At 40.7% G+C, this 144,179-nt stretch overlaps 5 protein-coding genes across 11 annotated transcripts; 1 reads left to right on the forward strand and 4 right to left on the reverse strand.

Annotated features, from left to right (window-relative positions):
* Positions 1–1,172: 1,172 nt before the first annotated feature.
* On the reverse strand, positions 1,173–44,104 carry kcnip3b (Kv channel interacting protein 3b, calsenilin). 4 transcript variants are annotated; one of them, XM_069178049.1, is made up of 8 exons: positions 43,964–44,104; positions 29,385–29,559; positions 5,796–5,920; positions 5,601–5,670; positions 4,537–4,715; positions 3,910–4,014; positions 3,736–3,798; positions 1,173–2,267 (listed from the first exon to the last, which is right to left on the reverse strand). In XM_069178049.1, the coding sequence occupies exons 1-8, from the start codon at positions 43,967–43,969 to the stop codon at positions 2,220–2,222; spliced, it is 771 nt and encodes a 256-aa protein (XP_069034150.1). In that variant the 5' UTR covers positions 43,970–44,104; the 3' UTR covers positions 1,173–2,219. The 4 variants fall into 4 exon arrangements, with proteins under 4 accessions (XP_069034150.1, XP_069034151.1, XP_069034154.1 ...); XM_069178050.1 differs by lacking the exons at positions 29,385–29,559; positions 43,964–44,104 and adding an exon at positions 18,055–18,175; XM_069178053.1 differs by lacking the exons at positions 29,385–29,559; positions 43,964–44,104 and adding an exon at positions 13,301–13,628.
* A 13,830-nt stretch (positions 44,105–57,934) lies between these two features.
* pcna (proliferating cell nuclear antigen) lies at positions 57,935–61,002 on the reverse strand. The gene is made up of 6 exons (XM_069178048.1): positions 60,561–61,002; positions 59,591–59,688; positions 59,411–59,478; positions 59,129–59,323; positions 58,569–58,692; positions 57,935–58,486 (listed from the first exon to the last, which is right to left on the reverse strand). The coding sequence occupies exons 1-6, from the start codon at positions 60,779–60,781 to the stop codon at positions 58,410–58,412; spliced, it is 783 nt and encodes a 260-aa protein (XP_069034149.1). The 5' UTR covers positions 60,782–61,002; the 3' UTR covers positions 57,935–58,409.
* Positions 61,003–61,876: 874 nt separating this feature from the next.
* Positions 61,877–69,488, reverse strand: LOC138215939 (putative aminopeptidase W07G4.4). The gene is made up of 16 exons (XM_069178460.1): positions 69,391–69,488; positions 68,632–68,673; positions 68,434–68,524; positions 67,490–67,638; positions 67,291–67,399; positions 66,478–66,605; positions 66,285–66,384; positions 66,077–66,152; positions 65,868–65,953; positions 65,042–65,146; positions 64,670–64,745; positions 64,018–64,136; positions 63,844–63,927; positions 63,661–63,718; positions 62,500–62,681; positions 61,877–62,387 (listed from the first exon to the last, which is right to left on the reverse strand). The coding sequence occupies exons 1-16, from the start codon at positions 69,399–69,401 to the stop codon at positions 62,250–62,252; spliced, it is 1,554 nt and encodes a 517-aa protein (XP_069034561.1). The 5' UTR covers positions 69,402–69,488; the 3' UTR covers positions 61,877–62,249.
* Positions 69,489–69,502: 14 nt separating this feature from the next.
* Positions 69,503–77,366, forward strand: fahd2a (fumarylacetoacetate hydrolase domain containing 2A). Of its 4 annotated transcripts, XM_069178463.1 has the most exons (9): positions 69,928–70,051; positions 70,671–70,930; positions 71,387–71,603; positions 73,021–73,080; positions 73,164–73,326; positions 74,155–74,263; positions 74,919–75,006; positions 76,824–76,912; positions 77,298–77,366. In XM_069178463.1, exons 2-8 carry the CDS (start codon positions 70,671–70,673, stop codon positions 76,884–76,886), a joined length of 960 nt encoding a protein of 319 aa, XP_069034564.1. In that variant the 5' UTR covers positions 69,928–70,051; the 3' UTR covers positions 76,887–76,912; positions 77,298–77,366. The 4 variants fall into 4 exon arrangements, with proteins under 4 accessions (XP_069034563.1, XP_069034564.1, XP_069034562.1 ...); XM_069178462.1 differs by lacking the exon at positions 69,928–70,051 and adding an exon at positions 69,503–69,921 and having other exon boundaries at positions 76,824–77,366; XM_069178461.1 differs by having other exon boundaries at positions 76,824–77,366.
* Positions 77,367–78,026: 660 nt separating this feature from the next.
* gpat2 (glycerol-3-phosphate acyltransferase 2, mitochondrial) lies at positions 78,027–112,810 on the reverse strand. Its single transcript, XM_069178459.1, has 22 exons — positions 112,739–112,810; positions 109,180–109,290; positions 108,823–108,893; positions 108,631–108,741; positions 108,077–108,199; positions 106,680–106,779; positions 104,941–105,074; positions 104,567–104,663; positions 102,398–102,577; positions 99,469–99,567; positions 98,531–98,613; positions 96,594–96,724; positions 96,403–96,473; positions 95,996–96,156; positions 95,768–95,871; positions 93,401–93,585; positions 92,745–92,822; positions 91,592–91,714; positions 81,898–82,018; positions 81,476–81,544; positions 81,049–81,104; positions 78,027–79,027 (listed from the first exon to the last, which is right to left on the reverse strand). The coding sequence occupies exons 1-22, from the start codon at positions 112,808–112,810 to the stop codon at positions 78,911–78,913; spliced, it is 2,397 nt and encodes a 798-aa protein (XP_069034560.1). The 3' UTR covers positions 78,027–78,910.
* Positions 112,811–144,179: the final 31,369 nt, after the last annotated feature.

Consider the following 144,179-nt stretch of genomic DNA (forward strand, 5'->3'; position numbering starts at 1 on the left):
GTTTTTTTGAGATATGTCATCCAATAAACATAAGTCAAAGTCAGAGTTCCAGAATGAACTAATTGTTTTGGAGTCTGAAGCGGAGCATGATAATATAAACAGTATATTGAGGTTGTAGTGCTTTGATGAAATGCAAATTTGAAATAAGCACGATGGTAACTGGACATATGAGTTATGCTATATTATTAAAGCTATATGAATTTTTAAAAAAAGTTGACACCTATAAATTCTTGTTAATATGCCCCTCTTCAAAACCACAGAGAGGCGATGAAACCTGATTCCAAGTGTCACCTCAAGACCTTTGATATTTCAGTTTTTATTGTGCAAATTTGAAATTATTCAAATTAACTGCCACAGTTACCCTAAAGCTTCTGGACTTTTGACCGTTTTTGGGGTAGATCCTGGAGCAGTTGCCTGTTTGTCCTAGTTGGTAACCCACCCTGACTCCTGATGAATATAGTGAATTTTTGCTCTCCTTATATCTCCATTTCGGCTTGCACAACCCGCTGAAAATAATATTGGGTTCTTTGCTTTGCCTGTTCCTCAGCAACCATGTCACTCACTACAATCATGAATTAAATAACTTGTACCTACATAACATTATTAAGTAATTCATATTATTGCATCTTTGAATTAGGATCATACACGTGACCAATCAAAGCTTAAACTTTATATACAGTTTGGTAGTTTAGTTCAGAGATTCCCAAACTGGGGGTCGAGTCACTCCAAAGGGTCACAAAATAAACCTGGGAGTTTATCTGTACACATCTTTTTTTAAGGGCTTACTCCCTTTCTTGAATATTGTGGATGTAAAAAGTACAGTATTAACTTCTCAAAAGCACTAACAAAGTATAAAATCCCCCAAATAAATGACAGTAGTAGCTAATTAAAGTAAATGAACTGTGCTACGTTCCACAACCTGTTTCCAGTCTTACAAAGTGAAGCCAGTGCAGGACAAATGAGACAGTAACAACTGAAGCGATGTGCCGCATACTCTCAATATGTCCAGGTCCCATTTGCTGACAAGAGGTTCTTACTTTAGTTTTTTGTGTCGCTGTTTTCCGTCTGATGAATGTCACGTCATATTTGCTCACTCACAATTGTTGCTGCTTCATCATCTGTATGCAGTGGAGAAATACGGTGAGGGGACGCATTAAAAAAGGACAAGTCGCAGCTGTTGACAGGGTCTTTAATTAACCGACATCACAAAGGTCCCACTGTTCTGTACATGATACTGTGGCACTTAGAGTCAGCATGCTTGCAGATACTGAAGAAACAAGATGAAGCCTTAATTCAGCATAAGGACACGCATAATGACAGTCATTTAGTTTCTTCACAGTACTGTACAGACTCACTTCTCCAATCCGAACAGCTAAACATAATCTTCCAAAATACAAAACAAGAGAAATATTTGAAATAATCCATTTAAATTCAACGAAGAACGATTACTAAACATGATGTTTAACTGATTAACACAGATATTTCTTGAACAAATATTCAAATCTGGTCCTATTCCATCACTCAGTGCAGCACAGATGAGATCAACACAATGCAGGTTAAATAACTATTAACTATACATATATACATACACACTGGTCTCCAGTGGTGTATCAGGTACAGGTATCTACAGTGGCCTTATTTCAGGCGTATATTATACATAGTCATAAAATTGTAGTGCAAGCTAATTCCACATCACATATTTGATGACAAACATGCTTTAAATTCATTTCTCATTTTTGTGTGTCACTGTGGTTTTGTTGTACTTCATCCAGTGCTCTAAAACGTCTTGAGGAAACAGCAGGTCTGTGTATATGAGTGTGTATATGTTGCTGTTAAAGCTAGTAGCCATGTGGGCTCAGGGGAGTGTAAGCTTCTTCATCCCTTGTTGGTTGCTGATCCTTTTTGTCTGATGTTAAAAGCACAAGAAGCTCTTCTGTTGCATCATTTGAGGGCACAAAAAAATTTACTCAGGAAGCTCTTCTTCTATATGTAGCAGTCCTTTTAATCCAGGAGCATTTGCAAGATAAAAACTAAAGGAGTGCAGCAAGAAATATAAAAAAAAAAACCATCTAGTTCATGTTTCTGTACAGTACATACATTATGCAGCAGCATGCCCTACGTTAATGTGGAGTTGGAGGTGTGGGTGAGGTGCATTACTGTGCTGTGTGTGTCTGTGACTTGAGCTACTGAAGGAAAACAACTCAGATCATCCTGATTCCTTATATTACATTTTCAAAAAGCTGCATGGAGTTCATAATGTTCTCGTCCTGGAAAAGACAAAGAAAAACATCTGTCACTGGACGTCTGACAAACAACAGTTCAGGTTGATCCGTTTAACATTTTAGACATACCACTTGTGTTTTTCTCAAGTGGCCACAGTGACAGTGAAGTTTCCAGCCACATTCATACAAAAGTGATTGATTCAACATCTGTAATAATGAAAAAAGATCTTCTAACACGTCCAGCTATTTGTTTACTGGTGCAAAGTTGTCCCAAGAAAACTGCATTTTAAAATCTTCTTTAATGGCAGAATAGTGACAATACTATCATGATACAGGACAAAGATAGGAGTTACCTTTAGACATTATACATTTACATTTGAAGATATTACCAACAGTGACACTGTAACTTCACTGAGCTGTAACTTCTTTTGCGTTGCAATTTTGGAGTCTGCACATGAGGTGGTATGGCACGCTACAGGGGAAATCACAAAGCTTTTTCTTCTTGTTCTAAAAAAAATTATCGGCTTGAATATTAAAGCTTTCTTGTTGAAGAGGAACTAAATTATTTTCTCATTCTTTTGCTTCTTTTTCAATACCGCATGTTTGAACAGCTGCAAAGTTGCAGCAGATTTATTGCCCAATGTTTAAGTTTGTGGTTAATTAAACACATGGATAGGTCGTCTCAAAATTAATAATTGACTCTTCATCGACTGACGTCATCAGAACTCCACTGACATGATTCAGCCTATTTTTTCCTTTTCTATTTTGTGGGCTTGAGCTCAAAGCATTAGTTTGTGATGACCGATCCTGAGTCGGGACACAGCTTGTTATAAAGTCTAACCACTAAAATGACCAACAACTAAATTCTTTTATGATTTTCCTAATTTTCTCATGCTTTTTCCTTCTGCGTGTGTTGGTTTCTGTGACATAATTGTGTTGCGTTTTGGTTCAAATGACAGATTAATAAAACAAAATAAATCTGAAGTGGAAGTATCAGAGCCTTATTACTCTGACAATAACATGAGCCTCTATGAGTCTCCAGAATGGTTGGTCAGGTGTTTAGAGGTGAAAGATGTTTTATTTTGTCTCCTTGTCCTGATAATATTTGTGTCACCACACAGGGATCGTGTGAAAGACAGAAGGTAGCAAATAGAGAAGAAGATAACAGCAATAAAGATGAAGTTAATTTAGAATGAAACATGTTACAAATAGTAAGAGGGAGGGTCTGGATATGATTCAAGAAAGAAATGGGAAAGTGTGTTGTCTCATTAAAACAGTGATGGTTTGTGTGAAGGTCGATGATCTCAGTCAGAGTCTGATTAACCGCTGACGTTATGTTGTCCCTGACACTGAACCAGGGAGCCTGACCTGCTGTTTACTGTTTGCTAATAACTGGGATTTTATTTGAGATAGTGTAACACAGTATCTGTGTGTGTGTGTGTGTGTGTGTGTGTGTGTGTGTGTGTGTGTGTGTGTGTGTGTGTGTGTGTGTGTGTGTGTAAGTGTGAGTCACCTTCTGACAGGTTTCAATGAACTCCTCGATAGTCACAACACCGTCTCGGTTTTTGTCCATTTTCTTTAGGAAAAGAAAAGAGGAGACAAAACAGATGTTAGTAAGAGGTTTTTTTTATGGTACTCGGCTGGAAAGTGGCCTTGTAGCAGTCTGTGTGCTTTTATTTGTGTGAACCTGGAAGAACTTGTCGACGTGTTCTGATGGGGCTTCATCCCGCACACAGGGGTAGGTGTACCTCCCCATCATGTCATAGATCGACTTCATAATCGCCAGCATTTCCTGAGGAGCAGAGGACAGAAGGAAAGTGAAACTACTATTTATTGTTTCTCACCCACTGTGCCCACATTTTCAATTTAAAAAGCTTTATGCCATTTAACATTTGACTAAAACATACTTTACAACTGTAGGTGGACTTAAACATGGGCTCTCCCACCAATGATGCTGAGCTCATTAGCACAATCAATAAGATATTAAAGTACTTTGGTTTGACTCGGAGTTGCAGTGCTGACAGACCTGTTATTATGAATATAAACCAGAATTGAATGTTAATATGCATAATTGCACAGGTTTAGGTAAAATATAATGATGTGCAGCTACAGTTTGTAGTTGCTGCTATAGTAGTCACTGTGAGCTGTTCTCAAAACTACACGACAATGACACAAACCAGCCAAAAATACTGCCAAACAGGCGATTTTAAATGGGCACTTCAGAATAAAAACAAGAAAGAAGTATCATCTGACAAAATATACGTTCATTTAACTTTTCACTATTGAAAAGTTTAATATCCTGTTGCACTCGTACCTCTTTGGTGATGTAGCCATCCTTATTGATGTCGTAGAGGTTAAATGCCCAGTTCAGCTTCTCTGTAACCGAACCTCTGAGCAACACTGAGAGGCCGATGACAAAGTCCTCAAAGCGGATTGAACCGTTTCTGTCAATGTCAAATGCATTGAATAGGAAGTGAGCGTAGGTGGTTGCATCTGTGATTGAAAGGAGTCAGGTTTAGTGCACTATTTTTTACCAAAGTACACAAACACCAAAAGAAAAACCCCTTCTGGGCTGGGGAGGAGGGCTGGACTTTATGTTCGACTTCAGGGTTATAACTGTTTACTTTGGATCCGCCCGTGGTCGTAGACAAAACTTTAACTGTATGGAAATACTGTATTTTTTACTCCACTTTGATCATATACCAACTCTAGCCATTGGTTACTTTACAAACTAAGATTTTTCATACAAAACATACAATCAACTTTTAAGGTTTCTTCCCTCCAAAACCTTTGTCTTATGCTTGGCTACAGTTGAGTCCCAAGTCCTCAACACATTGTGTGAAATATGAATAAATATTTTTCAGCTGGGCTCGATTGTTTTCAGGTCATCAATTTTATTTTTTTCCTAACTAGTGCAGTGACATGTCTCATACTTCTTGTGTCAAGATAAAGTTGAGACAGGTAGAGTTAAATTAAAAACAGGTTGAAATGTTATAAGATTTGTTAAAATATGGTTGTAAAGATCCATTTCTAGCAAGAATTGTATTCATAACACTGCATCTATTGCACCAGTGAAGACCGATCCGCTAAACAGAACATAAGTTTAGTTAAAATGATCTGCACATCGACCACCTATGACAGGACAACACCACTTACACATAAATACAACAGACACAACAATCCATTTGGCATCGACACTATACGACACTATAAATCTTTTTTTTAAATGAAATATAAGTCTGGGTGTGAAAAAAAAAATCTTGCTCTCCCAAATATTTCACACCACCTTCTCTTCAGCCAGAAGATGAAATGCCATACATTTTTGATCAATCCGTAACAAGAAAGTACAAGAGAGGAGAGATTATTTTAATGTCTAACCTCCTTGGGGAAAGAACTGAGAATAGATGGTCTTGAACGTCTCTTCATCTACCAGTCCACTGGGACACTCCTGCTCAAGAGAGAAAGAAAAATAGAAATACATATCAGAATAATTCACATCTATATAAAGCATAGTAATGGTGGCAAAGCAATTAACAGCGTCTCAGCAGCAGCATCAGCAGCAGCTGGACGTACGTTCTTGAATCCCCGATACAGAGACTGAAGCTCCTTCCTGGTAAACTTGGTCTGAGTCTGCAGCTGGTCCAGCCCCTCCGGCTGGTGACGAACCGTCGACAGCTCCAAATCACTGTCGCTGCTGTCTGTGGGAGAAAGAGACAGAGAGAAAGGAATGGATAGACAGACAGGAAGGACGAAAAAGAAAGAAAGGAGACAGAGAAGCGATGTAGAGAGAGAGAGCGATGGGGAGAAAAAGAGGGAGGATGGGGCAGACATTGAGTGAGTGGATGCAGGTCAACATTCGGGGAGAGAGGGTGGGTTCACACATTTAACAGGGGAGGCATTTGTTTTAGAGCAGGTGGGGGAAACGTGCGAGTTTAACTGAGAGAATTAGCCGAAAAACTGTATAGGAGTAAAAGGCAGGCAAGTGAGGGTGTATAAAAAGGGAGAGGAGGTACTTTCTTTATGGTGGAAATGTCACCAAACTATATTATGTGTTTAAAAAAAAAACTGCAGAAAATTTGAGAAATTGAATCTGAGACATTTTTTTTTTACTCAAATCACAAAGCACAGATTAGGTGTTGCCCCGTTATTGGTTATCAGCTCACACACACTAAGAGAAAGCACTGCACAATTGGGACAAAAGAAATCATCTGAAAAAAGGAGGGAAGTTTTCTCTAGGAAAGTCGGGTTTCTGCTGTTTCATACTCACCATCTTTAGACAGAGAGAACAGAGGAGGAGGGTGACACCAAGATGGAGTGAAAGAGAGTAAAAGGAGAACAGTGGGAGATTGACAGTAAGAAGAAGAAAAAGAAACAAAAAGAAAACAAGTCAGATTGGACGCTGAGAGGTTATTACAACGGAGCCTGAGGAGTCCAGGAGAGAAGTTATATTCTGATCAAACATCCAGCAGAGCAGTGACATATAATATACTGAGAAAAATAAAGCAAAACCACCAAGACAGGAACTGAAGGTGGGAAGAGATCCTCTCTTCTTCAGGGTTCATTTAGTCCTGCAGAAAATGAGACGGAGACGACCTCTGACCTTCACCACAAAAAAAAGTAGGTCTTCTATATTAAGAAACGTAGCTTTGCACATTTCAAGGTGCAGTATTTATTCTTTTTCAGACCTTTCAATTATATCAGTTGACAGAGTCACATGTTTGAAATCTCTGAAAAAAGGTAGTATGTGGCCTTTTAGTTTAGATTTTCTTTGTCAGATATTTTGCACCTTGATTTGTCTTTGGGTCAGAGTACATTTGATTTCACATTATTATGATTTCACACGTGTTTATCATCTCAGTTGAACTTTCCTGTGAGTGTCCTACTTGACCTGTAAATGCCATCCAAGTCATAAGTACGACTGAGAGTCTTGGTACTAATGTGGAACTGCCTGAAATCAAAACAAATTATTACCTCACAATACCATAGCTCCAGCAAATTAAACATACATTTTTAATATACATTATTTTAATCCTCACAAAACCAATTTCTCCACCATGTGACAAAAACACAGCATGAGGCTTTGAACTCATAAGTACATAAGAAATGACAGGTTTATATATAAATTCAACCACAGCTAATTGTTTCATATATTGTGGGGAACTCCAGGAAACAACAGTAAAACAAATTTTAGTTTTCAGTTGACATAAAAATCTCCAAGTATCCAGATTGGGTCAAACAACGTTATCAAATCTCTACACGTGGATTAAAATTTGTCGCTCCATGTCATTCCTCCTCCTCACTGCCCCGCTTCCTGGTTGTCTCACCGGTCTCTGTGATGTCGATCAAGCCCAGCAGGTGCATCAGTTTGAGGAACATGATCACCAGGCAGACAATGCCAACCGTCTGGAGTCCCTCCGTCTCCCACCTCACACTCATATTCCCCTCCTCTTCAATCTTCCCCTCCTCTTCAATCTTCCCCTCCTCTTTAATCTTCCCCTGCTCTTCAATCTTCCCGGCTCCTTTTCTTCCCTTTTCTTTACTTCTACATTACCTTCTGTACACCTTTCTTTAAATCCATCTGTCTCTCCCAGTCTCACTCAATTCGTTCCTCCCCTCTTTTTTCTTCCTGTCTCTGAAACAGTGTCACTCACTTATTGCTCTTTTTCGGTCCCAAGTTTTTTTTCCAGCTGATTCTGTTACTTGATTTAGCTCTTCCTCCTCTGCCTTTTCTAATTGACGATCTTTTTTCCCCTTCTCTTGCTCTCGCTTTTCTAATGGACCTTTCAGGATTTGTTTTCCACAACTAAGAGCAGGGTGTGATGGTCCAACTCCTTTATTAAGGTCAAATGGTTGGAATTATTGCTGTAAAAATACTTCCACAACGAGAGAGAGAAATGTTAATCCACGGGAAATCCAGCCAGATAGAGAGGATGCTCAAATACCCTCACACCACATGTGGAGATAGGTGTAAGGTTGCAGTTGGATTGGGATTCCTCCAGTGAATATTATTCCTCTACTTGGTGACAAAAATCATGTCAAATAAAAAAAAACCTTCCCAGAATTCAAAGAGGTGAAATGTGAGCCTCCACTAGATTGAATGACTGATGCTCTGCTCTGTACTTCCTCCTCATCATCCTCCCTCCATCTCGCACTTTATTTTCTGCTAATTAACCTGTGAGCTCCTGAGGAACAAAAGAAGAGTTACATTTCTCCCCTTTTCATCAAAATATTTAAATAAAAGACAGGAAATACATCAAGGCGCTGCACACTACAGCTTTAAATCAACAAAGATAACAAAGACTTAGATTATTTTTGCTAAATTCGATGTACAGAAAACAATTTGCCTTTAAGCAACCAGAGAGGGTGGTGACAAAGGTCAACAGGTGTCCTGAATCCCATTTTCCCACTCAGCTCTGTGATCCACTTTCTAATTGCTCCAGCATCTCTCTCGGGGTCCCCAGCACAGATTTAATGAGGCATTAACTCAGTGGAGTCCTGTCACACACTCATAATCATGTAATAAAGAGAGACGGTGAGCAAACGCTCCCTCGGGCCCTGTGACACTTGTTCAGAGCTTGTTTCACTGTCTGCTTCCCTCTAGTGGAGACAAATGAAACAACAGGAACAGAGACTTCACGTGAAACTGAGATGTGTAACGTGAAGAGGTAACTCCATCCTATAGAGCTATAATATTATTGTTTCTCTCCTCATTCACAATTATTGTCTGTGCACATGATGCCCGGTGAGAGACAGAATTTCCTTCTCATTGATTTTCTGAAAAATGTACCCAATCTCTCAAAGCGTACCAATAAAAAAACATTGATAAATTATAGATATATTGATAAATTATATAAAACAAACTCCACCAACAGTGATAGTGCATGTGTGAAATCAAGCTGCTACTGCTTAAGCTCATTGCTGTAAATGAGCAGCAATAACTGAAAGTGACTCAGGCGAGCATGTCAAAATTTTAGCACCAGACATTGTAGGAAGAAATTCAATAAAATTCAATTAAACCAATACAACAGGGATAAAAGACAAAAATATAATTTTGTAAATTTGCTCACATCACTTTGGACAGCTTAGAGTAAGGCTATCTTACCATTAGTGATCCTCACTTGGAGCAAAAGTTATATTAGCTGATATTTCAAAGCTTTTGTACCAATTTATGCTGTCATCTTGAAAAACAGGTTGAGAGCAGTGAGAGATCTGGTCTTCGGTGTGTGCATATGTCCTTTTTCAAGGTGCAATCTTAGCTTAAACATTCTTGAAGGTTTCTTTTACCGGTCTAACTTTGGTTTTGCAGTTTTTGAAAATTGATTATATAAATCATAAATAACCTGTTGAATGATCTAAAAGCCATTTGACAAACATGGAAATGATCCAGCAGGTCACAGCGAACAAATTAAACTACTCCTTTCCTCTCAACTCTCTTTACAGTACACTGAAGTTATTCAATAATTAAAATATCCTACACAGTAGTCGAATGAAGAGTAACAAATAGCAGATATTGGTATCAGAGAGTCTCAAAATAGGGCTCATAAATCTCTAAAGACAAGGCTACCTCTGGCATTGATGTCATCCCAAAATAGGACCGAGCTGGACTGAACCCAAAACGGACATCAGAGAGCAGCAGACCGGAGCAACAATTAAAGACCAGCAGGTTTGTTTCAGATCAGATCCCCGAACAGACTTTAAACATGCACACGTGTAGACAAACACACAAGCAGGGCTGATGGTGCAGTTCTTTGTAGGGCAAAATCAAAAAGTCTATTTTGTAGAGAGCTGATGATATAAATAATTCAACCACTAAGCTACCAGACCTTATTGGTCTGCTGATTGATTAAGGACTTCTAATGCACTGCTGATGTTAAATATTGGCACAGAGAGGCTGGAACATCGAAGAAAAAATTAAGTGGGACAGGACAATCTGAACTGTAAACACTGAGACAGGAAATGAGGCAACACAGAGGCTGATGACATGCAATAAATGTTGCCTTGGTTACCTGGTTTACATTTTTGAAGAAGTTCAAATCCAGAGGCAGTCTGACTTTAAGTTTTTTAATTCATTTTATGGCAAAAATAACAAACATAAACCATAAATGTAGTTCCAAAGTTAATATACTCTGGTATTCAGGCTGCAGCCATAATTTTAGAAACGAGCCAAATCTCAGCCCCAAACCAAATACCAAAGTCAAGTGCTCCTACTGTATGTTACTTTTTAAAAAGTCCATTTCCCATTTAAACATTTAACAGTTCAATGATATTTTTCAGTAAATGTTTACTCTCTGGTGTAAATGTTGTTTTAAAGTCTTTCACACAGTGTCACATGAAGCGTTATTGGACATTTTACGGATTGTTTTTTTTTTTCAGTTTTAAAGACCGAATGTTTTATTATTAGAGAAAATATCTGGCATATTCGTTGATAATCATCAGTTACAGGCCTGACTGGAATATGTAAACTCTTTCATGTAATTACGCTACCCCTAATTCCTAGAAATATCACCAGGGACACCAGTACTCTCTCTCATCTGTAGTCTCGATGAACCTGACGGTCTATGCATCATAAAATTACACATACCATAGAAGAATAACCTCCAAATCCATATGACAAATGAACAAGTGCGTTTGCAAAAAGAAAGATTCATAAGTCTGAGTTTACAGACTGGCCCCTTTTTCAGACAGTAAACACTAAAACAACCACAAAACTCAATTAGAGCAACATGAGAGTCTCAATAAATCTATATTTATAGTTGGGCTGCTGTTTAGGAGACATTTCTATCACAGGCTCTTCAACAGAGAGCACAACATCTGCACCTGGTGGTTCTGAAAACTATCATCTATTTTATGGGTGAACAAGTTAATTGTGAGAAGATCCAAGGACACTGCAGGTGGTAAATTAGTCCCACAGAGAGACGATGAAGAGGCAGGTACGAGGATGATGACACATGATGAGAATTTTGGAAGCTACTATGGTGTCCTTCAGGGTCCTGGAGGAGTACTCCGGGCTCCATATTTAGGCGGTCTCAGAGAAAGCCTGTTCGATACTGCATGTATAATTGATGTGAAGTAATGCTAAACCGGGGTATAGGCCGTGGCACAGAGGTGATAGGAGGAAGGCGGGTGGGGGGGGGGGGGGGGGTTGCTATTGGTGAAGGGGGGGAGATAAATTATGAAAGGACATTGCTGGTGTTTTTGTTGAATTTATTACTTATGATGCCGAGCCATATGAGAAGAACTAATGTGCCGACTGGAGCCTTCCGGCTGTAATTGTCTTGGCACGCTGACGGCAGGGCACTCTGACTCGCTGGCCTTCAGCCTAAAACTCTAATCAAAGGCAACTGCATCATTCAAAGAGCAGCATCTGATGGCTCTTTTACAGTCCCAAATGTACACAGTCTGTTGGAACAGCCACACTTTATGGTGTACCCCTTAGTCGGAAAAATAAAACAACCCATTAACCTTTTTCCACTCTGATGTTGGCGTTGGCTGATATTCCCAGAGTAATATTGTATTTTCAGATTAAAAAAACAACATTAAAAGTAAATGGAACTACAGTTTTACTTTTTAGGAGGGCTTTTTTTTTTTTTTTTTTTACTTATCTAATAACTCCTACTTGAGAACAAGAGGAAAGACCCAGAGATGATGTTGTAGTGTCACACTTAGCTTTGTAAACTGCTTTGCACCTACTGATTGATTTATTTAATTAACCTAAAATTTTCTGGGAATATGTACATTGATCAACATTGCTGTACACAAGCATCTGGTATGTTGGCCAGATGCTATTTAACCATTAAAACATAAAAACTATGACACTTCATCTTTTATATTAATTTATTATCTTGTTTTTGTAGTTCATGACTCATTTTTGTATATAACTGTGAAGCACTTTAAGATGTGTGATCCAGACAGTGTAATATATACAAAAGTAACTTTACTTATGTCAATATAGACATTGTGGACAAAATTATGACTTGATCACAGGGGTGACATTATTCAAATCAATTAAATTATTGTTACTGCTGTATTAATATGTAAACAACATGTTTACGGTTATACCTGCTGAAGCAAATTTCAAATACTGAATAAGCTGCTGTGTAGTTTCATCTCTAGTAAATAATGATATTCTAATTCAAACATAGGAGAAGACACAGTACATCGGCTGATACTGAGTGGTCACTTCGATATACAGGGGGCAGATTTACACAACAAATTATACTCAAGTATTAATATTATTATGATACACCAGCCAAATCTAAAAAAAAAAATGCAACTCCTGCTAGAAGTATAAAAATGAAGCAGATACTTTGTTCAGTTCATGTTGGATTTTTTTTTTTTCTTTTTTTAAATCGAGAAATCAAAAGTATTAGACACGACATCCAGCTGTGTTTACTGGGAGGTAAGTCTTTCCAAAGAATGTGCTCCTGCAAAAAAAATAAAAAATGTAAATCCTAAATGTCAACTTGCTGAGCGCTGTGGTTTTTGGCTTGGTGATGAGGATTTCTTTCATTATTATTTGGATGATCCCAGTGGGATTTTAAACAATTTAATTTACTTAACCCTTATAGGAACAGTTAATCTTTCCTTCTATCACCAAATTTGGTAACATTATGTTTGGATTTTGCAATAGTGTTTCTATACAGATGTGCAACAGAGTGTAATAGATAACTTGAAGGTTGACTTTGTGTACTGCTTAGGATTTATAAGCCAAATACAAAGATTTAATAAATGGTATATAAGACACATAATGTAAGCAGATCTAAGTGTTTATGAAAGATTATGTCAACAACTATAACTCCTCCTGTGAAAGCTGGTGTCCAATAATACAATAAATGAAAACATAATAAATCTCAGTTGTCATATTATGAAGAATGTTTTCATTCTTTCATATTTAACACTTAAATATGTTTCTGTAGCTGCTTATAACTACATTATAGTGTGGTGTACGTGGCTTATCAAATGTTTATAAAGTACTAAGGTGGATTAAAGTGTTACCCACTGAAGTAGAGTCATTCTCAGTACAGCAACAAACCGCAGGTACCTGTTAGGGAGCAGAGGGGCCTCAGGTAGGCCCTTACCTTCAAATGAGGACATGGGCTCCAGGATGCCAAATTGCTTGAGAACTGCCATGAAAAGGATGATGACCACGCCGATGGCGAACAGCTCCATGCCCTGGATCCCCATGACGGCAGGACAGTGGGGGCCCACTCAGGGCCAAGCCTGCACACAGAGGCCCGACCCCGCGGAGAGATGCTACGAAGCCGGGGCCGCCCGGGTCACGATGGGCTCTACTATTCAACAAGTGTTTTCAACAGAGGTGAGTCAAGAAGTGACAGGAATCAGTGTGGTTGGTGGGTGACGGCATGAGTTTGTCTCCAGTCCCAGGACACAGCATGAGAACCAGGCCAGCGAGCCGGACGGAGGCTGCTCTAATGTCAACACTGATGCTGAAGTGGAAAATATGTAGAAGCCGACATATATGGAAAACCTCCCTCTGTAGACCCATGAGGGAAAATATGGGCTGTGTCACCAGCCATTTCTCACAGTGCATTAAAGGAGACGTTTAGAGTCACTTTCCAGACTTTCCTACTGCATGCGCTTTTGAGAGACAAGTTACTGCTCAGCCTCTTAATCCAAACAGCTACTATCGGTCCTCACGTCATGCTTTACACTAACACATCACATGCTGGTTCAGGATGAAAGTGTGATTAAAGGAAAACAGAGAAAGTGGTACAGCCTGAGTGTCCATGTTCATGATGTTGCTCCCATTAGCTGGGAGAAAGTCTGAGTGAATAAAACTGACTTACTGAACAGAACATCCAAGAACAGAACATGAAATACACAAGTCCTCTCATCTTCCACACCATAAAATGGCAAAGCATTAGCAATCATAAATAAATTACCTCATTATATGCGCCAACCACATGAGCCATTTCTAAGACCTCAGCCCAGGAACAAAAACATACTGAAAATACTTTCTCTGCAAGCTGAGGACAATCTGACTTTCTGATGTCTGCGGCATCAAAACAGACCTTTCAGTCAAGATGGAAAAAGAAGAAAACTACGTGGAACAAGACTCCTCTGTTCAAAAAATTAAACAAACTAAGGCTTACTTATAAAAATTGTGACGTCTTAAATCGTCCACTTTTTGCTGCTGTATTTCTGTCACAGTAGTCAGTAATCCTCACGTCCACCGAACACCTTTGAGACTTAATTTGACTGATCGGTTCAGGCTCGGTGTCGCTGCCCCGTCCTCCCTGTTTGTCCAAACCCAGGTCCAGATATGGAAGAGTGTGGCCCTGCAGAGAAGGCACTTAGAGCGGCAGCAGCAACATCCAGGGAGGGAGACCCTGAGAAACTGAGAGGAGCTGTGGGGAATGAAACCTCCTCCCTCGGTGTCTACCTCCTCCGCACGTACTTTTTCCACCACTCCCCTCTCTCTCTCTCTCTCTGCAGCCGCCTGGATTTATCTGTTGCTGCTTCTAGTTGCAACTTTTCCTCCCTCGACTCAGTCGGTCAACACTTGTTCCTGCTGAGGTTGAAAACTGAAGTGCCCTTTAGCCTTCCAGCCATCCTGTCCTGTTTGTGGTCTCACCCCGCACTCCTCCTTTTTCTCCATCTGTCTATCTGATTCGCTTCTGTGGCCCGGAGCTCGCTGCTATACCTCCTCCTCCTCCTCATCCCCCATCCTCCTCCTCCTCCCTCCATCTCCTCTGTCATTCCATAACTCTGGCCAACCGCAGACTCTCTTTTTCCCTCTGATGGGCTCCCTCTTCTCTCTTCAAACTGTTCCTTCTGTCTTCACCACATCCACCTCTTCACCTCGTCTCCTTCTTCTTCATCTCCATCCACAGGCAGCTTTAATGGGCCAGACTGCAGACCAGTTTAGTCATTTTAAAATGAGCAGAAATAAGTTGAGATCCATATTTACAAGGCCTGATAATAATAAACTGTTATGAAACAAATACCAAATTGACAACTTTAAACAATCTAAAATGAGAGGAAATCTATAAATAACTACTATTAAAGGAGACAGTTTTGTCTCTATTTAGGGTTGTTTTGTATTTTGAAGTTATTCTGATTTTCAACTCCTTTTGCATCTTTAGGTAGATATTTTGAATTTTATAGTAATTTAGCAACTTTTTGTGGTTGTTTAGCCACTTTTGTAGTTGTTTAGCATCTCTTTGTAGGCATTTCTGTGTTTTTAATCTTTTGGTATCTTTTTGTGGTCATTTTGTTCCTTTTGTAGTTGTTTTGCATCTCTGGTTCTTCTACTACTTTTGCAGTCGTTTTGAGTCTTTTTGTGACCATTTTATGTCTCTCTTTAATCATTTTGCATTGTTTTGTAGTTGTTATATATCTTTTTGTGGTTGCTTTTCTCCTTTTGAAGAAGTTTTGTGTCTCTTTGTGGTCATTTTCTGTCTATTTATCCTTCTGGAGTGTTTCGTATTTGTTATGAAATCGGTTTGTGGTCATTTTGTCCTTTTGTTTAAGTTTGTGTCTGTGATTGTTTTACGCCTTTTGTAGCTGTTTTGCTTCTGAGATTTTGTGCCACTTTTTAGTCATTTTGAATGTTGTTTTAGTCAGTTGCTTTGGCTCCGTTTTGTCTCTTGTGTTGTGGATATTTTACATCTCTTCATAATTATTTTTCTAGGTTAGGTTAGGTAGTTACTTTATTAATCCCCGAGGGGAAATTTTTTTGCTACAGCAGCATACAGAAGCAATAAGATAATAATAGAACAATAGAAAAGCAATAAAATAGCAGTAAAAATATAAAATATAAATATAAAATATAAAATGCACAATATATACAGTGTATACAGTACAGTATATATCTATATATATTATATACAAATATATATTCTAGAAGAAATGTTAACATTAACTTTATATAGAGGTTTGAGTGATCCATTTATGATATTAACAACCAGACTTCAGAGAGTGCCCGTGTCACCACTCCGGTCCGCCATATATACGTCATCCTTAGCTGGTACAGTTTGCATATAAGAGTTGAAGTCAAATTACTCAAACAGGTGGAGTGTGGCATGGACAGAAATACAGTGGTACAGAGATCAAAAAGCAGGGACACGCCAACTCGCCTCACTTCAACTCCTCCTCCTCAGGAGCGAGCCTTGATTACCATAAATGCACGACTATATTATCGTAATGATTACTGGAATTTGTGCCACAGTTTGCCGTAAATGTGAGTGTTTGTGTGAACGTGTGTTAAACAGGTCAAGAGAGGATAACTGATGACTCTGCACTTGCTAATGCATCAAAATAAGGTGTGTGTGTGTGTGTGTTAATGCATTGACTTGGTTGGGGATTGGAGACACAGATGGGAGGACAGAGTGAGAGATCGATATGTTTGTGGTGAGGTGGTGGTGGTGGTAGCGAGCTCCCCTCTCCTCTCCCTCCACTTTGTGTACTTTACTAGAAAAATCAAGGTCAGCCTTCAATAATAAAATTACAAATCTATTCTAGCAGTCATGATGAGGTTGTTTGTGTGCTTTCCAGTGGATGAATCACCCTGAAGGTCAAATTTGCATTTGAGTTGCCATTTTGGAGGCGAGTGGATCAGGTGACGTTCACACGCTAAGAAAGAACTACACCGTGCATGTAGGGATCTGATCACCATGTCCATATGGACGGTTTAATAACGGTGTGTGTTTTGGGTCTATTTAAGACATGTATGCAGGTTTGTTCTGCTGTATATTGATGCTGGTAAAATTGTGTGTTCTTTTTTGTGTGTGTGCGTGTGTGTGCGCGCGCGCACGTGTGTGTGTGTGTGTGTGTGTGTGTGTGCGTGTGTGCGTGTGCGTGTGTGTGTGTGTGTGTGCGTGCGCTCTCCTCTGACCAGGCCATTAGGACACTAACAGGTTTTTTAAAAGGTACGCATGGAGCTGCCTGCTGACACAACAGTCAGTAAATAGAAAGAGAGGACCCAGAATGTTTCCTCTCAGTTAAACACATCAGCAAAGATCTTCACAGAGAGGAAGACTCACTGAAAAGACACTTTAAGAGATTACGTTGAATATTTTCACACATAAGGGGTTCAATCAGAACTTAATAACCACAATCAACCAGCTCATTTAAAAAGCATAATGTCTGGTATTGCAGGTGTCTTTTAATAGTTTGGTGGGACAGTAGAGTAATTACAGCTGTGAAATAAATAAAGTGAAGTAAAATCTGAAGTCTAGTGGAGTATAAGTAAAGGTAAGGTAATGTCTTTAATGCATGCAGGGAAATGGCAGCTGCAAATTCCATTGTAACTGTACAGACACAGAAAAGAGCCCGCAGAAACGTAAATATCAACTGAGAAGAAACGTTTCCAACAAATTGTTTCATGAACAGGTAATTCTGTAGATAAAACAACAGTCCACTTATCTCCAAGAGCTGTTCAAAATCCATGAAAACAAGAATCGAGAAGCCAATTTACTATCATAACAAAATCTTTTTTCCAATATCTGTATGTGTTGGGATAGAGTAAATATTTGCAAAATTATATATAAAATAATCAGTGATGTTTAACTTTTCACACATAAAAAGAAAAACTTTATAAATTATTTTAACAGCTATCAACATGAATAATTTGGATATCACAATTTTGTGAAGCCATAGCATGATGTGATGATACTGTCTTGTTATTAATCTAATAAAAGTCTTCACTCAATAAGATGGAGTTATTGCCCGGCTCAGTCAATAAGCATTATAATTAAAGAAAGAAAAGGAATATGTGATGGACAGATGGGGTGATGAATGAGTGGACCACAGGGAGACAATGAAGATGCAGATACATTAATAATGTGGAGGGGAGACCATTAGCGCCTACCTGAGCGATGGTACCTGGCTGCACTGTGGCCACAGTGAGAGAGGCAGCTGGGCCGAGAGAGGCGTCGCCGGGCCTCCACAGACAGAGCAGCCAGCACAGCTCCCATAATGCAGCTGAACTACCACAACAACGAGGGCTGAGATATTTTGGATAGTGATGGAGAACCAAAAAGGTCTAATGAGACAAGATCCAAACTTTAAAGGACTAAATGTGACACTCAGTGGTGGAGATCAATGCTAACTGAATGCTTTAAAATGCTGAGCAGCCAAGTTTGACTAAAAATCTGATCTCAGCCTGAAAGAAGGCAAATAAACAACGCTGGGAAGTCTGAAGCTCACGTACTGACAGAGGCGACTGACGGCACTGTGGAAAAGGCAACAGGTGAGAGAGGGTATGCAGAGTGTGTGTGTGTGTGTGTGTGTGTGTGTGTGTGTGTGTGTGTGTGTGTGTGTGTGTGTGTGTGTGTGTGTGTGTGTGCGTGCCCATGCTTTTGTGAGAGGCCACATTGGAGAATCTGTTTGAGTTTGTGACACCACGTCAAAGCGAGAGAGATAAAAACAGAGGAAGGGATCAAACGACACAGCAGAGCTTTTGACCTTTCACATCACACACGTCGCACACCTCCACATTTATTTTTCTTTCTGTCCGTCTCACTCCCTTCTTCTCTTTTGCCACACAACTGTGACTCCTATAAAACATCTCGCTCTGTTAGACTCTTGCATAAATTTCAAGTCCTGTGCTGAGATTATTCTATTATTATCTTATTGCTTCCTGTATGCTGCTGTAGCGAAAAAATTTCCCCTCGGGTATTAATAAAGTAACTACCTAACCTAACCTAACCTTCTGATAAGCCAAACTACTCTCCCGAATCTCATTACAGACAAATGGACAAACTGCATCGTGACATATGTTATCTATTCTTATTAATGAGTTACTTTACTAATTTTCAACAAGCTTTTTTTTCAAGAGAATACATTTAAAGGATATTTGCAGCTTTCCCTGGTGTAGACAGGAGCTGCAGGGTGAAATAACCAGACAAATGCCATGAAAAAGGAAGTTTGTAAATGAAAGTTTAGTCATATTACTGAAACATAAAGGAGGATGAAGGATATTAGACTAGTTGGATGGTGCGTCTTTTGGTACAAGTGAGTAACCCATTTGTTTTTTTTATACAATTTTAATAATTTCACAACTTCTAGTAAAAAGCGTAGAAAACACACTTCTGTCTTTATTAGTGTTTAGCTTGTTTGATTTTAACTCAGAAAGGCCAAATATTCTGGCATTGACACAAACCCCTTCCGGAGGACTCGTGACTCGTAAAGATTCACTTGATTGTGCTTTGTAAGAATACACAGCTGGAGACTCAACACAGAGCAGGCACCATGCAGCCAGCGGTGGAGGAAAATGTCATGTAACACAAAGTGTGTCCACATCAACAACAAACCGGCCATAATGTGAAAGCAGGAGTGCTTTTAGTTTTTACAGTTCATGTCTGCATTGTTTTGAAAGGGCAATGAAAACAGCCATCAGTGCAAAGTTATTATGGTCAAACTGCTTCATTTCCATCAGCAAAAGAGTCAAACTCCTGAAGAGTGAACAAATATTCAGTGAGAAGTTTTTGTATGAATTCACACACTCAACATGAATCGTCTGAAAGAGCTTCACAGTCTCATGAACAAAAAAAACGTACACCACTCTCAGTGGATAAAAGATGACGAACAGGGTAACAATTTCTTTCAATTACAAATTCACTTTGTTCTTGATGTCTGTTCTGTAAATATAAAGCTAGTTAGCTTAGCTTAGCACAAAGACTGGAAACAGGGTAACAGTGAGCTTGTCTCTGTCAGAAGGTCACCTCTAAATCTCATTTATTACTTCAGGGTTTTACCACCATTATAAGACATATAACACAGACGCATCACCCAAGTGGTTTCCCACGGCGTCTGAGCCACTATAGCGTCCCTGTCAGCTTTGTGTTGTTTGGTGATTATCATTTCAATGGCAGACAGTTCAAACAGATAACAGTTCAAAATTATGTAAAAATACATCGTCTTTTGTCAAATAACTGCACACCACCCTCAGCACCTAAGCCCTCCAGAAACCGAGAGAAAACCATAACCTTGTTTTACATTGTTTATTAAATCTGTACAAATAAGAGCATCAGAGAAGCTGGAAGGTGGACGTTGTTTGGACAGAGCAAGCTGTTTCCAGTCTTTATGTAAAGCTCAGCTCATTTTGAACAGACGGCTGTGGGAGTGGTGCTTATCTTTCTGTGTAACTCTCTTCTCGTCTAAATAAGCATATTCTCCGAAATGTTGAACTTGTGGTCACTGAGTGATTCCCTGCTATATTTATTTCACTGCCAGAGTCTATAACAAATGAAAGATTAATTAATCTAATATCCCCCTGATCCTGTTTGTAATTACTACACGTAAGTGGATATTGATGTTTTACTAATCTGCAACTTGTATTTCCAGTAAATCCCTCTTATACAAATGAAGCATCTTTCTGGGACTCACGAGGTGTTTTCCAGTACTACCAGTAAGATAAACAAATGACATCACTGCACACTAAGATGATTTTCTTGTTCCCAGCAGTCATGTAATACCCCTCCCTGTCCACTAGAGGGTGCTAGATACCACACAACACACAGCTGAGCAGCTCTCCATTCACTAACACAATCAGAGAGGAAAGAGAGGGAAATGAAACCTGAGAAAATGGATCAAATTCATCCGACTATTAAAGCTTACTCAGCAGAAAACCTATATGTGGATGCTCTGCGGTTTGTCATCATTATCTATGTTTCACAGGGAAACAACTGATCAGGAACAACCAATACATAGACAACAAACAAGTCACAAAGAAATCTAATACGAAGGGATTGCAGCCCTGAAGTCTGACTGTTTTTCTCTGAATAATCACTGCAATCATGTGATCATACAAGTGAGAATCTGCATGGTGATAAGCGTGTAAACACACAGCTACTGAGGGCAGAGGAGAGCTGATTGTACCATCCAAGTCCTTTTAATGCTTACATCTTACCTAACAACCTGCTCCGGGGACTGAATATGAAAACTTTTTCTCCAGGTTGCACCAAGTGTTGACAAGAACAGGCCTCTCTGTGCTCAGTAAACAAGACCCCAGACATTTAAACTCACTGCCTGGCCTCTCCAACTTTCTACAAGAGCTGCAGAAATCCAACAATCGTCATCAGGAGGAAAGCTGGCAGCTATTTCAGGCATATCTCCGCCTCGCCCCTTCAACTGCTTGATATGTTCCAATTAAAAGTAAACCCAGTCCCACTGCCATGTGAGATAATCTCCTTTTCATAAAACCACCTCAGCCGGGCAGGTTCAAAGACAGCCTTCACGGTGTAATTAAACAGGGACTTCTTAATCAAAGCTGCTTTTTCTCCTTTCCCTCGACCCTGGTTGTTTTGTTTATTCCTCTCATTTAATTTTATCCAACACCTAAATCTCTCTCTCTCTCTCTTTTCCATTTCTGTCCTCCATTTCTGCTGAGGGCAGAATTAGCTAATGGATCAGTGGAGGCCTGAACCTACCTGAGCACGACTCAGTTATGGAGATTCAAACTGGGAACTGTCAAGAGGATAGATGATGCTGAAAGGTTAAACCAAGCAGGAGGCAAAAGAAGGTGTTTTTTCTACTCTGCAGAGAGAACCCATCATCAAGTCCTGTGTCCTGTCGCCCCCCTAAAGAGGACCCTGAAGTGTCCTGAGGGGAATGTGGCACAACAGGGAACAGCAGGTTTCAGACACAAGGGGACTTTTTTAAAGAATGAGTGTGAGTGAAGAGGAAACATGAAGCATGAGGAGTGAGGGATTCTGCTGACTCAACTTGGTGAAGAAATGTGTTTGCTGGACAAAAGGACACAGAAGGAGGACAGAGGATAGACTTACTTCTAATCAATGAGGAACAGAAGGACATTCAGACGGACTCAAGAAGGACAGACTGGTGAAAAGATGAACAGAGCAGCAGTGAAGATTTGAGAATCTGAATTTGGAGAAGGTGCCACTGATTGGACAAAATCCTACCAACAGTTTACTAAAACAACACTCAGAAGTCTCCTTTAACTGAAGAATAAAAGCATTTCTTTAATCCGAAGAGAAGAAAAAAAGTCATATTGCTTTCTCTCAGTACAACATTTTAAAAACTCTTTATAATAGTAACCAAGTGAGTAAAAACAAGACCATACCCATCTTTCTCCTGCAGTGGAAATTATGACAGAGAGACAAATAAATTAAGGACATGCTTCAGTCACACATAAGAATTTGCATAGTTCCCTCAAAGCACTGCTTTCAATACAGGAGTGGAAAAAGTACTCACAACTCTAGTTAAGTAAAGTACCAATACAGCAGTTTAAAAATGACAAGTACAAGCTCTGCAAAGTGACTGTGACAGGCCCCTGTGACTGATAAATGATCATATATTGCATTAGTAGATGGTTTATTTTAAATATTATTCAAGTTTTAAAAGATGAATGCATTGATATGTAAGCAGCATTTTTCTCACACAGCAGATCCAGATTCAGCTACTTTCAACTACTCTGTATGAAATTAGGCAGTTTAGTTCAGTCGTTCCCAACCTAGAGGTCAGGTTCCTCTAAAGGGTCACATGAATAAATCTGAGGGGTTGTCAGATCTTTAATGGAAGAACAAAGAAGAAAATCAAAGGTCAGATGAGTTTGTGTTTTTAAAAAGAAAAAGAGAAATCTTAAAATATTGTATAAATTGACGTTTTTTGGACGCTGAACAATTATGAAATCATCGGGCAGATTTAGGGGAGAAGCATCTCTTCTGGCCCTTAAAATGCTTTTTTGTGGGGAGGTTTTGTTCATTTATAACCTGTAAAAGTAAACATTACACCACTGCCCTAATGTAGAAGAAAAAAATAGCATAAAATAGAAATATTCAAGTACAAAACCTCAAAATCAGACAAAGGTACTTCACTGAATGTACTGCTCTCTACCACTGATTGATATTCAGTGAGTATACACTTCATCTCAGACTACAATTAATTATAGACAACTATTTAACCTGTTGTTTTAAGAAGCAGGAAGAACAATAAGCAGCAGAATAAAACCGAAAATACCTTGAACTAGTGTCCCAGTGATGAAGCCAAAGAAGCAGCTCAGCAGCTTGGTGATTTCTTTTTCACACTCTGCCCTGCACACATTCATCCTCTGAACTTTAGTCAGCTGCCTCCACAGCACCAAGAGTGTAAAAAAAGAAAAGGGTCCCTCAAGAAAAAGTCAGTTAAAACACCCCACAAATGTGATTAAAAAAAAAAGGAAAAAAAATCATCCCAAAAAAATTACACAAAAGAAAAAAGTGGGATGCTAAAATTTTCAAGCAAAAACAAAAAACTTGCAGAAAAGAACTTTTACTATGAAGGTTGTTTCCTTGGTCTGATGTTGCCTGTTCCTCTTTGGATAACCACTCCAACACTCCTTTATAAATCCTAGTTTGATTCCAGGTAAAGTTCACTCCCTCCTCCTCCTCCTCCTTCTCCGCTTCCTTTTCTCCTCTTCTCCTCTTCTCCTCTACCCTTGTTATCTCCCAGGAGGTGAACTGAATCGCATGATGTTTGGTCCGTCCTGTCGTTTCGTATGACCGACCCTGACAAACCACAACACACAACACCGACACCCGTCAACTCTCCTCCTGTTTCAGCCGTCATCAGGCCGCAGCGCTGCATGGTCACCGGGACGCGTTCGTCCTCTGAAGTTCAGCTCACTTTCTCTGACAGACAAAAGTCACACAGACACGAGCTGCTGGAGTTCAGTGAAGAAACCAAATCTCACAACGTTACTCCGCCCCCTCCCTTCTTGGTGTCTTATATATCTAATCCGACTCATATTACACTTTTCATATTACAGTCACTGATATCTCTCCTGTTCATATGGCCCCGTTATCCCACTGCTTCCATAATGGGGGGAGTTACAATTGACAGATCAAACTTAACTTTGTGCTATCGAAAATAAAAAAAAGTACAGTGTAAATCTAGAACAGATAGAACAAAGAGTGGGGCTGGCGTTGGAAAATAGTTACAACTATTTGGTAATCTGTTGAGTCATTTGTCAAGCAAAATAACAAGCATGAAGTGGTTCCAGATTCTCAAATATAAAGTGTTTCCTGTCTTACAATGTCACTGACACCCAACACAGCTTACATGAACTATAATGTACCTCGAGATACTTAAACTCCCTCACTGAGGGCAGGGACTCGATCCCAAGCCGGAGGAAGTAATCCACTGCTTTCCAACAGAGCACCACGGCCTCAGACTTGGAGGTGCTGACTCTCATCCCAGCCACCGTCCGCAGCTGCAAACCACCCCACATCACATGTTGAAGGTCACGGTCTGATGAAGCCAATAAAACCACATCATCTGATCCTTAGACTCCCCAAACTGAACTAAGCCTTAAAATCCTGTCCATGTACAGTACCAGTCAAAAGTTTGTACACACCTTCTCATTCAATGGTTTTCTTTATCTTAATTTTTTTTCTACATTGCAGATTAATATTGAAGACATCAAAACTATAAAGGAACACATATGGAATTATGTGGTAAACAAAAAAAGTGTTAAACAAACCAGAATATGTTTTATATTTTAGATTCTTCAAAGTAGCCACCTTTTGCTTTGATGACAGCTTTGCACACTGTTGGCATTCTTTCAATCAGCTTCACGAGGTCGTCACCTGGAGTGGTTTTCAGTTAACAGGTGTGTCTTGTCAAGAGTTCATTTGTGGAATTTCTTGCCTTCTTAATGTGTTTGAGACCATCAGTTGTGTTGTGCAGAGGCAGGGTTGGTGCACAGTTCTATACAGTGAATAGGCCTATTTGACTACACATCTAATCCATATTATGGCAAGAACCACTCAATTAAATAAAGAGGATCGACAGTCCATCATTACTTTAAGACCTTCATTAGAGTTACCAGCCTCAGAAACCGCAAATTAACAGCACCTCAGATTAGAGCCCACATAAATGCTTCGCAGAGTTCAAGTAGCAGACACATCTCAACATCAACTGTTCAGAGGAGACTGCATGAATCAGGCCTTCATGGTTGAATTGCTGCAAAGAAGCCTCTTCTGAGGAAGAACAACAACAAGAAGAGACTTTCTTGGGCCAAGAAACACAAGGAATGGACATTAAACCAGTGGAAATCTGGTCTGATGAGTTGAAATTTGAGATTTTTGTAAGACTTTGTCTTTGCAAGACACAGAAAAGGTGAGCGGATGGTTTCTACATGTGTGGTTCCCACCGTGAAGCATGGAGGAGGAGGTGTCATGGTGTGGGGGTGCTTTGCTGGTGACACTGTTGGTGATTTATTCAAAATTCAAGACATACTTAACCAGCACGGCTACCACAGCATTCTGCAGTGACATGTCATCCCATCTGGTTTGCGCTTAGTGGGACCAGCATTTGTATTTCAACAGGACAATGACCCCAAACACACCTCCAGGCTATGTAAGGGCTATTTGACCAAGAAGGAGCGTGATGGAGTGCTGCGTCAGATGACCTGGCCTCCACAATCACCCGACCTAAACCCAATTGAGATGGTCTGGGATGAGTTGGACTGCAGAGTGAAGGTGAAGCAGTCAACAAGTGCTCGGCACCTCTGGGAACTCCTTCAAGACTGTTGGAAAACTATTCCAGGTGACAACCTCGTGAAGCTGATTGAAAGAATGCCAACAGTGTGCAAAGCTGTCATCAAAGCAAAAGGTAGCTACTTTGAAGAATCTAAAATATAAAACTTATTCTGGTTTGTTGAGCATTTTTTTGTTTACCACATAATTCCATGTGTTCCTTCATAGTTTTGATGTCTTGAATATTAATCTACAATGTAGAAAAATAAATAAAGAAAGAAAGAAAGAAAAACCATTGAATGAGAAGGTGTGCCCAAACGTTTGACTGGTACTGTAAATCACAAACAGGATTTGTAACTAGTGACAACGCTGGTGGAGGCCAACACTCAATGATAATGTATTGCTCTTTGTTAGACTAACAAGTCGCAGGAATAAGGACATAAACATGCTTAATACTTAAACAGAGACTATGAAAGCTGGCTTCAACTTTGTTCATTCCTTTAGAAGCCGCAATAGAGAATAATCTCAGTTAATCAACCAAATTAAGAAAATGTTGTTTAGTATTTGGTACAATAACCATGAAGATCCTTTAAAAGAATCCAGTAGGAGGATAGCATCACTCGATACTTGTAAACTTTGCCTATCGAGCTATAAATAATATTGGTATGTAATGAATAAATTGATAATATAATAATAATGAAGAAATGTGGGTTTAATTCTAGATATAATGGCAGATATCTGTAATTACATACGAATCATGTCATTAGTATGTTAAAACAAACAAACAAACAAACAAACAGAAGCCAGACATGTAAGCTCATTTTCCAACAACACTGACAGACTGCAGTAACTTCATGATTAACTATGTGAACAACTAGTGTGTTCATCACTTTTTAGTGCCCCTTGGAAACATTTGTGTTTGCAGCATTTTTGTATTTTTTTGTGTTTACTGTATGTGCTGTGCCTGTGTTGTAAGCTTGGTGAAGATGTTTTCCTAATTTCTTTGTGTTCTCTCTATTTGCATGTGTTTTGTCAAGTTGCACTGTGTGGCAGTGGGGCATTGTTTGGCTCAGCTGCAAGAGGGACTGATTGGGGGAGTGGTTCAGGGAACAATGCCTGAAAGAGGCTTAATAAGCAGAGCTGCAGTGAACCACGTTTGGTCTCTCTCCCCACATAAAAGCACCTAGCAGGTCCCTCACTCCGCATTCAGGCCGGGAGAACCCTTGATAACGGCAAGATGTCCTGTATTATTATACGTACTGAGAAGTTCTTCAGATTGTGGACTAGTTGCAGAGCTAAAACTAGATAGAAACAATAACATGATAAAAAATATATATCTTTATCCTGTTGTGGAGAGGAAAATAAACACATATAGAGCATTGCAAATTGGTGCGGGCCTGTTCTCGAGGCTGTGACAAACCAAATCGCGCCTTCTGCTAACTTACAACAGCAACACATTGCAATTAAGAGCAGCGGGTGATTAGAGAAATCAAAACTAAAATAGGCCAAAAGCTTCTGCTACTCACAGTAGTAGCAGCACAAATTAAAACCAAAACTACTTAACGAGAGATCGAAACATGAAATCACTTGTATTATATAATGAATACTATTACATAACATTTGGTGTAAATCCATTCAAATGAAGATGATGAAAGGTGACCTCAAGACTTCTATTATCCATAAACCCTCAGCTGTAGTGCTTCCTGTCCAGCAGTGTATTAAACCGGTCAGTTATCTATCTCAAACCCTGCTCACTGTCTCAACCTCTTCACACTGAAACTAAACCACCCCACCTCTCTCAGATACACATCATCTTTGTGCTGCTATTTTTAGCTGCTGGCCATTATCAGGGTGAGGACTTGCCCACTGTCAATGCTGACTCGCTCTCTGCTCTGCTCTACTGAGATGAAAGGGATCCCATCACAGCCCTGCTTTTATTTCTCTCCCTCTGACTGTTGGTCTTGTGTTTTTTTATGACTCATTGTGCTCCTGATTCACCCAAAACAAAGAGCTCGTTCACTGATTTTGCAGCCAAAGACAGAAATAAAAGACCTGAAGGATCGTGCTCAACATTTATACCATTTTCAGCCAATGAGAAATTTCACCCACACAGGTTTCAAAAACACGTATCAAACGTCCTTCAAACTGAGAATGAATGTAATAAACAGTTGTCACTTGTTGTTGCCACTTGGGGTGAGGACAAAGTTTTTCAATGAGGCTGTGAGAAAAAAAACATTACAGCGCTCAGTGCTGCTGCCGGATCCGAGGGAGGAATAGGAGAGGAGACACTTACCTGATCCAAAGAGTGTGTGTGATAAACTGGATTGTATGATAAGCCGCAACGGAAGGCCTTGTACGACCGAGACGAGCTCTCACGTTTCAGTGACCTGCTAGAGTACCATTACATGGTACATGCAGCTGAGCTGATCTCAGACCTTACAGACAGGTCACAATTACACACTGCCTCATTTGGTTTAATTAAAACTCTCTGGAGTCACAGGAATATCTTTCTAACAAATATGGAAACAGGAGGATGGCAAAGAAAGACAAAAGGAATGATGGAGCCTCTGATCGGAGATATTGAACATATTATTTCCTGATATGTCGACCGATTCTCACAGTTTAAAAGTGGCTTTTATTTGCACTGTGCAAAATTATTACTTACAAAAGTACAATGATACCTCACAACTTTACACCACGCTGAGAGCTCAACTGACAGACGGGATGCTTTCATTCACAAACACTTCTTAGTCCGTCTCCCTGCAAGTAATGATTAATCGTGCACGGTCACAGCTCGACCACTGGGTGGAGCACTAAGACTCCAAGTCCATGAACAAACCAGGACTGGAGTCCAGTCAGGATCCACAAAGGAAGAGAAAAACATTCAGGAAGTCCTAATTAGTCTTTCAGTTCTGACACTATATAACACAGACTGTGATTTACAGCATAGTCTTGTCGTTTTAATTAAGTACCAATAAGAATTTGGTCCGAGATGACAAGTCCTTCAGCATTAATTTCTCAAATGCAGAGCTATGGAGGGCTTCTACGATCACCCCAGGAGTAAAAACTGACGAATAACAACATATAGATGTGGGTGGATCAAACAATTATTTTGACTTTGCTGTAGGAATAAAGTATGTTGACTGTTATATCAAGTGTTTTTCCTTTAACTGACAGAAACCCAATAATTACAAAAGAGAATCATTTATTCATCCTTTCCTCTAATCGGTTGTTGCTCTCTTGTGGACCACAAGAGAGGTTAGGAACCATTATGTGTTTTACTGGTATCTGATTAATACAAAATGCCACTGTAAATCACAAGGTCATAATGTGTTACCTTAGTTCTTCTAATTTTCCATCTATAATGTGTGCACATATATGAGTGCTTATCAAAGGCAGAAATGGTAGATAAGTTAGGAGATACAAAGAGTAGTAAATACTGTGATGGGGCGTATCACAGTATTTCAGGTCGGTGTAGAGACTATTAATGATGAAAAAGGGTGTAGACACATTTGATAAATGAATGTGTGCAAGTTCACCTGAGGTCAACTGTCCTGCACAATGAGTCAGTCGGGTCTCCAGGGACCTCTGAAGGCCAGCAGAGGTCTGTCCAGTCAATTCATCGATCATTTCAAATAGTGTTGTAACACTTGCTGTGCATTCACCACATTGTCAGTCTCACCAACACGTCCCACTCACTGATCCATTTCTCCCTCCTCACCTTTGTCCTGTGGCTGCGTACTGGCAATGATCCATTTCACCAGGCAGCATTTCATCAGAGCTTTGCGAGAGAACCGCGGCTTCTGCCACTTCCCAGAATCCTTCATTCTGCCCGGCACAGGCTCGACGCCGTTGGCATCTCCCAACAGGCTGCCATCGACCACCTTGCCATCCGCCTGGGAGGAGAGGGAGGGGGGGAGAGAGAGAGAGGGACAATATGTAAATTAAACAAAGCAGGCTGAGATCTTTAAATTAAACAGGAGATTATGTGGGTGCCTGGAAAATATGATTAGCCTCTGATCTGTAAGTCTTTCAGGAACACTTTAAAGAGGTTCAAAAAGAGTTCAGTTCACAATATCTGCAGTGTTTTAGGAGGTTTTGAAAGTCCATTAAATATTTTTTTTCACTGAAAACAACTTCCTGCTGCTGCAGCGGCAGTGACAGTAAAACAGAGGGCCTGAAAACAAAAACAAAAAGCTGAAAGACACTAAAACACCACAAACAGCAGTGGTTCAAACATGTGAGGGAAACTGCTGGATTGAAAGAAAATTTGCCCAACCTTTCACATTAAATGTAAACAAGTGTAGCTGCAGCAAAAGGGCTTCTGCAATTGGTTGGTAAAAAAAACACATAATCAGGGAAGAGTTAAGACCAAAAATGCAAAAGGTGTCACACAGCATGATGAACAACCGGAAGAGATATCTAAAACTTATCCAAGCAGCTCCAAGACAGGCATCCAGATTTGTACATAGAATTCAAGGTGACACAGTTTTGGTTGTTAAAATGTTGTCAAAACAGTCTTTTCGTCCTAAAATTGTATTTTTGTTCTTTGTGAACTAAGAGCTGCATCTACTGCAATGCTCTAACCACAACGTTCACAAAGGCTAACAGGCTAACGTGACGTGAGTTTTGTGCTGGGTCGTTGCCATTCAGCAAATTATAACATTGTGCATGCGTGTGGTAGCAAGCACGGCGTTTGTTTGTTTTTTCAATAAAATGCTTTCTGCTGAAATTCTGTTGATTGATTTTTTTTCTATATTATTGAATTTGGTTTTGTGAATTGTGAAATGTCAAGGTTATTGGTACAATTATCAATTTTCTGGTATCATGACATCCCTATTAAGCGAGAATAATGATAAACTAATTCTACTAAGTCACTTATATTTATTGCTAGTGTTGTGATTTGTAATATTTCAGCCTTCCTTTTCATGTAGCCAATAAAATCCTTCATCCATCCATCATCAACGACTTGCTTTAGTATTAAAGTGTTGGAACAGCTTTTGGGTCCACATGTTTGAATGTGTGCCCCACACTTTATGTTTTTTAAAGCCAACACCGCCATCATGTTGTCATTTCACTCACCACATGGTCTTCAAAACTTTTTTTTAATAAGGGTAGATTACAACAATGTGGCTGCCATTACAGTAGCTCACAAGAACCACTGACACTGTGTGGACACAGGAGAAAAACATCAGTTCAGTTTAAGAGAAAGGTTATAATTTGATTAGAGTTGATTTCCACTTCATCTCCAAATGTTCCGGTATGTGATGGTCAGTAAAGAGTCAACCCAAGACACCCTTGAATTCAGCTCTCTAAGAATCCAGAGAGGAGAAGCATTATCACTTCTTGAAATATTCGCTCTGTTAATTTCAGATGAATTCAAAGCCTGATTCTGTTCATTTTCATATCCAGCCATGACTCTTATGCAAAACAAATCCCCACCAACTCATTCATATTCATCATTTATCCTCGCTCATCAGTGTAGATAAAGACAAATATATTTTTCAATTTCTTCCCTTCATATCTCAGCAACCTTTCAGCTTCTTATCCAGGAAACATTTGATCTGATGTGATCTGATTTAGTAAGATTGTCTTTTCCTAAACTCTCAAGAAGCTCTATTAAATAGCTCCTGGTGGGTGCATGCCAAACACGCACGCACGCACGCACGCACGCACGCACGCACGCACACGCACACACACACACACACACACACACACACACACACACACACACACGTGTAGGGAGGAAGATGAAAGAGGTGAACGCTGAACAAACAGAAGCTCTGTTTACCCTATTGGGAGGAGAGGAAAGCAAGGGATGACAGAGAGAAGAGTGGGAGAAAATGGAGGAGAAGGGAGGAGGGAGCACACACAAACACAAATACACCGACATACACATATACACACATACACACAGAGGATTTTAAGAGGATTTTAAACGGCTATTTGATCCCATGGGAGTCTGACCATGCAAATCCCTGATTTTAAGGTGGTGAGAGAGACTGAGAAAGCACAAAATAGAGAGAGTGCAAAAGAAAAAGATGTGAGGACAACATGGTCTGCTCATGTTCCTGGAAGAACTGAAGTCAATTAGCATAATGAATTGCTGCCTATCTGAGAAGAAGAGCAAAGGACGGCCAGAGGACAGGGGGTTGGAGGATGGGGAGATAGATGAGGTGAATCTATGAAAGCACTTTGCTCTGGAATACATTTCCAAGGCTATTTCTGTGCATCTTTCACATGAACAGATGGATAAAAAGAGCAAAAGATGAGAGGGGAAAAGGCGGCAAAGACAGGGGACGACAAGGAGAGAAATGTACACAGAACGTCAGGAGTGAACATCTGCAGAGATACTCGCACAAACAGACCAAGCCAACTGGCTAGTAATGTGGTGACGGCACACTGAAATGGAAAGAGATGATGGAAACAATTCCATTTATACCAATATCTATTTCATCATATAGCAACAGTGGCACAGCAGACATGAGTAATGTGAAAAAACACAGCAGTGAATTGCTTCTTTCAGGAAGTAAATTAGAAGAAAGGATGGTTTTCAATGTGGCCTTTCAGTAGAAGCCACAAATTGGAAAGAGAAGCCTGCGAGATAAATAGACGCAGACAGATGCAGTGTAAACAAAAGAAAATCCAGCGCTGCATTAGTTGTTTATTCATGGACTACTGGACACACAGGCGCACTGACAATCTTAACTCACACACATTTCCAACTAGCATCTTCTGCTCCTTAACGCTTCAGTTAGCTTTGTCCTGGGGCAGCACTTCCCTCTCGTAATGTAATGTCTGTACAACATCCACCAAAACACACACACACACACACACACACACACACACACACACACCCTATAAGGCAGAGCATATACCCATAACGCTTAAAGCAAACACAGAGCACATCTCTATGCTCTGCTGTAAATTATTAAATATCAGTCACTGTGTTGTTGGTTCAGTGAACGTTGGTTTACATGAAGCGTAAACTCTGGCCTCATTACATGCTGTTACTCCACTGTACCCAACACGGAGAAGATCCAGATCAATCCAAAACAAAACAGAGTCAAAGAGAAAAGAAAGTTCAAACAAAAATTTTAACCTCAGTACTTTTCTGCACTGAACAGAAAATACAGTCGTAGATTATCTCAGAGAGAATGAGAGAGACATTAACCTCAGCTTGATTGTGATTGGTGCACAAAAACAAACATGGCAACCCGGAGAAAACAGACAACAACACGAGACGGAGACAAAGCAGCTCTCTCTGCATCACAGTTTTTACTGGAATAAAACTCAAGTAGCAGAAGTTCAATACACTCTCGGACCAAACCAAAATTCAATATTTACTGTAGGAAAACAGTGACATCGCCATGTAAGCAGCACAATGTCAGAGGCCGAGGGATAACCAGCAGAAAAACCCAAGAAACTGCACTGAGCTCCTCTTTGATTTATTTTATCAGTTTTTCTCTTACCAGATAGATTCTTATATTTTCAATTATTTAAAGCATTAATTAATTGAGGTTTCTGTCAACTGGTAGCAGCCACACAAGTTGTAAACCCGACACTGAGAGATCACCATCTAATTGTCATGTAGCGTGTGTCAGCAAATAGTTAACGATTAACAGCACAGATAAAGACCGCCAATCATTTAAAGTTGTATATCTGGCCACCTGTTAATTTAATTCCTTTATTCACTTTCATTCAGCTCAGTTTTTGGTCTCCATCTGCTATTAGGGGAAATACAACGGTGGATAGATACATTCAATGAGTACTCCTGTTGCGCGCAAACAATGCGCAGCACTTGGATGTGGACAGGGAAGGAGGGAGGTGTAACCATAATGAGCAAGTGCTTCAAATTTCATCACTTGATCATTATCAGTTTCAGAGTTACACACATTTTTGTGAGTGCGGGTCCACGCGCATAGCAATGCATCTGTGGGCATGACCAGAGGGCGCACATCAAATTTTGTGTCCAACTCTGGAAATCAGCAACAATGCTTCAGGAATCCTCGAGCAATGAACCTGGACAGGCGTTTGAGTGACATTTGCATTCCAAGGGGCGGCAAATCAGGTCAGGCGCACAAACAGGTAGGTTTTTGCTGACATTCACGGGGTTGTGCACTGTGAATTAGTCCTTCAGGTTCAGACCGAACTCTACAATGACATTGTAAAGGGGGCAGAAGGAAAACATTCAGTACAAATGACCTGAACTGTGGTGGATTGACACTTGGTTTTCTCCAACATAATGCACTTGCTCACAGCGTGTTAAAAACACAGGTTTCTCGTCCTAAACAACACAATGGTCGCTCCCCACCACTCCTGCTCACTGGATTTGATTCCTTGCTACTTCTTTCTGTTCAATAAAAACATGACATAATCTTCGATGTGCGCTCTCTGCTGAAGTTGCAGGTGCCTAAAAAAAAAAAAAAAAAATCACAGATGCACCGGACCAGCAATCACATAAACCTGTGTAACTCATGTTCTGATTTTGATCAAGTGATGAAACTAGGAACACTTATTCACAAAGGGTAAATCCTCTCTGTGCTCTGCCCACATCACGATGCTGCGCTCCGTTCACATGCAACAGGAACAGCTTCGAAACTTATTAATTCACCCTCGTATCTTGCTCTTTAGTTTATAAATGCTTTAGTGTTTTACAGTTAACTTTGTATAATGTTTTGGATAGAAAATGTAGTGTACATTTGAATTTTAGATTTTCTTCTTCAGTCATAATACTGCTGTTTTGGGTTCAAATAACAACATTATAGAGAGGATCAAATCAAAATAGTAAAGTCATGGACTGAAGAATCAAAACAATGAGATAAATGATAATAAAAACTGTATCTCTGCAGAGTTGAAAATAATATCAGGGTTGGAGATAATCCTCTGTGATATTTTTACTGCAGGTAATATTACTATAAGAATACGGATTAGAGCAGCTTTAATAACATGGTTGCAGCAATCTATTTGGTCCTTGCATTATGGTATATTATGTAGATATTGTGTGTATATTTTACCATTGACAACCTTTTACAATCTTTTATACTAAAAAAAAAGGACTAATTGCTTGAAAGCATTTTGCTCTTTGGACTCTTAGGGTAAAAATAGCATGCAGCGCATCAGGATTCATAATGAGCCCCTACAGAAGACAGGTAAGGACACTCATTACAAAGTAGGGAACTTCTCGTGCTGTGTCTGCATCTTTACATGGTTTACACTTGAATTGTCATTTCAAACTATGTATATTTGCGTCTGTTGCTTTCAAAAATACAGTGACAGAATTTTCACTTGGCGCATATTCAGGTAGGGGGGACTTAAATGTTTAAATCTTGTACAACCTGCTTTTGCATATATTTATGGTCATGTGCCAATAAAGCAAATTTGAGAAGGAATAACTTATGAGAGAATTAGGGAGGCTTATGAATATATGCAAACACTGATGGAGAGGGAGGCGAAACTAATGGAGAGAGGAGGTGAGCTGAGAGAGAGGTGCAGTCTCGTAATGTTATATTAGTGGATGGGAGTTTCCATCAATAAGTAATCAGTGATTAAGCAGGCTACAGCAGAGATACAGCACGTCTCACTCTCATATTCTGCTTTCATGTCCGAGCTCACATGTTCCCTGACTTTTTCTCAGCATGACACAAAGTCTGAGGTTCACCTGTTCTGCATGGCTGCTTCTTCAAGGGCAACATTCATTTGAACATGCCACTTGAGGAAAAATCTTCCGGTCACAAAACCTGCTTGGTGATAGACCAAAAAATAAATGTACCGCTGTGTGCTTCACCTTCACTTTCCATCACATCAGTGCATGTCAATTTTAGTAATACAAATACCAAATCCTTGTTTTCTTCTGATTTATCGTCATTGAATAGAAGAAAATAAGAGTTGTGCACAGTACATGTAGTATCGAACTTCAATATGTATTTAGTACAGAACAGGTGTCTCCATGGGAACAAAAACATAACTAAATCTCTCGTTGGATTCCTATTGTTCTTTAGCGATATGTATTTTCTATCAATTACCTCATGAGATATGCTATCTACTGTTTGCATTCAGGAGTAGGAACATCACTGTGTTTATGATTTTCCATAAAGTTTTCCATAGTTTTTTTTCCCCATAAACTAGCTACTGTTTGTTCAGCTGCATTATTCTTGTTTTATATTCTATCCTTACGGGGATATCCGAAACCCAGAAACACAAAAACAACCCCGCAAACTCATTTAGACCACAGAGATACACCCACAACACATCTATGGAAGTGCATTAAGAGAGACATAAAAGCAGACCCAAGTGCATAAGAACAACACTAAAGCTTTTAGGAAGCCAAATAGCATTGCGGTTGAAGTAATTGTATATTATTGTCTTTATCACTTTTACACATTTAGAGCAGTGGTGTTTTTTTACTTCTATGTTTTTACATGGACAACTGGTATGGATGGGGATTTTCTTTTGCCCGGGACAAGCAGCTTTATCTTTATAATATCATGTATGTATCAAATATCTATTAATGGCATATTTTAACAAGTGGCAGCCAACTGTGACGTTACCCATGTGTTTGTGAACTGCCATTCTGAAGTCTTGAGGTCAGCATTTCAGCCGTCGCCATCTTATTATTTTGGAGCTAGAAGTGACCATATTTGGACGAGCTGTGGAGGAGCGACCGGTGGGTGTGACATTTCGTGTCGCCCACCTATAGCAGAAACCTTCCTGCACCACAGGCCTGTCAATCAAACAGACATAACGCTTTTTGAGGCCTAATATCTAATTAATGATGTGACGATTTTCAGATAGAACTCCAGAAAACTACAAAAACTTAAAAAGCTAATCAAGAGGATTGACTTTAGCAAATTAATCCATCATGACTTGTTGAAAAAATGTATTGACTTTGTATTTCATTAGAGAAGTTTAAAGGGAGTCTATGGAGCCAGAGCCTTTTTGGAAGCAACCCGTAGTGGCCATCAATGGTATTGCAGTGTATGGCACTTCTGCACAAGCTTTACTTGCCATACTCGGCAGTTACGTCTACTTTTAGACAGTCTATGATTCAAAGTCCTTTTCCAGGGTTCTTGTTTTGAAATGACCAGTAAAAAGTCACAGCCTAGCAACATTTTCAACTAATTCACGTAGCTAACGTTAGTGTCTTGCTGTAATTTTAGCTGCCAAAATCGACGGTCACAAGCTGGAAACGAGAAGCTGCTTTTTTCTACCGCTGTCTGAGATGAAGTACACATTTTTTAAACAATAGCTAAAACTTTTGACCTTTACACTCCCACAATTATAATTGTAAACTGCATATCCTACCTCAATTTTATATTCTGTATATTTTTGCTCTGTACATCCTGCTGTAAAGACACAATTTCCCCTAAATGTCACAATTTTTCTTGCGGGATTAATAAAGTACCTTTTATTTTTTGATCATGTAGCTGTCAGTTATTTGCCATCCATCCATCCATCCTATCTGTCATGCAAGAATCGAAGCTCAACAGTGATTTAGAGAACAGACATTTGTACTGGACCAGTTGCATTAGCAAATAACTGACAGCTACATGATCAAAAAATAAAAGGTAATGAATAAAATGTTTTTTTTCTGTCTCTATTCATCCCATAAACCACAACACAAGCTTTCATTCCCCCTGTATTACTTTTCTGCTGCCTAATAAAACTCTGAGGAGATCTAATTGATCCACAGGACTGCATTTCAAAGACCTAACCTGATTTCACTTGGAATAAAACAGAGTGCACACACATGCATACAGTGGAAAACATTTCATTAGCCGCTCCCATTAATATTTATAGTTTCTCTCCACCCTTGATGTCTGTACAGATCTGTCGTCGATCGCTCCATTTCGTCACCTCTTCATTCCTTCCAATTTATTTCACAGTCAATCACTCCTTCTCCATCGCTCCCCCGCCTCCCCCTCCTCTCTCACTGTGATGTCACCTGTCACCAGGCCTCTCTCCAGGTGAAGCTGAGATACCAACAGGGATATAAACAGAGAGGAGGGAGACTCAGCCTCTGCGAGCCCATGTGTGCTCGAATTCGGAGAGAAATGAGACGAGCAGGCGGGAGGAGGAGCGCGGTGACAAGACGACTGACAGCACAAAAGCAGAAGTACAGTAAATACTTTATAAAAACTCTCGCACATAACCTGGGATTTCCAGCAGAGCGAGATGTTCTCAAATCTCTGCCATGCAGGTGCAAAACAGCATAAGAATGACAAATAGATTCACAGGACAGTTATTCAGTTTGTTGGCAGAGATTTGTTCCAAAATAAGCGACACCTGGAGTTATAAAATAACTGGCAGCACAAAAATGAAGAGGTTGCGTGTACCTTTAAAAAGACAGTAGATACGAGGGAAAATTTCAAAAATGAAGATCAGTTTACTTGTGACAACGACAAGTCAGCTGCTTAAAACAGTTGGATAATGTCCCCTGTGTTTAGTTTGGAAATAAAAATCCTGCCTTTAGGGTTTGGAGGCAGCAGATTTGTATCAACAGGAGATGTGGACTTTAAAAGACACACCTTACAGCAAGTCAGTGGTGTCCTATGAAAAGACACAACACAGGGGATGTGGACTTTAAAGACCCCCTCCAATTAAAATCGAGTTTGTAACCCTGGTTACATGTCCGTGCTAGGGAACATATCATTAGCGAAAGAAGCAGTGAATGCCATGGCACTTTGGAACGGCGTTGTGACACTGAGTGTCAAAAACATTTAGACAGCTGGGATTTCTAAAGGAGCCGATCTAATCAACATGCAGGATGGGGCTTTCCATATCATCAAGCTGCCAGCTTTCCACCCATCCCTCCAACACTCACTGATGGTGGAGGGGTGGATGGCGATAGAGGCAGTGACCATTTGTATATCCATAAATCTGCCCAATGAATTTAAGCCTTTTTAAGGCATTATGGGATTTTAAATATGTAACTTTGACGAACAGAGATGAGTTTTAATCAAAGCCAGACAAGAGACTTTAAAAGACTCGTGACACCATTGAGTTGCCTTATGGGAAATGTAGTAAATTTTACCCCTATGGACTAAAAGGGACTATGGAGGGGGATTACTATGCGTTTTTAGCTTTTTGGGCTTGATATTATCATCAAAATAAGTTTTGATTGGCAGTGTGTTGCGGTGAGCTCTGTTTTGGTCTCCACCAACATGAGAAAATGTGTGGCTTTTTTGCTGCTAAATGCTCCGTTATGTAAACCAGCTTGTCACTAATGCTGTCTGTCTTCAGTCTGGTGCTGAGCAGGCGGTGTACAATGTGGTTTTTAGCTGTCTGCTGTGGCACCATTAATAAGACCTGGGTTACTAAACTAAAAAACTGATAATGCAACGGTGCAGCGGTAAAATAAATATAGAGCTGATAAATGCTAAAAAGTTCAGAAGAGAAAAAGGAAACTTTAGGATTTTTTTGTTGTTGTTTTGTAACTATGACCAACCCCTCTCACTTTACAGTCATTTAATCTATGCTAATATACGTCCATGCAGCTTCATCATATCACATTACTGACTCTCTGTCTTCATTTCCTTCCACGGTTTTCAGACTGTAGCCAAGAAGAAGTTGTTGTTTGTTCCCGTGTCAGTAGCAACCGATGTTTACATTTACCTTTCAAAGACCTTTCAAAGATCACTGTAGGCTGTGCAAATCATGAATCTAGTCGGTCTGAAAGTGGCATAAGATTGTTTTATACCCACATAAGCTGAAGAGATCAGGGTGGATGAGTGGGGTTAAAAACGTGACTTGGACACAGGAGACCTCTAATCTTTTTCTCCAGCCAACACTTAACAACTCAATTGCTTTTAGAGGAATTAAGTACATCTTGTGCATTAATGTAACCAAACCCAATCACAGTGGTGGTAAATGACAAAACAGTTATATGACAAATTGTCATATGAAATGATTTTGGAAAGCACTGACAAACAATGTCAACGCAGTGACTCTTGGCTTAAATCGTTTGTTGTTTCCTTTTAATTTTCTGCCTTTTTTTTAACTGAAAAACATCGTCATACAATAAAAATCCTACATGAATCAGATGCTACTTCTTTTCCATGTAAAATCGTTTGTCTGAATAAATAAGATCCACCTCGCCAAGTAAAACACTAAACTGTATAAACAAACTCCATCTGAAGTGAACAGATTAGTTTTCATGGAAAACAAAAAACAATTAAATCACCGAACAGCAGAAAAAGAAGATGCTGGATGGTAGTTACAGACTCAGACTGAAGAAGTTTTGGAAATGAGCCACCTTTCAGTGGTTTCAGTTTGCTGCTGAAAATAAGCAGAGCTGCAACCTTTACTAGAGGACAGAAGATATCTGCATGGCTCGATATGTTTCTGTGATGTGGCACAGTGCGGCTCGAGATGTGAAGTCAGCTGCATGATGAAGAAAATATGCGAGCAGCCTCATGGTGGAAAGCTGATACTATTTGTGTCCTGACTGCTTGAGCCTCTCAGTATGGCTGTCGGTGCGAATCAGTGTGTCTGTGGGAGAATGGCACATCCATATGGACGGCAAGCTGTGTGTGTGTGTGTGTGTGTGTGTGTGTGTGTGTGAGAGTGTGTGAGCGTGTGCGTGAGTGAGACAGAAAGAGCGACAGTGCGTATTATATTGATGTGTGAGCCTTCATGTGGAGAAAGAATTAATACTCTGAGGAGACTTCGAGCAATAGAGGAGCCATGTTTCAATTATCAGCTGCCCCTCTCTCTCTAACATGCACGCACGCGGACGCGCGCGCGCACACACACACACACACACACACGCACACACACACACACACACACACACACACACACACACACACACACACACACACACACACACACACACACACACACACACACATCAAATCACATAACTCTGTCTGGTCATTCGCCTTTGTACAGTTCGATAAGAATATTGACAATTATAAAGAAACCATGTATGAACATCACAACATTAACTGATCAATGGTTGATTCGTTTACAGCAGCACCTTTGCACCTCACTGCTTTTTTTTTTTTTTTGGTGCTTTCTGTGAGTGTGGTAAAATTAACCCTGTTTATGGCCCAGATCCTGAGAACATTCAATTATGCTAAAATAAAATTTAAAAAAACTATTAGCAAAAAAAAAAAACAGCAGTTTTAATAAGGAGACAAAAAGTTTCCTGAAGTTTAGTTTTTCTGCAGCAGAGTGAAGAGAAGCTCTCCTCTGTGTTTGGTGAGGATGATCAGAGGTGTGCCCATCCCTGTTCCCACTTTAAAGGATACAGTTACCAGAACCATTAAATTATTTAATGAAGCTGAGTCCACCAATCATTCCACCTATTAAACAGGTGGGTCCCTCAGACACAATATCAGGTGCAGCACAATGCACTCTGCGTATTTGTGTGTGTGTGTGTGTGTGTGTGTGTGTGTGTGTGTGTGTGTGTGTGTGTGTGTGTGTGTGTGTGTGTGTGTGTGTCCCTGTCAGCCTGTCTGGCACAGCGTCGCTGATCTTTGCAGGTTGACTGTGTGTGACTGCTCTGATTGACATGCTGCTCTGTGGAAACCTGCAACATCAGGCTGAATCTCTTCACGGAAAAGTACACCATAAAATACCCGTTATGTGGTCTTTATCTTCAGTATAAATACTTTAGAGCATGAGAAGTGAAACCGGGCTGCCTTTTCATCCCAAAACTTCACATTTCCATCCAAAACACATTAAGTAAGTGGATTAAATAACATGACACATAATCTCGTTACTCGGGTAGACCTAACACCTGAGAATATTTTAAACTCCATCATTTCTTACTAAACTGATTATACAAAACAAAAAATAAAGTCAGTTGTTTCAGCAATAGCCCAAAAACGACAGCAGTGTGATCTGTTCAAAGCAAAGAAGGAGGCAGTGGACGTTGACGCGATTTCAGGGGGATGTCGGGGTGGATGATTGGGTCAACAAGCAACAGGAGACGACTGTTTCCTGCCAACAGTCAGTGTTTTAATCAGAATTGTTCCTGAAATTTAACCAAGTTTTATCGCAACTGTGATGACAGACATCGCATATAATCTTAATAAAGCAGCCAGTTTAACCCAAATCATGATCTTTCCCTGGCCAAGTTGTTTTTGTGCCTGAACATAACCAAACCTCAAAAACAACTTTATCACAAATATCATTATTTTTCATTAGGGATGTGTTTTTAAAAGCACAAACAGATAAGGCTGTTTCTGTCCTTTAGTTTAGGACTATTTGCAACATAAAGGGAAAAATCCAGCACAGAGAAAGACAGTCACCTTCTACACTGAGAGCCACAAGGCAGCCACATAGCACGTGATGACACACTGAAAGAAGTCTTGATTGGTTATTTTTTTCCTTTATCTACATGCATGCAATTCTGAAGTCTTTCTATACAGTACTTTCATTTTAATTTTCAGAAAAGGCTGAGTAATTTCCCCCCCAAAAATGGAATGACTACAACAACAACTACAGCAGCCGTGATCATCGGCTCCGTGATGAATGTGATTCTAACAGCTTTTATACAACCATCAAGCTCAGTGACACAGAGGATAATCTATGAAATATGATCACTAGGTCAACTGAATATAATTCTTCAACACAAAGTAAAGCTGAAGATTTTTCAAACTGATGGGAAATCTGATATAGAATGATATTATAGAGGAAAATGTCGATCCTCTCTCTGATCTCGCTGAAAATGACTCAGAATTAGAGAACAACCACAAAACCTTTTGATCGTAGGGTTATTCATCAGCAAAAAAAATAAAAGGAAGTGAGTCACCCACTGAAACATCAGGCACCCAGATGCCTCACAGCATGGTTTAATTTAAACACCTGCATGCCAGTGAGATGAAAAAAGAAAAAAAAAAGAAATCAACATGCTGAGGTGCTGCAGCAGTCAGTCGGTGACAGCGATCGAACCTGGTGGTGCCAATAACTGCAGCTGATTCTGAAATGGTTAAATTTAACTTCGATTTAGACAAGCGGTGCAATGAAGCAAACAAATTAAAGTTCAAATCTCATTTCTGCTGATTAATCAGTTGAGTCACTTCAAACAAAAACGCTGAGCATCACTTAGTTCTTTGACATGTTTGGATTTGGTTTCGTTTTTGTGTTCTGTGACACTAAACTGAACATTTTGCCTTTTCAAGTATTATTTTGCATCAACCACCAAGTTAAAGACGTCACTTTGGTCTTTAGGTAATTCATTTTTATACATTTGACGAAATTATTAACTAAATAATCTAATTTAAGAAACAACCTGACGTGATTAGCATCTCGCACATTTACCAGGATGACTCAAAGAACCACGGAAAAAGAGTGTACATGCATGGAACTGCAACCAGCCCACACCGGAGCCTGCAGCTCTCCATCTGATTATTTTGGCCTGATTGGTCAACCAATTTACTGACTGACTGATTGACCCATTGAATGATTGATAATCACGAAGAAGTTCAGTTCTGCCTCATCCTTTGGTTTTACTCTGACCAGCATCTCACCGCTGAGTATTGTGTGTGCTCGTGCAGAGGAGGGATGTTTGTCCAGCTGTGGATATAAGACAACATCTGTTCATTCATGGAGCACTAATGACCACTGCCTTGCAAGGTGCTAGGAGTCACTTTGGGGAGGCTGGGCTTTCACTTGACAGTCTATTACCTCGGATTTAGGTTCATGGGTTGCTCCTTGTTGAGGATGGAACTGCTAAATTGATTCAGCAGCCAGGAGGAAAACACCCAGAATAACAAACACAATCTCACTCCTCTTGCAAGAATTCAGGATTAGAGGCAGACTTTGCGGATTTTAATCCAGCCTTTACATTTTAAATCACTCGTGAATGACAGGAGGAGGTTTCTCCAAGTCACACACACACACACACACACAAATCCCCCAGATAAAGCACACGGTAAAAAAAAAAAAAACTGATGTAAAGAGAGAGGGGGGGAAAGGAGAGGGAAAGTGGCGGTTAAGGACGTGATGCCAAGTGACACTTGGTGTCTGCAGGATTTCTGCTGCGCGCTAAAAGCGAAGCGTCTCCTCCACGGGCAGCTTCCAGCAGGGCTGCAATTACATAACTTCACTCCCAAACTCAGCTTTCGGCAAAAAAAAAAAAAAAAAAAGTGTGAGCAAATGAGCCGCCCAGGGTCGTGGAGGAACGTGAAAATGAGTACGAAAATAGTCATTAAACCAAAGTGGGGTGGCGAGCTGCTGATTTAATATAAGGCGCGTTTTGTATTTTACCACCTGCAGAAAATCTGTATTTTAACCCGCCGCCCTGTCGAAAGTCCGATAACAGAAAAGGATGAAATATTAGTGTCTTACCTGCATGTTTTCCTGTGTTGTAACGGCGACAGTGATGGCTGATATCTGCCGAGTGTGTCCTCTCTGCGCGGACCCTCAACCTCCAACTGCTGCTCCGCTGGATGCGAAGGAATGCGCGCACACACATCTACATGTACACACACACACACACACACACACACACACACACACACGGGGAGAGACGCGGAGGTGTGGGTGTGGGAGTGGGTGGGTGGAGGGAGGGATGGGTGCAGCCACACAGGAAACAAGCGGACCTTCATATTACCATGATGTTAGGACGAAGTCAACAGGATGGCACTGGATTTAATTCTGCTAATGTATTAGCCTTGCGTGGAGGGACACGCGTGGACAGATGTTGACCAGAAAAATCTCATAAATGGATTTACACATGCAGAATATTTAGACACATCTGTATGATTCTATGTCTTTGATTCATATTATTCTCTACGTTCCCTCCTGTGGATGTTTCTTTTGCTGCTGTAAAGCTTAATTTTCACACATTTTCTAATGACGGTTAATACGCCGTAACGGCTTCATTAAATCTCGTATGCATCGTCTGCTAAAGCTTTTAGAAGTCGTTAACTTGACAACTTTTGAGGTGCCAGTTTGTGAAAAATCTCTCCTCCATCACGGCACTTGCTTTGAGTTTTTATCTCTAGATTATCAGGAGAATCCCTTCCATGGATTGACTTGAATCCAACAGTTTATGAATATATTTGTCAAGGATTATAAATCGTCTGATGAAGCATGGAGTTTGCAGGTGAGCTGTATAAATGAATAATTGACATCTGAGCTGCAATCATATAAAACATGTATAGTGGGTGTGTCATCAACCTTCTGTTTATAACAGTCTGCTGAGTCTGTTATAAACAATTTAGTAATTGCATATGCTGCCTGTAAATGATCCAAAAAAAAGATGTTCATATTTAGCAATATTTCGAACTGCAGAATTGATTAATTATTGTAAGCACTCTTTCCTAACAATTTATTGCCATTTTTAATTTAGATGAATTACTTTTGCTGTTGATCTAAGGAGCTGTGTTATTCAGCTAAACCTGGTTAAACCCTCTAGCAGGAAAGGGTTTCAAGTTTTATCTATTCATTTGTATCTTAAATTGGATTCAGAGAAACAGCTGCGCATTACATGCAGCTGTCGGTGTTCAATTCTTGTTGAGAGACGTTAACGCAACAAAAAGCGAATTTTGAATAACTTACTGGCCATTATAACATACAGCTTGGTATCACACCAAATTATGTAGTGAACCCGTCAGTCCACTAGAGGATACCGTTTCAGTGTCACGTATTTCCTCGCCTAATATGCGTGAAAAGAACACGCTTGTATGAGCAGCACAAAGAGTGATGAAGTCAGCGCAGGGAGGAGGTCAGGGATGTCCACCCAGGAGGCCAGTGTCAGAGTCCATGAGTAAGCAATAGTCAACGTTGATTTCTTTTAAGCTGCGCAAGTAGGTTTTTTTTCATCTTTAGTAAGTAACTCGCATAACGTAGCCCACGTAACTTTACTTGCGTAAAATGACTTATTTTAACCCAAACCATCATCTTTTCTGGACACTAGCCGCATAGTTTTTGGTGCTTAAATGTGAGGCCCCTTACTTATTAGGTGAGGCACTAGGTGACACTGACTATCCTGCAGTGGACTGACAGGAGCATTACACGGTTATAATATAATGTATACAATATTGCAATATAATGCGGTTTTGAGACAAAAAGTAAAGACTAAATCTTTCCATTCATCGCTTTCCCTTCCCATCCTTCCCAGCCAATTTAATGTAAGTAGCAAGTAAAAAGAGTGAGCTCCTCTCTCTATGTCTGTGTGAGTTGTATGTGTGAACAAGTGCGTATTTGTGCGTGTACAATACGTGATGGTCATAAGAGTTATTGATACAGAAACGCAATTAAAGCCCTGCAAGGAGAATTCGAGTGTGGTTGGTGAGGAACTAAAACAATTTAGGCGACCTTGTATCTCCGTGAAGCTGCCTGGAGCAGACAGAGAGGGACTGTAGCAAGATGCTAAATTGCAATCAAGCCAGGTCAAGCATCCTCAAACACCACGCTGATTGCATAATGAACAGCCAACAAATGTAAATAGCCTGGAGGATGAATGAGGAAAGGCCATCTGTCAAATAAAACTACTTCCCATTAGCCACCAAAGCTGAAGACACGTTTCCACGTGCTTCTGCAGGATCCTCACAGCCCGATCGGTCACTCTAAGGAAACACACATTCACACTGACTTTAAATGTGAGGTACCTGGCTGTATATCCACCAGTAAAAAATAATTAAACCTAGGCTTACAGGAAATGGTGCTGGATGAACTACGGTTAAAGAGAAAAGTGCCAAATTATCGCCCGAGGCTGCCGACACACAGAGTGGACAAAAATCAATGCTTGCAGCTCCCTGAATATGCTAAGATTTGATTTGAATCCTCAAAACACACCATCACATCTACGCTGTTGTGCTTCGATTGTTAGAGTTTTACATCTTGAATTCTAATTTCTATTGAATGCAACACTGTTAGACTAGATCAAACATGAATGCAAACAATAGCGACCACGTACAACACCGACAAAAGAGAGGACGAGCAGCAGAATATTAAGAGAATTTATTCATTCCAGATGTGAACATAGTGAGATTTATCTGAGGGAGGCAAGAAGTGGCTGTTGTGGACACTGAATGTATCAGTGAATCAACCACAGCAGCACAAGTTTGATGTAAAACTAAAACTGTGTCGACACAGCGTGATGGCTATATTAAAATAAAGTGTCTATTAAAATTAAAAATCCTTCTACACCCCATCACACAGTTTAATTTAATGGGAGGATTAAGCGCCTCAGGAGGTTTAACTAAAGTCGTGAGCAAACTGCCTCTGCCGCAGAGAAGCAGCTGATTCAAAGTTCAGTCTTGACCAGTTGACAAAACAGTCTCACCTCGTGGTTCACTGTTTGGCTGTACTCAAGCTTTCAGTCGCATCACAAGATGTTCAAGAGCAGAGAACCTGTTTCTTTCAGGGGAGAGAGGCTGCTAACTTCTTTACATTTATCTATTTGCAGAGAGTGCAATGCTGAGCTACCTTACTTAAGCTTTTCAATCTCATCTGTCTTTGTACATTTAAACCTATTTCACTGTGTTTTAGGGAAATATTGTATTTTTACTGACTTTCTTTAGTTAATACAAGTAGTTATTAGTTACAACAAAATATTAAATCTACATTCAAAATATGATGAATTACAGCAGATTAAAATATGTAACGAGTTAAAATAAGATTCACATCCACAACCAACATTCCACTAAACATGTCAATGCACCAATAATAATGATCCAGTCGCATATGAATTTAACACTGAAAGAGTTAAACTGAGATATGATGTGATATTACATTTCACAGTTGTGCTCTCTGGTTTGTTGTCAAGGAAATAATTGGAAATTGTCCAGTAAAAATCGACCCATTAGTCTTGTGAGATGACGCTTTACTTTTCTTCCAGAGTAGCAGCCAGACAGTGTTGAGGAACGAGTCAGTAATTAGTCCGTATAATGTGTCACAAAAAGACTAACTAAGAATTTACTTATAATAATGACTGAGTGGTTACTAGTTTGTGCCACTGAGCGGTTAATCAGAGTTTAACAGTAAAGACTGAAAGTGTTCCACAGATATTGATGAACTAATCATTCCCTAATGATCCATTAATACAGCATCTTCCAGTCCCTTCTCTGATAACTCATCATTAACCACCATATTGATTCAGAGCTAATTAACAACTACTCATTGACCATTTATTCATAATCAGATTGTTCTTCACTTGTTCCCTATCGACTAACATTTAGTGTAGCGTATTGAAACTTTTGTGCTTTCACTTGAGTAAAGTTTTTAATGCAGGATTAGTCCTGTGGAAGTGCTACTTTAACTTCTTCTTACTTTGATCATTTTCTCTGGAAGTCAAAGCTTCCAACAGATTATATTGTTATGACCGATATTAATGGTCATCATGGCAAAACAACATTAATGTAGGTTACAGGCTGAATCCAACAGACTTTGTCACTTCTTTCTACAACGTCCTCCTGCAACAACTGGTGCGTGTTGTGCTGTGAACCAACCTAGTTATCACACATTTTGTTGTGAGACTGGGCTGCTGTATGACATGATCAAACGCTTGAATTAAGTAACATCCCATCATGTTCGTTTAAGACCACCAGTTTTTTTTTGTCCTCTTAAGGTCGTAAATATCTGTGCTGTGTGCAGCAGAAAAATACTCTGAAGACAGTGGATATTATGAGAATATGTTGTAAATAGGGTGGAGTGGAAAGAAGTCAGAAGTGCAGAGGAGAGTTATACTTCTTGTTCTTTGAAGCTCTTATCTATAAAGTGATTTTTAACAAAGTGTGTGTTTTTATCATCTCATATCTGTCAGCTCACGTTATCTCCATCTCCCCCTCTCCTCCAATTTATCTCTGCCTCGCTCGCTTTGCGTAACACACAGCCGCATTGTATGCTCACTGCTGACACCCCGCAATAAAAATGACAGAATGAAAAATACAGGTAGTCAAGAATATTAAATATAATTTTTTTTTTAAATGACATTATATACAAATAAAAATAGAATCGTATTAAATTAAACTAAACAACAGTGCAAATAATAGAACAAACAACCAACAGTGCAACGGTGTTATTGATGTGTGATGGATTTGGCCAGAGGTGAGTTATTGTACAGTCTTATTGCAGTGGGCAGTAATGATCTCCTGTATCTGTCCTTGTGACAGCGGAGCTGGAGGAGTCTTTTGGAGAAAGTGCTCCGCTGTCCCTGCAGTAGGTGGTGGAGAGGGTGGTCAGGATTATCCAATATGGATAATCATTTCTTCATTGTCCTCCTCTCCACCACCTTTTCCAGACTATCCAGATTGCAGCCAATGATGGAGCCGGCCTTCTTACTCAGTTTGTTAAGTCTGCTGGTGTCTCCGGCTCCAATGCTGCTCCCCCAGCAGACCACAGCGAAGTACAGACTGGTAGAACATCTCCAACATCTCGTTGCACACGTTGAAGGATCGAAGTTTCCTCAAGAAAAAGAGTCGACTCATCCCCTTCTTGTGGACAGCGTTGATGTTGGTCTTCCAGTTCAGTCTGTTGTCATGGAGACACCGAGGTACTTGTACTCCTCAACCATGTCCACCTCCTCTCCCAGAACTCTCAGCGGTTGTGGAGCCGTCGTCTTCCTCCTGAAGTCGACCACCATCTCTCTGGTCTTGGCCACGTTCAGGAGCAGGTGATTTCTTCCCGCCCACTCCACAAAGTCCTCCATTACTGCCCTGTACTCGTCCTCCCGTCCATCCCTTATACACCCGACCACTGCAGAGTCATCAGAGAACTTCTGCAGATGTCAGGACTCTGAGTTGTACTGGAAGTCAGTTGTGTATAAGGTGAACAGGAAGGGAGACAGAACAGTTCCCTGAGGAGCTCCAATACCACCAACCACCGTATCAGACAGCACACCGCCCAGACGGACAAACTGTGGTCTGCCTGTCAGGTAGTCAGTGATCCAGGAGACGGTGGACGCGTCCATGTAATGATGCAGATTGCACTGTACTGTTAAATTCCACTAGCAGGGTAGATTGAAGTGAACTGGATAGAAACATTCAGATTTTCTTGATTTATGTTCTGCATTATGATCCTAAAAACAAATTAAAGTAAAATACAACTTTGTATGTCTCAGTAAGGAAGTTTGGAGAGTGGGAACCTCCAGAGCAGCTTCAGAGCTCCTTGGCACAGATCTTTACAAAACGTATGAGTGCTGTCTAACTAGTTGCTCCAATGATTCACATAATTTTCACACTGACATTCAGTGACTTCTAACACCCTTTGAAATATTTTTAAAGAGCACTTAGATCTTTTGCTCCCAGTTTGATCTAAAAAAGAAAAAAAGAAAAGTGAGGTCCCTTGAGGCCAGCTCAGCAGTTTTACAGCTCAGAGGATGTTAACTGCTTAATTGTATCATGCGCTACATCTGCATTTAAAATTGCATTTTTAACTCATTCGTTCTCAATTTTCCTTTAATTTGTCATGTCTATGGGTTCAGCAGTGGTTTCCGGCCAGCATGGAGAAATAAAATACAGCACAGTGCATCCGCAACTCTACCAACCATAAAAAAAACTTAAACTGAGACAAATGAGAGGCTCGAGGAGGTAAATATGAAACTAAATACTCATCATATAATTTTAAAAAGTCATACTTGTTTCTTGTTTACCTTCTTGACAGTTTAATTGGTGTTGATTTATATGAATTTGAAGGTGTAATCAGTGTAATTTCCCTCTGGGATTAATTTAAGCCCTCATGCATCCAACCTTACAGTGAGCACATCGCCTGGTTGTGTCAACTGGTTCTGAGTTTCGAGCTGTCACGCATCACTTTTTCTGTCATCCAGACAAATTGATGCTTTGTCTCAGAAACATGAATGTGTTTATAATGAAGTGAACATGCCCCAGAGCTGCAGCAGTGATATACTATAGTGTCACAAATGCAATCAGTTAAAAATCATCCAAATTATCCCAGTTAATCCCTGCTAACCTGTTAGACAAGGATCATTCGGCTTTTGACCCTTTCTGTTTGAATGAGATCAAATTAGCTTATTGAGCATATTGTTGCCATTTTCATGTCATTTTGTCTTTTCAACATGAACTAGTCCCTTCCCTCCCACAGCAGATTATCCATGGATTCACACACTTCCCTTCTTTCTGCTACTGTACTCTAATGTGCATGAATCTGCGGCGCGCCTGCCGGCTTAAAACCCGTCACCGTGAAGGCAGGAAGAGGTGGTGGATGTGAGCTGATCATCAAAGCACTGTAAAATCCTGCCTGCTGCAGGCGGAGAGGGAGAGCGGAGATTCCCCGAGAAAGAGTCGCACAGCTGGAACGGTACAGGCCATAATTTGCTTTCACCTTTAGAAGAAACTAGAAGAATAACGCAGAAGACGTGCGCGCGCACACACGGACACGCAACAGCAGTAGCTCGAGAGTAATTCGCCCCTCAGAAGGATTTCATGTTTCTATGGAGAAGAAAGTCTATTTTTAAGAGCGATATAAATAGATCTTTCTGTAGCGCCGGATTCCCGTCTGAATATAACCAGCAGCCTTTACTGTATATTATTTTTCTTACATCTGTGTGTCTCTGTGGACCCGGTTCAAGATTCATCCGCCCTCGTCCTCCCTGAGTGTGTGTGTGTGTGTGTGTGTGTGTGTGTGTGTGTGTGTGTGTGTGTGTGTGTGTGTGTGTGTGTATATGACTGTCCCAAACATGAACAGTTTACTGGGAAAGTGCAGACAATGAAGTGAAATTTGTCTCAGTGACATTAGTGCCGAGCTGTGAGGTTTCAGAGCACCCTGACACTACGAGGACAGAGGAAAAGGGAGAGGCGCGTGGGCGCAGTCGGTAAGAGGTTGTCACGTTCATAAAAGTAGGATGAGTACAGCCCTCCTCGGAAAAATAAAAGCACCAAAAGCTCAGAGATAACAAACAGAGGCATACTGGGGCGTGAGCGCGAACCTCAGACAGTTTGGTTTCCAACTGAGATAACCAAAAGGCGGTGTTCACCGACGACCTCGTCAAGACTCTCGCTTCATCAGCAGGCTTCAGGAAGTAGACCCAAAGCAGCAGAGGGACACCGGCTACTTATTGTGCATCGGGGTAGGGGTGAGACAGGGAGCAACTTTGTAGCCGTGGAAACAGTTGCTAAGTAGCGAAGCGAGGCATCCCCAGACGGAGAGGGACAAAGCTCTGATTGTGACGGGAAGCAAGGTGCAGGAGAAGAGGAAGAAATCGCCACATTTTATTTTTTTTTTTTTACAGAGTTTCATACGATAGAGAGGAACGAAGAGCTAAATGGTTTCTGAGGAAGATTAAAGCCATTCCAGCTTATATTAATAAACTGTACAAGGTACTTCACAATGTAATACTAACACAGTGCTGTGCAGCATCAATGTCCAACAAAAACACACGGATCTACAATAGAACAGCAACTAAAGACTAATTTCAGTATCCACTAGTCTACGGATTATGTAAACAAATGTCTGAGAAATAATACAGTACTCATCACACTTCCCTAAAGCCCAACGTGACACCATTGAACTGCTGGTTTCTCCTAATCATCAGCCCAGAATCTGTAAATACAGTCTACTTGAAACATTTTCTTTCTTTACTACTGAATGAAACAAAGAGCAGCAGCAAAGCTTCACAACTGAGGAAGAATTAAGGAAGCTTGGAGATTCTTCTTAATTGATAACCAAAATAGTTCAAGTCTGACTAAACAAAGCATTCGTTCTGCTCCGATCCCCGAATTAATGGAGTTGGAATTTTTCACTGAAGTTTAAAGAAGTGTTACCTTCATGGGCTGAGAAAAATAAACAATTTTAAAACCCGCCAGATTATCTGACAAATGCATCGTTTCCTTAACATAACTATAATCATCAGCACAGTGATGTCTGTGAGTGCAGAGGAAACATACATGTAGCAGGTTTGTGATGTAGTTCCCACTTATTTAGGCTGTCATTTGACCTGGCTGTCCACTCCACCTGCTGTCAATCCTTTGCCCTGTCCTTCCATATTAGGAAAACACAGACAGGTAGGCGCGTAATTTGCGTCAACTGACACATCCAGTTCAGACCGCCAAAATAAAAGCTTGGTTAAGGTAAGACTGGGATGGTCGTGTGATACAGATGTTTTGCACCAGGACTCTGATTGACAGTTTTTACTGCTTTGCTCACTTTGTGATGCTATAGGAGTCTTTAACAAAAAGCGTGTCCTAAAAACTGAATATTGCAAGATCGGGGAGTACACATGTTTTTCTGTGTTTTACTTTGGTTTCAAATTTTTAAATGGGGGAATTAAACTCATACCTTATTATTGTCACTGAACACGTCAGTTATTACATCAGTTATTTGTCCCACCTGTACTCTTTAAACTGAGCTGTGACTCCCAGCTACAGGCACGCTCCTTCATCTTCCTCCTCAGCCACGTCGCCTCGTCCTCTCCCTCGCCGCTGTGAAATCTAAGTGACAGAAAACAGGGACAAAGGAGACATCCCATTAATATGCTAATCCATGCGGGGATGACTTCAACACGCGGAGGACAGCCACAAATACATGCGTGTCAACTGAGCGGTACGCTGTTCAAAATCAAAGCTCAGGGAGGAGGATGGTGATGTGGATGTACTGTGGACAGAGAGCTGCGGATGCGTGCATAAAATCCCAAATGTTAGATTTGTGGGGAGGGAATCCCCACGTCTGCACAACACCAAAAAAATTGCATCACACTGCCTCAAATCCTCAGGCGCAGAAAGAGTAATATTAAAAACGTGCAGTGGTGTGAAGCAGGTGGATCACGCACAGAGTACGACTGGTATGTCCTTGCCATGTGCGGCCTCTTGTGCTGGCATCAATAATCCATGCAACCTGCTGGTGGAGAGGCAGCAGAGCACTGAGGGCTTTATGTAAGAGAGTGTCAGGTCTGAGAGTTGGGATTGACCCTCCAGGACCTGCCTGACTGGTGCGAGCAGAGAAAACCGCAAGAACACGAATCTGTGTACAGAGGTGAAAAAGAGGCTTTCGTCCACTCGGCAACATCCCACATTTACTTTCAACGAGAGTCTACTGTACGCTTAGACATCGCTCATCCACAAGCAGTTTTGTTGCTGATAAGGCTGACGGTGGTTTTGAAATGGAAAGATGTCGCTGGCGTCTCCTCGGCCTTGCTGACCCGATGGATGAGCGAGAACAACCTGCTCTCTCCTCTGTCTCCGTAAACGTGGCGCCTCAGTAGACTCCCCCTGCCACGTTGGAGAAAGACAGAGATAGACAGTCGGGGGGAGTGTTTCATCCCATTCCCCTTATCTCCCTGGCCAAAATCCCCTGCCTGCAGAAAGCAATTTAAAGGCCAGACAGAGACAGAAGAGGGAGAAAGAGAGAGCCGGAGAGATGCAGGAATGCAGCCTCGTGATAACACCGTCGACACCAGGTTCCCTTGAATACAACAGGCTGCATCCCAGACGAGACAAATAAAGCCATGAATACAAAAATAAAATTCAAATGAATGCCCAGTCTCTAACATTATCTTGAGCATGTCACGCTGTTCACTCTTATTTTTTTTTAAAAAAGGGAAATATTTTCACATAACAGTGGTCAGCAGATCACAATAACATAATGGAGATAATCTAGTATAACTTGATTTTGTTGAACTCACAGACCAACATAAAGATCAACAGCTGGGCTCAGGCCATCGGGGTCAGAGGCACTTAAACCACAATCTTCAGTGTGATGTGATACTTTGAACAAAATATTTTTTCAGAGTGAAATAACTTTCTGAAAACTCATTTTCCCTTTGAAGAAGTCTCAACTATGAGCCAACATGACACCCTGATGAATTTTGTGTGTGTGCAAGAAAAGGACAGGAGCCTTTGTGGCGTCGTCTGTGTCCAAGTAACCGACTCACCATTAGAGCCTCACAGCTGCAGGTGGCATCCCGTTGTGGGAAATGTGTTTTTGTGCCAAGATCTACAGCTAGCAGACCGTTAGCTAAGCTTAGCGCAAAAAAAACTGATGAAAAGAGTTTCTGCCCAAAGGTAATCTGTGTATAAGCACCTCTACAGCTTTCATAAATCTCCTTCAAACTGCATTTTGTAACCCCTCATTTCTTAACTGATTGAACAGATAACATGTGACGGGTTCATTTGTGAGCTTCGGAGGTGCTGGCCGGCAGGTCTGTTACCTTTGGATAGAACTAAGCCAGCTGTTCCCCTTCAATGTCTTTGTTAGAGTTTCACCTGTCATCATGTGTTTGGTATTCAAAATCCTCTGCAGCTTGAGTGCAGGTGATTTGGCACCACTGGGAGGCTTTATTGTCCCCTGTTGCTTAGAAAACACTTTAATATCTGATCAGTGCTGCTAACTGGAATACAATCTGTAGAAATATTAGTTAAGGTCCTTTCCCATGAGGTTTTAACATTATTTTGTCCTATAAACCTATTTCTTTTATGTCTTACGTAAAGCATGCTTAATTACCTTATTGTGAAAGGGCACTATAGAAATAAAGTCAGTTTCCCATTGCTTAAATTTATATATATAAATAACTTGTCTGAATTATGTTGTCGGAAGCTTAAAAACAGTAATATCCCAGATAATAAGGTTGTTAAAACAAATGAGTAGAGTTGAAGATGGATGTTAATTACCATCTTTTGGAGTAGATAGTTATGTGAAATACAGTAATTGTAAACTAATTAAAAATACAAAAACAAACAATTTCAATAATATCAATTCGGGGAGAAACAAAAGTTATGCTGTTGAATGATTGAAAGTGACGGACCCTCTGCTCTGTCGCTCTGACTCAAAGACATATTCATCTTTCTGGCCTGATTTAGTCCGATTTTGCTCCAGCTATTAAATATGACTCAGAATTACAGCTGACATAATTATGAAGCATGTCTGATACTGCAGTCTGAAATTGTGGCCATTTCAGGAGTGGAAACCCCAATCAGGTTGAAGCCTGTTCGCTCGTGATTAATCTTAACCCGGATGACAGTACCTAATTAAATATTGAGGCAGCTTAAATGGCTGCACTGTCACTTTGCTTTATCAGTCACTTCCTAAGATGACAGTCCCCGTGTTTTTTTTCCTCTGCTCTGCATCTGGAGACACACTGTACTTATCTGAAACGGTGGCTCTATCTGGTAAACGCACGGCTGCAGTAGACACATTGTACTTTAGAAAATATGATACTAAGAGCACAGCTGCCCTCTGAAGTCTGTAGAACATCTCAGAGCAGAATTAAAAAGCTGGTGAGAGCTGGTATGAATTTAGACGACTCAAACAGACCTACAGGTATCGGGAGTTTTAGAAGCACAGAGATCAGATCTATTTGACAAATAAATCCATACAAAATAAAAACCCTCTTTTGCCCCTGCTGGGCGCAAGCTCACCCCTTTCAGCAGATTAATTCTGATGTTACAGAAGAGTCTAAGATTACAATGGCAGGCAATCTGCGGCGAGGTTATCATCGGCTCTGTCTGTGCTCTGCTGGCTCCATCTCATGCTGCTTTATTCGTTATTCAATGGGACAGGTAAGAGCAAAGTCTGATCTGACAGTCACGGCCTGAAAAATGAGAAAATGAGGGGAAAGAATCGTTAAATTCTCAAAGAGGAATTGGTTTGTGAAATAAGAAGCTACCACCGAGTACAAAGACGCCGTGGAAACAAAATCCATCTATCGATTAATTTAATACTCATTAAGTAACACGTGATATTTTGTTCAATACTTACAGAAACTGAAGGGTAAGAAACTTTGCCAGTGAGCAGGAACATGCCCTTGGCTGGTTGTTAGGCAACTGCTGAACAGGAAACACATAAAAGTCCACAAAATGTTGAGTTGTCCTTATTATACTTCAGTTTTCTGCACGGAATAAAGACACAGACATACAGTACAACACCATCATCGGTCAACTTTACAGTCTGGATGCTGGACTAAAGTCTACATTGTATGCTCGGTTAAAATACATCCTATATTTAATATTTTATAAGTCTAAATGCTAAAACTAACTAAACTGCAGCCTTGTTTTGTCCAGCCAATTGCTCTAAATCAAACATATGCGAAGAGCTACAATGACAGATTTAAATTTCCTCACAGTTCGTAATTAATACACGCAAATGTCTGCGGGCCATTTGATTTCCCACAGACATGAGAGCATCTCTCCTCAGTAATCTGGCCAACACCAGCGGATATCAGAGAGTTTCCAGTCACGTTGTTACAGTCTGCTCGGTGTGGTGTAGTAAAGAGACTAGAAACTAGTACCAGATGTCTCTTCCAATCAGATTAAGGCTTTGTGAGGATTAAAACAGTCTGCCATTATAGTGGCTCCGACATTAACCAGCTCTAGACTCAGACAGTGGTGTCCTGGTGGTCTCTCGTGTATGCCCGGCTGCGTGGGAAGGGATTTCTTTGAATAATAAGCAGTTTATTCAGTTTGATCAGTGACCTGCATGAAGAAAGGCCTGCAGCCCTGGAGGTTTAATAACTGCGAGGACCCATGTGATGTAACTTGGTTGAATAACAGAAGAACAGCGAGGCAGCAGCGACGCGGGTTTAAACAGATTACAAAAAGGATGCCGAGTTAAGACAGATTCTGCATTTATTTGATTGAACACGGCAACATTTAAATGAAAATAAAATGTGCGTATGATAAATGACAGCTCTGTTGTGTCCCGACAGGTGAGAGGAATTCATTTTCCGTCAGAAAGTGAAAACAAAAGTAGCAAAAGAGCACCACCTAGTGGCTACCTGTGTTAACGACGACGGGACACCAGATCTACATTTTCTGTCTAAAATACAAAGGTTTTTTTTCTGATATTCTATTCTCCTACTTGAAATAAAAGATGAACCCAAACAACTGTTAAACAGCTGCAGGAACAAACCATCATAAACAAGAGAAGGGAGTAGACTGGGACATTGTTGACTGGCATTATTATTTTAAACATGTTACTGAATTATGTTAAACACGAGTACGAATGTTTTTGTTGTTGTATGGTGATGGTTTTGTGTAAACATTAATGGTCGTATTCATATTCAAGTAGTGCATTCGAGCTGGTTGCCGATAGCGGAGAGGGTATTAAAGGTGGCTAGTCGATGTGCGGTGGTGGCGTGTCTCGTGGTGTTTTGCCCAATACATTAAAGCGGCACTCACTGCCGTCAAATTCACAAGGTCCAGAGACGTGGAGCCGGACTGGACGTCCAGCAATCAGGTTCCCCTCACTGGTTCTGCAGTGAACAGCTTCTCGGTACATTTATCACTTTGTCCGCAACACCTGCCAAAACGCGTAGCTGATGCTCAACAGATCTACAAAATCTTATCATGCTTTGAAGCTAATAACAGATTTAAAGGAATAATATTTCAGAACACACGTCCACAAATGTTAGGAACACCAAAGGACTTTGAAACGAGTCGAATCATTTATTTTGGGACTGAATCAATGAATACAAAAACATTTGGGGTTTGACTGACAGTGACGCCACAGAAAGTATTTACAAATGTGTTATCTACAAAACAAACGTACGGGATACCCGAAATCTGAGATTTCCCTAAACAGGCCAAAATAGAGAGAGGGAGACTCGACGGCAGAGTGAACAAGTGCTGAAATTTGCGCTCGGGATGTCTGGAAGCAGCCAGCCGCTCTGACCACCTCGAAGCTTCATCACGCCGTGCAGATGGCACCAATCACTCAGCTGACAGCTGGCTGTTTGTACGGTTGACACGACACCTGCTGTGAATATCTCACAAGGCAGGAGGAGATCAGACACCTCGGGCGGACCGCCGTCGGATCACTTCAGTCTTTCAATCACTCGGGACGAGTCCCGGCCGTCTGCTTTTCTCTATTTTCCCTCCTTTGGTCGGCCAGAAGCAGCTTAGGAAGCCTCCTCGTCAATCTTCGGTGCCAAGTAGTACTTGATGTGTCCCATGTCGGCGATCTTGTACTCTACCACTGCGGGACGACAAACCAGTCTGAGCCACGACAGATCAGATGAAGACCTCGCCGGGAGCGATTTAAGAGAGAGGACACTTACCGAGGGGGATGTCAGCGGACATGCTGAGGGTGACCGTCTTGGACAGCGGCGTGGCCTTGGTGAAGAAGTTCAGGTAGTTGAGGGCAAAGATCAGCTGGACAGGTTCATTCATCTCAATCGTGACCTAAAAACAAGAGGCATCAAGATTTCAACTTGTGCACAACAACAAAGGTAAAGTTTCATTCACCTACCAGCTGTTTTAACCGAAACCTTCTCAATTTGCTGGCACAAATTCATCAAAAAATTCATCAAAACCATTTTAGATTCATTTGCTATCAGTTAAATTGTTAATTAAGTGTTTCAGCACTATAGTTAAGCTCTCAATTCTTGCTCTTGAGGACAACGACTTTAAATCAGTGTTCAATATTTGTAATTAAATCAGAGTTTGTTTGACTTAAATTGCCAACAGTAAATTTAAGTCCTGAATTCAAGCGTTTGCGATCCATGGCCCCGACCGATCAGCTTCTGGACAATTTTAAAAAGAGACACTTTTCCCTGCCGTCTCGATACCGTGCTTTCTAGTTCATAATTTAAATGTCCCGTGATTGGGTCGCACTCACCGCCTCGTCCTCTTTGTCCACGTTGCTGGTCTGGGACAGCTTGACGTTTCCGGTGCCCAGCTCTCCTGTGGCGGAGAACTTGACTCCGTCCTTGGCGCAGGAGATCATGACGGCGTCGCCGATCTGGGACAGGTCACGGCAGATGCGAGCGAACTCCCCAGAGGGCATCTTCACCACACAGCTGTACTCCTGCTCCTGGATGGGGAGACAGACAGGGACAGGTCAGGAACAGAAAAACACGTCGGGAGACAAAAGGACGAGGACAGACGGTAGCTGACTTACTGGAATACCGAGCTGCTCCACATCCAGGTCCATCAGCTTCATCTCATAATCCGAGACTTTCTCCTGGTCTGCAGAAACAAAGAGAGACACGTGGTGACGAAGACGTTTAATGCTGAAGAAACACGGATGGAGAGAAACGGTCATTTGATTTCATTCAATCATTTACAGTCAGAAACTTACTGAGGGTCTCGAACACCAGGGCGAGTGTGTCTGCATTGTCCTCTGCTCTGAGGGTGATGATGTCCTCATTTCCTGCACACTTCAGGATTTTTGACATACTGGATGAAAAGAAAACAAATCGAAGGGTTGTTACAAACACAGGGGGACAAAAAACAAAACAAAAAAACAACCTAATCAAAACTTCAGAGTTAAAAATATATTTAAAAACAAACCAGGAAACCACAATGTGTGAAAGTTTGCACTAAAATGACTGACAGAAATAAACTTTTCAAATGTGAGAACGAGCTGCTTTTCAACAACAATATTGTCTTTAATGTTATGAACAAATGAATGATGAAAACTTTTAAATATCACCACGGCAACGGAAACGTGACGGGTACAATTACATACGTTTTCTGCCATTTTATAGACACGTCAATCGATCAACAAATAAATAAAAATAAAACGGACTAATTCAGTGTTGCACTTAAACCTCGATACTTATTAAATATCTAAACTTAAATGGATATCAATACGTAACAGCAAAGAGAAACATCCAGTGAGCTGGCGTAATGTCGCGGACTGAAATCAATGACGCACAACCGGAAGTGGAAGTTCCCGGGTTTAACAACAATTCCCGCCAACGCTCTCTGCAGAGCATTTGGCGCTCAAATGACGTCGCTGCGTCGTCTTAAGAGCAGCACACGTCCCTCAAACTGCCCCGCATGCCGTTTCAACACCACGCGAACTAAGTTAAGGAGCCCGTCGCGTGTAAATACAAACATCTCTAATTGAAGGCAAAGTTTCCGGGCTCGGGAGAGAGGGCATGCCCGGGCGAAGCCGCCAAGATGGCCACCTTCTTTTGTCAGCTTGACTGACACACACACACACACACACACACACCATTAAAATGAGCGAACAAAAAAGACACCGCAGTGACCGACAGGCTGGGTGTAACGTTAACCGGTGGTGTCTGCGCCGGGTACTCCACCTGCTCAGGTTGACCCCCATCGCCAGGTTCCTGTCGCAGCGGTACGAGTCGAAGCCGTCGTGCCGCAGCGTGAGCTGCACCAGGGACACGTGAGACGAGTCCATGCTCTGCAGGGAGATGCCGGACGAGCTGACGTCCCAGCAGGCCTCCGTGATCAGGTCCTTCAGAGCCTCCAGCACCTTCTTCAGGATGGCGCCCTGGACCAGGCGGGCCTCGAACATGGCTGCTGCTGCTGCTGCTGCTGACGTCTTGCGCGGGTGGAGAACAGGAGATGCGCCGTTCGCCTTCAGCGTCGGCTCCGTCACCGGGTGGAGGCTGCGAGCGTGGAGTTTATCAACCGAGCGGGAGACGAGACGGCTCGCGCTTTTGTGTGGCGTTTAGCGTGCGCGAGGGCAGCGAAGACACACGACTCTCTCTGCTCGCGGGAGGAGTGAGCTGGAAGCGCGCGCTAACGTCAGTATTTAATGATTCGGCGTCTTTGCGTCATTTCCGTTTCCTTTGTTGGGACCGCCCATCCGCTACAACCGAATGGACGTGGATTTCCGCCATGTTGGAGAGGACAGTTCAGTGGACAAACCAAAGAGCCCAAAGTACATCAGAGGGGAGAAGGAACTACATACACGTACTCAAATACTGTACTTTACTCAAATATGTGTATTTTACGCTACTTTTTACTTAAACTCCAGCACAACTTTAACTTCTTTAACATCAACAAAGGAAAATATTGTATTTTCACTGCATTTCTCTGGCTGCTGTCTTTCAATTTAAAATCCACAAGCAGTGTCTACTTGGGGCCTCATCATGTTTCAGATGGACAAAATTAGTCCCTGTAATACAATTCATTACTACAACCTAAATAGTAAACATAGAGTCGATATATTACCTACCCGACCTCACCAAACACCGACGGAGACGAATTTATGGCAGAGCTGTTGACATGATTTGTTACATAATGCACAGATGTCTCTATAAAGTGTTCAGTAAATGTATAAAGTCAGAAAGCCTACTGTTGTGATAGCTACATTAAAATTCCTTCTGAAATGACCTACTACATGTATCCAAGATGACAACAATACCTGGCAATCTGAAAGAAAGAAAAATCAGTGACAGTATTTAATTAAATCTAATTGGTTATTTCTCACGACTATTTTTTTTTTTTTTCAGTTTTACTACGACGGTTGGATGAAAATTAATCCGAAAATGTAACTGCTTTAAAGTATCACCAAGTACCTCATCATTTCCATTTTGATTTGAAATCCCTTTAACTTCACTAATTCCAAGTAATAATCTGTATTTTTGTATGAAAGAAACACAGCGATCTCTGACTTCTTTTATTGATCAATGACAACTTGTTGATTTGACTGGTACACAGCATCTTAAAACCCCAGGTCTGTCGCGCACACACAGATTAAAAGGTTGTTATCTTTACACGGCCTATAAACCCCTGAGATTATACAGATTCAGGCCACTTGGCAGGTTCATTCGACACTCGATTAAGATATAAGGAATGATCAAAGAGCTTAGAAAAGAGAGCAACTAACAGTCGTACAGTAAAAGCAGTCTGAGGTATTAAGGAACGTGACCGACAGATTGAGTCTGTCAAATTAATGGTTTTGATTTATAGTTGGGACGGTTACAAATTTGTGTAGGGTTTGAGTGCAGAGACTACAGACTTCTTATTTCATCCGTTTAGAGACCATCAGGCAGGATGTAATTGGTTGCCATGGCGAGGATGGGGGATCCTGTGGGAACACCGGGGAAAGGACCGCTGGACCCAGCGATGTCGATGTGGGAGTACGGCAGAGGAGCGCCAGAGTCCACGCCATGCTGCGGAGGAAATCAAAGCACAAAATTATCCAGATTAATCACTGCACTTCTTCTGCATTATTAGCGTTCACTTGCAGATCAATAATCATTTCTTCGGAAAATGTGTGAGCACCTTGTCGAGCCCTGAGGCCAGGATGAGGAACGCTGCAGGCGTCTGATGACCTCGAGGTGTTGCTGAGGACGGCAGGTTGTTGCACTGCAGGATGTCTTCGTACTCAGACTTCCCCTTGTGGAACTCGTAATCCTCGCGTCTGATACTGGACACCTCGAACACGTCGCCCAACACCTCTCCAGCTGCACGAGGGAGGATGAAGACCATGTATGAGCTTGTGGTGAAAGCCCCCGGATGAAGCAGTGCGCCGAGAGGGATCACTGTGTTTCAAAGTGTTTGACGCAGTCGCAACAGCAACATCTGCTGGGCAGCCTGTGGCACTGCCGATGTGGAGGAGGAGGATCGAGTCCGATTGGTCTCACTTCTGACATGATTATTTTGCCCTACAATAGTTTATTTTGAAAGAATGGACCACATTTGAACAAAATCTGCACCTCTGGTTTTAAACATAGAGGCAAGTTCAAAAGCTCACCCTACATTCACCACCAGAAACTCCTCACTGACATATGTGGCACAATGAGGCCTCGTGGGGAGGGGTTTGGAGGGGGGGGGGGGGGGGTCCACATGATTTCAGACTTGTGCTTTGAAAGTTTGAAACTGTGTTGGGTAGTCCGCTTTGAGTGCAACATCACAAGCATTGTTTGTTATCAGGCAGCGAACAGCAGTTATTATCAGCTATCACTCATCCTGACAAATGAATAGGAGACACAAAATGACCAAAGTTATGTCCTAAAATGGTTACATACAAAACACATGCAGTTTATAATAATATTAAACTAAGAAAAACAAGCAGCAAAATATTTAATCCTGTTATCAATAATACAAATAAATCCTGAATAAATCTATTAATGAATTATCTGTTTTAGCTCCAGTTCAAATGAGTGCTGAACTTAGCCCTTTATTGTAGATTTGGTCATGCAGTTATTCATTTTCCATTTCCTGTGCTTTCAACTGCCTCTCAAAGTCTTCATCAGTGCATTTTGCTCTCTCGTTGTGGTTTATATGAAGGATGATGACGACAATAAAGAGATTCAGTTATGGTTGAAAGCTCTGGGGAAAAACCTCGTATGTTGACCACGACTGACAAATATTTAATCACAGTGCAGTTCCATGTGCAAGAAGGTGTTTTCACCCTCTCGTGTACTGTTAATTTCATCTCACCCTTCTGCCACTGAGCAGCGTTCCCGCCGCGATGGGCCGGCCCGTTGTCCATGATGATCTACAACGACAAAGTACAAACTGAGCTCAGTGTGCACCACGATTTCTGCAGCACTGAGCTGCGTGGATGTTTAACATTCACACTTAAGCATGTTGAAGTATCGTCTGTGTGTCAGCAGCCCTCACAGAGTAGTTGGGTCCCATGGCTCTGATGGCGTGACCGGTCAGGGTAGCAATGGTGAACAGCTGAGGAGCGGTCTCACGCACTGCCTGCACAGACAAACAGGACGGTCACACCGAGAAAGGAAATAACTGAGGCGTAAAGTGAGTCAAAAGGAGATTTTAAAGAGACTTTCCGACCTTCTCCTTCATCTCACAGAGCAGGTCGACCATCACCATACGTCCCTCAGCGTCAGTGTTTCCCACTCTCACCCTGCGACCCGCCCGGGAAACCATCAGCTCATCGGCCACGTAGCAGTCTGAAGGAGGACAGTGTGGAAGGAAGCTGTGATGTTCGAGTCATCAATACTCGGTCCAATAAGTATTTGATGGAGCATGTAGGAATTTGTCATCTTCCCAAATTAGGCAGGGAGAGCGGAGACAGGCCCACTGCTGAACAAGTGATGATTCGGCAATATTTTACAATTAGACCAATCAGACCGAACTGTGTTTAAATGTTGAACAACCAGTAATACTGCATTCCTCTAGGAGGAGCGTGAAGTAAGAGATTTAAACGAATATGAAAGAAACCCTTTGCTCTACATTTCAATCCAGACAGTTCTCATGTGAGACATGTGGGTAGTACTGTCTGTTATACAAAAGTTAAAACTGTGGGACACACAAGAAGACTCTCTGTTTGTCTGTGACTTTGTTCTGGGTCCTTTGAACACAGAAGTGGACACCTTGTAAAAGTTTTGAGGGACAGAAGAAAATCCACAACAGCACTCAGCTGACAAGACGATCAAATTCAGAGAAACCTCATCAGGAACGTGAACCAGCGTCCGACACTGACCTGCACCCACGCTGTTCCTCACCATGGCCATCGAGCCGACAACCTTCAGATGTTTTGGCTTCAGCTGGGCTAAAATCTAAAGAGCACAAGTGGAGGTTAAGTAGGGAGCAGCATTTAAAACAAATGCACACAGCTTCACCCTCCACGTTAAAACATAAAACTCTTCGGATGTTTAAGGACATGAATCTAATCCGTGTCTTAATCCTTTCAAATCCAAATATGGGCGTGCAAAGAGAAAATATTCCTCTCTGTGCATCTAATAGGCTTTTTTGTTAATCACGACTCAGCATCATACAGGTTTGAGTCACCCGGTGTCGATTGCAAGTTACTAAAGATGTATCATTCAGGTGCGGAGGGAGGAGCGTCGTTCACCTGGAAGAAGCCGGCGACAGCAGCAGCTCCACACTTGTCCCTGTGCATCCCGGCCATGACACCACCAGCCTTGATGTCGGCTCCACCAGTGTCGTAGGTGATGCCCTGGAAACACCACACAAGAACCATTGTCTGTTTACATATGTCATACACTGTCGTACACAGGCGCAGTACATGCTAATATCAATTAAATGATAGACAGTAATAATCTTTACATTTACTCCTGGTTGACCATAAAGAAGGCCAGCAACCAACGATTATTTGCATTTCTGAATTTCTGCCCGGTATTTCTTTGACTACGTGACAGATTATTACCCTACGTTGCTAAACTCAAGAAAATCTTATTTACGAACAATTTCAATGATTAATAGAAAACACCACTATTCCATCTCAGCCTTTGTAGATTCATAAATTAATCATTTCCAGCTCCTAAAAACCTAAATATCAGGAGCTTATGCAACAAAATTCAAGTGTTTAAGTTCAAAGTTAAATGTTGAATTGTTTCTCAGTTGAATTACCACCTGTAGTTCTGCGACACAGAAAAGTACGGTGAACATTTAAAGTATATATTTTAAAAGATAAGACTGCATTTGTTGTGATGGTTGACAGAAAACAAGGGCCCTGACTGAGAGGTCTGACATGTAACAACGATCTCCCAGCCAGGACCTGAATCAAGCACGTGGTTGTTATGCGTCATGGTGCTTTTAGTGCAGTTAGACTGAACTTTGTTCTCATGTTTTAGGGGACATCTGTGTGAGAATAGGACTTCATACATATTTATGTTTTGCTTTTATGTTTTGTTCTATCTCAGAAAGTCTCGTCTCACCTTTCCCACCAGCATGAGAGTCTTTTGGATCGGCCCCTCTCCACAGTACTGCAGGCGGATCACTCTGGCCTGGTGACGGGGGACGCCTGTAGGAAGAGCAAACCACTAATGACTAACATACGTCTTTAAAAATACAACATTAGACTGTCTTGAAAATCTGTGTTCAGAGCCATGTTAATAAGTGATGAGTAAAAATAATGTTGTCGTACTGTTGGCACAGCGGTTGACCGCAGCCAGACACGGATACTCCTTCTCCAGAGTCTTCAGGTCGCTCACCACTTCCACCTGGAGACAAATACACACAGTTAAGAAGCACACTGATTTATTTTCCAGTTTGCGGTCACAAAAAGTCGCATAAAATGCCACTGAAGAACCCGCAAAACAAATCTATCGTGTATTTCTGGATTGACTCACTACCTTCACAGGGCTGTCCTTAAAGAGTTCCTGGATGTAGTCAGCCACACGAGGAGCAGCCATACGTTCAGGGTCTGAGCCGCCGATGTCACGACACGCCAGTCTGAGGGGGGAAATGAGGGTCGGCTGGTGAGAGAGTGAACAGAACAACCTCGGAAAATCTCAGCGGGGGAACGAGGTCAAGCGTCTGACTCACCTCCCACTCTCCAGAGCGTTAGCCAGCTCGGCCAGTCTCTTTCCCTGAGCCTCCTGCGCTGCCCACAGCCCCAACACACACACCTTGTAGTCAGACTGTTTCACGTTCCCCTCTCTCACTTCAAGGGGCTTTATGGGAGAGAGAGGACGCAGAAAGTGAGCTTTTTTTTGTTGTTGCAAACATACACTTTTTTTTTTTTTTTATATCTATTGTTCAGAAATCTTATATCTGGAAAGTTGTGTTTACTATCAACTGAGATGAATTATACACATGGAATTAAAATTGTCTGAAGTGACCACAGAATTGAATTTCACTGAAATAGAGCCGCACCTAAAATAACCACACTTTTTCTGTGCTAAACTGACAAAGACTTCAGTCAGAGACCAAAGACATTCAAATTATCTAACTAATGTGGTCACATACATACAGTACTTCACCATTGATACTGTGGAGTGAGTGGATTACAATGTTATCTACACCTGACCTGAAATGTGATATATTTGATTAAGTAGTTGGACGCACAAGAGACACATTTAAAGAACAACATGCAGAGAATTGATGCAGCAGAAGTTAAGCTGTCCTGTTCTTTTGTTCTTAATATGGATTGAACTGCATAAAAATCTGTAACTAAATTTCCTGTAACCTAACCGAGAGCCTTTTTTGTTTGAACTTATCAGTGTCACATCATCCAAACTCCGCAGAGGACTTTATACAGCTGCTACATAGAATCTCTCATGACTGGTAAACTGTACTTGGTCAGTGGAGATCCCTGTTAAAGGTTTACAGTTCCCTCAATAAAGTTTCTTTTCTCACCATGTAGAGAGCATGAAGGGCACCGAGCGCTGCCACCAGGGTGCTGTTCTTATAGTCCTTGTGTGGAGGACACACCAGCAGGGGGCGCTGCATGCCAGCTTTCAAGGCCCTAAAAGAACAAAGAGATGAACATATGAGGCCAGACAACAATGAAACCTGGAGGGAGGGGGGGGGGGTAATCCTGCTCTGACCCACGGACCGTTTGATACCGTTGACTGCTGCATCGCTGAAGCGCCTTATGTCATCGTAGTCGCGGTTGACGGGGCCGGTGGAGGCAAACACCAGGCGGTTGCCGGGGAGACTGGGGACCTTGAGGACCACCACTTCATCGCCCAGACCACTGTCCACCTAGAACGTAACACCACGCAGCAGAACAGCATCACCAGAGAGCACGTACACTCTTGTTGATGATCAGCTTCAGCGCTGTGATACCAGAGACAATAAAAACCTCCCATCTTCACACTCAGAGCTGTTTAGCCGTTCGTCTGTTGTTTTTGTTTTAGATAGCTGAGGAGTTCAGGTCTTTTACTGCAGCTGCTCACAACATTTATGGCTCATGACCCCTTTAAATGAAGCTATGCCTTGGTGGGATCTCTTGTCACTGGTTGTACCAGGCCTGACCTTGTTGAAAAACAAGGATTACAGGAATTTCAGAAAAATAAATCCAATTTTGAGCAGCATAATATGCTTTTACTGCATTCCAGTGTTGTTAATGGTATGAAGATGCCTCAAAATGATCTTTTTGCTGGTGAACAGGTGGGAAATCAGCCAATAATTAATCTCCTGATTGAAATCAGCATGATTTTTGAAGGCCGATACTCTTATATTTTGCAAGAAAACAGCATAGTGACAATATGCCTAACCTCTTATAACTTTACTCCTACAATTTAGACATTTTACACACCATATCTTTCTAAATGAACCATTTGTATCAAGTGTGAACACACATTTTTATTGGGAAAATGCAGAAATACAAGTTAGTATTTTATTAATCAGCACTGTGTGACTGAACAGAAAATCAGAAATAATCCTAAAATACGTGTCTTATTATATGCATTTTTTTTTCTCCAATTGCTTTAATTTTTCATGGAGGTGAGAGTTTTGGAAAGCAGACTGGCTGCAGACGGCAGAAGAGACACTTACGGAGCTGTAGTCCTGCAGCGGGGCTTTCAGGAACTCCAGCTCAGAGGGGAGGGTGTCATGGCTCTGGGTCACCAAGACGATGCCATCAAAGCTGGAAGGAGAACAAAGCCATCATGCAACGCAACAATCTGCCAAGAAACTATCGTACCAACAAGCTGACGGCTAAAGAGGAAGCACAGCATTTCTTCTGGTACTCACTTCTGGTTCTTGAGGTCGGTGGTCCACTCGATGGGCTGTACTCTGGGCAGACAAACACACTGCAGCTTCAGCGCTGTCTCACAATCACAGCTAAGATATCTCGAGACAGAGTGGCATCAGACAGATTCTACAATGCAGGCTGATGATAACAGGGTGGATCAACCTGTGGAAACCTTGATGACCTTCGAGATCTGCAGCTCTTAAAGAGCGTGACTGGTAGAGATGTCTTGTGGGGATAAAGAAACATGAAAGTAGCAGAATTTCTTGCATCTGATCGGAGGGTTCATTTTCTTGTTTCAAGACTTTGCACCTAAAATGTTCACTTTATGATCAGCAATCGCCTTTATAATCAGAAGATTACAAGAGATCTGTTACCTACGCGGGCTTGTTTCAGATTAGTCCGACACTTCTGGCATCATATGACACTTGCAAACAGTCTTTCTTAGATTTCACTTTCAGTGTGACTTTACTTCCTTTCAGTGCAGACCTGAATGAAGAAACCTCTAATGCAACATAGCAGGATCAAATGTTTCCTCTTTGAACTATGAATGAATAAACATGTTCTGCATTTGGCTAAACTTTAATAAAAAAAATAACCAGTAAATGAAAATACAACAATGTAAAGCTCTGCGGAGAGATTATTACACAAAACAACCAACAAAAGAGTCTCCTCGGCTTTGATTTTATGAATAAAAAGCACGAAACCGTTTAATTAACCTTAAAGGACCCGTTTGAAATGAACAGAGTCGTTAATCATACCTGGTGCACATGTCTGTCCTTTTCCTGCGGGATCTTCGGGGTGAAAGAGACAGCTGACAGACAACGGACCCTTCCCTGTCATGTGATCACACCCATGCTGCGTTCACGGACTCACGGAGCTCTTGGGTACTAAATGACGGTAGCTCAGGCATTAAGTAGCTACTATCAACGTCTGATAATGTAGTTTAAATGTATACTGGGAGTTGTGTCGATATTTTTGACTTACAAATAGAGACGTTTTAGTCACATTTACGTTAGTTTGAGTAAATACTCTGAAATCCCAACGTTACGTTAAAGCGCGTTTAAGGACACTGTAGAGAATTGTAGTTTCCAGAGCTCATTCAACAATAGCGGAAAGCAACCGTATTACGAATAAAGCAGCTATTGTTTGCAATGATTTAAAAAAAACAAAAAAAAATCGTGGCTACACTCCGTCGTAGGTTTATGTCGCTTTACATCGGACTGACCTCACGGACTACAAATATCAACCGGAAGTAGTTAAAGTAGTGTTTTCTGTGCAGCACCGGGGAGGTGAGTATTAACTGGGGACAGTACAAAGGGCGAGAAAGAAGCAGCAGCTTTACCCGGTTAATGAGTAGTATGTTACAGGGGCACATCTACATTTATTCTGAGATAAGCAGAGCGACAGATCGAGCTGCAGGTAGGCTGGAGCCGTGATCCTGATTTACTCCTTCATTATCAAAAATGATAATATGCAGACTTCATTTGCACACGCCCCATTTTGGCAGCTTCCTCCCAACAAACTAATTTTGGTTCAGCGCATGTTTCGAGTTCAAGTTAGACGAGTTATGCAACATAACATAGCCTACCTCTGTCCCAACTTTCTTGAAACGTGTTGCTGCCATTACATTCAAAATGAGTATCTATTTTAATACAAAATTAAAATGTTCCCATTTTCAACATTTGATATGTTGTCTTTGGTCTATTTTCAATAAAATACGGGTTTATGTAAATAATCACGTTCTCTTTTTATTTACATTTTACAGAGTACCAACTTTTTTGGAAACAGGGTTGTAATTCACTTGAAGTTTCGGACTTTTGGTTTGACAAAAGAAGTAATCTGAACTGTATTAATCACTTTTCTCAATTCTATTACATTTAACAGACAAACAACTCATTTACTAAATTGAAAAAGAAAAAAGAAAAACCGTATTTAAATTTGTCTCTTGACATGTGAATGATCAGGTGTGACCCACTGACAATAAAGAAAAAAACAAATCTCAAATCGTCGTCTGTTTGCTTCCTCTTCTCCTCACCAGATGAGACTTCCTCTTCGCTCCTTTTGCATCTTCAGGAGTTTCATCTGTCAAAGACCAACGACAGAGAGGCGACACTCGAGCGGTGCAGCGATGCGTCTGGTGCAGTTCCGTCGCCGCGGTGACGGAGGATGCATCAGGGTGGGAGTGGAGCAAGGTGAGGGGCTGAGTGTGGTGGATCTGAAGGCGTTCGACCCCTCCATGCCCCTGACGATGAGGGGGCTGCTGGAGCTGGGAGAGAAGGGTCTGGAGTGTGCACAGAGGTATCAAACACACTCTTGCATCCGGGCATCACTCATCTTCCTCTTAAATCCTCGTCTTCATCCTCCTCAACATCATCTCCAGCTTTTGTAATCCTCTCTCCTACATAAGTGTCATCTACTACATCATTCTCGCCCTTTGTTCAACACTTAACTTGAATTATCGTCTTTAATCATCACCACCCTTTTATATCAACAACCTACTCGTTTGTCGTCATTGAATCATGCCGATAGTAAAACATCGCCATCTTCCTCCTTCAACAGCTTCTTTTTAAATCTTCGTCAGTCGGTCCTGCTTCTACACCGACATCTCTTCCTTAATGAACAACTTCCTGTTCTTGATAAATCACCCTCACTAAAAACCTCATCTTCCTCAGCAACATGAGTTCCCCACATCACCGCTTGTTCTGAATCATCATCACGTTGTTTTTTTTAAAACCTGCTCCTCTTCCTCCTCAGAGCCCTGGCGTCCGGTCAGTGTGTGGTGGACCGAGCAGACGTCCAGCTGCTGTCTCCCGTCCTGGCCCCGGAGAAGGTGGTGTGTGTGGGTATGAACTACCGAGACCACTGCCTGGAGCAGAACGCCCCCATCCCCAAAGAGCCGATCATCTTCAGCAAGTTCCCCAGCGCCATCACGGGGCCGTACGACGACATCACTCTGCCCTCCGAGAGCCAAGTGAGAGCAACCGAGCAAAGTTCAGAGTTCTTTACAGGAAGAAACAAGGAGAAAAACAAGTGTATGATCCAAATAGGTGGAAGAAAAAGACAAAGATGCAGATTGATTTGGTTTCTTTGAAATATTGTGGGTTGTTTCTGGATGAAAGATTGACAACAGCGAAACCACCATTTTAGGTTTTTCAGCCTCAACCTCAAAACCAGCCAGAAGTCCCTGCTCTTAACATCCAGGGCACAACAACTCTTTCAGGTTTAATGTAATGCCTGTTATGTCAACAGTAAGACTTTTAAATGGGAGTAGCTAAAAACCACTGAAGGTCATTGACCTTGTTTTTATTTAAGAGCAGCGTCGAGGCTGTGCAATCGAGGCAGAGAGGATTAACTGAGGCAGCTCATAAAAGGCGTGACGTAATAAAAACACAGATGACTTTTACTGAGTTGAAGCAGGCGTCCAGATTTTGCCCCGAGATGAAAGTGGAGGTTGAACGACGACCCCAAAAGGTCACAGTTGGAATTTCTTTGCATTTCCTCGGACCCACAGAGAAAACCTGAGCTGTATTACGAGACGGTATCATGTGGTCCAGCGGGAGTTGTGTTGCGCCCAATTTCACGGCATCAAGCATTTAGAGAAAATGAAGAAAATCGATCTGGTCTAAAATTTTGAAAGACTTGATCCACAGCTAAACATAAGTAAACACCAATTTAGTGTTTGGTTTACAAGTAAAAATGTAATTCATGAGACCAGAGGAGTGTTATTTCACCTGCCTCCTGAGCAATTTATCTTATTTTTCATCTTGAAGAATCAAGACGGATTTATTCAAGTGAAATCTAGAAAGAAGTTAATTTGCACCATCGTAAAATTCAATCACTTCACTTTCAATTGAGGAGTTTTTCAGATTTGTTTTTATAGCATATCAGAGAGCGAGAGGTGAGCAGCATGCAACATCATCAATATACCTCTGTGTTTTGCAAAGACCAAATCCTGAACTGTCCCAGTTCCATTGTAGTTGTATACCGTATGTACATGTAGTATTTCAGTTTAGTAGTTTTACTGTTCTTGTAGTAAATCTACTCAAAATCTAAATATTTTGTTTAAACTGACACAAAATTGATGGACGTTAATTAAACTGTGACAAAATTGTTTCTTTTTGTTTTCCAAGAACTGCTTTGAGATGTGTCACCAACATTTTTGCAGCTATAACCTGCAGTACCTCCATTTCTGCCAATAACGTGCATCAACAGCACATTCAACATCAAGCATCTTTCAAAATGCCTGCTGACTGTTTTGAGTAAATTTTGTCATCTTTTTGAACAGAACATACTAAAAACAGCTTAAACTTAGTAAACAGTCTCTGGTTGGGACACATCTGGTGTTTCATGATGCTGTTTTTTCTTCATCTTGTTTTGTGTGCCTGAAGGAGGTGGACTGGGAGGTGGAGATGGCCTTTGTGATTGGACGAAGAGGAAAGCACATCAAGGTCGGCATCACATCACCGCGACGCTTTGATGCTCTGATGATTAGCATCTTATTCGAAGTACATTTCCACTCCTCTCTATTCAGGAGGAGGACGCTCTCTCCTACGTGGCCGGCTTCACTGTGGCCAATGACGTCAGCGCTCGCGACTGGCAGATGAAGCGCAACGGGAAGCAGTGGCTGCTGGGAAAAACATTTGACAGCTTCTGTCCCCTCGGCCCTGCCCTGGTAACCACCGATGCTGTGAAAGGTGAGAGGGAACGAGAAACCACAGCGAGACACGAAAGGAAAATTGAAAACAATCTGGTGAATCACGCAATTACCCGGGAGTTTTTACGTCAGCAGTTTCACTCGGTTTTTAAAAAGCTGCAGTTCAGGGAAAAGTGCAGTTTCCTCTGCAGATGACAGCCACGACCGAGATTATGGTAAATTTGAAAGTTTTCGCAAGGTTAAAAACTTTCTTGTTGAATCATTATCATCATTCAAAATAGTCCAAATTCAGGTGAAGTTACAGGTTACAGACCCTGTGCTCTGTTTAACAGGAGATTGAAGATGATCCAGGTTATTTACCAAATCATAGTATTAAATGAGTATTTCTGTAATGCATTTTTTTTCTTATTTTAAAGGTAATAAACTGTGAAGTGTCACTATTACATAGTTTGTCCAGCAAAGGGCAGACAAGTTGATTTTTCAGCTGTTATATGTCCTGCTGAGTGTGTATCCGCACATCAGTATCAGTCAAGAATCTTTTAAGTTTATTAGTTACTGAAACATGTTCAAGTTAAAAAAAAAAAAATACATCGGTAAAATAAAAATAGCTCTTAGTTACAAATGCAATGTGTCTGTTTGCAATTTAATTTTAATTATTTGACTTATTTCATCAAAACAAATTCATTATTATAATCTATTTGGCAACTGCTAGGAAACGTGTTGCTCTCCTCTTACTTCAGCGTCTTTCATGTGCAGGTATGTCCATACATCTTCTTGAGGGGTAATTGAGTACTCAAAAGAAAAGTTTAGGTCTAAAGTCAGAACAGGAGGATCGTCTGTCCTGCTTCATAGATCGTTTCTCCTCCAGATCCTCACAACCTGAACATCCGCTGCCTGGTGAACGGAGACACAGTCCAGAGCAGCAACACCGATCAGATGATCTTCAAGACAGCAGCGCTCGTCGCGTGGGTCTCAAAGTGAGTCCAGTCAGAGTCCCTGCTGTGTGTGTTGTGTGTGTGTGTGTGAGAACCTCACAGAGACCGTGTGTGTCCAAATCCAGATTTATATAATACATACAGGACTTTTTTTTAATTTTCCCTCAGTGATTCGAGCTGAGAGAACTGAGAGTTTCCATTCAACAAATTATGCAAATTAAATCATGTCAGAAATGAATCCACAACATTGAACACTATACGAGCAAATGGCCTCCGTTCATGTCAGAGTCGGAGGTGGAATTACATGCTTCAGCTAAGACTCACCCACGTCAACTGGCACATTTTTCCCCTGAAGCACGTGGACCGAGTGGAGCGTTCTCTGAGCCGATTCCAGATTTTAGGACGATAAAGCCTCTCCCTCCCTCACCTGACTTCCTGGTGACGATGCCAGTGTTGTTCTGCAACGACGACACCCCGAGACACTTTTCACAAGATCTTCAAAGACAGCAGGACAATTTGGGGAGGTTAATGTTTTGCACGCATTTCCCAAATCTAAATGAATTACATGACCATGAGAAAGAAAATCCTCATTTCTTGATTAACACTACAAGTCATGGTAATTTTAATGCTACCCTAAGGCACATGCACTTTCCTGTTTTTCCACTCGGGTTGATTTTTTCTTTCTTCCTCCTGTCAGGTTTGTGACTTTAACTCCAGGAGACGTGTTCCTGACAGGCACTCCTCCAGGAGTGGGAGTGTTCAGAAATCCACCCGTCTTTCTCAAGGTGATTTAATGCACCACACTGAAAAACCTAATAAAATATGTGGAGTTAGTTCTCACAGGATCTCGTGTCTGCAGCTCCAACTTTAGTTTAATTTTATCCACAGGAAGTATTCTGTACAAGACGGTAGTTTAATGTACAGTGTATCCGGAAAGTATTCACAGCGCTTCACTTTTTAAACATTTTGTTATGTTCCAGCTTTATTCCAAAATGGATTAAATTCATTTTTCCTCAACATTCTACACGCAATATCCCATAATGACAAGGTGAAAATAGTTTGTTTAAAAGTTTTGCAAATCTATTAAAAATAAAGAACGAAAATATAACACGTACATAATTGTTCACAGCCTTCGCTCAATACTTTGTTGAAGCACCTTTGGCAGAAATTACAGCCTCAAGTCTTTTTGAGTATGATGCTATAAGCTTGGCACCTATTCTTGGGCAGTTTCTCCCGTTCTTCTTTGCAGGACCTCTCAAGCTCCATCAGGTTGGACGGGGAGCGTCGGTGCACAGACATTTTCAGATCTCTCCAGAGATGTTCAATCGGTTTCAAGTCTGGGCTCTGGCTGGGCCTCTCAAAGACATTCACAGAGTTGTCCCGAAGCCACTCCTTTGTTATCTTGGCTGTGTGCTTCGGGTCGTTCTCCTGATAGAAGATGAACCTTCTCTCCAGTCTGAGGTCCAGAGCGCTCTGGAGAAGGTTTTCATCAAGGATGTCTCTGTACATTGCTGCATTCATCTTTCCCTCCATCCTGACTAGTCTTCCAGTTCCTGCCGCTGAAAAATATCCACACAGCATGATGCTGCCACCACCATGCTTCACCGTAGAGATGGTATTGGCCAGGTGATGAGCGGTGCCTGGTTTCCTCCAGACATGACGCTTGGCATTCAGGCCAGAGTTCAATCTTTGTTTCATCAGACCAGAGAATTTAGTTTCTCATGGTCTGACAGTCCTTCAGGTGCCTTTTGATGAACTCCAGGTGGGCTGTCATGTGTCTTTTACTGAGGAGTGTCTTCCGTCTGGCCACTCTACCATACAGGCCTGCTTGGTGGAGTGCTGCAGAGATGGTTGTCCTTCTGGAAGGTTCTCCTCTCTTCACAGAGCAACGTTGGAGCTCTGTCAGAGTGACCATCGGGTTCTTGGTCACCTCCCTGACTAAGGCCCTTCTCCCCCGATCGCTCAGTTTGGCTGGGCGGCCAACTCTAGGAAGAGTCCTGGTGGTTCCAAACTTCTTCCATTTATGGATGATGGAGGCCACTGTGCTCATTGGGACCTTCAATGCTGCAGAAATGTTTCTGTACCCTTCCCCAGATCTGTGCCTCGATACAATCCTGTCTCGGAGGTCAACAGACAATTCCTTGGACTTCATGGCTTGGTTTGTGCTCTGACATGTCAACTGTGGGACCTTATATAGACGGTGTGTGTCTTTCCAAATCATGTCCAATCAACTGAATGTACCACAGGTGGACTCCAATCAAGTTGTAGAAACATCTCAAGGATGATCAGTGGAAACAGGATGCACCTGAGCTCAGTTTTGAGTGTAATGGCAAAGTCTGTGAATATTTATGTACATGTGATTTTTTAGTTTTTAATAGATTTGCAAAAATTTCAAAAATATTTATTTCACGTCATTATGGGGTATTGTGTAGAATTTTGAGGGGAAAAAAAAAAGAATTTAATCCATTTTGGAATAAGGCTGTAATATAACAAAATGTGGAAAAAGTGAAGCGCTGTGAATACTTTCTGGATGCACTGTATAAGGGAGTGATTTAAAAGGAGTAAACATGTATTTTAATTGTGTGTTTGTTTTCTCTTTCAGAAAGGAGATGTGGTGGAGTGCCAGATAAACCAGTTAGGCTCAATAGTCAACAAAGTGATCTGAACACGGAGACACACCTCTACGGAAATGTCAGCTGCTCAATAAACTGCACCTTTCACAATGATTATTCAAAAATGAACTCACTGATGTGTTTTGTTTCTAATATTTTGTGCAAAACCAACAGGAAACATATCAAAATGTATGTTCCCTGATGAATGTTTTATTCATGATACTTCAATAATTGTGGTATTTTTACTATATGAAACTGTGTAATTGTGCGACTCAGCCTCAGTTATTGAGTCATAGTCATCAGCAGCTGTAAAATACCATCCATCAACACCCACGCACTCGCACCTTACAGCAGAAACCGTGAACCTCCTGACTTACTTTGATTTCTAAATAATAAAAAGTATTTCTAATGGTTATATTCAGGACGATAAATTGTATATTAAAAACTTTATTTCTGCCCGACAGGATTCAAACAGCAACGAACACAAAGAAAGCAGGAGAATTACATTTTATTAAAATATTCTCTTTTCAGAATGTGTCCTTCGTATCGCCTCTGAGAAAACTCTTCATAATGACTTTGATCTGGGCTTTGATTCACGTACCTGCTTGCTTCATTTTCTTTTTGCTGATCTCACAGATGTCTTCTTTCTTTCACCAACAGAGAGCTTTAGGAAAATCCAAGGATTTAATAGACCTGTGAACATTTTGCTGCAATCTGATGAGGTGACATGTTGAACCTGCTAATTATGTTTACTCATTCAGTCACTGATTCTAAATTAGGTTTTACAGTGGATGAATAATAAAAATAGATCGTAATTTGCAGTTCAATGTCATACTCAAAAACACTCAAATAAAACCTGATCTCCAGCTTCCCCAATAAATTACATGATGGGATTTTATTTTTCTGATTGTGAAGACAGAATGAACATCTTGAATATGAAGTAAAATTGAAATATTGAAAAAGTTAAAATTGCACCACTGAAAAAAAAAAAAATCCCTTCAGCCCTGCTGGCAGATTTTCTCATAACTGTAATAATTAAAATTACTTAAGTCATTTTTATTTTTGTCTTTTTAAAGTGTTCCTGAAGTTGTTTCACCTCCGTCCACTATCAGTTTCATTTTTCCAGTTGTAAGCAGCTCCCCTATTTCTTTGTGCACTGCATTGTTGCAGAAGAAATAACTTTGCTTATTATATATACGGACTGTTTTAAGAATAATGAACTTATAAACAGACATTTAATTACATTTAAATTAAATAAAATTCAGTACTTAGTGCGGATTTGTGTTCAATTCGAGGCCGGTGTGACTGCCAAGCAGGCTTCAGTACCCTGAGTTCAACACTGGGTGGCAGTAGAGTCTCACAGCTGAGACACTGCAGTGTTGGTTTGTACACCGACTCTTGCCTGAACAATCAGTCAGCGGCCAGCCACAAAATATTCTCGCCTGCCAGAAGAAGCTTCGTGTCCCGGTCAAACCGAGGCATCGATTTGTCTCTGCATCTTGATGTCAAAAGGTCTTCGTCAAACATAGAGATTCTCCAGAGGTCTGACTCAGCACAGACTGATCTACATTCAGGAGAGCCCCTCTGAGTGATGAGATGTGTGGAAGAAATGATATCAAATAGACTAAAGGATTTGTCTACATGACACCTACTCTTTGTGCAGAATTTATGATGAAATAACAACATGTATTTGTCGTCACTGTGAACATCATTAAACCGTTCAAACTCAAACATTTTCACGTGGAACAAACACGCAGCCTTCATTACAACATAAACATGTTGGGAGCACGAGCTGCACCGAGCAGCAGCATCATCAACCTACAGTGAGTCCTCAACTGATTGCAGGGACTTCATAATCCCCGTCTCCTGCGGCTTTATGTTAATGCTATTACTAAAGATAAACTTAAAATCAATGTCTCATCATTGAAAAATCAAAATGCAATTAAACTAAAGCTCAGCGTGCGTCGTTTTTAAGCGCGAACACAAGCTTCCCTGAAACTAACAGAGGATGAGGTCAGACTCTGCAACAAAACAAAGCTGAGTCGTGGCCTTGAGTCACGCCGTTCGGTTCAACGCATTAATTGTAGAGGTACTGGGAGATGAAGCGGTGCACTTTCTGCCTGTTCTCTGACAACTGGAACAAAGGACTAACACCCAGGAAGACGCTTCCTTTCTGCCGCTCCTCTGAAAGGACCTGAATTGAACATAATGAACAAAAACAAAGCATCATTAGGACGCTCGCAACCACAAGGCTTTTTAGTCGGTAACCTGTATTTGAACAGTGAGTGCGAAGCCTCTTTTTATCTCGAGCAGAGTGCTTTGTGCACAAGGCCAAATAAAAAACAATGTCAAAAATAGAAGAGATAAGAACAAAACAGGAACATTTCAGAAATAAAACAAAGTCTAAGAAATTCCATAATTAACAGCACTTTTTTTCAACTTGGCAAGGTCTGAAATAATGAGGCCAAACTTCAGACTGTAACGTCCTTTCTGCAGTTTTAAACTTGAATAAACACAAACAAAGCACATTTCTGTTCGATTCGAGCTGTAGATATCAGAAATCATGCCGTCTGGACATCAGGGAGTGGAGCTCACTGTCAGATCCTAAAGATAATTAATAATTGCCTCATGAGATCTTTGGCAGATATATGGGTCAATGATGCTCTATTTTTAAAAGCAGCGATTCCCCACCCCGCAGACTGATAGAGGAGACTGATGGGAGCGGACACTGTCGACTTTACTGAGTTTAAAGGCTGAGTGGTGAAATGCTGGAGTGGAGAATATGTGCAGAAACACCGATTTACATATTTATAGATAACAAATATTGCATCAATTCACTTTCTTCTTAAGTCAACCTTCTATGACAGGTGTGCCCGTGTTAAAGTCGGAGTGTTTAAGTCGGCATTAATTGGCGAGGCTGGCCCTATCTTTTTCATTATTCCTGGCTGTTGTGTGCAGCATCGGTGCAGATGGAGATAACAGATGCTCATATATCTGCCAGACAAACCGTTTACTGCCTCCCCTCTCACACTGTATGAAAAACAACTTTCACAGACTTGAAAATTGCCGCAGCTTTGATAATCCATCACAATTAACCCGAAGACTTTATCTGCCTCTCATCAAACTCTCTGTTTATCCTCAGCTCGTCGTGCCAGAGTGGAGTGTTTCAATATCAGCTCAATTCCTCCAGTAAAATCAGCAATACTCCAGTAAAAATACTCTATTACAAGTACAAGTCCAGCATTTAAAATCTCACTTTAGTAAAGTATTGTCTTAAAAATAAATTTAAATGACGAAAAGTTCTAAGGCAGAAAAAACTATTCGTTAGAGTATGTTATTATTACTCATTATTTATATATATATTATATAATATTATTTTACAGGGTGGATGACTCTACAATAACAAATCATATTTTATAAGATGATCATATATTTACCGTGTATAGTAAGAAGTAACTCCAGCTGTCAAATGACTGCAGTGAAGTAAAAAGTATAATATGTTTAAGACAGAAGTATTACAGTAAACTATGTATTTATTTGAAGGTGTGTTTGTTTTGCAATTGAATTGTGTTTTAAAACTGAATCCAACATACTTAAAGCATAATGAGAGAAAATGTGAAATGGATACAGACAGCACTATTAAGATTATAGATGCATTGGACACCAGTGTTGTTCTTTACACACCTGCATGTAAAATATAAATCATTTTGCCACAGCTAAGAGACCTTAACCTGCCTGTGCTACTGTTTTCCAATTTCCAATTCTAATTCACTGGTGCCCTTGCCCCAGCGAATTCTCTTTATAGGCCAACATTGCTGCCTCGAACACGATTGGATGTGGCTGTCTCCGGTCAGGCGGAGTTACTTCTGCATTAAAATCAGGTTGAATTCCTGTTCACGCTGAGCTCGAGGCGCATGATTACTGTCGAAAAACACTTAGACAGTCATTGACCGATGATGAGTGATTTTGAGATTTGGGGTCAGATTCAGGGTCACCGGGGAACAGATTAACGTCAGGAACGAACTTCGTGAGAGTTGGACTGTGCTTTAAGTTTCAGTCCTGAGTTGGGCTCTAATTCTCGGCAGGCAGACAGATTTAGAGAGAGAGAGAGAGACACACACACACACACACACACACACACACACACACACACACACACACACACACACACACACACACACACACACACACACACACACGGAGGCTGTCACTCACCCCCAGGTCTATGAGTGTTCGAACTGCAGTGTGTGCCGCCTCCTCTGAGCAGCTCTCTGAGAGATACAACACAAAAGCAGGCATGAATCAAAAGAACAGACAGATATCCGATAGAGAAAAAACAGGTCGGGGTAACAGAACAAAGCCATTACCAGAGGGACTGTAATTTTTACACTGTGTATTATTGAAGGGTGCCATCTGGGTAGTTTCTGATAGTCTTATGTGTGTTTTTGGACAGGAAGAGAGGAAGCTGCTGTGTTTCTTCTCTGGTCTCTGCAGACTTGTTAAAACACACTGAATCTCAGGGAAAAGGCAAAGGTAACAAGGTTTTAAAGTTACGACAAAGAAATGGAAGATCTGTGTGTGTGAGAGAGAGAGAGGGTGTGTGTGTGTGTGTGTTTGGGAGGGGATGTCAGCTTGCGCTCACCGTAGTGCTGTTTCTTCTTATTTGCTGTGTCACACAGATGGGAGTGGATCTGAGCCACAAACTCGGCTTCTGCAGCCGGAAAGATGTGAAAATGGAGGCATTACTGCAGCAAAGCAAAGTGAGGACAGTTTTCTAAGCTAGTGTGTGGAGTCTTTAGCAGGTCAATGTAAATGCGGTGAAAATAAAAACATGAAGCCCACCATCAATATTAATTTTTAACTCCAGAGTTACTCTTTTATCTTGATTTAAAAAAGAACATGATGTCCAGTTTATTTTTTCTCTGCACCCATTAATAAACATAATTTGGATGCCAAATCAAAGCCATGCATTACCATAAAAGCAAGTCATGACCCCATTACCTGTGCTACCTCCACACACTGATCAAAGTTTATCACTGTCTCTTTAAAATAGAGGTCACATACCAGCCAGAGGTGTGTCTACGAGGTCCAGTGCCATGGTGGTCCAGCACAGCGCCCTCAGATGTCCAGCGAGCATACTGCAGAGGAAGAAGAGCATCTCTGGACACTGACCAGGCTGACTGATCTGGAAAAGAAGACGGAGAGGACGGGAGGACAGAAAATGAAATGAGCATTTTCCACTAGACTGAGCACATACTTCAAACTCACTGTCAGGAGGATAAAGTACAGCTGCAGGATGCAGAGGTTTGACACTCAAACTCCAAAAAGTTTTTAGGTTGACGACAATGTTTCTTCAGCACTTAGGAGTGTCTAATGGCCAATTTTAACATTTTAGTATGCTTGTGCACTGAGAAACAACAAGGTCACATAGATGTTAGAGATGATTAGTGTTAAAAAGTGCTTTTCTGAGGACTGTTTCTGGGGGAACAGAGTTTCACAGCTTGTTATTGTGTAACCAACCACAGTCATCTCACCTCGCAGTTTGCCTTTCCTAGGGAACCGATACTCGGGGTTATCGTGAGGAGCGATAAATTGAGAGTGTGTCCCTCATTCGTGGTCCATTCTGTCCCATTAAACTGTGATTCTTGTCCCACTTGCAAGTGTAACAAAAATAAGAAAGACAATTTCTCTTTGGAAAGCTTTTTGTCCGAATTTACACAATAAATTGGCGATGACGATGGGTTGCTGAATGTAAACCAGTGTCGAGCTCATTGTTGAAGGAAAAAGCCACATGTGGGCACAAGCCCGTGACATTTGACAAGCTCCAATACTTCCTCTGACAACAGCTTTGCAACCGAGGTCTCGTGGGTGACAAGCGTGGCGCCGAAGGCCTGAGACCAACGCTGAGTCACTGCAGCATCTCTTAAAGAGGCTATGAACAGGATTTCCATCAGAGAACTTGGATTGTCTAAGGGGGGAAAATTATTGACAATTTAAAGCGACTTTTTAAGGCAACATTTAGGGCATTAAGACGCCAAACTGAGCAGGCATTGCGATCAATTTCAATTCCTTATTTGTGCACGTGTGTGCATTGCATAACTACTTGAGCAGGTAGTAGAGAAGAGAGCCGAGTCCTCGGCTTTTATCAATTCAGACTAACGTAATGGGATCCCAGAAAAGTAGTCCTTGCAGTTATCCACCTGACGTCCAGCATGTGTTATTAGAATATATTTCTGACAGCTGCACTTGATTGCAGATTTGGGTCAAAGAGCTGAGATTTCTTGAGGGAGGCAGTTTCAGTCATCCACAATTAGATATGCTAAAATGTACGTTACAGTACGAGGGAATAGAGGATAGTAGAAAAGAGGAGACACTGACAATAAAAAGAAAAAGAAATTTAACTTTTGGTAAAAAGAAAAGGCAGATTTAAGCGAGACGGAAAAAAGACTGACAGTCCAACAATATTGTCCAGTGTGTTAAAAAATCTTTTAAACCGCTATTTGGATTCAAACACCGTTTCCAAACCTCGAGGCTGTGGCGGCCAAAGAATATGCACGAGTACTAAGTGAAATCATTGCCTCCGATCAGCCACACACGGCAGAAATATGTCGTTTCCTACGCTGACACATGAAACTGAACTGGCGTTGTGTGGAGAGAAACTAGCTGACTGAAGCCCAGAAATGGGAGGAAAACCTTGACACAGAATATCAAAGGGCTGTGAAAGATCTGCTCAAGCACATAGAGGACACTTTCACACCACAGCTGAACCTCACAAAAATATAAAACTGCAGACAGCAGCCAAATGAGACACCTGCGAAAGGTGTATGAGAACAGTTCGATCGTCAGATCAGGTCCCATAGAATCGCTTCCCACTGCAGAGCCAACAGCCTGGAGAGCCCAGCTGAAATACTATTTCAATGCAGGCCCGCAACCAGACATGTGCAAAGATGTCAAACAGCATTCTGTTGAATGGGAGACAGGCAGGCTGGAAAGTGTGTCAAAGTTTGCTGCCCACTGTGAGAGTTGGTGGCGTGAGGCCCAATGGCAAATGGACAAGAAGAAAACAAATGCTGCTGAGAAACTCTAGATGGCTCAGCTCTAAGCATACAGCACTCTGCCTGCTCAAATGAAGGCTCGCGGCCGAGGCAGAGGAGGAGGAGGAAGAAGACGAGGAGGATGAGGAGGAGGAGGAGGAAGAGGAGGAAGGATGGCACAACATAGATGACTTTGTGTGTTACAACCGCAACGAGAGAGAGAACACTTGGTCCGCAACTGTCCCGAGCTCCATGAACGCACCTAGGTGACGGTGGGCAGAGACAGAGACAGATCGAGGGACAAAACAAGGACACTAAGAATACTGACACACACACACACACACACACACACACACAGTACAGGCATTAGAAAAAGGACAGAAAACAGATACTTTCACAATAACCAACTTTTAACATCTACCAATCAGGTGCATAAAAAACATTATTGCCAACAACAACACTGGAAGTCAGGAGCAACAGAGTCCGTAATTAAAACAACCAATCTCTCTCCTACCCCAGTGGTAATGCTGTCAAAGAGAAGTACACTGTTCCCCTTCTAGTTAAAGATGAAGTCCTGGGAGGATTCAAACATTAACATTTTAACATCCTATTTTCATCCTGTTGGCCGATGAATTCACTGGGAAGAGATTTGATTTGTATTCATGACTTTGTCTTCGTTTGCACAGAACAGGGAATCCAGATTAAAAGAAAACACGCGTTACACTCTGGACACACAACATGCAAAACAAATGGGGAAACAACACAGCACCTGTGTTTGCAGGGAGAGAGTCACTTAGACAAACTGCACAGGCACAGGAGATTCAACCCAGGCCAGAAAATGATCTGCACGGCACTACACACAGCTCCTGAAATGATGCATACAATGAGAACAATTGGTTCAGAGAAGGTTTATGTAACGGATAAACTGACTGTAAGATGGCTCCGTTCGAAGGTCCCAGTTTAACCGACAGAGCATCTCTAAATGTCTAGCTCATATCCTCACATTTCTTTAGCTAGGGGCGGAAGGATTTGGGACTATGGATGAGAAGCTGCAGTGACTCACAGTAGTGGTAGGAGATAGAAACTCCGCAGGTATTTTACAACCAGCGCTTGAACATGTCTAGAACAGCGTGTTCAAATGATTGTGAAGGACAAAAGAGTCGTACACCTACAACCAGCCCACACTTTGGGCGCTGAGTAAGTATGACGTAGGCCTCATAAAAAAATGCAGAACCTGTATTACAGGCCATGTAGAGAACAATGTCCATTGAAGCCTGAAGCAGTTGAAGGTGTTATATGGGTCTTAAACTTTCTGCTCATAGAAAACTCCTATTTTTCCTGCTACTGGTCAGCCATGGGAGTGATTTGTTCAGGACCTGCCAGCAATAAACCCTGCGGTTCATGCTCGAGCACCAAATGCACCAAATGTACATCAAACTTTGTCACAGGTACCTCCAAATAATAAATGGTTCACAGCAGTTGATTTGACTAATGTTTTTTTTCAGTGTTTCTCTGCACAGAGACTCCCAGTACTGGTTTGGTTTTTCCTTTGAAAGAAAGAATTACACAGTCAGTCAAGATTACTGTGAGAGCCTAGCAGTTTACAATGCAGCTATAAAGGAAAACTTGGAGGACTTCACCCTGCCAGGGGGAAGTGCACTCCTGCAATATGTTGATGACCTGATGATCTGCTTTCCCACAGAAGAAACATGCAAAGTAGACACAGTGGTGGTGTTGCTGAAAATGGTCAGAAAGAAAAGTCTTAATTATAATGACATCAAAAGCAAGTGACCTTTTAGGGCATGTGATCACAGCTGAAGGTAAAGCCTGATCCCGAAAGGTGTAGAAACCATCCAAAACCAAAAACAACCCAAAACAGGTCATGTTTTGTTTGGGAATGACATCTTACTGCAGACAGTGGACTCCCAACAATGCAGAAAAAGAGGCACCGTTCGGCAACATGACTCGTGGTAGAGGGAGGTAAGCTAAGAGAGATACTATAGCTGCAGGTCTACCCAGGTTTGACAGAGCTTTAGCAGCTGCTGAGAAATCACATTTCACGTGACCCTGTTGGTACCACATTCTGTCTCTGTAATCTCATTTGAACTAAAGACTGCACATCTTTCAGCTGCAAGTTGGTTGAGATACAACACAGTTTTTCCAGAAATACCAAACTATTAAACTTTGTACTGTTCTTCATCCAGCTACTCTTCCTCCAACACCAGAGGATGGGGAACCTCATGGCAGCGTGGTAGCTATTAACATTGTTTGCAGAGCCAGTCTGGAGGCAGTGCTGCTTCCTAAACAACTTGCTGTCTGCAAATGTGATGCTTACACTAATAAAAATGATCCTACATTCCCAGTATATGCAGTTGCTGCAACGAAGCATGCAGAAAAAGCAACAACTCCGTCTTTCGCCACGAGGCAGTTAAAAAGTCATGCAACTCCTACAGAGAAGTGAATTTGTCATATTGCAGGTGCTTCATTAACTAATGGTATCTGCTATGGGCCCAATGATGTCCCTTTTATGCCAAGTTGTGACGTGGTGTTGACCATGTTTCCAAAGGAGGAAAGATAACAGAGGTCAATAGGTGTTGGTTTATGAAAGATTTCTCAAGCTTTCCCAAAATTGTCAGTGAAAAATGTTTGAGATGTGCTAAACACAATCCAAGGAAAGAGCACCAAACCCAACAGGAAGCTCATTTTCCGCCTGCTGAGCTGTTTGATCACTTACAAATGGATTGAACGCCAGTTGAGAGAATTACATTGTTGATGTATTTTCCGAATGATTTGAAGCCTATGCTACATCAACAGTGGACCCCTGCGTTGTGGTAAAAACATTGGAAAATAAATAATTCACAGATGAGAAATTCCCAGGAAAATAAGCAGTGACATCGGCACTCGTGTTATCACTAATGTAGTAAGAGTTTTCTCAGATTGAACTTGAAACGACGTTGTGCATATCACCGCGCTAGTGAAGAAGTTAAGAGAGAAAACGGTACATTAGAGAAGACACCGGTTAAATGTTGTGAAGAAATTGGACTATTTTGGACACAAGCATTACAAATGGTCTTAACTCAAATAAGAGCTCAGCTCAGACCTATGAATGGTCTCAGCCTATTTAAAGTGCTGTTTGGGCTGCCAGTGATCACAGGGCACTCCCCCAGTCTCCTAGTACAGAACAATATAATGATGACCTGTTGAGATACTACACAACCATTAATCTGAAATAACTTCACACGCAGGGGAGAGCAGCGTAGCTCCAAGGACTGAAGAGCCAGCTCCACAATCTGAAACCTGCAGAGTTGATTCTGGTCAAAGATTTCTGCAGAAAACACTGGAAGAATCAAAGGTGTCAGGGCCTTTCCAAATCCTCCTGTCCACACCGTCAGCGGTAAAGGTAACAGAGGAAGTCTACTTGGATTCACCCCAGTCACTGCAAGAGAGTGCCAAACCCGTTCAACGTATACTTGCCATCGGTGCATTAGCAACAACCTCCATAATCTGTCTGACAGCCAGCAGGATGAGCCAGAGAGAGACAGACGAGGAAGAGAAGAGGCTGACAAATGCTCCCCTGAGTGGGTCAAAAGCTCACTGGGAGCCGGCCTTCCACAGTAGATAAACATGCTACTGCAACACATGAGTTCAGGGTGACAGAAACTACAAGTAGCACACACAAAGAAAAAGGTCATCCTGTTGCATATTCATTCCAGCAAATGAGGAGAATAGACAAGCAATTAAATTAGGTATTCGCAGCATGACAGAGATGCTGAAGGAAATGGAATCTGAGGACCTTGTAGCATCAGACTGGTTCAACTCTTTGAGACTGGAACACTCCTGAAACTCATAATCCCTGTACAGGTCTTGTCTTTGTACTATTTTTCAGTGTGTGCCACCATTCACGGCCTTTTGTATTATTATTTTGAAAATATACAATATAAAATAAAGGTTGAAATGTTTTGATTGAGACCTCATCTTTAAGATGGTTATAAATTTTGATTTCCGAGTATGTTTTTAAACCTGGTGCTGGTAATGACTTGGTGTAAGTAACATTTATGAAGATGTTAGAGTTACTACAAATTGAGACCAGTCATGTTTTTCCACACTGGACTGGGAAAACCATTTGTTTGTGGACTTGACTGTGAGCACTGCTCTGTTGAAACAGGAATGGGTCGACAAAACTGGAAACACACTGTTGTCAAAAACGGCATTATGTGCTTAAAAATGTAAACTTCCTTTAACTGAGCTTTAGGCAGACCATGAGTACAGAAAGGTACATGGACATAAGGTGTAAACTGGATACCTGCACAAGGCCCTTCATCTGTTTTTAGAAGCTGAAAATCAACTTTGCTATAAAATCTGTGTTAACGATTACATCTGGAAAGGATCATGAAAGCACTCGAAGAGTTTAACAGCATGTTTGGGGCCATTATAATTATGTATTATAGAAACATAGGAGAGCAGAGTGTATATTGTAGACTGCAGCTGGTCCTGTAATATTGTGTTGTGTTCCTCAGTCATTACACGGCATTTCAAAGCCATTATGAAGTGTACGTTCTCTCAAGAGATGGATGTTTACACTGGAACAGCATGCTGAACAGTTTGCCTCAGTTATCTGCACATATGAACTCATCCTTGTGCAGAAAGCTCATCAGACTATGTTGAATTTTTACTCCTGACAACTTTTTTTTGTCTAAAATGTGTTTAAAAATATATAAATCAAGATTTAATTATAAAGTGGTCTTTTGCTCAGCGACATTTAAAATTAGTCGATTAGGCTAATTTGTGTTTAAAACCATCATTATGTGAAGGTGCACCACTTAAAAGCATCAGTAGACAGAACTTTAAAATCAAAACGGCAGCAAAAAACTAGAGAGCAGCCAGAGTAACAACTGAGGTGTATGAGCAGCAAAAACACATTATAACAAAAAGGGTTCTGCAGCAGCTTTGTATAAACAAGGCTCTGTAAAGGAGCGAAACATAAATTGAATGTTCACGTGGATGAAATGTACTCGCAGCGTAATATTTAGGCAATAAATAAAATAAGTAAATTGCATCGTGCCAACAAAAGAACACGGAAAGAAAGTAAAGATATAAATACTGAGACATCGGCCAATATAAGCTTGGATTTGTATACATCGACTGATAAATAAAATGATACAGCACTATTTTTCATCCGGTAATTGTCCTGCTTAGTACAGATCAAGTTTTAAATTGATCTTTTTTTAAATTTCAGGGATTATTCACGTTTTTATATTGCTCCCGAGCTTGCATAACTGAGATGCAACATGAATAAATAACTCAATATTCAAAAATAAAAAATGCAGGTGCGTTAGGAAAATTTTAATTCTTCTTGTTTGTGAATAAAAAAGTTCAGGTGTTTGGGAGTAAATCTCTAAACTTTGAGCCGGGTTTTTCTTAAAAATGAGCTATTATGGGGATTTAATTTGGACTACTGCTTTGTAAGATCAGCCTGGAAACAGGCAGCAGGGGAGGAGATGAGGGAATATATTCCATTGTATGGTACGGGGGTGTTTGATGTCCTCGTTCAGCACCTTCGCTGAGGGCAGCGGATCAGGGGCATCAGGAGAGACACACTCCTGACGGATGGAGAAAGCTAAAAGACAGACCTTGAAAGAGTAACTCTGCTTAAAGATTTTCGAGGCTCTTGCTCAGCAGACAAAGCTGAAGTCAGAGAAAGGATTCAATACCAGTGTGGGTGGCAATGGTTTTACTGGACTACTGTGGTCTACCGTCATTTTGCTTGTGGCAAAAGTGGTCGTAACAACTTATCTGGGTGTATTTCCTATAGTTTACTGAAGCCACTTACAATGTTCCTTCAGTTCTGTAATAATAACAGGGTCTTAAATAATGGTTGTATCTCAAGAAACTCGCAATATGGATAGTCTGTGAAGTACAAAAGATGCATGCTGAACAAAAAGAGAGGTAGTCTGCACACTCAACAAATAACAAAAAGAAACACAAAACAGACAAAAAAGAAACCATTTAACATTGTTTACCCTCAAGAAGTATAAAAATCAAGAAAAAAAAAGACCAAATCAGGAGGAAAAACAAAGGACAAAACATTTCCCGGTGGGAAATAAAGCCGCACAGAGGACCGAAAAAAACCCCAGCATCTCACATGCGACGTGACGGACCAATGCCCTGCGGAAGCCTCTTCTGCCCACATGTCGAAGTCTCCTTGAACAAAACCTCTATTACCGCCAAGGTTGAGTCCGTGCCTTTCACGACAGCTCGCATCGGGATACGTGTGAGTACTTGTATTACTACGGTTGGGGGGTGTACATGTGTTTACACGGTCGCATTGTGAGGACCTGCCTGCCTTTTGGGAACCAAATAGTTAAGAGTTACGCCAAGTCTCTATGAAATGAATGTAAGTCAGTGTAACGTCCTCTGAGATGAAGAAAACACAACTATGTGTGTGTGTGTGTGTGTGTGTGTGTGTGTGAATGGGTAGGTCGGAGGGAAATTGTAAAGTGTTTGAGATAAAGGCCTGATGTCCATTTACAACCCCATATCTAAAAATGGTCTGATATGAACAAAATAAATCTGAACATAAAATGTTCCATTATTAGTCATTTTTGGAGAGCTTACAATATGCTACATGTGGATGACCTATCTCTTTCATTTGTATGTCAAGTTGCATCAGGACATTCAGCTCACAGTTTTCACCATTTACTCCAGCATTCAACATATTTGTTTGGCCATGAGGCTCTGTTCACGTGATATTTGAAACTAATCCAAACAGGCTTGACACTGACCGTCCACTGAGCCTGGGATTCACAACATTTAATGAACACATTATAAAAACATTGTTCCACACTGGCAGTGTAAAATGAAAACTCCTCTGTGTACCTTTAACCCCTTCATACTCACCGGTGCAATTTCGTGACGAGTGAAATTTCTCCTGCTTTGTTTCGTATGACATCAGTCCATTCAGAATATTCAGACAACCAGAGTTTGTTTGGAAGCACAAAGCCTCACGATTCAAACGGTTCAAGCAATTTTAGGATACTAATACCGACTGCAACAATAGATCCTTCTCTGACATTCAACGAACAAACTGCACCGAAGCTTTCAGTCTGTTTTTAGTCAAATAATAAGGTGACTGTTTGGTGGTTAAATAAAAATGTGTATAAATGGTTTTATTGTGTTTTGAGGTGCTGAAAATGAGAAAATAGTTCTGAATTGATTGATGATGGTGTTCTACCATCAGCTGTCAGCCGCTATGTTTCAGTGTTTATCTATCCACATCAGCGCTGTGATTGTTGCTCTTTCTCAGTGCAGTTGCGTGTTATCACTCTTGAGACTGTCACCTCAAAGTCACTTTGCAGCACTTCTGACTGATGCACCTGCACCTCTGAGCGCTGGTTGTTTGGTCCTTTTGGAAGATGGTTAGCTGCCTCGCGTTGCTTTGAAAAATCTCATGTAACGGTCACGACGGTTGGACTTCTTTTAAAGCCGACATACACTGTTAATTAGCATGCAGGATACGTGACTCATCTGTGTAGGTGCTTTTGTAATGGAGATTTAGTTGCTTCAAAGTTCTTTTCATGTGGTTTTCCTGTGTTTTGGTACGTGCCCTGTAGGCAGTCACATGGAGTGCGATCTTCTGATGGCTGGACTGGCATTGACTATTTGTCCTGTCATATAATCTCATGGCTCTCCTTGTGAAGGAGCCATAGGTGCTGTATCTGCTGTACCTTGTAAGAGCGCAGGTCCTGCTCTTCGCAGTCAGAGTCGCTGTGATAAGGGTCGTCACTGGTGGTCCAGGTCAGAGCACCGTCCTTCTTCCAGAAATCACACACGGGAATGTCCCTGGGAATCTGCACAGGTTGGAGGGTAAAAAATACAGCAGGATGTCACAATGCCAATACAATGCTAAATAAATAACTCATATTATGGGAAACTGTATGAGGTTTTAAAAAAACAACAACGATTTCATTACATTTTCTAACTAAATAATTCATATACACCCACTTTATTAGTGACAATCTAGTTACATTACATTACATTTCATTTAGCTGACGCTTTTATCCAAAGCGATTTACAATAAGTGCATTTCAACCATGAGGGTACAAACCCAGAACCACAAGAAACAAGAAAATACAATTTTCTTCAAGAAAGCCAAACTACAAAGTGCTATCAGTAAGTGCCATTTTAAGCACTACTAAAGTTCTACTGTTCAAGGTCAAGTCGGAAGAGGAGTGTTTTTAGTTTGCGGCGGAAGATGTACAGAGTTTCTGCTGTCCTGATGTCGTTGGGGAGCTCAATCCACCATTTAGGAGCCAGGACAGCAAACAGTCGTGATTTTGTAGAGTGTTCGCAGCACGGTACGCAAGTACCAATGTTTTGAAACGGATGCGGGTAGTTCAGCCCATAACACAGATTTTATAATGTTCACCTTGAATGACATTGTTGCAGGTGTTAAAATTCAATGACATAATTATTTATGAAAAAGTGGTGTTGTGCTGGATTGTAGTATATTGAGAGGTGTTTCATATTTGTTGTCCTTCCAATTTACTTACATGAAGGTGGTCGAATATTACGCTGTAATTATAATGCAGTCCAGTACAACACCATCGCTGACTGTGACCCCAACTTACAATTTAATGAACGGTCTTTAACAGTCTCAAAAAACTGTGGACACAAGCAAAATACTTAAATTCAAACAAATAACAGGTTGTACAAAGAGTTGAAGCATCAAAAATGTTTTTGCAGATAAAAGGCAGAACAGATCAACTCCAATGTTGAATAATGAAATGAACTTTAAGCTAAAATATTTTTCAAAAACAATGTTTTAAATAATGTAGTGTTTGTGAGCTCAACTTTTAGAAGTGTCTAGGTGTTTCTTACTTCTTCCATGATCAGGATGCCACAGCGTACCAGACTGTCAACAGCATCCAAGGCGAAGCTCTGGGACGACTGACAGGGCTGCAGGGAGAGAGCGAGGGGGAATGGGTGGAGCGAGGTTAAAGACGCAAACAGATTCAGCCCATCACAATCCAAGGAGTGCAGATGGAAACAGCTGACAGAGAGCATGAGGTGTGCAGTGGAGATATAGAAGAGATCATAGGAGAATGAGAGGCGGCCAGCGGGGGAGATATTTTTTGGTGTGGAGGGGGGTGAGGAACATAGCTGCAAGTAGCGGAGACAAGAAAGAGCAGCTGCTGCTGTGAAAGGTGGACAAACAGAAAAGAACAGCATTTCTGGCTCAGATACGAAACCCTTGAAGTCGGTCTGATGATGCACTATATGCACAACTACACACACGCGCGCGCACACACACACACACACACACACACACACACACACACACACACACACACACACAATCCTCTATCTCTGCCCGAGATAATAGAGGCAGGCAGCAGAGCAGGATGAATGGCTGTTCAGCTCCATTAAACATCCATTGAATGAGACACTCTGGTGCGTGTGTGCGTGTGTGTGTGTGTGTGTGTGTGTGTGTGTGTGTGTGTGTGTGTGTGTGTGTGATATGAATTCAAACTCACTGGCATGAAGCCTGGCGGCAGGAGATGGCAGAGCTGCAGGGCTCTCTCAGTCAGCTCGGACTGGCAGAGCACTACATCAAACTCCATGTCACCTTTGACCTCCTCTCCCTCCACGCCGTCACTCCTCACCCGGCTGCTGACGCCACTGAAAGCCACCTCGCACAGCATGGCTGACACCGAGCACGCTATAGGAACAAAAGCACTCACACATTTCATTGTTTGCTCTGGTTCTTCAAACACACGCTGTACATACAAACAGGTGTTTGATGTTATCACAGGTGAAGCAGATTTGGGTCTGTATCACAGCAAAAACACGTCTGTGGTGGCTGAAATGTGTTGGAGACTGGACACAGTCTTCAGATAAAGGATCAGCAGATGAGATTTTGTTGAGAAGTCTTTATTTATACTTTTAATCCCTGCTTTTATCCTGCTTTTTCACATGCTGGTGGGAAAAGTTTCACAATGCAGCATTCAGATTTCACAAAAAAGTCAGCAGGAGGACAAACACAAACCTCAACATACAATAGCTGATGAAATCTATTTTTACCATTTGAGGTCAGCGCCCATGTCTGAATATATTCCAAAAGAGGCTTTTAGCAGTACAAAGCCGACTGCCCACCAGCTTCACTTCCTCTACAACCAAAATAAGTCATGCAGGAATAATTAATCATACAGGACAAGTAGCTTCCTGCACTTCAACACACATTATTTTTACCTCCACCAACAATACTAAAACGGGGCTACAGTAAATCTGCGGTTTCATCCCAGTCTGCCTGTCAGCATAACAATCAAAGTCAGTCAACAGATAGCTCTGGGCTTGAGGATAGGTTGATAGAAGATGCTGGGAAGGATTTGGGATCTAGGCTTTGTGCCATCAGATGATTACCATACAATAAATCATTCACATCTATAATGCCGTGTTCCCAATCCTATTGCCAGAGAAGAACATTAACATTGAACGACTCTGCAAACTGAAAACACTAAATGATGTTTGATGCAAGTGTTTTTTTAAATTTGATATTTCTGTAAAAGCTGCGGTGATCGTTACGTTTGAACAACACAAACAACTTTGGTTAAGATTGGGGAAAAATCACAAGCTAGAGCGAGCTTCTACCTGGTTACATTAAGAGTGCCTCTTGAATGGCAATGAATGGTGGTTCTGGAAATAAATTGGGAGGAGCACAATCAAATCAATCACCAGCAAAGATCTGTATTTGAAAGTAAAAGTGTTCATACTACCATGTGCCTTACAGCTACATTAAATTATCCACGTCCACATAAATCTGGCACTTCTGCACATCTTCCTATCAAGACGCTACACATTAGAGTTTCTTAATTTTATTGCGTATGAAGTGATGCCAATATAATGTTTGCAAATGCTTGAAATGGAGCTCTTGACCAAAGAAGCTGTCACAGATGTTGGGGTGACCTCAGTGTTTTCTTTCAATGATTTAATAAGTGAGGCATCATTTAACTGTCCACAAGAACCAATGACTTTAGCAAATATTTATAATGTGTGTTCAGGAGATGAAATCAATTCACATCTTTGCACATGAACAGAATTTTCAGAATGTCTGAAATCATAAATAAACTAATAAAAAGATTTTCTGAAAAACAGCAGAATTGGGTGGATCATTATTAATGAAATATTTAGGGTATTACTTTGATGTGAGACCGCCGGCTTCACAGAAATGAACTTTTTCCCCCTCAAATTCACCGTGGCCCTTCTCCTTCTGGGCAAAGGCCATTTTACCCCAAAATGTGGTCGGACTATCTATCCCTCCAGCTGCTCTTGTTTTCCATTTGAACAATTATCAAGAATGCTTCTTGTTCAGCACTGACACCCAATTACTGCTTCCTGATTAGCTGTTTTGGGATTAATAGACTCCTAAATATAATTTCTATTTCCATGGTGTATTTACTCCCTGGGACACTAATGATAATGATATCCCAACTGTCCAGTTGAATTCAATATGTTATTAGATACATAGATATCACACAGAATAATAATCAACATTCATGTTCTGCGAAGGTTGAGAACCTCTTTTTATTAGTAATATTGATAATATCATATCATATATTGATCATATCACTTGCATAGTTTTAAAAGTGGAAAATACATCTGCTGTGTGCTTTACCCTGACACTTCTCAAATCGTGGTATTCCCTAAACACCGCAAACATTCATTTATCATGATTTAAAATGTCATATCTCAAACCGATTCTCCATCCTGACATGCCAACAGTCAGAGCAACTGCCAAAGCCTCCCACAAAAAATAAGGTGCTTGAGAACACAGGCTCTCTAGATCAAGATGATATTTAAGCTTAAGTGTTAAGAAAGTTCTGCACACATTTATATATACTCACCCCCAACAGCTTCCAATATGAAGGTGTGTGTGACGATCTGGGCCTGAAGGGAGAGGTGAAGTATGGCAGCAAGACAAGGCCGGGGAAAAATGAGCGGGTCTTTCCTAAAAAAAAAACACAGACATGGACCAAATGGAAGAATAAGACTGAGGTTTCACTGAGAGAAAATATACTTTTGACAAGCAATAGATCTTATCAGTGTTTTTCTTTTTTTGACAGAAAACCAACCTGGACGGTGTTGCTGCCATGACGAGGTGAGGGGCGAGCACAGAGAGGGAATAATGGACAACCTCCACTAAACTTCCCCCGAAGCCGACGTCTTTGTTCCGGAACAAGAGCTCCTCCGTCAGCCAACCCACATCACGACACAGGACAGATGTACGCACACCCTGTGGAGGAGAGGAAGAAGGAGAAGTTTAATTCCTAACTCATACGAGAGCATTAACCATCTGCTGACATTAGTTAGAGACTTGATGGGTATGACTCAGAGAATCACTGTCACACTCTACTAGACGAACACAAAAAACTTTATTGTTTACGAGCCTCTTGGAGTACTGATGGATCCTTACAGGGGCAGATTTTAACAACTGACAGCACCGAGGGGAAATTTGCTCTACAAACCCGCCTGCATGTACCATGTAGTGTCTGTACAGCAACAGACTGGACATGAGAGCGGTGGACATCACAGCCGTGCAGGAAGTTGCAGCTACAAAGACACACAAACACACACATACTGAGATAATGTGGCACAATTTGCATAGCATTAAAACAACAGTTCATAAAGATTCATTTATGATTCAGCCGGGGTACATAATCCAGGACTTACAAAAGATGAGGTGGAGGATGATGGCAGTGCTGAGGTTTCTGTCTGGGTGACTTGGCTGCTCAGGTTCACGTGCATAATGAGACGAGGGCAGAAGCCATGACATCCTCCTCTGGCCAAACACACTGCTGGTTCTTCAAAGAAAAAGTGAGATGAAGGTACCAGGGGGAATTTACAATGCTTTTAATTTCTGCTGTCTCAACTAATTTATACTCCTTTAAATAAAATAAATAAATAATCAAAAACAATTGTTCTAACTAATCAGGGTCCATGTTTTTCCTCAATGGCCATTTAACATATTTAGATGCCTCTTTATATATTGTCGTTGTTTTCAGTATAAGTGGTGGAATCCACCAATCCAAGGCCTAATTCAAATTGCCTTCACTCGAATGAGGGATTATAGGAAACAAGGCAAGCATGTAATCCAGTGCAGGCTCACTGTTTACTGTCTTTACTGCGTCAGAGCTGCGTCACATTTAAAGTGTTCAACTAGTAAAGCATGGGGCAGGTTTTATTGTGAGGCACCTACAGAAAATGCAAAGTATCTGTCACTGCAGTGAATGGTATGTTTGTTTATAAACAATGTGTTAACAAAATAAGATAATGGTTATACCAGTTGGTCTTTTGTTGTATTTTTGACAAAGCAGCTGTTTGGTTGAGCATAAAACCACACTTCCCGTTACAACGGTAACCCCAGCTGTCATCAACCAGGACTGAAATTTGAAGGATTATAAGTGTAAAGAAGAACAACACAGTCAGTGAACTTTTGGAAAAAAAAAAAAAAAAAAAAAAAAAAATCCCCTGTTGGCCTTTTGCCATTAAATTGTGCTGCAGTAAATTGCATTCATTGTTGAGGGAGTTGCATAACGAATAATTTGAATGAGTTTAAGAAAGTATGATTTGTTCAAGTCAGTAAAAATGAAATGTTTTTTATCTAATTATATTACTTGGAATTTTTCAGTAACAGTCCGTTTGCTGAAAAAAACAACAACTGAATTTACAGTAAACTCTTGAGTGTTCATCAAAACTTCAGAGGTGAATTAAAACTGTATTTGTGAGTATCAGAGGAATATACACCTAAACTGCATAAAATAGCAGGTATAATACTCAAAAAAGTAAGGTGTGTGTGACACATTTTATTTGCTTTTCTGAGGCCATGCTCGTGTGATGAGCACTATTTATACTTCTTGGTTCTACATTTTATGTAAAAGATATGCAAAAAAGTGGAGAGGTTTGTCGAAACTGCCAATGTCAACACATAAAAATTCAAGACAGTGACACTGTTCATCTCAGCTCACAATAAATAAACTGCACTTAGTGTCAACACCTTCATAAGTACAGGGTTCTTACTACAACCCACACATCTCCGGTATTGTTTATACTTGGGAACAATGAAAACAAGCTTCAAAAGCTGAAGCAGCCAGCTACAAACAGAATGAGAGAGCATGGCAGAGACACAGTGTAAATACCACAGCATGATAAAGATGTAGACACGCCCAGAGAACGACAACTGCTCACATACTGATGACAATCCAATCTAACGACCCCACCTCACCTCTTTTTATCTATCCCTTGCCATCTCTTGCATTCAGCCTCTTGTTTTCTGCATCCCTCTCTTGGAAGAATTAAATGTACGGAGGGGAGAAGCCACTTTGCTTGTCAGGAGCCAAGCAGAGACTGAGTGAGGATGTTATTTTCTTTCTGTTATCTTTTTCGCTGGCAGACTGTGTAATGCTGATGGTAATTGGACTGAGTCTAAGAGGATGAAAACTCTCATCAGAGCTTGCGTCATATCTGTGCCAGATTTAAGCAAAGTTAAAGAGAAAGTAACTTTTCAATTTCACAGATGTTAGATAAAACACAATCCAAATCTGAATCCCATCGTGATCTGTTCACATACAGTAATAACACTCACTGATGCATGCAGGTGGTTTGATTACCTGTTGTGGAGGATAACAGGCAGCAACAGGTCCTGTAGAGGGAGCCATTCATCTATTCTGCACCTCCCTGACTCGCACATCTCCTACACACACACACACACACACACACACACACACACACACACACACACACACACACACACAAAGAGGATAACGTATGTATTCATACAGATTCACAAAGCTCAAAGAGCTGGAAAATCCTTTAACTCTGACGGTCTAGTTAACTGAGTTCAGAAAATTTGACAAAGTTTGTATTATTAATTTTGCTGCAGCTCACTCCTCTATAATTGACGCCATATTATAAGTTTCCAGTTTATTAGGTACAGCAAGCTAAAACTAATGAAGTGTGTTATAACTACCCCGCTATTAACCCCACTTTCAGGAAGGTGATGAGGTCCAAGCTGCTCGAGAGGAATTGATGTAACATTTAATCGTAATGGGGCCTGTAGTTAGTGGTGTGCTGATTTATATTTTATATACTGACATATTTATAATATACTTGATTTAATATTCCTCCATTCAAGGTAAAGACAGGACAAGGTTCTTTCTCAGCTCAAAATTGCGAATTTTGAGTGAGGATAAATTTAAAACAAAATAACCATTTCAACACTTGTTTGTAAAAGAAAAGTTTGTGAGTCTACCTCGAAAAGGTCAGTGTGATTTATAGTGAGACTTACTGTTTGCCCGTTCAACAACATGTAAATCAATCGCTCCCAATTTGGAGGTCAAGCACCCCAGAACGGGTGAAAAGATGATGAAGAAATCAGAAGTATGATATATTTTTCCAGAGTTTTCTCTTTGTTTCTAAAAAAAAAAAAACCTCAGCAATCATTCAAATTGCTGATCAAATTCTCATAACTTTGAAGCAAAGAAATGTGACAACCCTCCCTGTAAATGACAAGCAAGTGTTCAATGATAATGGTCTTTCTGCTGAGCACCTTGAGAGAAAAGGGCTGTGCGAAGTGGATCCTCACACTTCCTCCTGGTCTCCTCCAGAGAAGAGACCTCAGCCACTGCAACGCAGATCCTAAGCCAACCTGTGAGGAGAGAGAGAGAGAAAGACACACACACACACACACACACACACACACACACACACACACACACACACACACACAGCCATTATATCATAATGAGGTCTTCGCCTTTAGGAGGGACATTCCAACAGCAGTAGCACTAATGAGCAGGATCTGTGACAAGCACTAAGATAAACAGCCGGTCTCAGAGAGTGTATGACTACCAAGAGTACTGTGGGTACAGTACTCTATGTGCGCTGTGTCTGAATGACAGAACAAAATGATGAGGCGAGGACCTTATTATCGCAATTAACTGAACGCAACACCCACTCCAATATTGTTTCAAAGTGCAAAAAACAGAGGACAAGATTAATGGAGACTAATTGCCATCACTGTTGCCTTGAAAAGAATTAAATGCAGACCTCAACTAAACAACCAATGGTGGCCAGTGAGAAATTCCTGAGCAAAGCTGGAAAAGGCTCTCAAAGCTTGATCATCACTGGCAATTTAGTTTTTTCTGTAGACCCTAAGTTTGACACTATGAGCCCCACTCAGATAAATCTGAGATAACGGTGCCACCACCACTTATATTCAAAACCTTAGCTATGTCAAAAATATTAACAGTGCAGTGTGAAATAAGTTAAAATGATTGGACTCAATGATCTCTGTCTTACTTTTGTTTGGGGGACAACCATTCACTTAGTTTTGAAGCTACAGATCCATTTATTGGACGTAATAATAATTCATTGAGTTATGCTGTCGGCTACAACTTGTTTTTTAGACTACAGCTTATTTACATTTCAGCAACTGGCACTGCTGCTAATTAGCAGTTCCTATTTGCAAAGTGCCCATGGATGTACAATGGTGTCGGAAAGTTTGTGAATTTTCTACATTTCTGCATAATTGTGACCGAAAACATCATCAGATTTTCACACCACTCCTACAATTATATGAAGAGAACCACATTGAACAAATGAGACAAAAGTATTTTACTTGGTCATTTATTTTTAAGGAAAAAGATTAATAGTCCAATTCACAGTCAGATAAATTGTGTATAAATGGAAAAATGGTTCTCATCTTTTATTTTCTGAACTTAAACCACCATGGGGTCATAACAGTGACATAGCTTTTTAAAACATTCTTTGAATATAATATAAATAACAGATTACATCCTCTGCAAAAATAAGTGCTTTAAATGCTTTTTAAATTCAACACATACGGTATGCTCAATATCTTACAACTGGAACGCTGTATAAAACTCATGTAATCTAACACATACTGTGTGATAAGACTGGTGCAGGGAAGTGTGATAACTAAGCCTAATTCATGATAACACCACATAAAGCCACAGATCTCCAACAATAACATTGCTGTCTGTCTGCAGTTCTCTCAAGATCATGAGGATATGCCAGAAGGCTATTGGGTAAATATTTTGTGGGTGAATGAGACAAAATTAGAACTTTTTAGTTTAAATGAGGTGCTATTTTTGGAGTGTAAAACAATGTACTTCAGCATAAGAAGCTTATCCCTTGGTCAATTGTCTTTTTTTGGTTGTCTTTTTTCTTTTCTGAGTATGTACTATTTAGAAGAAGAGTTTGGAGATTTGTTGGCATGGATGTGGCAGTGATATCTGCATTCAATATCTGAAGCATATCTCGTAGAAATGCCTGTTTGATTCTGACAATAAAAAAAAAAAGAAAAAAAAAAAAGAAGAACCTTATCCCATCAGTGAAACATGGTGGTGGTAGTATCATGATTTGGCCTTGTTTTGCTTCCTCTGGACGAGGACGGCTTGCCATCATTTATGGAGCCATAAATTCTAAATTAAACCAGCTAAATCTACAGGGAAATGTCAGGGCTTCTGTCTGTGAACTGAATCTCAAGACAAAGTGGGTCATGCAGCCAGACAGTGATCTTAAGCACACAAGTTGTTCTACCAAGGAATGGTTTAAGAAGAACAAAGTTCATTTTTTGAATAGCCAAGTCAAAGTCTTGACCTCAATACGACAGAAATGTTGTGAAGGGACCTGAAGCGAGCAGTTCATATGAGGAAACCCACCAACGTCTCAGAGCTGAAGCTGTATTGACCGGAGGAATGGGCTAAAATTCTTCCAAGTCAATGTGCAGGACTGATTTACCAGGACAGTTACCAGAAACATTTGTTGCGGTTATTGCTGCACAACAGGGGTTCACATAAGGTACTGAAAGCAGAGGTTCACATACATTTGCCACTCACGTGTATGTAATATTGGATCATTTTCCAAGCAAAATATTTTTGTCTAATCTTTTTTAATCGGCTTCTCTCGCTACTTTTAGGACTGATGATGTTTAAGGTCATATTTATGCAGAAATATAGAAAATTCTAACTCAACCTTTCAAGCAGCGCTGTACAGACAACTATCACAGGATAGAATGGCTGGATTATTTTGACACTGAAGAAAACCTAAAAATATGGATTTACACTGAAACTAAAAATATGTGTGAATCATGATGTCTCGTGATGTGCTATATTTGATGCAAATTGCAGCACTAATTGTTTCAAAGTACCCTAATTGCCTCCATGAGCTGAATGTCACAGCAACTGCTGCTGCTCTACCTGTTGGCTGCGTTCTTAAGCGAGCAAAATCAATCAACCAAACTACAATAACTAACTTGCCGATGTTTTTTGAACACTGGCATCTGTTTTTTTCCCCCTCACACAGTATCTCTGCCTCATATTTCTTCCTCTCAGTTTGAAAACCACTGCTCCAAACCAAACCTGTTAAGTTGCTCCTGAGGACAGAGCAGTTACTGATGGCTCTTGTTAAATGTGTGGGCAAGGCCGGTGTGTGTTTACTGTACATGAACCCACCTGTATGTCGGTCTCGGGCACACAGTCGTACGAGATGCCCACAGGGACCAGACTGACGTCGGGGACAGATCCCTCTTTGATGAACTGCCTGAAGTGAGCCAGCCACTGGCCACCGATACCAGACGCCGCTGACACACCAACACTTATCGCCTGGCCCTCATGTAGCAACTCACGTACCAGCTGAGGAGGGGGGGGGGGGATAAAAGGGGAGAGGTGTGAAAGGTCTGAAAAGTCCTGGCAGTCGGGGAGGAATCAACATAAAATGTCTGCTGTGCATTTTTTAAATATACACAAGCAATATAACAAACTAGACCTGGGAGGGAAGACACATAAGGAGGAAGAGGGCAGCTGAAAGACAAGTCAATGTGCAGGAAGAAGATAGGATAAAGAGCATAAATAAAGGACTGTGGGGGACACTTTATGACATTCAGAGATACTTCCCTTTCCTCTAATACTGTTTTCCACTTACAGACGCGGAAAATTCAATTATAATTGAACAGCAGCTAAGCAGACCAACACTCAATAAACAATAAAGGTCTATTAACACTGAAATACAAGCAATAAACAAGCCTGCTTTCGCACGCAAAACTGATTTGCTTATTCATATGAATGGTCAATGAAAACAACAACAACGAAAAGTACTCACAGTTACTCATAAACAACCTGGTTATGTTCCACTGTGGCTGCAGTCTTGTACATTAACATCAGACTCAGTTGTTTTATTCAGCTGTATAACACAATATTGATCTTAACAAAGCCAGTAACTCCTCCAATTGAAATATGTCTCATGGCAAACTGATACAAAGCACAAATAGTTTCATTGCTCGAAGCAAACACAACAGGATATTAATGATTAGCAGGTGTGGACCATTGATAAAACTAAACAGAGGCACTTAGACAAAAGTACAAAGAAGGAACTTGAAGAAACTATGATTAATGTGAGAGAGTAGAGAGAGCAAAAAACAGAGACCACGAAAATCTCAGAATAAGGTGAAAAACACATACTACCTTCCAATGACAAGGAAAAAAACCTGCTCAGACCTGCCAAGCGCACACAATCAAACTAACCACCAGTATTTCCATTTCTCCATCCTCTCCTCATTGCTTTGTCACTCCAGCCAACTCCAAAGCTGCAATCTCGATAGAAAAACTCAGGCCCATTGGTAATTTCGGGAATGAATAGAAAGCAGGATGAGGCTGCAGTATAAGGGAGAGGGGGAAAAGATGGTTTGCATTCTGATTGAGGAGCAGTCTGTGATAACATTTCACCATGGAGTGCAATGAAAAGTATCAGTATGAGTGAGAATGTATGAATTAAACCCAATGCACATATACTAAACAGCCAAATTACAAAGATAAGTATCTCTTGCTTACTCTGCAATTTTATGTAATTACCTGCTGTCTGGGAACTGAAAACACATTTCCCCTTGTTTTTACCAGCACCTGGTAGTAATGTGTCATTTCCACCAGAAGGTGGCAGTAATGTACCTAAAAGCTGTTTGCAAACCTCCATTACACAACAAAAGAAGAAGAATTGCGTCCTCAGGTTCTCTTTCAGATCTGTTAGTCAGACCCCCACCTCTCACCTCATCCCAGCTCCACCCTCCTGTCCAAATCACCAAAATGGTGATGGCAAAAGTACCAGACTTGAGGCTTCAAAACATTTGCTTTAACAACCAATTGTTGACGTCACATTTCCCTGCCACCTGGGTTCACAATTGCTTTTTGTGAAATATGTCAATAACTACAGAATGAATTGCCATTAAATTTGGTCAAGACATTTATGCCTCCGCAAGGAAGAGCGGTAGTAACTTCAAACTCAGTGACTTTTCATTTCGTGAATACTTCAACTAAAAATTTGACATTGCCCGAAATTGTACGCTGTAGTTTACGCCTGATGATCAACACAAACAGGGTAAACACTACATCTGCTTAACAGTAGCATGTTAGCATTGTCATTATGCACATTAGTGTACCAACGAGAGCATTTAGTTTAGTACAGCATCTCATAACCACTTGTCTTATTAAAACCAATGATGATTAAATGACCAAAAGTTTGTGGAAGATAATTATTATTTCTGAAATCAATGTACAACAATCCCCAGAAATATTAGGAACCTCCACATCCTCCCCTGTCTTAACCCCAAATCATAAACATGTCAGACTTACAGAGGTCATGACAGGTGAGTACAGTTGGTCCATCGCAGCATCCTGCTCAGTCAGTGCAGAAGGTGGGAGGAGAACACCTACTTTCTGCAGGATTGATCTGTAGGATAAATAGAGAATTCTGTAACTCAAACATTATTGGTGTAATTTAAGAAGCTTTGAGTGATTGATCTAATTTTATAATAAAATAGATTAAAACAGACCAGCCAACAAAAAAGGTTCTGTGAATAACAGTGTTAAAGTCTGCCTCTCATTTCTGGCATAAAAAGAAAGTGTCTGCAATATTAATGCGAGGAAATACGGTATGTTAGGTACTTGTTCCTGCAGTTCAACTTGCCTAAGAGCTCCTATGTGGGTTTGTGTGTGCATGAATGTACCTTAGGAAGGAGCTGTTAATGTGGAGAGGACAAACAGTGTAGGGGACTCTCAGGTGGTGACAGAAGAGCACGAGAGGGATGAGAGCACAGTCCAAGGAGCTCTGACGCACATACAAATAAACCAGCAGAGATCCCTGAATCACAGAACAGAAGCAGCTTTAGATAAACAAAATTCCTCACTTTATCATTTACTGAGGCAAACAAACATGGACTGTGCAGAGGTGACGCACAGCTGAGGAGAGGCTTTCTGTGATTGTATACCTTATCAGTGTAATGATCAAGCCCCACAAGCTTCAGATAATACAAGTACATAATACAAATTTATAATTTAAAAACCAGCAAAGACACAACATCTGACAATCTTATTATTTTACGCTCAAAGATTTAAGATAGATGCAGGCAGAGATTAAGTATATTGCGCTAAGATTTAAATAGCTGATTGTACTTTAAAAGTTGACCACACCGTGAGTGTTTTTTTTTTAAGGTCAACAACAGCTCTATTATTGGCTGTGTGGTCCTTAATCTTTTGAGTATCATTTGATTTTATTTCATTACAGACATGGAAATGAAGAGGCACTATCACAAACTCTATTATACATCGAGTGCAGTCAAAGCAGAGCCTGATTGCTCTTTTGTGCATATGATAATGTTGCTACATTAAAAAGGGCTTTCCAATACAAATGCTGAAATACAAAAACATGTAAGTAGCCAGAGTGATGCGAAGCTCTTTAAATCGATGAGGAAAACATATGTACTGTTTTTTTGTTGAACATCTTTTATGTATATGGCACTCTCAAAAACTGCCTCTAGAGTTACAATGATGTTATATGAATTAGTGGCTGCCACTTGTTTTAATTGTAATCAGTACACAGGGATTAAAACTGTTAGATTGGCACATTTAAGGCCTGGTGAAATGCCAAAAGCATTAGGAAAGCTTGGACAGTCCCTCGTTTAATAATCAATATGTGAAATAAATGTGAGATTACAAGGTTAAAATATGAACAATCGGGCAACACATTTGAAGATAAACTGAGATACACTCAGTATATTAAGAACTAAACTCATTTCCTCCAGGATTCACAAATGCCTTCAAATACAATCATCAGGAACAGACAACACTATTCTTACATTATGTACAAAAAAACTGAATTTGCACTGGCTGACAAGTTGATAACAAGAAAAAAACAGAACTGTCACTAATACATTTTTTCGTGGTGTGACATTTGCTGACTAACCAAGAGACACAAAGTACATTTCAGTGAGATCTAAATGACACAGCTCACTGAATTCATTCATGTCCCTTTTGGGCCTCTGGAACAGGAGCCTGACTCATACTTATTTACTTCTATTTAACTTAGTAACCATGTAATTAGAGTTGTGCAGTTCCCAGTAAAAAACTGAAAATAAAAAAGTATAATAAGGGAAGTTAGAGAAACTTCAACTTTGAAAAGACATTTAAAAGGCTGTACTTCTTCACTGAAACTTGAAATGTCATTGCAGTAAAAGTGTACAAACAGGACTGTAGCTGTTTATCACATCATTACATGGCTGAGCACGAGCTAATTTCACATCCTGAGTGTGGATGTGTGTGCGGCTAAAACAGCCGAGTACATCCATGAGCCATAACTCTGAATCAAATACAAAGTGCACTTTCCATGTTTTGCATCATGAGGTGATACCTTTTGAGATAGCAATTATTGACACATTTTATTATCTCTGAATGAAAAAGGCACTTGTACCTCTTGTGTGGCTTTATGTAAAGCCGACAGATGGTTGAGGTTAACTTGAACGTTGCCAAAAATGGAAGGAAACATCTTCAACATCGTCCAGGCCACAAATCTAGTAAGCGGAGGAAAGTGGGTGGAGAGATGTATGGAAAGAAAGGAGAAAAAAATGAATACCTAAAGATAAGGAAAACAAAGGGGACAATGTACACATGGGAGTAATGGACAGAAAATAGTCGCTAACATCGGGATCAAGCAAGAGGTAGCTTTCGCAAAGGAAGTGAGGACGGAATTAAAGGTGACAACATGTAAATTAGAAGGATGATAGTGAGACAAAGTGGAGAGAAAAGAGATGAGGATGAGAGAGAAAGTGATGACATCTGGAGGAAACAAAACAGAAAGCCATTAAGAGCGGCGTGAGAGGGGGACAGCTGTAGATAGAGACAAAGGCCGACGCTGTAAATGATGTCGAGAGAGGAAAGGAGAAAGAAGAACAAGAGCAGATTATAAGCTACAAGAAAGCCCAAAAAGTTTCTTTGGGAAAAAAAAAGACCCAAAGTTTCCACTTAATTTCACCAAACATTTGCAGAATTATAAACACTGTTGTGGCTACAGGAACAGGCTCTTAAGAGCCGACGGAATCCTAACACTCAATATCAATTTAAAACACATCTGGCATCTTTACACCAAGAGCGATCGAAGTGTGTTGCGTGTCCTCCTCTGCCCAGGGGCAAATTATACCTCGACAACAGTCAGTCATATTGGAGAGCATGGTGACTGACTGATGTCATGCATCTGTAAATCAGTCACATAAGAAGCATAGCAATCTCAACAAACATCCTACAGGTCAAGGAGGATACGAGCCATTTCTGTGTTTGTCTCCTTGAGGTGCAGTACCTTGTCTTTCTTGTTTTTAAAGCTCTTTCTTACTGTTCAGTCATAAACAAACCAAAGGAAGAGACTATTTTGGGATCCATCGTTCCAGGTTTAAATCTGCTGTTCATTTTTTGCAGATTGAGTTCGGTGACTGGCAGGTGGGGCACTTGGGCAAGACTTGGCTTGGCATGAAACACTCCCAATGTAATCATTAGTAAAACTGTGCTCAAAAACATCTTCTGAATGGCAGCTAATTCCTGTGTTTACAGTCAAAATTACAAACATAATAACATCTTGGCAACAAGATAAATCTTTTACATTATTTTATCATGAAAAGACTCCTGTGAGGAAAGAAGATGAAATCTCTGCACATTATAAATACATCATATATCCCGTTTGTTTATTGTTATCTCTGAATAAAAAGGTCAAACAGTGCAGCTCTAAATCAATATGGAAAGGTAATTTATTAATAAATAAACATCAAACAACCATCTTTGAACCTCACTCTTTGCCCATCGGCCCACAACCACACAAACCTTAAGAGGCCAGAGGAGATGCAGGTGTTAATGAGGGGGAGGAGGGGTGAGAGGCAATCCAGCTGCCCTTGGCTGCCTCCATCCTCGGATGCTTTATGCACCGCTGTGAGCGCCTCCTTCACCCTGAAACACATGGTCACAGGACAGCAGTGTTTACACGGCACAAAGCCTTATTTGTGTCACACTTTGACAAACACCCATCTTCCAGTAAGAAAACAACAGCAGCATCCCGGAGTGAAGAGGTTACGTAAAGGTTAAACTCAATTACACAGAAGGAGGTAGAACAACAGATTAAAAACTGAAGACTCAGTGACAGAGGTAGGGAAAGTGTGCAAGTTATCCCACTTTTCCTTGATTCCCCCTGAACAGATGCCAAGATAGCCTTCATCTTCTCTATCTTTTTTTGTGTCTCTTATCTCCTCTAAGTCATTTCTCTTTCTCTCACTCCAGAACTGCAGAAGCCCGTTTCATTTTCTGTATCTCTGCCTATCATTTATTTACTCTCCTGTGGCATCTCCACTCTGGTCCTTCTCCTTTTCTTTCCCCTCAGGTACCTGTTGCTCTGACAGACTCTCTCCAGCCTGTTGCTGACTGGGCTCCCGTAAACCTTGCACCCGCTCACAAACAGGGCACAGCACACCCTCCGCACCAGCCAGCCTCGGTACCTGCCAGAGAAAAACCCGTAATTCAGAGAGATGGGCATAGGTGAGCATGCTGGGAGTGAGTACTGTGGATACAATCGCTACCTGGTTTGTGTCTCGTTGATGCTCAGCAGGTTGTGGAAGCCCAGGGAAGAGCATGGTCCAAGCTTCTTGCGCTAAGGAAAGACAGAACAACATGCAGACGGATAATCAACTCAAGAATGAGTTCAGTTGAATAAAGTTCCTCCAATTCATCATAGAAAACATACATGCAGCGAGTGGATACCATCTGGATGGGAACATCTAAACTTAGTGTGCCATGCAAAGTCAATATCTTTTCAGTTTTAATGCAAATCTACAGCTCTTCTACGTCAACCTCTCTCATCTCACTTCATCAGTCTCATCTCACTTTTCCTTGCCTTCTCTGTCTAACCTCCTTCGCCCGCTACGCTGCTCCCTTACCAGACTGTCCGGGGTGCACTGGTGGCAGCACTGGCCCACAACTGGTCTGAACTTGCCCAGACAAGGTGTCACCGTCTTCAGCTTTTTCTTTATCTTCGATTCCCATGACAACTGAGAGGGATGGAAACACAATTACACAAACAGGATGTCACACACATGGATTGCAACCACATGCACTTGTTGGAATTACACCCAATTGCCAGTTTATTAGGTACACTGAGCTGAAACTAATTCAGTGTATTCCAACAGTCAACAGTCCTCAATTCTGCCTTTATGAATGTTATGAGTCTTCATTTTTGTTAAAACTCTACGGATTTGAGAGAACTATTGATGTAACTGCATCATCATTTTGAAGGCTACAGTCTGTGGTGCTGTGGAACCTTATTACATTACACTGAATATGGTTTTATTATTTTCTTTCTGACAATAACAAAAAAGGGAGGTAGTGTGGCTGTGTCAATAAAATAAGAGGGGAAAAAAACAAGCGTAAGTGCCTTGTTTCTTTGCTCTTGATTTAATTTTGAGTTTCTCTGCTGCTGTGATTGGTTTAACTCTGGATCATGTCAGAATGCAATAACTAGCAATGCTATAAATATTAATACAGATCCCATTTGAGAGCCAGTATCAGGGACAGATGAAAACAAACAGATCGGGCACTCAACTTGGTCGACTTTGTACTGTAGACTAATTGACAACACTTCTAATTTCCCACAGCAAGTTGACAGCCGGTCAGTTGTACAAATATTTGTATTACAATATAACGACAACAACCGATTGACTATCATGCTGTGTGTGTGGTGTCAGTTAGGAATTAGACTGATCGCTCCAGTTAGACAAAACGTGCTAATGAATCCACCAAAATCAATGACACTTTCTGCTGGTTGAATAATGGCGACGGATTGCAGAAAGCCATGAAAAGGTCGCTTGAAAGACAAAACACTACTGTAATGACTAAGCTTCCATCGAATAATCAATAATTGAAATTACCATAGTAGCTCAGAGAAAAGAAAGGAGGGAGAGGTAGAAGTAGTGAATGATACCGGTATGGAGGCACGTTTTAGCTAAAATCCTGTACCGGCCTGCATGTAAATAAACTGATTTCATTTGTTGACGAGCGGTAAAGGAGAAGATTAGATTGACACCACTCTCAAGTCTGTGTTTTCCACAGAGGAAAGCTGATGCTGATGATATTCATGATTTTGCAGGCTGATGCTTATTTTGTGGTACGGTTGATTTGCTCACAGTGCTGAGAGAGAATAATGTTTACATAACTAGGTCACATATATTCCACACATAACATGATGCACACTGTAAAAAACAAACCTCTGAACTGCGATATGGATATAATGTGAACAGGTGCAGTCAACTCTAGTCATGCAGTAGTTTGTATTTCTTTTTTAACAAAAGAAAGACCACAAATCTCTCCAACCTAAAATTAAAAGGAAAGCATTGTCCAAAACTCAACTTTAGGACTTGTTGGATTATTACCCATATGTTTAGTACTTGACTGACAGCGGTCAAAAAACACCATGAGGACGAGCGACCTGCTGAGCCACAAAGTCTATAAAAGCAGTGGTCCGTTTCAAATTTCGCAGGTGAGCCACACCTCCAAACTGCTGTTGTTGGTTGGAAACGCCAGTATTGTGTTCTGGTTGAGGTTAATGAGCATCTGTCTATATCCTGTCCAGACCGAACTGCAACACGTACACATTGACACTGTGAAAATTCTAGAAATACTATCGGATATTATACAAAATATGATATTAAAAACAAAATTCACAACAATTACAATTTCATAATTCAGCTCTTCAGCTGTAAAACATAAACACTGCTTCAATACTCTTAATGCAGGTGCATGTGCACTGTAAGTTGTATATTTGAGGGGGAAAAAAATAGAATAGAAATAAATATTCAATCGTAAAATGTGGTCATGAGATCCATCAATTTAAAATGCTCATAATATTGGCACCTCAGCACAGAAATGACAGATGGTGTCTGGGATGTTGAGAAGTCAGAGACACTTCTGATTATTATGAATAACCTGTCATAATAGGAGCTGATTTTCATGTGAAGTTTCACCCGGGCTGTAGCTGTACTGTTTGTTTGTTTTTTGTTAGTTTCAGTTTATTTTAGTGTGCCATCAAAATCAACTGGAAGAGCTTTGGAAGCTGCTCAACAGACCTAAAGCTTCATTAAAGTCAGTTATTTTCATAAATTCATATAATTAAAGCAGTGATGCATTAACCAAATATTTCTATTTACTGTCAGTTACAGTCAAACAGTAAATTCCACATTGGGAATGGATCTTTTATGGCCAGTATAACAGCAGGGAAAACCTGTTTTAATGTTCATATGGGCTCTGGACTATTAAATTGAAAGGGGAATTTCAATTTATGCTAATCTGGCATGTTTTCCATAAATGTAGCTGTTGTGGCTCGAAGGCTCATGATAGTTTTGCACTCTCTCCTTCTGTTGTCCTAAAAGGATCCAGCTTGCAAAATGAATGGCAGCTAATTTCTGCATTTACTTGAGTCAGCCTTGATAATAAACATCTTAAATGATTCATGTAAAAATCACTGGTTGTGGAAAGCTGCAGGGAGTTTACGCCTCAATATATGCTTTTCACACACATTTGTGCAAATGCTTGGCTCATTTTTTGGACAGCATTAGAGCGTTCCCTCTGTCCAGCATGGAAACATATAGGGCACTACAAGTACCCGGCTGGTGCACTCAAGTATGAAACGTTGGACACTTTTCCACACCCAACGGCCGCCATCTTGGCTACATAGCAGGTAAAGGACGACTGTCCTGAAGTATTTTGAAACTGCAGGAAGCTGCTGCTGTTGCTGAACACTGCACAAAAGTGTTTATTTTTCACTTTGTATCACTATACTGCTGTTGGACTGATGCCATCAGTGTTTATTTTCTGTGCTAGACAGGAGGCACAAAAACTGGTTTATTTCTGCATAAAATAATGAAAGCCAGCCGATATGTTGGCGGGTGAAGCATTCAAATGTTACGAATACTTCCACTACATGCAGAGCGACAGTGATTTGAAACAGAACTACCCTGTGGACATTCAAGTGCTACACAAATCAGAGTAAGAGTGCTGTATGTGAGTGTACAAAGGGAAGTGCATTATTTGGAAAACAGCCCTTGTTTCTCCGAATTTTTACAACAGAGATGTATAGTTCAGAGTTACAAAGACTCACACAGTCTAAACAGCCACATTGCTGGGAAATATGTCAGGCGGACATAAATAAATAATCTTTAGGGTGCCAGCAGAGGAAGTAGTTAGCTTTATTTATCATCTCCTCCTGCTCTCAGTCTTCATGCCTGAAATCCCAAAATGTCATTTTTTCTTAAAAAAAAAAAAGTCTGTTTCCCTGTCCGGTATGACTCACTGATGCATCACATCCTGTGATTTGGTAGACATCAAACAGCACATGGAGCCATGAATGTTCTCTTGTGATTGTGAAGAACAAAGCGTTTGAGATTAGTGCACAGGGAGCAAGTGGGAGATGACGGTGGGAGAGATCCATGCAGGCAGTGTTCTTACAGCAGGTCTTTTATTTTGAATTGATGGAAGGACGATGTCTTTGTTCATCCCGTCATTCCTCTCCTGCACCATGTTGAGGCCCCTGCTGATTTACACCCAGAAACCTAACAAACAAAAAAAGAGTACAGGGCGTCACGTTAAAAACAGTGCAGTCGCCCGTTGTGTTGGGTAATCAGGATTGCATGTAAATGCAAGTGGGCAGTGTATTTAGGAGCTTTGAGAAACAACTTTGTGAATTTTCTGAGGGCTTCAAGAAAAGACTTCCATTCTCCAGTTTTAGAAAATAAACACACATCCACGCACAATCTCAGCAAGAGTCAAAATTCGTTCTGTGTTGTAGTCCTTGGCAGGGAAATGTTGGCAGCACTCTCCGATATATCACCTGATGGCCACAGCTACAATTTCACCCATGTAACCATCAGTCTTTTCCCTGCATCCACACAAATTCTCTCAAATTCTAAACCTTCCTTTCATTCTTTTCAAATTAAGAGGAAGCAGCCTCTTGCTGCCGGTTTCATCGCATTGGCTTGCCATTGTTTCCTTGTATTGGACTCGAGGCAAATTTCGGTTTAAAAGTTTTGTGATTACTTCTGTATGCAGGTAGGATTAAAACAAGGACAGAACCGCCATTAAGAGGTAAGCGATGGAGAGAGACTCGAGGCCGTCTTTGCTCAGCGGCGTCCAGGTGGAGCGAGGCAGGCAATCATTTGTAGGTTATAAATCATTCAAATCGGGGTACTGAGCCACCAGCTGAAAAACACCTCTTATGTAACTAATGCCAGGCCAAATGTAATAAGATCGAGTTTTAACAGGTTGATAGCACTGGCTTTGTTGGAGCTCAAGTGAGTAATCATCTGAAATTAAGGCAGATTTCATGCAGATCAGGAATCAGTCCCACTCTCCAAAGAGAGAGCTTAAGATAGCATAAAAGCCCCACATCCTGAGAGAGATTCCCTTTGGTTTGTGTGAGGCTTTGTTTCGACTACAAAAGAGTGCAGACGTGTCCTGCTGTCACCAACTCTCCTCAAATACATTTTTTCTGTGCCTACATCCATCAGATTCAGGCATGTCATATGGCTCAGTGAGAGATTCGCATCTCCATCTCTCACTCTGTTGATCCCACTCTGCCCCATTAACTTTGCTAATTAAAACTTAAGCCTCCCCCATGGGGAGATGCTCCATTTCAACTGGCTCAAGTTCCCACATTCATTACCGGCTCCGGTGGGAACACAGACATTGAGAAGAGGTTCGCCGGGTTCTGTGATGCATCGCAGGTGCAGCAGGTGATGGAGGACACAAGGCTGTAAAACGGGGAGTCAACAGTGTAAAACTGCAAATTACCCAGTGAGAGATTCAGCGGAGGCTCTAATGGGGTTATATAAACTCCTCCAGAGGGAATATGATTCCACATGCAAACAGCTAGAGCACTATGTCAAGGCCAGACCGGTGTAACATTACAAACAACAGTTTCATTTACCTGTCAACATAGTGCATATGAGCTCACACTGATATGTAGAAGCAGAACCAGACAGGTATTTAAGATGTGTGCTAAAGGTTCCTCCTTACATGACTCATGTCTGTGCTTGCTTGGCTCTTCCTCTCGTTCAAACTTAATTGATCAATTACAGTCTGTAATTAATATGCTGTAGTTTGCTAATGTGATAGCGCAGACTTAAATGGGCTCGTGATGAGAGAGGATTAAAAATCAGAAACCATTACAAGATGCCAGGTCAGATTAGAGGGAGGATGTGAGAGGTACAGTTAAAGCGATGTTGGTTGTTCTATTCCTAAAACCGTTCAGCGATTAGCGGGAGCTTTTAATACACTTAGTGTCTATTTAAAAAGGAGCCCCACATGGAGAATTAAGAATTCTAATCAGATCAATGTCAGTTTATATTTTGTGGCCTAGCGACATACAGGTAACATACCCGAGTTCAGACCAAAGATTGTGGCGAGATGATTTCAAACCTGTAACAACATCAAAGCATCGAGACAAGACGGAGTATCATCTCTAGTATCCTCTCCATTTAACTGCAGGCTTTCATGCTTTTTCAGAGCTGGATATAATTTGGAGCATCTTAAACATAAATGAGGATAGTGATAGCGAGTTACTTGCAACAGTAGCATTTTTAGTAGCGATGAAACGGCAAAAACAGTTACCCAGGGGGCTTATGCAAATTCATGCCATGAACTCGAGACAGTCGATCTACCTTGTTTTGTAAATTTTTCCCATCTCTTTCTGGAGCAGTTCTATTGTTAAAGTGTTGGTGTCTCCTCTAATTAAGCAGGAAAAATACTATCATGTCTTCCAGTCTAAAGCTGCCCACTTGTGACCTGACAAGCTGAGTCACAGGCAGCACCAGCAGCTGTGTTGAGTCGAGCTAAGATGTGCTGGTTCACACTGCTGCTGCTCCTCCCTGCAACGCTCTGAAACAGTTTAGTCTCATCGTAAATCTGTAGTCTGAATTGGGCTTCAGGGAAGAGAAAACCTCCAAATCTGGATGTAGCTATTAATGTGATGTTTGCTGCTGGCAGAGAATGAGTCCTCCCACCGGGAAGAACATTTTAATCAGAGCATCGCTCAAGAATTGATGGGTTAAATGAAAAGGATCCTGTGATACATAATGTACCTGATGATAGCTTTAGGGGCTTATGAGCCTTCTTAAAGAAACCAACAGGGCGCAAGGATTCTGCTGAGTGGGCACATAGATAACGCCACAGGGTCATCATTGTGATAGGCTCGGTTATATATATATACTGATATATATATCAGTATATATATATATATATATATATATATATCCTATATATATATATATATATATTTAATATATATAAAATATATGTGTGTGTGTGTGTGTATATACATACATATATAGTCATTAAGCAATTCTGGCGATTCAAAAAGAATGCTAATATGGTAAACATACACAACTATGCACCTGGATGTCTTAGCTGCCTCACTGCGCACGCACACACACAGGAAATCAATCAGTGAATCAGTAGCCATGCGTCATGGAGCCAGAGAGTATCATTGATTTCCCTGAACAAAAGGAATTCTATAACTTTCTCCCTTTCGCTCCACATGGTTCTCACTTTAATGCCAGGGGCACAATGCTTGTAGAAAATCCTTACATAAACATTCTGACAGCCAACAATCAAATTATGAAGGTTTACAGACAGTTATATAACTGTAATTAATTGCACTATAATCTGAAAAGATATGAATAATATGGGTGAGCTATTTATGTCATTTTTATTTTACATTTCAATGCATGGCATGGTTTATAACAGACTTAGAGTACAATATGCAAGAATCCACATAATCCTCTTTTTTTATATAATGAAAAACAGCTCTTGTACACCGTCAGTGTTTATGATCATATAAATACCCACATTTTGTTCCGATGCTACTTGTTCCGATGAGGATTTCTGGATTTTTCAGCTAATAGTTTCACTAAAAGGCAGGTACTTTTAGTAAGTTCTGAGTTTTCATTAAAAATGCCTCACATGACTTAAACAACACCAGTGAAGTTAAAATGGAAAATGCAACGCAAAAGTAACTTAAGCACTAAAATTACTGTCCTGTCCCCATAAAACAGCACCAAGTGTTTGCTGTTATTAAACAGTTTGATTTCTACACATTCATGACTCAGCCTCACATTTAGTATGCCTGATTAGTCTTCGTCTCAGGAAAGTGTGGCAGTGCACAGACTGAGCTTGACTGACATATCCCCAACTCTCTTATTAGTTTTGCCGTCACATGTCAGGGCAGGAAAATGTATACCTCCCTTGACTCCCCAGTCATGATCATGCTGGGAAAGACCTGTTTAAATGTCACCGGCTGCAAATAGTGAGGCAAGAGGGAAGTATCAGCTGATAATCAAACAGTAGGAGTTAGTGGGCACAATATGGGAAACTTGAATTTAATCTTTTAACAGCTTTTAAGTGCCGGCCGAGACAGAACATTACCTTTCTATTAGGATTTAGTCACTACAAGTCATGTTAAGTATACAGTGTAGTTTGGTGAATTCCTGGCATAGCTCTGCCAAACACCAACCTGAGGTCTAATTAGCCAGAATAACAGAAAACACTTTTTTCCATTTCAAAGTATGTAAACCAGCGTTGGGACGTGCTCACGTGTCATTCATGATTTTACACATAGCAACATTTTAAAAGAGAAACAAGTTGAAATGGAAGCGTGAGGGTGAGTATGTACATTTTATACAAGCAACTAAACCATCAAAGTAGAGCTCGTTAAAACACTCATGACTAATATATGAAGTAATATCGCCCCACAGCTAGTGATCAAGTACACCTAATATTACTGAGCAAAAATCCAATCGGTGAAGGTCAGTGGAGACACTTTCATGTGTCACAGAAGAAAAAGTATAAGTGTAAATGATGAAATAAATGATGATCAATTTCAGTCTCCTGGTATTGTGCATGTGGGCTCACTTAAGCTTTTTCTGATGTGGCAAATTGTGAACATAACCCATTAACACTGATCATCTCAGCTGATAATTTGGCTATGGTTACATTATCAAATGTATTATCGATGTGGTATGATATGATTGTTGGCTTCCCTTTAGGTGAACCCATCCATCAAGTCACAAATCAAAAGGCCCAGACACAATGATAACAAGATAACTTATGTTCGTGTCAAGGTTAGACAGAATCAGAGGAGGGAAGAAGGAGTCTGAATTGCCGTGACTTTTGATGTTGTTTGACAAAAACAACATTAAAGCATGCACAAAACTGTACAAGATATGATTGAGGGAAAACAGGAGGGGGGAGGAGACGCAGGCTTGAAAAAACACAGATCAGATTGTTTTCGACTAACGGGATCTGATGATAATTGCACTGATCAACGCGTTTTTGACGAATAAGATCTGATGATAATTACACTGATCACTGAGCAGTTTCTATCTGATACCGTCAGATAAAAGGGTTTCTATCTTGCACTGGAATCACACAAAAAAAATCGTCCTAATTACACGTCAGTTTACCCATCATCTCTCCGCGTTCACTGCTCTATATTTCTCCCTCTTTCCTACAGGTTTTCATCTCTCCCTGACTGACGTAATGTATTATTAACCACTGCGTGATACACGACACCTGAGCCGACCTCACAGGTTGGAACAGATTGAGGTGGGGGCAGAAGGCAAAGTACCTGCAGCGTCTCCTACGTTCCAAACACATGGAAATATGCAAGTTGTGGGCCACACTATCCCCTTTGCACATGAAACCTAGATACATTAAAACATGCAAATGCATGAAGGCAGACCTCAGAAGCTACATTAGGTAAAAATCGCTCCAAATGTAAACTACAAACACCATTATGCAACACAATGTATTATGCATCTGGCCTATCTGGTAATTGATTCATGAGCCAAAAATATTCAGATGGGGTTGGCGGCTTTTATGCAATAGTTATAAACCGTGTTGATCCAAAGTCAAACATCAGATTTCTCTAAATGTTACCATGATACTGAACAACGTACGCTTTCTTTGATCAACATCAGCTGCCTGATAACACCCATTTATCATCAAATTAAACTGATATTAACTTTAAACAAACATTTTATTTTCATCTTTGACCCAGAGTTGTCTTCCTCCTGCAGCAACAAAGATGATCTGTAGACCACATGTTGTGAAAAGAAGACAGGCAGAACAAACTAACCTAATTGACAGCATGACTCAGTTGCAAGTCTAACATTAATGTGTGTGTCTCTGTACTGTCCAACTGTAAATACATTTTCTCAGCAGTTGCATAACTCACTTACAGGAGGAATTCACTGAGGTGGGAACAGTGAATGATTGTGTCCCGTCCTGAAGTCTCAGGCTAAAGACGCAGACAGGTTTGGAGGACAGATTCATCACAGGTAGATGCACTAAAATAGCATCTTTAACTTCTCCGACAGAAAGGAGCAATTTTCTTGAGCAGATTTCCTGGAAGACTTGACCTTCTGCATTACAGAGCGACTGGCAGAAAGGTGGAATTAAAATAGTGTCACGGAGCACATTCCTTTCAGCTCTTTCAAAACTTACCACAGCTGTGAATAAATTAAGTTTTGAGGATAAGGGTGGCGAAGAAAGTACTGCGCTACAGGACATTTGAGGAATTTTTCAGTTTTCAAGGCCTTCCTGTGATAGGTCCATAGCTGGCCAACTCATCAAACTTACCCTGTATGAATACATTTAATGAAGCTGTATCCAGAGAATCTTTGCCATTTTGGTTTAAGAAATTATTCTAATGATTAAACGACAAAAGTTTTTGCAGACTGATGTTCTGTTGATCAATTATTCAGTTCGAGCATCAAATAAAATGACCTGTATGCTTCCAAGTATTCCTCAGTTTAGACAGCTAATGAAAAATGCAGGGTTGAGAATTAAATTCATTTTGATTATAAAATCATCAGTAAATAATTTTATAATCAAAATGAATTTAATTCATTGTTCAGAGCCGGGGTTCCAATTCACAGAGCCTCGCCGCCATCCCTTCGGATATACTACATTTATTACAACTGCCATTATCACTGAAGGAGGCAGAGGAATAACTATGCATAAGACACATCTAGCAAGACAGATCAGGAAGGTGAGAGGAAATGAAAGATGCCAACGCTAAACGCTAAGCTAAAGTTACTAGCAGATCTGAATAGCTTGTAAACAACTGTGAGGTAGCGAGAAAATAGCTAGAAGGAGAGAGCTGTGAGTGCCTGAGCAGAACTGGTGTCAATTTAAATGCACAGCTGGTAATTAGCAGCTGTAATGAAGAAAATAGATAACTACGTGGGTTAAGACAGAGCAGCAACACCGCTACCAGTAACGCAGAAAAAACTGCAAGCAGAAATACCGCAGCATGACAGTGTTATTGTTGTTGATAACAACTGAAGGAACGTTCTCAGAGATTTGATCTAATATAGGTTACGGATATCCTCTTTAATTTACATGTTTTACAGCTGTATATAAACAAACAGGGTAGGAAACCCAAGCTTTGCTATTTATGTTGATCACAATCTCATGTGGCTTTTACTTACAAATAAACATTTAGCCCACTTCGTAGAAAATATACGTGCCATTAATCTTAAAAATACAGAGATGTAATCTTTGAGCGATTTTGCCGAGCTTTAACTGTGTAATCCGAGAGGCTGCCTCTCCTGATTTCTTCTGCGTGTGATGGTGTGAGAGCAGCAGTGAGGTAACGGAGGACCTAAAGGCGCATACTGGGACATTTGGGTGATCGGCTGGGCGGTTGTAGTCGCTCGACAATGTAGGCTGGAGATAATCTAATGCTTTGTAAACCATTAAAGGAACAATAAAATCAATTCTCATGGTAAATGGGAGCCAGTGAAGAGCAGCTAAAATCCCTGCGAAGCAGTCACCCGTTCTGGAGTTCTGAATGAGTTTTAATTGTTTAACTAATCTTATGGAGACTTAAGTAAGAAGTGCAATACATCATTCAGTTAAACACAGATTGAGGACATGATTGAGTGTTTAAAGTTTCTTAATGTGGAGCTATTCAGCTGCCAAACATTCTCTCTGACCGGATTGGATATACTTATTTTAATCCTGGCTGACCTTAGTTTAAAGAAGTAGTCCGTTCCAATTATTCTTATTTGTATACATTTTTAATCCATCGAAGTTATATATTTGTAAAAGACATTTGTGTGATATCATCCCCACGTCGATGAGCAGAGCAGCGATGAGCAGGCAGTTCCAGGCTGTGAAACGCAAAAAACAGCCAGAAAGCCAGAGAAGGTTTTTGGTTTATGTGCTTGGCCAGGCCTCAAAGACCGTGGACCTTCTCTGTCATTGTTTGTGCTAACTAATTTTGTTAGCTGAACAATTATGGAGAGAAGCCCTCTGAGACTAAAGGCCCTTCAGGTAAGTATACTTAACACATGATGCTATTAATACCCATCATGTTCCAAGTCTAATTACTTCACAAAGGCCGATCTCATTTGCCTCAGGGAGACAATGTGTACATCATATGATCCTCCGTCGCTCTATCCTGAGCCGTTTGTAACATTAAACGTTGACTCCTTCCAGTGTTTATGGCCACGAAAAGGGTAATATGAACGTGTATGCAATTCTGCCACATGGCTTAGAAGCTTTCCGAGAAAAAGAGAAAGGAGGCAATTTATTCAGGTCTCATGATCACAACTTCAACAGCAGATGAATCTAATACAATCAAGGCTGAGGGCTCTGTGGCTCTGTGGTTATGCGAGTTAGAGAAGCAGACATGTGAGGGTCATTAGGTGGGTTCAATGAGGAGCCCATGGGCTGAGAAGGGTGAATATTCTATGTGAATCCCCCTCTCCCTCTCTTTCTCTCCCTTACTGGCGGTGTGTGGTTGAAGGAACACAGTGGTGTCAGTGTTAATCTTATTTTCCAAGCTCTATCACTTCCCTGCTTAAAGTGAAAAACACCAAAACACCCTCTGGGGCTAATTCTCAAAACAATGTGCAAGTTATTTGAGTCTTTTGAATACTAGAGTTATCGCATCCCAGTTGTATGCCACTGCAAACCAGTGAAGTTAAAGTTTACATCAATGTCTGTCCAGACTCATATGATACATGTCGTGAAGAGTTTGAAGGAATTTGACCAATAATTTTGATAGAACACAAACTTGTAGCCATGACAGCAGACATCGTTTCAAATATGAATGTTGCTGCAAAAAGCTACAGATTCTAAAACATGGATGCTTCACACAGATTCAACCTGACAGCACAGAAGATCTAAACAATCAGCACAGTTTCAAGATGGACAATCAAGATCACTGTCACTAATTAAATATCTAACCAAATGTGAAATGTTATGGTATTGAATAATGGCGAGAACGTCATGATGTCACAAAGAAGCTGAACCTTTTGGATATAAGATGTCATTACTTCATAATTGTATCCTATTTGTGTGAAATGTTGTCATAATTTGTATAATATGAATTCTTGTTTTATGGCCATACGTTTGTTTTAAGAGGTCAAAGTGACCAACAAAATCAGTTCATCCTTGAATCCAAGTAAAAGCTTGTGCCACGTTTGAAAAAAATTCCTTCAAGGTGTTTCTGAGATAATGCATTCATGAGAATGTCATGGACATCCATAGGTCCAACCCGAAAACATAATGCCTCTGGTCACAGCTGTCACCAGCACAGAGGCAAAACAGGACAGCAACAGAAATACTTTCCATCCAGAGGCAATGGAACAGGTTGACAAAGTGAGAAGATGTGAGAAAGAAGAAAACGAAAGTGTTTATTTTGGTAATACAGATTTAAAAACTAGTTTCAGTCTTTAAAGAGGCTTGATGAAGCTGGCTCCATATGTTAATCGAGTACTCAGAGTCACAAGAGGGACTGGGTCCATGTCATACATTTAACAACAACAACAAAGACAAAACCTTACTAAAAAACACGTCATACTAAAGCAGCACTTATTAAGCTGCACGGAAAACAGCTGGCCACGTATTCAACAAGGGAGGTAGCTGTTTAAATCATCATCTAGTAACTACATTAATAATAGTAATTGACCGGTTGATCCCACTGTACCCAATAACTAAACAGAACAGTACATCAAGTGTGGAGGTATAGATTGACAGATATGTATCGGAAAACGAATACAAGACTGAGATTTACAGCTTCCAGCCACCCACACCAAATAAACGCTGCCTGAAATCTTACTGGCTCTCACTCAGTTTAGATTTCATTATCTGCAAGCATACAACTTTTGTTTTGATCTATGGCCAGCGGTTGCTGGGCAAGGAGCCAGAAATACCACAGTATTTATTGGTACCAAGTAAATTAATCAACATTGACATGAATTAAACTACCCTGATTAATTTTCAGAACCTGAAAATGAGCTGAGCAACAGAAGATATGACGTGTTGGTTGATGATTGAATGTTCTAACACAAAGACATAACAGCTGTTTCTTTTAACTAATGACATTTCACAAACTTTTTGATCTAAGTGATCCTGATTCAGAAGTTAAAAATATTGATTTGATGAGAATGAAAGTAAACTGGGTTTCCTGTGTTTAACATGGTTCTCCTCCCACTCTCACACTACAGCAGTGTGGAAGAAGGATTGAAAAGGTGCGGGAAGAGGGGCTTTCTGAAGCTAATGAACCATCTGACCAACAGTTTGGAAGGAGTAGAAAGTTTGCTAAAGACCCCGGAGAATCTCTAAGGTGGACAGCAGTGTAGATGAACACTAAGTTGTGCACCGTTTTGCCCCCAAATAGTCTTCCAAAGGTTAGTCAACAAGTTTTCAGAAGTCTTTTCATCACAGAAAAAAAGATCTGCATTGTTTTGAATCACACGGTATAAGAGCACCTCCTTGGGCAGTAGAGGTGCTAGAGGATGAGGAGACTACATAAAAACCCTAAAACCAAGCGGCAATCAGCAGTGACATCACCTATTGATTTATGATTTGCGAAGCCTCGAGTTTGGATTTTGGCCATCGTCATCTTGCTATTTTAAGCCAGAAGGATCATATTTGGACGAGCGAGTGGTGGGTCTGACTATATCTACTGAGGAGACTACACCCCGCCCACTGATAGCGGAAACCTGACTGCACCGCGGGCCTGTCAATCAAACAGACACGCCTCAAAATATGTCACTTTTGAGGCCCATTTCTGATGGGATTATTTTAATTTACCGCCAGAAAACTAATAAGGAGTGACTTTAGCGAATGACTTGCGGAAAGAAGTTACTGAATTTGTATTTCATGCGATGAATTGAATGAAAGTCTTTAGAGTCAGAGCCTTTTTGGGGCCAACCCTTAGCAGTATTTGGTGCTATTGCAGTTTAAGGCACTTCCACATTGGCCTTTTTTCTCAGACCCGAAAGCTACATTGACTATTATTAACAGCCCATGCATGAAAGAAATGATCTTCCTGACAAAGACTTCACTAGCTATGACATTTGTGCCAAACTGGAATACACTATGAAAGAAAAACAAAGTTTAATGACGAAGTTTAATGAATCGGTCTGTCTGTCAACACTGCGTCAAACTTCAGGTAGTTTTAATGGGCTATTTACTGGCAGGTCGCCTTGTGCGAGCTCGTAAGATTATTGCAAGATTATTATGACGGTTTTGTATTTCTCTATCATGTAACACAGTATTAACAATGTCACTCACAACCTTCACTCTCAGCCCTGGTACTTTGATATCAAAACACATGAACATATTCCACACGTGTAATCAGAAGACTTATGAGGGAATATAGTTTTAGACTTCGGTGTCGGACGCACTGGGATATTAACAACTTAAAGTATAAATTTAACTTCAATAGCCATAATTACCAATAGTGTCCAATAATGCATAAAAAAAAGAGTCACACAGGTTGAGTGATGTTCAATATCCTGTCTCATTCATTTGATTTTCAATTAAAAAAAAAAACATCAAGAGGGCTTGTTTATTCAGAGTGCTATAGCACTAAGAGTGCTTGAATTTCAAGCACTTCCATCTCACTTTCAACGGCAAACAAAGAACCAATGAGGTTTTTTTAACAAGCAACAAATTTAACAAACAATGGCCTCTTCGGATCGGTCATGGCACACACTATTCTCCCCAATCAGGACACCTGGGGAGGACAAACAATTGGTCCTCTGTTTGTTAGCCTATTTATCCAACAACTATAGAATGATGAACCTCAGCAGCACACTTTAGCCCATTAGTTGTGTTAACCTTCATTTGTACGAGGAAATCCAATTGGAAAACGAGTGTGAAGGCTCCACTGTGAATAATCAACAACTAAACCGACAAATAAAATGTTTCAACGTAGACAGCTGAGACACACAATCGAAATAAAAGCTTCATATTGAGGCGGTAGAACAATAACCCTGAGGCTGAATGACGATGGATGTAAACTTACCACTGAAAAGATGTTATGTGACAAATTAACCAGGAGACTTCTTATAATCTCAATGGGTCTCTATTGATGTAATTAAACACTCATCTGATTGTTGCACAGATGCAGCTGCAAGAACTGTACTTTGAAAACACATCAAAATACTTACTTTGACCTCTCTTTAATCTCTGATAAAGGCTTCTGTTTGGCCAACTTTACATCACTGATTGTTATTGTGACTGGCTCAACATTTTACATGTGGTGTTAACATAGTTCGGTCAACCTCTTGTGTGTAAAAGCGGTGCTCATCGGGACCTAAGGAAGTTTCGGCACAGCTCATCCTTCATCCCTTCTCCCCGGGTGCTCTGCGTAAAAGCTGATTTTTCATCCTCCAATCCCACCAGATGGGCCTCCAGCACTGGCCATATTTGTGATCATGTCAGATATATACACAGCTGATGTAAGGTATACGCAACCTGTTCGGGAGGGCTTTGTAAAAATACAGGCAATCAATATCCTTCTTACTCTGTATTTTTTGTGGAGTTCATAATCTTATCTGCTGGAAGTGGGAACAGTCTCTAGTAATACCCTGCAGAGAAATGAAGTATATAGTTTATTATGGTGCTGTTAGGTGGAGGCGGTGGCCTCCCCATACTTAAAAACAGACCTTGCTTTGAGCGGAACAAATTGGTTCTTTTTGAGAACAAAGTTTGGTCGATCGGAGGTCTTGCTGATGGGGTTTTTGATTGTTTTTATGAAATCCATCCTTTAAATGAGAAGTCTGCAGCAGAGGACCAAAACTTAGAAGTCAGTACTTGTAAGTTTCAAGGAAATTATTGCAAAAGGGAGTTAAAGGTGTTATTGATGCTGAAAGCTTTTGTGGAAATTCAACATATCTTAACCCGACCCACAGCCGTGTTTAATTGGCGTTCCTCAGGTAAAATACCAAGTCATTTCCAAAAGATACTTTTCTAATAGTGTTGCATTTGAAATGTTAATAATATGTTGTACCGCTTTGCTTCCTTGAAAATGAAATTTGTTTTCATAATTAAAAGTGATTTGGGGATCATTATAATCACTCACTAGGAAGCTTAGAAGTCAGTCAGGAGATTGGATAATTCCAAGAATTTGTATTATTAATTATCCGCTTTGTAATAAAGGATTGCATCAGTGTACAAGCTGGATTAGGGAAACCCAACAGGGTTATAATTATTAAAAACCTTGTGTGTACTTTAATGAATTAATTATCTCCTCTGTCCATATCTGCTCTGTGCCGTCAGCTGCCCTTCTCATGTTTTCATCCAGTGGAGGTGTGTACTTGTGGGTGTAAACAATCCGCCAACATTTGGTCTGCAGCAGAAAAAGCGGAGGCATGTACAACAATACCACTGTTTACTTGAGAGATCTTTTTCCAGCAAAACCAATCGCACAAAACTTGTTTTCAGCAGGGGTTAAGTTATTTCCTGTGAGAAGCAGGAGAGACTGCACACTCTGAGTCAAGGCCCAAAATAATACTGTGGACAGGTATGGCACTGGACTGGCTGCAATTTACTCAAACACATAAAAAAAACCTGAGATTTGGTTTATGTCATTTCTGACTTTTGCAGCTTCTGCTGGTAGTTATGTAGTTTTGCTTTTTCCTGTAGTGTGCAAGTTTTTTATGAGCTTTTTTTATGAGTCTTGTATAGGTATTGGGGAAACAATCAATAGCTTCTATCTTAGTGCACCCTTGTATGTTTTAACTAAATCAATTACGAAAATTGGTGTTTTGAATAAATAGTCTTATAATGGCAGGGTAAACTACAATCGCTACCTTTGCTTTTCTACTGTGCAGTTTCTATACACTTTATCATCAGTTGCAGTAGAAAGAGAAAATCAAAAATAAAGGGAAAAAGAATTATGATAAAAAAAAAAAAAAAAGAAAGCTGTGATTTTGTGACGGCGCAGTATACTCCTCATCTGAGCAACTTGACACTTACTTCATTACACCCTTTGCTGGTCACACCTTTCTATCTCTGCAACTACAATTCCTTTTTATTGTTCATTCTTGCTGAATATGTGTGGTGTAGATCTGGCAGCCATGATGGACAGTGCTTTTAAAACATTTCATTTTTCTGTCTTACAGTCAGCCAATTCAAAGTCAAGTCAGTTGTAATGAACATCAGCCAATGCTCCAATAAAGTGGCCTACATTTTTTTTTAAGCATATTCAAATTATTACATTATATCAGACTAAAGAAAGGGTTGATCTGAATATCTAACGACTTGGAGAGAAAATCATAATTTTCCTATAAATGTTGAGAAGTTATACTGCTGAGTCAACAGGTTACACGATTACATAAGGTCTATATCACTTAAATTGACTGGATAAGGCCCACAGGAAACCATTGGTACATCCTTCCTGTAATTTACCATATTCCTGATTGTCCAGCACCTCTCTATATGCAGAGGCAATAACATGATTAATACTTTAATTACATTATTATATCACCAGTTCCAGCTGAGAACCACGGACACCTGTTGCACTTAAATGTATTGAAATCATATTTTAATATATGCATCTCTGTTAATTAATGGTGGAAACAAAAGGCAGTGCTGTACATTGTGGAAAACAGCAACTGTAAAGAATAATACTTATGTAAGCCTGCTTGTGCAACTGGTGCTTCAGCTATTGCATAATGTAGATGTGAATATAACCATGGGTTAGCTTGGTCAGCTACAATGAAAGAGGAAGCAGAAACAAAGCTGCTGACCTGGTCCTTTACATTATAGCAAAAATATCTGCAAGGCTAATGCGACGGCTGTTTGGAGGCATGAGAGGCTGTACGTGGAGTGAAGCTCGCCCATAATGGAACCGAACAGGGACACATACGGTACATAACACATGCCCACACAATAGATTCAGGAATACACAACTGACGATGCTAAAGGACACGCGGTAGCTCCTCAGGTGTGCGCGTTTTTTTTTTCTTCAAAAACATGACACCATGAAGCCTCCACTCTTGTCTTTGCAACTTGAACGTGTAGTCTATTTTTCACCCCTGCTGGCTTCTTCCTCTCAACCAGCTGTGAAGATAAACAACCAGGCGCTCAAGAGGAGAACAGAAACATCCCCCATGGCAGCCCAGGGTAAGCGCTCTTCTAATGACACTACAAAACACTGCCTTGGTTTCTTCTGTCTTACTGTCATCCCCCTCTCTATGCAGCTTCTTTGGCTCCCTGGTCTGCACCACTCCTTTTTAGCCACAATGATAAAGGGCAAAATAATCATTTTTCTTCATCTACTTTTCCATAATTTTATCTTCCGTCTGTCTTTTTTTTTTTCCATCATCTGCTGCCATGCCTTTCATTACATTTTTTTGTCCTCTTTGCGATGCTTCTGTCCCTTATCTGCTCCACTGTCTTCTGTCTGGTAATAACAGTCATCTTCTCTCCTCTTTTCCATCGTCTCAAGTTGGCTCCTCATATCACAACAACTCGGCGGGGCAGATCAAACAAAAGCTGGTATTTTTCCAGAAGCTCAACTGACGCTTTTAGTGACAAAGCATATCAACATTTTCATGCCATGCATCACTATCCAATATCTGATTAGCTGATTCCTCTTGCTCCACATTTTTCAGAAAACTGCTTTGCCCAAAATAAGTGGATTCTGGGATATCTTTAAAGCTTAGTCTCACTAATCAAAGACTTAAGGATTATGGTAATACATAAAAGCATATTAAATACATTTCATTTTTTCTGACTGAGAAAATAGTCTGTAGTTGAATCAGTAATGAAAACAATTGTTGCAGCCTGAAGATCACAAACTATACCATGTGATGTTCAGCAGCTGTGTCCTTACCTTATCACCGTACTGTCCAGGTGACACCTCTCTGACTGACCGCAGGTCAGCTTTCCAAGAGAAGAAAAGACTGGAGATTGTTTTCATTATTAACTGTAGTTGCTCCAGTTGCAGATGCAATAATAGCTGCATTGGCATCAACAGCACCATCTCGAGTTTGTGTGGAGCTCGACAGGAACATAAAATCCCTAAAACAACGGAGTGTTACAGGCTTGTGGTACATGATGCATTGATGAAGTAAAATCAGTTTGTGTGGCGGTTTACTTGTTTTGTGATTGTATTTTTGTTTTTGTTTGTGAATGTAGAGCCGCAGATTAAGTCATTGAAAGTGAATAGCCGCTGGTAAAGGTTGCTTTCTATTCGGTCCATACAGCAATAAATCATTTTGATGAGCTGAGACTATTTCACTCTCCACTTCCAAATGAGATACACAAATTACACGTGAGAAAACGTAAGCTTCCTAGCCACTGTAGCTAGACACTGAATAGCCTCCTGCGCACACAATCCACTTGGTCTTAGACTTAGTCCTGTCTTGATCGAGACATATAGTTTGAATATGTATTTCTGTGGTTATTTGCATCTCTCTTGCATCAGTACCACTGTCTCCAATATAAAATACCTGCTAAACCAATACAGTGTCTTTTTTTGTTCACCTATTTCCTATAGTATTGTTCATCATGGCCTCATGGCCCACAGGAGAAAGGTCAAAGACAGAGTGATCATGTTAGACTAGTTCAAGGAAAATGCCAGCAGCCCCAGTAAATGTGCTTATTTTACTGGTATGAGCTCCCAGCAGCTTTCCAAAAAAGTTGATTTTAACATGAATCATTTTAAATGTTTGTTTTCAGTCTGAGCTGAAAGTAAAGGCAGAAACGAGTTGCCTGGAAAAGTCATTTAGCTAACTGTATTAGGGATCTCCAGGGAGTTTATGCTTTTTGCCCCCGTATGCGCTTCCTCACTGTTTTGTACGATTTTTCACTTTCCCATATCTCTACAATGGAGGTGAAGAGTTCAAAGTTAGTAGGACAGCAGAATTTTCCTTTAATAAAGTGCACAGCTAGAAATGCAGTGACGAAGGGCCGCGGTCAAAAACATCAAACAGAACCGAATCCAACTCATCTTGCCTTGTGACCCGGTCTCAATCAGTGAAACAAATAAGGTACAGCAGGAGATGTGCAGCAGTATGTATTAGAGAACCTTTGCTCCTGGAAGTGCTGATAGCGCTTTGCTCCGCTGTGCCAAGAAAAGTAAAGCACTCATTTATTTTGCTCTCAGTATTTTTCATATTCTCATCTTCGCGCCCTTCATTCCTTCTGAATAACTTTCAAGAAAATATAAGTTTTTCCTACTGCTGTGCACATTTGTTGGTATTTTTACTCAATTTAAATCTCCATCATGCTCAGAGAGGACAGACAATTCAGGGCAACCCAATTTGTTTGTGCCTTCTCTCACGGTTCCTTCCTCTTTACAAATAACTCATCTCTGCCTGTTGTTTAGTTATTTTGCTCATTCTTTCATATCACCCTACGTTTTCTTTGTGGCTTTTTATCCCTTTCTTCCTTTTGTGGCTTATTTCTTCCTGTAGGAGCCAATCTAGCTGTGATTGATCCATTCATCTCTTCTGCATTAGAGTGCCCCAGGAACAAACCATAGTATTAACACCACCAATAAAACTGATGACGGTAATAAAGAACCACACCAGCATTATCTGCGCTGTTGATATAAGTAATGGCGAGCAAGGTATCTTGGCTGGATCTCGCTTTCTGACTCTCTCTGTCGCGCACACACACAAAATTCAAGCACACACACTGCCGAGAAAAGTTAAATCTATTTAACGGGGCAATTTATGTGCTAATCAAGCCATAACTTTCTAATTTATGAAGTTTCCTTCTGGAGACTACCAATCTAATTATCCTGAATCATTGAGGCTCTTCAAGATCAGTGAGCTTCCCAGGATACCCCTGCTGTTTAAAAAGAGCTGACAGGCAAGAAAACAGTTGGAAAGAACAAGTGTTATCGAAATGTGGTCAAATCCTCCTGTCTCAGTGCATTCCAGCTATCCCACCACGATCAATAGAGTCCGGATGATAGTCCGGGTTAGCCCATCATCAATTTGTCTAACTGACAAATTAATCCCTTAACTATTGGCATAGACAACTGAGGTCTTAAGACAAATAAGTATATACTGTAAATCTATGTGAATGTTTGAATGGAAGAGCTGAAGAAGACCTCATTCAAGTAAGAGGCAGAATGTTTACAGTTGTATTGCAAGTATAAAATATTGAATGCTCTAAGAAATACAATGAACAAAAACTTACACAATTCATAGTTAGCTAGAAGAAAATAATTAGATGAAGAAGTTGATCAACAGACAAATAATCAGCTATGATTGTCATAATTACCAGCTTCTCAAATATTAATGTATGCTGCTTTGCTTTATAGCAAACTAAGAATCTTCAGGTTTTGGATTGTTGATCTGAAGATGTTAAGTTAGGCATCTTTTGTGGGCATTTCTGACCACGTTCTCTATAAACCCAAAGATTGATCCGCTGATTGAGAAAAACCTCAACAGTTAGAAACTCATATAGTCCTAATAATATTATAATATAACACTCATAACAAAATATATAAATCTAAATGTTGAAGTAGTTTTTTCCATGAATGTGACCAAGCTGACAGATACAAGCAGCTTTACAGAACTAAGGCCCTGCCCACACCCGGTATTAAACTGCATCCTGCGTTACAGGACGAGTGGACAGCTCAGAGTATGTCTGTTCACACCTTGCATTAACATGCGTCTCCTCAGGCGTCTCTCAAGGGACTACTTGTGATTGGATCTCATTTCACTACTATATATGCAAATAAACACATACATTATTTAAATAAACAAATAGGTAAAGAAGCAAACATTTACAAAAACCATAGGAGAGAAGTCAAAGCAACAGGTGTTAAGGAAAATGAGACATCCTTGCTCACTCGAGACTCATTTTAATGTGCTGCTAATTAGCTTACTAGTGGCATATTTCATATCTGTAACTTATAGACGTGAGTGGGAGTGCCAGATAGAGAGAGGTAATTGAGGAAAATTAACTTTGTGAATTATGAGTGAGTCTCCGATTTATCGCTGTCTTTCATTTTTTGCTCAAAATAGAAAGCAAAAGTTGAAACTCATCTATAAAACTCGTTATGTAGGAAAATGTAGATGCCTGAACCGAAATGTGCAGGATTTGTGATGCACAACCCAAAACCTGTCGGCTTCAACCTGATGATGTTGGTCCGAGCTCAGATTGTTTAATTATTCCAGCAGGTTTGACCGGGTGGGGCCCTGCGCTGCGGTGGATGGATGAACTGTGCAAGCAAGCAGAAGCTCTTCCATAGTTGTAGGTTGAATTTTTTGGACTGAAAATGAACAAACCATAATTGACTTTTCTACTTCCAGAGTTTCAATGAATACAATGGAGCACAATAAACACAAGACTAGAATCATGCTTCAGCTTGGCACATCCATCATCTGAAACCTTCCAGGGAAAACATTCCTTATACAGAGGAACTAGAAAGAAGAAACACAAAAGCCATGGACTTTATGCCATCTTAAAATGCTTCGTTTTTACTTAGGCTACTACGACTATTGATTGTGCTGACTCAGGTCTATGGTAACTTTGTAGTAGTGTTGTATAAGACTACATTATACTGAAGGCATCCTCTAGTATTTCATGAGCAGAATTCATATATATTTCATTTACTAGCTGTGCCTTACAATGTAATATAACCCAATACAGCATTACAACAGCAAATTACAGTTTGAAACAGTACAGTTCAGCTGAATGAACACCTCTCGTGATCTATTTATAAAAACTAGTGACGATATTACTATATCTTTTAATTCGCTATACAATAACAATACAATGCACCTTTTAGCCAACAAATCGGTCAACAATACACAAAATGTAAGTACATTTTTACCAATAAAATATCTTACAAGTAAAACAGACCAGGAACCTTACAAGGTAAAAGCCTGTACAGGTTCAGTCTGTGTATGTGTGTGCGTCTGCCCATTTCTAGAAGAGAGATATTATAACTCCTACTCGTGCCCTGCAGGGAGACAGCCCTGGCATCGCTGGCACTCAGATTGATTTGACCAATAATTCCAGCAACAGCTCATTTAGCTGAGACCACAGTCTATGCTTCCCATCTGTCGCCCACTTCCTCACCTTTAGTCTTTCCATCTCTTAGTCCCTCCACCCCTTTTGTGTCCATCTCTGGAAAGCTGTCAAATTTTTTAAAATAGCATTAATCAATCAAAGAAAAATAACAACAAAGCTGGCATTAATTATGGCAAAATGATGTTGATGACTTTGATAAGAAGAGAAGTGGGTGTACAGTAACTGTCTTTAGTGCAATACGACAATCAAACCAAGAGAATTTGGAGTTGTTGTCATTTCCACGCCAACTTTGTGCAAACACATGCAACATGAATGCAGATGCTAATGCATATTTAATGAATGTCATCAGAAGGCTTGAGTGTGGCTTTAACTGAAGGGAAATAATTCAAGTATCAACAGCATTTAATCTGCCATTTCACCGGCTCAAACAGATTGGGATTATCAACCCACACTGTCATCAAAGATTTCAAGAAAAATGTGGCCAGCCATCAAGCTTTTGGTCTCGCCAAACTGTGACATAACCAATCTGTTCAGACGAGATATTTCAAAAAATTTGAGTCTCATCGGTGTGTGTGCAGTAAAATAAACGTGTTTTAAGTGTAGCATACAGTGTGATCCGTTGTTGTTTTTTATGGTTCTTGTTACTAGTCATCCTGATTTGGTCTGAGGGGAGGGAGAGGAGGACCAAGGATTTACAATGCCTACTTTCAATAGTTCTTCAAAGGCTCTGCGGTTTAAGCGAAGCTGAGTCACACCATTATCTACACTCTCCCCATAGTTCGGTCCACTATGCCTCTGAAATATGGAAATGTGAGGCAAATACTGGCTTTGTGAGGTCTGTCACCTACACTGAGAATAAACTGGGGGAAAAAATGACAGCAATGACAATGACTATGGTGATTGCACCAACTTGTACCACAGAATACACAATAGTTATTTATGAAGTCTTGCTAATGTGGCCACAAGAAACACGGGACAGTCTCCTCCTCAAGAGTGAAAATGGTGGCAGTGAGACGGGGCACATAACATCAAACGCCAGCCTGTGGTCTGTACTGCTGTCTGCCTTAGAATGACAAATTATGAATTTGTAGCTTTCAGCATCAGAACACTGGTTTCCCTTAAAGACCACAATCCAGTGGCCTTGATATGAACACGTATACATTCAAGAACATGTCCACATGCTGCAAGTCATGATAAATGCATACAGGCTATGAAACTCATCCAGTCTTCGAAACTTAAGCGGTCAGAGTGGTACAGTAAAGAAATTGAGTTAACAAGTCCATCTAGTTCTGTGGCGGTGACGATGAGACGACTTTAAAGTTACAAGTAAAACTAATTTGGGAAGTGTTTTTCTGCCTTACAGTAAATCCCCTGTGGGGGATTTTTAACCCACATACTTGTCAGGGCACTACCTGGGCTGACAGACTACCAGGTTAGCAAAGGTCCTTGCCTTGATAAATAGGTGAGCTGAAGCGTGGGTGAGAAGAAGAGGCCTGAGAGCAGGAAGTGTTAAGCTTCCTACTGTACCTCGAGAGAAGGTTCCTGTAACTGTAAAAGGTCATTTTAACCTGCACTGGAACAACTTGTGTTAAATGTTTCACTGTACTTTTTCATATAAAATGTACATATAATGTGTGCCATAATGTGAATATATTAAATGTCACCGCCAAAATGTTAGTTATGACTAGACACCACTACACTAGATCAGACTGTTCTCCTCAATTAATCAGTAAAAAGGACATTAAGTTAACATACATTATTTAACACATGTATTTGTACAATCAACAATTTTTATGAAGCTGTTTATAGTACAGCAGAGCAGTCTCATAACAATGAATCTTACAATATAACTAATAAGCTACAATAGCCTCCTCCATTTTACAGTCTGCAGCTCTCTGTTCCTTCAAAGGTCAGCACTGTCTAGATGGGTTTGCGATTGGTCAGGAATGCAAATTTGCTTGTCAAATTTGCCAAATTGGAGTCAACACAAACAAGGAACTCCAGGAGTTGAATTCTTCTCGAGATTTGCAAGACATAAGAGCAGTAGAGAAAACTGTAGACAGCCACTGTTGCGGAAACTCAGACTTAGTTTCCAGCAGGAAGCGCTGACTTGGCTGTGTTTACTCGTGGGAAGCACACTTATCCTTGCTTGAATCTGAACAGCTAAATGTAACCAATGATCAATGAGTATAAACCCAGACAGCAGGCTTGATTTGCAGGGTGATTTGCTTTAAAAAGGCTGGCTAAAATACTTGAATAACAAAATCAATCTTTGCAGGTTAATCAGGGGTGTAGTATTGCATTGGAAACTGACACTTGAGGTGGAAAAAGCTTTTAGATTGAAATTTTTTTGGGGGGGGGTTCGCAAGTGAAAAAAGTAAATTTCTTTCTGATAAAATCAGAGAAAATGACTTTGGGCTTTTCATTGTGCAATCAATAGCTTGAACCAGGGGCAACAATCGGCTGTTTTTCTGCTTAGCTGGTTTTGTAAATCGATTCTATTAGATGCTGTATAGGTATGACAACATATTACACATGGGTTGAAACTTTAGGCAGTGACATTTCCTCTGGGTTTAAAAATAACAACCTGAATTTTGATCTTTTTGGCAGGATCCAACATTTTCCCTGAAAAACAATCCTTTAATGCCCTCCGTTATTTAACTCATTATCATGGAGGCTTTGAATTTAAGAACTTACCCTGAAAAAAAAAGAGGAAAAACTGATGAAGTGGCATACAGCGAATGCCTCTGGGAAGTAAACTTATTTTATTTCACAACAGCTGCATAAAGTAATACTGGACCCTTGTTGCCCCTGGTTACCCTTGCGAGACAGGCATTGTGGTGGAAAACACCTCCCTTGTCTGGGTCTCACTCCCAACCGAATGACCCGGTGTCCTCGACCAGTGAAACCTAAGCGGCCTTCTCTGAGGGCTGATGGACTTCACAGCGGGATGCGTGCGCAGTGTTTCTCACAGGTTGAGGATTTATTTGTGGTGGTGGGTGGCCGCAGCATATGACCGATATGCATGCAGAGACTCATGCAGCTTATAGGGTGAGAGGGCAACCCAGTTGACATTTTATAGATGTCCCCTAAACTCTTCACATGGATACTGTCGGTAGACACTACAGTTTAAATTAAATTCAGTTAAATCACAAGACAGGTTGTTTCATGGCACTTAACACGTTAAAGTCCTTATAGCATAACTTTAAGACATTATATGGAGAATTCTTAACTTGCAGGGTACAGATGGATGCTAGCTGTGGCTGTGCAGATAATCCTCTGACCTCCAAACAGTTACTGCAGTGCATGCAATTCATAAGTAGCTAAAGCAGCAGAGAAGTAGCAGAGAAGAGTGAAATAAGGCATTCTAATTAAGAATTGCCTAAACTGAAACCCAGCGTTTCAGCGTATCAGGTCCCCACACCCCAAAAGAAACAAGAGAATAGGTCAAAAACTGGAAAATGGCCGGATCCCTTGTGAAACACTAGAGGCCTTTTAATATAAAATGATGGCTTTTAATTTGAAACAGAAATCTTTGCATTAGGCTGACCACTGGAGTAACTTTATGCTATCACTCATTCAGAGACAGACATTCGCTCTATATGGCTGGCTCCACTGTCATAGTCCAGCCAAAAGTACTAAACTGGTCTTTGTATTGTAATGCAGACATCATTCATCTACAATCAGCCTCCAGGGACCATGAAGCAACTGGGCTTTAAAGTCAAAGACAGTTAGAGGATACTAAGGAGGAAACAACTTCTGACAAAAGATAAAGAGGAATAAAAGATAAGTAGTAGAGTCCTTTGACAGATTCACCTTGGGTCTGATAGACATGACATCGATGGCACATCCTAGTCCACCTTAAAATGGCCAAGTTCTTTCACACAGCTTAAACTTTCTAATGAGTTTTGACAAAAATAATGTTTTGGGTTTTTTTGGGGGTGGAGGGAGGCTGGGAGGACTCTTATTTTATCGCATTTCCTCACTACAATCTTTTGTGCCATTGACACGGTCCATTACTCATTTAAACAGCCTAAAACTTTAAAAAGACAAAACCTTTTCTCCAGCAATGAAAAATGCTACAACCTGCAGGTGCCTTTATAAGAGAGAAAAAAACTGGCTTTACCTATTTTCTGACAACAAACATTTTTACTGATCAATGTTAAAATATGAACTCACTGTATCTCAAGTATGTCCTCAGAAATTATTCATATTGCAACTTCCTGCTAATACATTTTTATTACACACGGGAAGAATGGTAAAAAAGACTTGTACTTGTAATTAAGAAATTAATTCACACCAGGTTTTTACTCATATATACATATATATATATATATATATATATATATATATATATATATATAAAAATTATTTTTTTTTTGGATGTAGTCCTGACAGTAGAATAACCACTATAACAAAACATGATATAGCGTGAGACTGCCAGAATCTTAAAAAAACATTGTGATAAAATGTTTTGGTCAAATGGCCTCGGACAATAGTGTATACATTAAAAGAGCTTTGAATTCTTATGAACATTAATGTGATAAAAAAAAAAAAAAAAGTCCAGCTAGATCCCTTTTACACTCCACCCATAGGGGCTTATTATCATGCAGAAAATCCCTTGCATAGAGCCTGTAACATGGACACTGTGATCACTGTATTGAAATGTGTCCCAGCTGCTAAAAACAAACACGCAGATGGAACCAATGCCTCACAGATGCACAAATGGCCTTAAGTCAGCTTTGTGCGCTGTCTGCGTTTTGTAGAGTTGATCAACCAGTAGATTAGTCCCTTCATGATAGTTTCTGCTCATGTCAGCAATCTCCTCTTAGGAGAAGCTTGAGAGGAGATCAGGATCGGGCACTCTTTATACATTTACCACAAAAAAGAGGGAGATTAATGCACAGTGATGCGTTCCACTCCCACTCCCATCAAGCAAGGGTGGAATAATGATTTATTCTTGGATGCATCTCTATTCTCTTATATGATCTGTCAGGCAGCTACCTGTGTACACTGCGACAAAGTCAATCATATTTTATGAGTGTCAGTGACGTACTCTGCTCCTTAATTTTGTTTGTTTAACCCAGCTTAATTAGCCTATCTAGACAAATGTCCTACGCCCACTTCCAGGTTGACATGTTTTTATTGTCCTCTCTACACATCATGACGTACTGAGAATCCCAAACCGCACACTCAGGCAGTCCCCTCTGACATCATTGTAATAACAAAAACACCTTATCTTGAAGCTGCTGCATGAATTAGCTGACTGACTTTATTACTGGTAATTGCTTGATAGAATCAGGCTGAGTTGGTGGTATCATCATCAAAAAACAAGAATAATAAGAACTAGGGATGAGCTGACAGACGATGGCATCGTCCATTGCCGATGGTTCACTTTCGACATGGTCTTATGTCCCAGCCCTTTTAAACAACAAAAAATGTTTCCGCTAACACGTGGATGAACTGAGGATGTGTGAAATTTGTGAGGACTGTCAGTAGTGATATGTGCGTGATCAGCCACAGCCTGCAGGGACAGACACTGCCCCCCACCAAGCGACATCCAGCAGGGATGCGATGCCTTTCAAAAATCAGCTTCGTACCCTGCAGGCTACAGGACTCATGGGCTCAGCCTGGAAACTTGATAACAATGTCAACTGTATTATGCTGCAGCTTTCATCAACCACCTAAGTGTTAATGGAAGGTGCTATTTGCTCCCGTCGGCAGACACGGCATCTTTTGATGGTGCGCATATGAGGGTGGACACATACTGTAAGCCAACAGCCCTTTGAGAGCCACGAAGCATTGGTTCTCTCAACTTTTGTGACTTTGAGAGCTTGTGTAAGTGCTTTGTGAGGTACTCTCGGTGAAAGCAAATTATTTCTAATATTAGGTCTGCCATTACATTGGCAGGAGCAGCTGCTAAATGGGCCAGTTAGTAGCTACTGTTTTTGAAATGAAGGCCATATCCTGAGTATTTATTGGAATTGTGTATTTTGTTTTAGTTTGTTTGCATTTAGGCTCATTTCCACTTATGGATTAGCATTACTACATGGCCATTTTGATATTGTTTGATTCTTTCCTGGGGTGAAAACACTGACTCACACCTGTACTTAATGACACAGCTCCACCTCCCCCAGGCATTGATTGTCACGATCCCACAACAAATACATTTGCTGACGTGGTTGTGGAAGAGCAAGCAGAGGCCGACATCAGGAGGATAAATAAAGACAGCGACAGTGAGTGCGGCCCGCAGAGAGGAGGCAATGGGGGTATTGTGAGTGGGAGAACTAAATGAAAAAGACTTTGATTATGATCAGCCAACAATGATAGCTGCATGCAAGTCACCAAGAGAGCTGCAGCGGACGCGGCACAAAGGAGTCAAGAGCCAGAAGCTTAAAAAAAATGTAAATGTTGTTGAAGCAGAGCGTTTTGTTCCGCGCTAATAGTGACGACGATGATCACACAAAACCAATGATCAGATGAGGACCACATGCTTTGAGTTGAAACACCTTGTGACTATAAAATGTTTGGCAAGCCAAAAACCATCAGTGTTACCAGAAAAACACATTGTGGGTAGCTGTTGGGAAATTAAACCATCTGTAGAGAAGTCATATTTTGTAATTAAACCTTTTGTCAGAGTGATCTTTTGTACACCTTGTTATCCAAACAGTAACTGTCAGAAGTCTGTATTAGGTGTACATACTTGCACTCCCACAACCAAAATTTGAGTGCCATTTGTCTGTCAGTGACAACAGGCTGGTAGGGTTAGCCTCGAATGATAAGCATACACTGTGAACGTTTCATGACTCTTATACTGGTGTTAACTCTCACTTCCTGTTGTATATGGCCTCCCTGCAGTGCCAGAACCTGCAACTGCTCACACTGTACGGTCACCAGCCACCATATGGAGCTCACACTGAACGGACCTAAGCACAAAAGCCCCCCCCATCAGTTTGCCCAGTGACAATTTTAATAAAGTTTTTCAAATACAATGGCTCAATGTTGGCAAAAAGGCAGTGTTTGTGTAATTAAAACAAAAATTGTGGTGTTGGCTTTAATGTTTAGTTGAAGTAAATTTAAGTTTTTCTAAGTCTCTTCAAAGTATACAGGTCAAAGTTTTATGATGGAGATTTACGGACGTTTGTGTTACTTATTTTTGTTTTTTTAGTTTAGCTTTTCTTATTTGGACTTTTAGTGCTTTGACTGTTACACTAAGAATGACATCAATTGAGACACTTCTGAATTCTTATATGTTTTTAAATAAATAATTTAATTCTATGGATTTTCTATGTTTTCTCCGCTGTACCGAAAATGTACCAAACCACTAACTCAGAACTGAAGTACACACTGAACTTTAAATTACATGACGATTAAGTGCATACATTCAAACTGACAGTGAATGCCTCCGTGGTTTCAGGCATCTGATCAGACTGCATCCTTCATGCATTCATATGAAGCTATTCTGTACGGGCATTTCAAAATCTGAGGAGGCCCCGAGGCTGACTCTAAATACGCAAGATGGATCATACTTCCAACACGGTCTAGGAACGCGTCCACGCTGGCAGATTGCAGGAAAAGCCAGAAGATAAGCAGACATGAACGGACGGATGGATGAGGATAAAGGGTTAAGACTATGAAGCGTTTTACTTGTCAGATCAAATACAGCAAGTACAGTTATAATACACAATAATGGTCTATAAACACATCATTCACAACTGCAGCACCTGCTTGACTCCACAGGCAATTGAGTTATTTAGGAACTTTGGGTTGGAGAGGTGAGGAGTAGAGAATGACAGCGGGCTGCCTCAACACCATCATCATACAGATTTGCTTTAAACCTTTACCGCGACATAGTTCAGCTTCAGCCTTGTCGTGCCGTGTTTGCTTCCCAAAAAGTGCAGATTGGTGGCAAAAATGTATTTACAAAAAAGCTCTGAAAGCCATCAACGTATAACAGTGATCGAATCAGTGTCTCAGAACAAAGTGTCTGTTACCTCCTCCGTAAACGAGCTGACTCCTCCATCCTGAGAAAGCCCTTCTAACTCTACAAAGTCCCTCCCGCCAGGCTAATCGATTACATGTGAGAAAAAATAAATTGACTTTATTTTTTTGACACTAAGGTTGTCAATCATTTTCTTAATACAGATTAAAAAAAAAAAAAATCATTCAAATAATTGTTTCCTTACTAGATACCAAACCTCTCAGATAACGTAAAAAAAACTAATTTTTACATAGAAAATATTATTTCCAGTCACTCATAAGCGCTGCGTGACCATTATTTCATCTCAAGGATTAGACTGTGTTCCCGGGGTTCACTGTCTCAAAGAGAGAAACAGACCTACGACAAACACAACGGGTTGTAAAAGTTTGGTTCAAGTACAAAGTGTGCGCCATGGTGATCTACCAGGGAGGCCAAAACAATCTGAAATAGAAGCGCATAGAGTGAGTGAATTAGGGATCGACCGACGTGGCTTTTTCAGCTCCGATACCGATTATTGGTAATCAAGAAAACCGATATTTGTACAAATAAAAATCTGAATTCAATTCAAACTTAATTCAAATGGCTTTAAATAAATAAATGCTGCCACTATGTAATGTCAATATGAAGGTATATTGCAATGTGGGGTATTTATTGTAAAATCAAAGAAATCCTTTATTGAAGGACCAGCAGAATGTTTGATACGTGATATTAAGATGTGTTTGGGGTTTGTTCATTGTTAGCTTCACTTTGGGCTTTTATTGGGTTTTTTTACAGTCACGCAACGAGTGTAGTTTTTATCAACTGGAGTAACATTGACCTGCGTCACCTCTCTGCTCTGCTGTGTCTGTGAGAGAGACACACCTTCCTTCATGACACACAGAGAGCGAACAGAAGAGCAGCAGCACAGAAACTAGCGCGACTTTCAGTGACAGAAAAATGCACAATGTGGTGGTTTTAACTTCTGCCGTGTCTCCTGTCTTACCTTTGAAACAAAGTCCTCCGAGCTGCTGAGAACGTCTCTGAGACTGAAGCGAAGCGAGAAGTTCTCAGCGTTGATTGGCCATTACTCATGAGGTGTAACCAATCAGATAAAGCTGTGGCCGGGACATTGCTCAACTACAGGCCGAGAGACGCTGCATCAGAGCCAAGGCAGCGCATTTTTAATTCATTCATTTTTATTGGCGATTGAATAAAAGAAATACAGATAATCGTAAAAATGCTAAATAACAGCGCTGATAATCCGTCGATCCCTCGAGTGAATGAACCGTGTGTGTGTGTGTGTGTGTGTGTGTGTGTGTGTGTGTGTGTGTGTGTGTGTGCGTGTCAACGAGTGCTCCTTGTGCGGTCAGTGCGCTTCGCCACAAGTGTAAAGACACCTCCAGCCTATTATCCAGTCCTAGTTATGAGTCACACTTCGCCTCCGGTACAGATGCGATTCCAACTCATTAAGGTAATGTTCATATTGTACTGCGGCTAATTCTTCTATGGCTGCTTTCACCCACTGTTCAATACTCAGTCGCGCTGCCAACCACCCACAAACACAGTCCACTGCACAGCTTTCACACCTCCCTGCTGAATGCCCCTATAAATCTGATGACCAGTGGTGTTGATGCTAGCGGTGCCTCACATGCATTCAATTCTTTGCGTGCTCTGGTGGAGACTGACAGGGTGCACAACACGATGGTGGCATACACAGATACCACAGGGAACCAAGTTAGTGGCACCCCCAGGTTATACTGACGAACTTTTAATAGATCATGCACACAGTCTTAAGGTCTCATTCATTCCCTCCCTCCCTCCCACACACACACACACACACACACACACACACACACGCACACACGCACACACACACGCACGCACACACACGCACACGCACACCCTTGCACAGAAAGTTTACTAAGTGTTTCACTCCGTAGACATCTGCTGACTGGTGCTGGCAGCGTTCCAGCTTCACTGTCTCTGATAGCCTGTGGAAGCTATTTTAATTGAAGGCGTGTGACATAGTTGAGAATGAATAACTGTTTAGCTGTGTAGATAACATAATCAATCTACTGGGTGAAGACAGAGGAGGTGTGTTCAACTTGGCCACAAATACATTTTATGGGTAGTGACTGTTTACAGCACAACATAAAATTCCCTGTTTGGCAACAATAAGACTGGATGCACTGACATCAACATTAACCTACGCAACCCCGGAGTTCAGCCCGATACATAACATACAGTGTGTCCCGCCCTCCTCCTCAAAATTTCATCTTCAACTACAGTGTATCACATATATATTTCACGTCTGAACATTAATATTGAGTAGATGCTGGGCCGAGCCCCATCCTGGACATAGAATTCGTGACAGAGATGCTCTGTGCCGCCACATCTTGTTCTACAGCACCAAAGAAGAACAGCAAGTAAAGGAGTCAGCACAATAAATTCTGCATGAATCCATAAGACGCATGTACCTGAGTCTCACGTTCAGGAAAGGTTGAGATTGCTTCCTGTGCTTACAATTTACACAAAAAAAGTTGCGTGAAGTCAGCACAAATTGTGGCATCAAGTAAACTTCAGCATTTCTAAACTCCTAAATACATATTAAGATGTGCAGCCTTGAAGGCAATTAACGCAGGAGTTGTGTGGCAAGAGAAACCCCGAAGAACGCTTTCGTTTGAGCCACACAAACACATATTCCCTCGGTGAGACACACCGAGACCCTCAACAACACGTGCAGTGTGTCGGAGAATGGTGCAACCACAAAATTTAGGAGTCGTCTTGTTCTATTTGAAGTCACATTAGAAATATCTTGATAAGGAGATAAATTCAGCTGGTTTACATGCCGCTGCAAATCACTAATAAGCTTTTACAACAGAGAAACAGAGATAACCATGTGCCGCATGACAAGCGTCACAGAATCTAGCACTATCAAATATAGCTGGTGGTGTAGTCACCCACTCAGAAATTCTGAATTGTGCACCAGCTGCACCATCCTGATTGGTGGATCCCGCATCGTCATGCCTCTTCTGGTTGTTATCATTCTCCACTGTCTGAGCCCTGGCAGTTCTGGTAGATTTGGTTCTCACAAGGTTGGAGAATGGATGGACTACTTGCTGCTCAAAGCGGCCCTGCGGGCTTTATCAGTCAGGAACACTCGCAGGGAAGCCGTCCCAATAACCAATCTATTGAAACCATTTACACGCAGTGTCTTGAAAATTGATCGGGACACCAATATGAATATTAAAATCTGTAACTTTCCGCCTTTTATCATGACAAAAGCTCGACAGCCAACATTTTGTTGTGGAAAGCCAAACATTTATTCATCTATAATATAAAAAAATATATATTTTAAATTTTAAAAAATGAAAGAAGGAAAATGCAACAGCTAGCTAAATGCAACAGTGCTTTTAATTTGCTGCACAAACCTGACCTCATCTGTGCTGGCTCTGAATTTCACAGCCTTTCTCACGGTTACATATGGTGTGACCGGACAAGACAGATAAGCTTATCAACACTTCTGCTGAGTGACTCAAACCACATTAAATATGCTTGCTTGTATTTTCTTAACACTTCTCCAGTACACAGCCTGACACAAATAAATTACTCTTTTGGAAAACATTA

Source organism: Embiotoca jacksoni, unplaced genomic scaffold, assembly GCF_022577435.1.
Source record: "Embiotoca jacksoni isolate LCO1_2020_lvr unplaced genomic scaffold, fEmbJac1.0.p SCAF_8, whole genome shotgun sequence".
Classification (NCBI taxonomy): Eukaryota; Metazoa; Chordata; class Actinopteri; family Embiotocidae; genus Embiotoca; species Embiotoca jacksoni.

Excerpts from the sequence above, each read along its gene's own strand:
- pcna (XM_069178048.1), bottom strand. The coding sequence starts at position 60,781 with ATGTTCGAGGCCCGCCTGGTCCAGGGCGCCATCCTGAAGAAGGTGCTG. Across the intron at positions 59,689-60,560 it reads ATGGGGGTCAACCTGAGCAG|TATGTCAAAAATCCTGAAGT; the intron begins GTGGAGTACCCG and ends CTTTTCATCCAG. Across the intron at positions 58,487-58,568 it reads GTCCGCTGACATCCCCCTCG|TGGTAGAGTACAAGATCGCC; the intron begins GTAAGTGTCCTC and ends GTCGTCCCGCAG.
- LOC138215939 (XM_069178460.1), bottom strand. Across the intron at positions 65,954-66,076 it reads GGTCAACCGCTGTGCCAACA|GCGTCCCCCGTCACCAGGCC; the intron begins GTACGACAACAT and ends CTCTTCCTACAG. Across the intron at positions 62,682-63,660 it reads CGCTGCTCAGTGGCAGAAGG|CTGGAGAGGTGTTGGGCGAC; the intron begins GTGAGATGAAAT and ends TCCCTCGTGCAG.
- gpat2 (XM_069178459.1), bottom strand. The coding sequence starts at position 112,810 with ATGGTGCAGGAGAGGAATGACGGGATGAACAAAGACATCGTCCTTCCA. Across the intron at positions 108,894-109,179 it reads AGTGCACCCCGGACAGTCTG|CGCAAGAAGCTTGGACCATG; the intron begins GTAAGGGAGCAG and ends GTCTTTCCTTAG. Across the intron at positions 102,578-104,566 it reads ACTCACCTGTCATGACCTCT|CTGGTACGTGAGTTGCTACA; the intron begins GTAAGTCTGACA and ends CCCCCTCCTCAG.
- fahd2a (XM_069178462.1), top strand. The coding sequence starts at position 70,671 with ATGAGACTTCCTCTTCGCTCCTTTTGCATCTTCAGGAGTTTCATCTGT. Across the intron at positions 73,081-73,163 it reads GAAGAGGAAAGCACATCAAG|GAGGAGGACGCTCTCTCCTA; the intron begins GTCGGCATCACA and ends CTCTCTATTCAG. Across the intron at positions 75,007-76,823 it reads ATCCACCCGTCTTTCTCAAG|AAAGGAGATGTGGTGGAGTG; the intron begins GTGATTTAATGC and ends TTTCTCTTTCAG.
- kcnip3b (XM_069178049.1), bottom strand. Across the intron at positions 4,716-5,600 it reads TCAGTTCTTTCCCCAAGGAG|ATGCAACCACCTACGCTCAC; the intron begins GTTAGACATTAA and ends TTTCAATCACAG. Across the intron at positions 3,799-3,909 it reads ACGTCGACAAGTTCTTCCAG|AAAATGGACAAAAACCGAGA; the intron begins GTTCACACAAAT and ends CTTTTCCTAAAG.